Source organism: Rana temporaria, chromosome 12 (genome assembly GCF_905171775.1).
Source record: "Rana temporaria chromosome 12, aRanTem1.1, whole genome shotgun sequence".
Taxonomy (NCBI): Eukaryota; Metazoa; Chordata; class Amphibia; order Anura; family Ranidae; genus Rana; species Rana temporaria.
In genome coordinates, this window is record NC_053500.1 from 57,478,143 (window position 1) to 57,622,321 (window position 144,179).

The 144,179-nt window shown below is 44.4% G+C and overlaps 2 protein-coding genes across 2 annotated transcripts in view; both read left to right on the forward strand.

Annotated features, from left to right (window-relative positions):
* LOC120918274 (avidin-related protein 4/5-like) overlaps window positions 1-5,084 on the forward strand; it is a 5,930-nt gene extending 846 nt beyond the window's left edge. The window contains exons 2-4 of the mRNA XM_040329787.1: window positions 1,618-1,840; window positions 3,348-3,462; window positions 5,009-5,084. Coding sequence (XP_040185721.1) covers window positions 1,618-1,840; window positions 3,348-3,462; window positions 5,009-5,063 — 393 coding nt within the window. The 3' untranslated portion in view covers window positions 5,064-5,084. The remainder of the gene's footprint in view (window positions 1-1,617; window positions 1,841-3,347; window positions 3,463-5,008) is intronic.
* Window positions 5,085-40,515: 35,431 nt separating this feature from the next.
* On the forward strand, window positions 40,516-117,243 carry LOC120918851 (proton channel OTOP2-like). Its single transcript, XM_040330697.1, has 6 exons — window positions 40,516-41,156; window positions 75,209-75,345; window positions 81,197-81,255; window positions 87,923-88,071; window positions 100,266-101,128; window positions 116,480-117,243. Exons 1-6 carry the CDS (start codon window positions 40,829-40,831, stop codon window positions 116,648-116,650), a joined length of 1,707 nt encoding a protein of 568 aa, XP_040186631.1. The 5' UTR covers window positions 40,516-40,828; the 3' UTR covers window positions 116,651-117,243.
* Window positions 117,244-144,179: the final 26,936 nt, after the last annotated feature.

Here is a 144,179-nt window from a genome sequence, read left to right on the forward strand (position 1 = left end):
GATGACGGCCCTGGGTGGACCTGATCAGAAAGGCTGTGTGAAAGGGGCCTAAGCATTGTCTTTCTAGGACATGTATGCTACTGGCAGATTACTAAGTAATACTGGGGGGGGGGGGGGGCCCTTCTTGGATGTGTTGGTGGCCATAACCGTGTGTGTTCTGGAACAAGCATGCTCTAAACCAGTTCTCAACCTTTCAAGTGCTGTGACCCCTTGATAAAATTTCTCAAGTTGTGGGGACCCCTAACAGTAAAATTATTTTCATAGCGTGGGTTGTCAGCACCCAAGACAAGTAATTTGCTGGGGGGAGTTCTGATTGGCCAACTTGGGTGCTCTTGATGCAGGTCATCTGCTCTGAGAACTGTAGTGGGGACTTTTAATGGGAATTATATTCACAGTTCGTGTTACTCACTGTCTCGTCGCAGTTACACCTCAGGAGATAGGGTCTCCTCCAGCCCCTCCCACTTCACATTTCTCACCAGTCATCTGACCTCTAGTCTCTGTCCCCCAGCCATGCTGTGAACTGAATGGGTGTGCAAAAAGGCCGGGAGAAAGGGGCTGGCTTCAGGAACAGCCCAGGATATGGTGACCCCTGGCAAATTGTAATTCGACCCCTCAGGTTGAGAACCACTGTTCTAAACAAAGGGCTGCAGTCTGGAAATCTGCAGGCAGTTTTAACCCTTTGTCGGCCGCTAGCGGGGGTTAATACCGCCCCGCTAGCGGCCGAATCCCACGGCAAATCCGATGGTATATCGCCGCTATTTTTAGCGCCGATATACCGCCACCGCGGCTCCCGCCCCAGTGTGAAAGGTGCCTAAGGGTCTGGAGGAGGGCTGGATCTGTCCTGCAGCTACAGAAGAGGTGAAAGGGCCACATGAAATGGCCTGTTGGCCTGGATTTGGCCCGCAGGCCTTGTTTGGCACCTTTGCTTTAGACCAACCTCAGCACCTAACCCTCTTTATAGAATTCATTATGTTGTACGTTCGGGGGGGGGGGGGGATTCTTCTACTTTTACAACTTACAGCTTTTACAACTTGGCTGCATTAAGACCCCTTTCACACTGAGGAGCTATAACGCTAAAAATGGCACCTTGAAAGCCGCTGCTGTCTCTCCAGTGTGACAGCCCTGAGGGCTGTCACACTGGAGTGGTGCACTAGCAGGACATTAAAAGTCCTGCTAGCGGAATTTTTGAAGCGGTGTGTGTATACCTCTCCTGCCCATTGAAAGAAATGGGCACCATGGCTATGCTGCTGGCAAAGCGCTGCTACAGCGGCGCTTTGTGGGTGGTGTTTGCCCACTAGTGGGGGGGGGGGGGGGTAAAAGCAACCTGCTAGCGGACGAATAGTGCAGCAAAATTGATGGTAAAGCGCTGCTGAAAATGGGGGCGCTTTACCGTCGATGCACTCCCAGTGTGAAAGGGGCCTTTAGTCCAAAGCATTCGCATAATGGCCTGGAAACTTGCATTCTTTCCATGCAGAAATGCTTCTTGACTTTTTTTTTTTTTATGGTGTGAACTGGTCCTAAAGGAGACTTCAGAATTGGCAGTCTCACTTATGCTCTGACAGACTTCTTGAATGATGTAGTACTAAATTAATTTGTATTTTATTTTTTATTCCCCAGCAGGGGAAGCATTGTAACCTGACTGGTGTGTGGTTAAATACACTGGGGTCAGTGCTCACACTTCATATGGATGGTCCTCATCTTGGTGGTTCCCTGCGCTCTTTTGTGAAGCTCTCTAAAGGGGGTGATGAGATGACTGGAAAGATAATTGGAGAACTGATTGGAGTCGTTGGGAAAGGGAAAGAGCCAACATTTAGCCTGTCTATAAGCTGGAAAGGAGGAGGTGAGAGAACAATACTTGATGTGCTTTAACTGAAAATGCTTGTCTATGGAGGAAAATTGCTGGTATACAGTGGCTTAAACCAGGCCAACTAAAATACATTTTATCTGAGTGGAAACTGCGACAAATTGTTCCACGCTGGTGTGACCAAGCCATATTTGATGTACAGTGGGACTTTAGTTTACTAGCATAATCCATTCCAGGCAGGGGTCAAGTCCTGGGGGGGGGGGGGGAAAGGGTTGGGAACTCCCACCCAAGATCCACTCCCCCACCAAAAAAAAATACGCTCATATGCATAATTACTAAACCGCATGTTTTAGAAAGAACTTTGAGCAAGTTCTTTGTAAATCCCGCGATAACTTGCGGCAGACCTCCAATGTCTCCTGGGAACAATGACAATAGCTCCCAATAGACTTTGCGGCATCAAGGAAGTGGCGGAATACCCGCACACTACCTGATGAATCCCTATACATGAAGCGGCCAGTAACATAAAGGAATACTAAGGTTCGCCTGCCCCTGACAGTGACTTGAGCTCGGCATCGCCGCTTGGTAAAGGATTGGCTCGGGAGGCTCGGCTGCTCTAGTCCTGCAAAGGAAACTGCGTTCCTGCAGTGAAAAAAGTGCAGGGACTCCGTTCCCACAGGACTTGAGCCCTGGTTCCAGGAGACTGCCTGTAATCCAAAGCACTCGCATATCAAAGTGAGTTTCCCTATAGAAGCCAATGGAAACTAAGAAAATTAGTTCAGCGTTGACTTCTGGCCACATGCAGTATTGCATGCAATAGATGTGGGGGGTGCCAGAGACTCGGACCGTTCAGATGCAGTTGAAAACACTCGCATGGAGTACTTCTGAATGTCTCAGTGTCACCGGCTGCCCCGCAACTCAGGCCAAATGTGGTAATGCGCGCACACCAGATGCTTGAATGCTGCTCGTTTTGTGAGACAACGCTTGCAAACAGTCAGGATTTGGGGGGGGGGGGGGGGCTTGTATTGCTAAATGCTTAACTGCGTTACTTGCAATCCAAGGTTCCAATGCACAAGTGGAAAGGGGTGGTTATGGGTTAAACATGGCTCCCAACTGTCCCTGTTTTAGAACAAACGCTCGCCTCCTAATGTGTCCCTCATTTTGGTCTGAGCTATATAATTGTATAAAAAAAATGCACAATTTATCCTTCAAAATGTGTCTCTGCAAAACCTTTTATCCAATTTGTAAATTCCAAATTCCAGAATAAAGGAATGGTGGTTAAAAAAAGCATGTGCTTTTCTTAAAAAAAAAAAAAATAAATCTTGGATAAACGCCCCCACAATTTGTGTTTTGAGATTATTTGGAGTATTCCACCCACAATGCATAAATATGGGGCTGGCTTTGAGAATTGCCAACCACAAAGTTTTCCTCCTTGAATTTGAAAGAAGCCTAATGAGATATCCACCCTCCTGCTTCATTTGTTTAGACTAACCATGCCTTGCTCAATGTTTTCTCTGGTTTAATAAAAATGTATTTGTCTTTGCAGAAACTGTCACTGCATGGGTTGGCCAGTGCTTCATAAAACCTCATTGCCCTTATCTGCACTCCATGTGGCTACTAAGATCACAAAGTACAGAGGAAGAGGACTGGCAAGCTACCAGGTAATTGGCACCACTGCAATAGTTAACCACTTCCCTACCGCTGGATGTCATATGACGTCCTGTACTTTCAGTGGGGATATCTGAAAGATGCCTGCAGCTACAGGCATCACTCAGATATCCATCTCTTCAGCCGGTGATCCTGTGCACCATAAGAACGATCATAGCGGCAGTTCCACCGCTTGATCGTTCTTATCCCCCCCCCCCCCCCCCGCTGCCATCCGGTGCTTCTCCGATGGCACGGGAGAGCCCAGAGAAATGATCTGCCGGCGCCGGATGGGAGGCATAGATGACTGACCTGATGGTCACCAGTCATCTCTATGATCGTCGGAAGCCCGGGTGCGATGTTATGACGTCACGCCTGGGTACCGGATTGTAAACAAAGCCACAATCGCGGCTGAAAGCGTGAGATCCATGTATTTTATTTTTTTCACAATCTCATGCTTTCCAGCCTGGAGGAGAGATGTGGGGTCTTATTGACCCTGCATCTCTCCATAAACAGTACCTGTCACGAACCATTCCTATTACAAGGGATGTTTACATTTCTTGGAATAGAAGTGATCAAAAAAAGTGTAAAAATAACCCTATCCCCAGGAGCTCGCGCTCAGAAGCAAACACACGTAAGTCTCGCCCACATATGTAAACGCAGTTCAAACCACATATGTGAGGTGTCGCTGCGTGCGTTAGAGCGCCAGCAACAATTCTAGCTTCTAGCACTAGACCTCCTCTAACTCTAAACTGGTAACCTGTAAAAAAATAAAAAATAAAAAATATGCGACGCCTATGGAGATTTTTAAGTACTGAAGTTTGGCGCCATTCCATGAGTTGTGCAATTTTAAAGCGTGACATGTTGGGTATCTATTCGGCGTAACTTCATCTTTCACATTATACAAAAAAATTGGGCTAACTTTACTGTTTGTTTTTAATTTAAAAAAAAAGGCGTTTCAAAAAATTATTGCGCAAATACCGTGCAAGATAAAAAGTGTGTGTGTGGTAATTTTCTAGCAAAAAAATTATGATTTTTTTTTTCATGTAGGAATGGAAGTGGTTAAATTTGATAATTGGTCAGTTTTGCTATATAAGGTCTTGGGGATATGCAGACTGTTCTGTCCATGGAGACTTTGTTCTTGCCATATGACCAAACAAATCTTCCCCAATGGAACAGAAATGGCAATTACACCTGACTGGATATGATCTATGCAAATGTAGATGTATCTCACAACTTTAATTGGGGGGGATGAGATTAGGCCTTTCCGAATCGATAAACCCATATCCCTTGGTTGTAACATGCCTAAACTTCATAGGCTCTACTTGGTTGATCATGTATAAGCACCTTAATTTGGCTGACAACCAAGTTTGGGGATGGCCACCCTCATCTGTTATGAGTGCTCATGGCAATGACCTGATCTTTCTAGTAGGAAGCGTGGGGGATCAAGGCCATGGATGGGGGGGGGGGGTCAAATTTGCTGTAGATATTCTTGGCTAAAATGTTTTCTCATTAGGTCTGTGGACCATATACAGGAAATGACATGTGTTTTCTTTGTTTCAGGATTGGCGAAGACTACTTTTATCCTAAGAATTGCACTGTAAATGAACTGCCATAAAATAAATATTGATTAAATTGAGCTTGCTTGTTTTTTTTTTTTTTTTTTTTTTTTTTTTAAGCTCTTGTAAATTGTAGTACCTGTCTGCTGTATACACATCCAGAGCAATACTGCCAGCTGATGTCCTATAATGGGATATCATTTAAAGCCCTGTACACGGGCCAAATGTTGGCTGGTTCAATAAACTGACACTCGGCCCGTGTGTATGGCATCCAATAGAACCCAGCTGAGCATGCTGAAAAACCAGCAGCTACTCTGCCAATGGCGAGTGCCCTGGCCAGAACACAACAGCTCAGCAGGGGAGATTGCTGTACAGCGTCAAATCATTGGTACAGCGGCTCTGGTGAGGTCTCTGCATGTGGGTGGGACTTGACACACCCAATTGAGCACTTGCTAGTAGTGATTGCCAATGGATGCAGCATTTTCCAAGTGGGTACCACTGAGCCTGTACCGCTCTTCACCAGTATGACCAGTGACATTACAAGCCTACTCCTTTGACACATGAGATCCAGCTCTTCACGTGTTCCTGAGACTCCTACTTGTCTTCTGACACTTCAGACTAGGTACATGGGATATTTTTTGCGCAGCAATATCGTTCCCTGTATGTAGGGCACTGATCACTAGGGAGGGGCCTAAGCTTGCAGACCCCCCCCCCCCTCTTACTACCATGGTCTTCCGTTGCCTGTGCTAGGTCAGCATGACTTCTGGCTGCTTATGCACCTGACATTCCTCCAGTTGCTCCTAGCAATCTAAGCTCTTTTCACTGCCTCTCCATTCCCCATTCTAAGCCCTGTTCTTTAATATGTCATCATGTATGCACCCCTTTTTAAGCAACTTTAGACCAGGCATATTGGGGGTTATTTACGAAAGGCAAATCCACTTTGCACTGAAAGTGCAGTGCCAGTATTTCTGAAGGGTAGATCAGAAATGAGGGGAAGCTCTACTGATTTTATTATCCAATCATGTGCAAGCTAAAATGCTGTCTTACCTTGAATGTCCCCCTCGAAGCTACAGCAATTGCAAGTGCGCTTTGCACTTGTAGTGCAAAGTGGACTTGCGTTTTGTAAATAACCCCAAAAAAATCCATCTTCCATACCCCCCAAAAGAATGCCCAAAAAATAATGGTTACATGTGGCAGCTGTCCTTCTTGCAACTCTCCAAGGACTCAGCTATTTTGCACCCCCTTGTATTCATAGCCTGCCAAAAGGGGGCAGAGGTATGAACAGCTGGAAGCCGGAACTTAACCCCCTTCCTGTCTTCTAGACAGCCTGGCAGCCAAATGCGCAATCAATAAAAGGCAGTACAGGAGGTAGAACATGGTCAGGCTTTCACTCAGTTGGAACCTGCCTATATTTAAACTTTTTTTCCCTAGTTGTCTTCCAGGACAGCCCTTGAGAGATGGGAGTCTCCTCCCATCGACCCAGGAAACACATTACCAGCGGTCCCTCTGATCCCTGGTCAGTCTTTGTGTTTCCTCCGTCGGAGGAACATGTTACCTTAAAGGAAACATATTGACTTCATCTCTCAGGGGCTCTCCTGAAGGGAAAAATGGGATGTACAGGGGACTGGGTCTTTTCTGTACGCCCCGTGAAGTCTCACCTCTTGGTGATGGGCACGGGTACCGTCCAGCCTATCGGAGCAGGCCCGTTCTCTCTCCTCTTCCCGGTGCCGATGCAGGCCGGTGGCAGAATGGCGCGGTTCCCCCCGGACGCCGGTTTCAAATTTTGCGCCGTTCTGCGGGGCCGGAGACGCCGTGCGTCATTTCCGGCGGAATCGCGTCATAACTGAGCGCCGAGACCTTCCGGGTCTCCACGAGGCGCAGGGGGAGAAGAGGAAGCCCAGACTGGTCCTGCAATCCCAGCCTGCATCCAGCCATACCGGATGAGCGGCGGGATCGGAGGAGGGAACGACCATGGAGGCGCAGTCCCTGTTCACTCCGGAGGATGCAGGCACCAGCATTCCCCAGGTAGGCTGCCGGGCATGTCTCAGGGGGAATTACTAGACATATTGTGGTGGCTGGGTACTGCTCCAGGGGAAACTGTACTGGTGGTGGTAGCAGCACGGGTGTCTCCCTCAGTGAGGATAGAATTTTTTAGTATGGTTTTTTTTTTTTTCTTTTCTTTACAGGTTAAAGAACCCTCTAGGGAGTCTGGCCGTAAAAAATGCCCAAATTGTGGTACTAAATTATCATCTGGTTATGGTAAAAATCTGTGTAAACAATGCATAGCCAAATTGTTTAAATCTGAAGCGGACTCTCCTGTAGTCAGGTTTCTGGGGTCATTTAAGGAAGAAATGGCATCTACCTTTCAATCTCTTAGAGATTTAATTGCTAATGTTAGCACGGTTGCTGCCACCAGTAGCTCTAATACTGTTTCCCCTTCTCCAAGCCCCACTATGCCTAGCTCGGGGGAGCCCCGTAGGGAAAGGGAGCATAGCCCCGAGTTAGCTAGACCTGAAACCTCCGATGCAGATTCAGATCAGGAGGAAAGTCAGGTCGCAGCTAACAGTGTCAAAATACAAATTATCTGTCGAAGAGGTAGATGAATTGTTGGGTGCCATTTATGGTACACTAGATATTGAGGAAGAAGAATCTCAGTTATCTAGACATGACGCCATGTATGCTGCCCTAGGGAGGAAAAAAGCCAGAGTATTCCCCATTCATGAGGTGCTATCTGAGCTGGTCCATAAAGAGTGGGTGGAGCCAGATAAAATTTTTTTTTTTCCAAATTCCCTTAAAAGGAGGTTCCCATTTGACGAGAACCCAGAGGCAGTTTGGAACAAGGTTCCCAAGCTGGATGCCCCCCTATCCAAAGTATCAAAACAGTCGGATCTGGCCTTCGAGGATATGGGGCATTTGAAGGATCCAATGGACAGGAAGACTGACGTTGTCCTAAAGAGGGCCTGGGATGCCTCTATGGCAGGTTTAAAACCTGCAATGGCTACTTCTTGTGTAGCAAACAATTTGTAGTTCTGGCTAGCTCAGCTGGAAGAACATCTCAAGGCTGGTACCCCTAGGGAAGATCTTCTTAAGACCTTCCCTATGCTGTTTAAAGCAACTGGCTTTATCTCGGATGCAGCTACAGATGCAGTAAAATTTTCAGCAAAATCTGCAGCTCTCTCTGTGTCAGCAAGAAGATCCCTGTGGCTAAAAACCTGGGCTGGAGATACAGCATCCAAAACCAGGCTATGCAGTGTTCCATTCACTGGAGACCTTATTTTTGGTCCAGAATTGGATACAGCTTTAGAAAGGACTGCGGATAAGAAAAAGTCCTTTCCCCCTAAAAAGAAAAATTTCTTTCAGAAAAAGTTTTTTCGTTCCCCCCAAGGAACCTGAGAAAACTGGGAAAGACTTCAAACCCAAAAAACATTGGGCAGGCCAAAAAGGCAGGGGGAGAGGGAGCATTCTTTTTAATCGCCCCGGTCCAGACCCCAAGCCACAGTGACATCAAGGTTCCCGGTGGGGGGGAGACTAGGAAACTTTCTTCCCCAGTGGAAAGAAGTAACCTCAAACGAATTTGTCCTCGACATCATCAGGAGAGGTTATGCTCTGCAATTCCACAACGAACCACCGTCCAAATTTCTAGTGACAAAGTTACCCAGTCACTCAGAAAAGGCCAAGGCCTTACCTCTACTAATAGGTAGTGTTGAGCGGAATACGGCATATTCTATTTTGCGATATATCACGAATATATAGACGAATATTCGTGAAATATTCGCTAAAATCGAATATTCGTGATATTTTATCAAAAAAAAATTTTTTGCGAAATTTTTAAACATTCAATTTCACCTGCCCTTTGGAAAAAGTGTGGTTTTATGTAATGGACCCTGCAACTAACAACAAGGTATTAATAAAATAAATACATTATTATATAGATTTGAGGGTTTACTTTGACCAATTTGTATATTGATTAGTTTAATAAATATTGAATAACCATAGATTTGGAAAATACAGATCTCTCCTCTAGACTGACCTGTATTGAGTTAGGTAAAGATCACACTGGGGCCCCTGATTCTGTTGAGTTAAAAAAAAAAGCCAAGTAAACAGTTTACGTTGACATCTCTTAAATGTCTTTATGTTAAACAGTTATTATTCTCATTAAAGAGGTGAAATGCAAATGATGACACGGGACAAAAGATGGAAAATTCTTTGAAGATGTGATACACTGGAAAAGCGCACAGAAACACTCCACTCTCTCCTATGACAACTGTGGTAGGAGAACTCTGATTGGCTCTGATGCAAAAGAAGGGCGGAAAAAGTATTCGCGAATATTCGTAATACGAATATTCGCGATTGCGAATATTCGTCAACATAAAAGGATCGCCTCAGCTTAGCTACTCGGCCCAGGGTCTCTAATCATACCAGCAATGCTTTTAGACGTTGATGGAGATCACTAGGATGTGATCTGTTTTAAAAATAAATTTAAAAAAATACGAATATTCGGAATGGCGAATTTTGGCCGCGAAATTCGAGTTATTTGCGAATATTCGAATATGCCATATTCGTAACGAATATTCGCAATGCGAATATTCGTGAGCAACACTACTAATAGGGGACATGGTGGATCAAGAGGTATTGACACCGGTTCCTATTCACGAACAGGGGGAGGGTTTTTACTCTCATATCTTTGTAGTCAAAAAACCCTCAGGCAGGTTCAGACTAATCATGAACCTACGACCCCTAAACCTCTCCATCCGTTACAAGAAGTTTCGGATGGAGTCTATTTACTCGGTAAAAAATCTTCTGCAGAAAGAAGTTTTTATGGCAACCCTGGATTTAAGGGACGCCTACCTTCATATTCCAATAAAGAAGGAATGCCAGAAATTTCTTCGGATGGCGATTCAAATAGAATCAAGGACTTATCATTTTCAATGCAGAGCTCTGCCCTTCGGGCTGTCGTCCTCTCCAAGGATATTCTCCAAAGTCCTAGGAGAAGCACTAGTCCCTCTGAGACTTCAGTCAGTATCGATCATTCCATACCTGGACGACTTGCTCCTCACAGCCACCTCGGAGAGACAACTCTGTCAAGACATAGAGCTAACGCAGCAAAGCCTGGGAAATCTAGGTTGGATAATCAGTCTGGAGAAATCCAAAACGACTCCAACACAGGACATCTTGTACCTGGGTTACAGGATCCTGTCAGTAGAGCAAAAAATTGTCCTGCCAGAAGAAAAGATCTCCAAGATACATCATCGGATGACTTTTCTTCAAACAAATCACGATTGTACAGTGAGAGAGATCATGTCTGCATTAGGGCTTATGACATCAGCCATCCCAGCTGTGCAATGGGCAAGGTTCCACCAAAGAAACCTACAAAACTTTCTACTGGAACAGATAAAGACAAGGGATCTGGAGGACTTGGTAACAATCCCCAACAGGGTGAACCGTTCACTCTGGTGGTGGAAGGACAAAGAGAACCTGAACAAAGGGGTTCTATGGGTCCCTCCTATCAGATACATTCTGACCACAGATGCAAGCAGCTGGGGGGCTCACCTCAATACCCTTTGGGTACAAGGAAAATGGACTCCAGAGGAAAGGAAGTCTTCCTCCAATTGGAAAGAGCTAGTGGCTATTCTGAAGGCTCTACTTGCCTTTCAGGACAAGTTACAGGGTCAACATCTCCAGGTCCGGTCGGACAATGTGACGGCAGTAGCCTACGTGAACAAGCAGGGTGGTACCAAAAGCCCTCGCTTGATGTCAGTTGCAAATCAAATGTTCATATGGGCAGAGACTCATCTAACATCCATCTCTGCAATTCATCTGAGAGGCGAACAGAACAATACTGCAGATTTTTTGAGCCGACATTTAGTGTCGAATCAAGAATGGTCTCTTCACAAAGAAGCTTTCAGGCTCATAACGAGTCAGTGGGGATACCCAGACATAGACCTGTTCGCAACCAAGGCAAATACCAAGGTTCAACATTTTTGCTCTCTGCACCCAGGAGACCACCCTTGGGGAGTGGATGCACTACAAGTCCCGTGGACTTTCAATCTAGGTTATGCATTTCCACCATTGCATCTCATTCCAAAAGTATTGTCAAAATTTCTGGTAGAGGAAACATCTCTGATTTTGGTGGCTCCTTTCTGGCCGAAGAGGCCTTGGTTTACGACGATACAAAATTTAACAGACCAACCACCATTGAGACTCCCTTACAGGCAAGACCTTCTGTCACAAGGGCCTCTCCTGCATCCTCAGATAGCCATGCTAAAACTATCAGCGTGGTTACTGAGGAAGAGTTACTAAGGCAAAAAGGCCTATCAGAAAAGGTGATCAAAACTCTGTTAGAGTAGAAAACCAGTCACCAGGGCAATTTATGGAAAAACCTGGAAAAAATTAAATTCTTGGTTGTCAGAACATGGCGAATCTGAAAAGAATATTAAAAACATATTACAATTCTTACAGGACGGTCTAGACAAAGGGTTGTCCCTCAGCACTATTAAAGTGCAAATAGCAGCTTTAAGCGTTTTTCTTGAAAAACGACTACAAGAAGACCATCTTATCTCTAGGTTTTGCAAAGCAGTTGCCAGACAAAAACCAGCTAAAACAAAAACAACTCCAACATGGGACTTGGCAGTCGTTCTTAAAGCTTTTTTGGGTGCTCCATTTGAGCCCATCTCGGAGGCCTCCATTAGACTGCTCACCTTGAAAACTGTGCTCCTGGTAGCAATTACTACAGCACGCAGAGTGAGTGAAATTCAAGCACTTTCAGTCAGGGAGCCTTTCCTTCAAATCTTGGAAGATAGAATTGTTCTAAAAACAGACCCTGGGTTCCTGCCAAAAATGACATCAAACTTTCACAGGTCCCAAGATATTATTTTACCTTCTTTTTATCAGAACGCTTCTAATAGCAGGGAGAGACGGTTTCATCGTCTTGATGTAAGAAGATGCATTCTAGAATACTTAGAATCAACAAACCCCTTCAGGTTAACAGATTCCCTTTTTGTTCTTTTCTCTGGTAAGCATTAGTGTTGCTCACGAATATTCGTATTGCGAATATTCGGGTCGAATATGGCATATTCGAGTATTCGCGAATATCTCGAATTTCGCGGCCAATATTCGCTATTCCGAATATTCGTGATATTTTATAAAAAAAAAAAAAATTGCGAAATTTCGCTAATGCTAATGTCGCTATTCCGAATATTCGTGATATTTTATAAAAAAAAAAAAAATTGCGAAATTTCGCTAATGCGAATTTATTGCGAACATTTTGCGATTTTTTTTTTTTTTTTTTTTTTTTTGGTGATTGGCTCTGATGCAAAAGAAGGGCGGAGAAAGTATTCTCGAATATTCGGAAATAGAATATTCGGAATATTTTATCAAAAAAAAAAATGTTGTGAAATATTCTATTTCCGAATATTCGAGAATACTTTCTCCGCCCTTCTTTTGCATCAGAGCCAATCGCCAAAAAAAAAAAAAAAAATCTATATACTCTATATACAGACAGGAAAAAGTATTCATACCCCTCTATACACAGGAAAAAGTATTCATACCCCTCTATACACAGGAAAAAGTATTCATACCCCTCTATACACAGGAAAAAGTATTCATACCCCTCTATACACAGGAAAAAGTATTCATACCCCTCTATACACAGGAAAAAGTATTCATACCCCTCTATACACAGAGACAGGAAAAAGTAATCATACCCCTCTATATACAGACAGGAAAAAGTATTTATACCCCTCTATACACAGGAAAAAGTATCCATACCCCTCTATAGACAGGAAAAAGTATTCATACCCCTCTATACACAGAGACAGGAAAAAGTATTCATACTCCTCTATATACAGACAGGAAAAAGTATTCATACCCCTCTATACACAGGAAAAAGTATTCATACCCCTCTATACACAGGAAAAAGTATTCATACCCCTCTATACACAGGAAAAAGTATTCATACCCCTCTATACACAGGAAAAAGTATTCATACCCCTCTATACACAGAGACAGGAAAAAGTAATCATACCCCTCTATATACAGACAGGAAAAAGTATTTATACCCCTCTATACACAGGAAAAAGTATCCATACCCCTCTATAGACAGGAAAAAGTATTCATACCCCTCTATACACAGAGACAGGAAAAAGTATTCATACCCCTCTATAGACAGAGGCAGGAAAAAGTATTCATACCCCTCTATAGACAGAGGCAGGAAAAAGTATTCATACCCCTCTATATACAGACAGGAAAAAGTATTCATACCCCTCTATACACAGGAAAAAGTATTCATACCCCTCTATAGACAGAGGCAGGAAAACGTATTCATACCCCTCTATAGACAGGAAAAAGTATTCATACCCCTCTATACACAGGAAAAAGTATTCATACCCCTCTATACACAGACAGGAAAAAGTATTCATACCCCTCTATACACAGAGACAGGAAAAAGTATTCATACCCCTCTATACACAGAGACAGGAAAAAGTATTCATACCCCTCTATACACAGAGACAGGAAAAAGTATTCATACCCCTCTATACACAGAGACAGGAAAAAGTATTCATACCCCTCTATACACAGAGACAGGAAAAAGTATTCATACCCCTCTATACACAGAGACAGGAAAAAGTATTCATACCCCTCTATAGACAGGAAAAAGTATTCATACCCCTCTATACACAGACAGGAAAAAGTATTCATACCCCTCTATAGACAGAGACAGGAAAAAGTATTCATACCCCTCTATACACAGAGACAGGAAAAAGTATTCATACCCCTCTATACACAGGAAAAAGTTTATAAAAAAAAAATGTTGTGAAATATTTTGACAACTGTATTCGCGAATACCCGATTTCCGGGTATGAATACTTTTTCCTGTCTCTGTCTATAGAGGGGTATGAATACTTTTTCCTGTCTCTGTGTATAGAGGGGTATGAATACTTTTTCCTGTGTATAGAGGGGTATGAATACTTTTTCCTGTCTCTGTCTATAGAGGGGTATGAATACTTTTTCCTGTCTCTGTGTATAGAGGGGTATGAATACTTTTTCCTGTCTATAGAGGGGTATGAATACTTTTTCCTGTCTGTGTATAGAGGGGTATGAATACTTTTATCTGCCTCTGTCTATAGAGGGGTATGAATACTTTTTCCTGCCTTTGTCTATAGAGGGGTATGAATACTTTTTCCTGTCTATAGAGGGGTATGAATACTTTTTCCTGTCTCTGTGTATAGAAGGGTATGAATACTTTTTCCTGTGTATAGAGGGGTATGAATACTTTTTCCTGTCTCTGTGTATAGAGGGGTATGAATACTTTTTCCTGTCTGTATATAGAGGGGTATGAATACTTTTTCCGGTCTCTGTCTACAGAGGGGTATGAATACTTTTTCCTGTCTCTGTGTATAGAGGGGTATGAATACTTTTTCCTGTCTGTATATAGAGGGGTATGAATACTTTTTCCTGTGTATAGAGGGGTATGAATACTTTTTCCTGTCTCTGTGTATAGAGGGGTATGAATACTTTTTCCGGTCTCTGTCTACAGAGGGGTATGAATACTTTTTCCGGTCTCTGTCTACAGAGGGGTATGAATACTTTTTCCTGTCTGTATATAGAGGGGTGTGAATACTTTTTCCTGTCTCTGTCTACAGAGGGGTATGAATACTTTTTCCTGTCTCTGTGTATAGAGGGGTATGAATACTTTTTCCTGTCTCTGTCTATAGAGGGGTATGAATACTTTTTCCGGTCTCTGTGTATAGAGGGGTATGAATACTTTTTCCGGTCTCTGTCTACAGAGGGGTATAAATACTTTTTCCTGTCTCTGTCTACAGAGGGTATATGAATACTTTTTCCTGTCTCTGTCTACAGAGGGGTATGAATACTTTTTCCTGTCTCTGTCTACAGAGGGGTATGAATAATTTTTTCGGTCTCTGTCTATAGAGGGGTATGAATACTTTTTCCTGTGTATAGAGGGGTATGAATACTTTTTCCTGTCTCTGTGTATAGAGGGGTATGAATACTTTTTCCTGTCTCTGTCTACAGAGGGTATATGAATACTTTTTCCTGTCTCTGTCTACAGAGGGGTATGAATACTTTTTCCTGTCTCTGTCTACAGAGGGGTATGAATAATTTTTTCGGTCTCTGTCTATAGAGGGGTATGAATACTTTTTCCTGTGTATAGAGGGGTATGAATACTTTTTCCTGTCTCTGTGTATAGAGGGGTATGAATACTTTTTCCGGTCTCTGTCTACAGAGGGGTATGAATACTTTTTCCTGTCTGTATATAGAGGGGTGTGAATACTTTTTCCTGTCTCTGTCTATAGAGGGGTATGAATACTTTTTCCTGTCTCTGTGTATAGAGGGGTATGAATACTTTTTCCTGCCTCTGTCTATAGAGGGGTATGAATACTTTTTTCCTGTCTCTGTCTACAAAGGGGTATGAATACTTTTTCCTGTCTCTGTCTATAGAGGGGTATGAATACTTTTTCCTGTCTCTGTCTATAGAGGGGTATGAATACTTTTTCCTGTCTCTGTGTATAGAGGGGTATGAATAATTTTTCCGGTCTCTGTGTATAGAGGGGTATGAATACTTTTTCCGGTCTCTGTCTACAGAGGGGTATGAATACTTTTTCCTGTCTCTGTCTACAGAGGGGTATGAATACTTTTTCCTGTCTCTGTCTACAGAGGGGTATGAATACTTTTTCCTGTCTCTGTCTACAGAGGGGTATGAATACTTTTTCCTGTCTCTGTCTACAGAGGGGTATGAATACTTTTTCCTGTCTCTGTCTACAGAGGGGTATGAATACTTTTTCCTGTGTCTGTGTATAGAGGGGTATGAATACTTTTTCCTGTGTATAGAGGGGTATGAATACTTTTTCCTGTGTATAGAGGGGTATGAATACTTTTTCCTGTCTGTATATAGAGTATATAGAATTTTTTTTTTTTTTTTTGTGATTGGCTCCGATGCAAAAGAAGGGCGGAGAAAGTATTCTCGAATATTCGGAAATAGAATATTCGGAATATTTTATCAAAAAAAAAAATGTTGTGAAATATTTTGACAACTGTGGTAGGAGAACTCTGATTGGCTCTGATGCAAAAGAAGGGTGGAGAAAGTATTCGCGAATATTCGGAAATAGAATATTCGCGAATACTTTCTCCACCTTTTTTTGCATCAGAGCCAATCAGAGTTGTCAAAATCTCGCAATCAATTTCGCATTCGCATTTGCGAAATTTCGATAAAATATTCCGAATATTCTATTTCCGAATATTCGAGAATACTTTCTCCGCCCTTCTTTTGCATCAGAGCCAATCACAAAAAAAAAAAAAAAAAAAAAAAATCGCAAAATGTTCGCAATAAATTCGCATTAGCGAAATTTCGCAATTTTTATTTTTTTTTATAAAATATCACGAATATTCGATTTTAGCGAATATTTCACGAATATTCGGCTATATATTCGTGATATATCGCGAAACCGAATATGGCATATTCCGCTCAACACTAGTAAGCATAAAGGGCAGAAAGCCTCAAAATCCACGATAGCTAGGTGGATTAGATTAGCTATTCTAGAGAGTTATAGAATAGTGGGATTAGACACTCCAGGGGGTATTAAAGCTCACTCCACGAGGGCACTTGCAACATCCTGGGCAGAGAAAGCTGGTGCCACTCCGGAGCAGATTTGTAAGGCGGCAACCTGGTCAAGTTTTTCCACCTTTACAAATCACTACAGACTGGATCTACTGTCCAGCCAGGATCAAGCCTTTGGGAGGAAAGTCCTCCAAGCTGTGGTCCCACCCTAGATCTGGTGAGTACTTGGGGATCCTCTCAAGGGCTGTCCTGGAAGACGACTAGGGAAAAATGGAGTTAGTACTCACCGGTAACTCCTTTTCCGGTAGTCTTCCAGGACAGCACGATCCCACCCTTTTATATTATAGGTAATGCATTAACCTGTTGTAGTTCTTGGGGAAGACTGACCAGGGATCAGTTCTTGGGGAAGACTGACCAGGGATCAGAGGGACCGCCTTTTGAACTGCTGGTAATGTGTTTCCTGGGTCGATGGGAGGAGACTCCATCTCTCAAGGGCTGTCCTGGAAGACTACCGGAAAAGGAGTTATCAGTGAGTACTAACTCCATTTTTTTTTTTTTTTTTTTAGGGGGTTATATATAAATTAAATTTAAATAAATATTTTTTTTTGTGTGTGTGTACAGCAGGAGATGCTGGGTACACAAATGTGAGGAACACAAACTCTTTTGGGGAAATCTTGTGTTTGGTGCATCTTGGGACTCATGAGGGTGCAGATTGATTTGTCTGCCAAAACTAAAATCATGCTTGGGCAGACATGCTTTTGGAAATGCTGGCATTGGTTAAAAAAAAAACGCACCAGTCGGCACTTGGCAAAGATAAAGGAAAACTTTTTTTTCCTTTTATCTTGCACAGGTGCTTTAAATCAGGCAATGGCTTGGTATTTTGGACAGCTATTTTTATCTACAAGAAACTCCCAAAACCTGGGCATGTTGTGGGTACTTGAGGGCAGGGTTGAGAACCACACAAGTCTTAAAGTAGAACTATAGGCAAGACTTTATTTTTTCATTTTGGTTAGTGTAAGGGATGGTCCTAAACCTTTATTTTTTGCCATCTTTGTTCCATTGGGGTAAAGGGAATCTCTTGTGTATCCCCCTCCAAATTGGGAAAAGTCCCCTCTTCTGGGGACAACCCAAAACTTGTGATTTTCGTTTACTTTCAAATGGTAAGCAGGACAAAATGGAGAATTTCCCTAACTGGGACAGACTGCAATAAAAACTGACGAGTGCTCTAATCCATCCCTCAAAAAATCTGCTCGCATCTTGCGTGTGGATTTTGAGGGCTGGCGAGGAAGGGCTGGGTGGGGGGGGGGGGGGGTGTGAGCACCACCGGCAGAGCTTCTCCCAGCGCTCGTGGAGTGGAAGAGAGGGCAGCCAGCTTATCCGAGCACAGGAAACATCACTGGCAGCTTTGATTTCAATTGCCGTGTGTTCCCTGCACTTGCTGTCACACACAACCCCACCCCCTGCTAGCGGGACTTGATAGACCGATCACCCGTCCAATCACAAGTGACGTGTATCAAAGTTCCCTGGCCAGTGGGTGGGGCTGCATGTGGCGGCAGGAGCACACAGCAATTAAAGCTGTGATGTTCCTTGGTGCGCTCATCATCCACCCGGTAATTAACTTCCTCTCCTCTGTTCCCTGCATTAAGGACAAATACAGGCAGCATGGTGGGCACAGATTGGCAGCATCGGCAGGCTGCATTGGTGGGCACAGATAAAGTTGTTAATATTTATTTTTAGAACTTGGTTCTGCATAAAACATTTTAGTGTCACTTTATGAGGGCGGGGCATGGTAGGGGTTGGGTGGGACAACTGTTGGCGAGTAACCCTTGAGGCTTGGCTAGTAGCTCGGGACTTGAAATTTTGAGCCCTGCTCTAATCCATATCCACTCTATCCAAAATGTCGTCTCCCCCCCATCCACACTATACAGGGTAGACGAGATTTCTTTGCTACTGTATTATAGTAAATAATTAGACTCCTATAGTGTGGCATGTAAATTGCCATCACCCCCCCCCCCCCCCATACATTTTGTAGCGGCCTGCTCCTGTTGGGTGAGCGCTGCTTTTAATTTAGAGGGGGTCTGAGTTGTTAACTGACTCAGGCAAATGTAATTATGGGCAATTTGGTCTCTGTTCCAGCCTTGGCTGTGCTGGGAGTAACCACCATTGTTCGCCTGGGGGTGTTATTACCATCCCAGGCCAAGGGTGGCAGCAGCAGAGTCGGGGTGTATTGGGTGTCCCCCTCGGCAGCCAATCAGTGGGGGTGATTGTCCCGCTGTGCATGCTGGGGCGGGGTACTTAAGGGACAGATGCCATTGGATCGGGGTTGTCGGTCTGTCATCCCACCACTTTGTGGCCCACCTGGCTGGAGGTGCATGCTCCTGAATCCTGGCCCTGGGACCACGTTGGTCCGGGGTTGTGGTTTATCCAAGTAGGCCCAGTAGTCAGATTGGGGCCTGCTCTTTTAACCACTTGCTTACTGGGCACATATACCCCCCCCCTCCTGCCCAGGTGGAATTTCGGCACTGCGTCGCTTTAACTAACAATTGCACGGTCGTGCGACGTGGCGCCTAAACAAAATTTACTTTTTTTTTTTCCCCCACAAGTAGAGCTTTCTTTTGGTGGTATTTGATCGTCTGTGCAGTTTTTTATTTTTTGCGCTATAAACAAAAAAGAGCGACAATTTTGAAAAAAATACAATATTTTTTACTTGTTGCTATAATAAATATCCCAATTTAAAAAAAAAAACTTTTTTTCTCAGTTTAGGCCGATATGTATTCTTTTACATATTTTTGGTAAAAAAAAAAAAAAAATCGCAAAAGTTATAGCGCCTACAAAATAAGGGGCAGAATTATTATTTTTTACTAGCAATGGCAGCGATCTGCGATTTTTTTATTGGGACTGCGACGTTACGGCGGACATTTGACACATTTTTGGCGCCATTCACATTTATACTGCGATCAGTGCTATAAATATGCACGAATTACAGTATAAATGTGACTGGCATTGAAGGGGTTAAATGTATTTCCTGCATTGTGTTCTAACTGTAGGTGGAGGGGGGGTGACTGGGGGAGGTGACCGATCTATGTCCCTATGTACAAGGGACACAGATCGGTCTCCTCTCCAGAGACAGGACGCTGTCTCTGTGTAAAAACAGCAATAAGAGATGATCTCATATGTTTACATAGGAGATCATCTCTCATTGGCCGCACAGATCGCATCGCAAACGGCCACTCTGATTGGCCGTTCGCGGCGAACTGTAATTCCATGGGACACGACCAACACAGTTTCCCTGCCGTGCGTGCGGGGAACGCCCTAAGGGGCGGACGCCAGTTGGATTTTCAGGTCCACGTTGTAGCCGTCATTCGGCTATATCGCGGGTCTGAAGAAGTTAAGGTGATCTTGTGCTGTCTGTCCTAGAGGGAGGAAGCCACTTGATGAAGGAAGTCAGGGGAGGACCTATCCTGGAGAGGGCCATGCAAAAGGCTGGTATCTTGGGAGAAGGCCTGGAAACTTCATTGATGGATGCACCATACACTGAGAGGCTTGATGTTGATCGCCTGTCAGATCTGAGTTCTACAAAAGCTAGTCTGGAGAGTTCCGGGTGCTGAATCCTGTCTTAAGGGATTCTGGACTGAAAGTGTCTTTTCATAAAGGAAGGTCTCTGGCAGAGACTGAACTTTATTCCGTGCGCCATTTTGGCCGCTAGGCCAGTGAGAGGGACATATCCGGGTGAGCAATACCCACTCTGGCTAGAGTGTGACCGTAACTGTTTGCTGGAAGTAACAGTGTTTCCTAATTGAGGTTATGCACCTAAAACCTATCTACCCTTCCACCCCTTTAACCACTTCTTCTTTTCTTACCAAGTTCTGCAAATAAATCTTAGAAAAAGAAGTGTAAAGTGTGGACATGTCTTCTACTACCCTGGACGGCGAGGAAATAGAGGTAACATGCCACCCAAAATATTCATCAGCTCCTCTGGGGGTAGTGCTACATATTGAATTAATTTTACCTCAAATAATGGGATTTTAAAGGCAATTGATGATAAAGAAAAAATATATGTACTTTCAGTACAGGTGCTATGTTAAATTTAGAGGGGAATGGGAGAGTTACAGTATTTTGCTCTCATTCATGATGATTTGTTAAATTAGGTTTCTGCCAGGCTGGGCTGTTCTGTGGGTTCATTCTGTGTTCCGAAGATACATTTCCATCTTTGGATAGCAGGTGGCGCCAGAGGAGGTCAGGCAGAGGCGCCCTTCTCCAGCAGCCAATCAGAAGAGTGTTTTCCTTGCGGGGCATGCTGGGGAGGGGTATTTCTGGGGCAGACGCCATGTTATAGGGAGTTCTGGTTCCGGGTGCGGCACCCACCTTCAGGGTGTGCGCACATCACGGGCCCCGGCAAAATGGTCTACCAGGCCAGGGCGCACGTGTTACGCGGAGTCCCTGACTCTGGGTCCGCATGGTCCGGAGCAACCAAAGCTGCAAAGGGGCCCCAGAGACTTACTGGGTCCCCACATTCTGAGAGGAAGATCCCAAGCGAGTTGTGCTGTTCGATGGGGAGTCAGTCTGAGGTGAGCCCTAAGGCAGGCGATCCAACAGGGCTTAGACAATCCATCGGGGATCAAGGTGACCGGACACTGACAGTTTGTTTGATGGCAACCTGTTGGTCAGTGACCATTTGAGAGACTACCTGAGGGAGATTCAGGCAACTACATTTATTGAGAAGGACTTGCTTCACTAAACTGCATTTTAGAGCAAGGGCCTGTGGCAGAGGTTCCACTCCTATTTCTTCTTTGGCAAAGTCTGTGGCAGATACTTGTTGTCCTCAAGATACTGAGTGATACTCTGGCTGCCAGGTCGGTGTGAGAGGCCTGTCCAGGTACACTATACCCACTGCAGCTGGAGTGGCGACGTGAGTTAAAGTCCCATTGGAGGCAGGACTGCTTCCGTTATCCATAGGCCTGAATCTGCAAACTCTCCTTTCACCAACCTATTTCTATCTACCTCAAGTTGACTGTTTGCCATGTTGGGCGAGAAATAAAAGCACAGAAAATGACACCCTGCTGTTTGGACATTCCGTTACTGCTCATTATCCCTAGACACATCACAGAGGTAACATAATCATGCCGTCCCAAATCTAACCAGCGGCTCCTGAGGGGGTAGCGTTACATATATATATATATATATATATATATATATATATATATATATATATATATATATATATATATATTGTGATAGTACAGTTCCCTGTCCTGGTAATGGTCGCCCAGGACTCTCCAATAGGCAGGAATCTCCAATCCTGGGACCGGGTTTTGGAAACAGCCAGGAGTCTGGCTGGTTGATTGAGCAGGTGGGTCCTGGGCTTATAGTAGAATCAAGACCAGTGTTCTGGACTCCACCCTCCCAAGGAGTCCAGGCAAGCAAGGGAGAAACATGCATGTCTGCATGGTATAGACAGAGGACCCAAAGCTGTGGGCTGAGCAGCACAGAAGCTGAGAGAAGGTACAGTGATTGTACAGGTACTTTGGTACGTGGCCAAGAGGGCTGAAGTGCAAGCCTAGGGGCTGTATTTCTGAAGAGAGCCATGTGGCTTGGCATTTTCGTTTGACCATTTCTTTATTGCTGTAGAAACTTGAAACCCCCTGCGTGGGAAATTCTGGATGGATGTTTTTCTTTCTTTTAATAAAAGTGGGTCAACAAACCCGTAAACCACAACTGGCGTGGACTCTGCTGCTCACTGGTATGCTCTACCCAGATGCTAAATCACCCCAACATTACAATTGGTGATCGAATGCGGGCATGGACTGAAGATCCTTGCAAATACCAGTGAGCTATTGCCAGAAACTGCATAATCTGTGTGTGTGCAGGTGAGAAGAACCTGCCAGAGAAAGGTGATTTGTCTTAAAGAGACAGTGCTCTAATTTGTTGCTGAACTGTGCAATTTTTTTTGGGAGTGATTGTGAGTATGGGGCGATCAAGACGCCAAAAAGAAGCAAGGGTGGCTGAGATGATAGATAGAGCTCTGAGGCTGGAGGGGTTGTTACCGCCTGATCGAACCCCATACATACCCGAACAGAGTTTTCCAAGGGAAAAGAGGGCTGCTGTTGTCCCTAGCAACCCTGATGCAATGAGTGCACAGACGGCTAATGTGGAGCGTCCACCAACGTTTGAATCTGCAGTGGATTGGTGCAGCGACACCTGGCAGAATTGGACCAAGCTAAAGTGGAAGCGAAGCCAACCTTTGATAAAAAGAGAGATCTGCCAAATGTCCATGCCTGGGAGAGGGGTGTTGTTGCCCCTGGCAACACTGCTGCAGTTAAACCAGCAGCTGTTGTGAAAGTGACACAGCTTGAGCCTAGGTTCACACTGCTGCGAATTCAAAATCGCGGTAAAATGCGCGATTTTACCGCGATTTCGCGGCTGCGATTTTGCCGCGATTTCGGCCGCAATTTAATGTAAATCGCGGCCCGAAATCGCAAAAAGTAGTACAGGAACTACTTTTTGAAATCGCAGATGCGGCGTCGCACTGATTAGGACAGTGCCATTGCCGACAATTGCCGCCGATTTGAGATGCGATTTGACATGTCAAATCGCATCTCAAATCGTTCCAAATCGTACCCAGTGTGAACCAGGGCTGAGACAGGGTCCAGCATATGCAGTGTGGGAAACCCTGACAAGACAGCAAACCAAGTGCGCTGTTTGCGGTGCAGCGAGTGGGGGCATGCAGTCTCCAAGTACCCTTTGTCCCTGGCTCCAATGCAAAGCTACCTAGCAAAACAAAGGTCTGCGAATCCTATGTTATGTGCCAGAAGAGAGGCTGACCAAAAGCCAGGACGGAGAGTGGTTGCCCATAGCAACACAGAGGAGACCAGTCAGGCTGTCTGTGGACCATGGGGTGTACCTGCCTGCAAGGGTCGTGACAAGTGGCTTCCGGAGGAGCCAATACAGCATGTTGGAGAGAACCAGCAAAGCTCTGCAGGGAGAGTGCGATCTCCCATGACAACAAAAGTGGAAGTTGTGCCTGGAGAGAAGAGCTGCAGGAGAGATTTGCCTCAACGTCCCCACAAAGAGCCCTGTGCGTTCTTGCCAGCTGGGAATCATCAGGAGAGAAACGCACTGGAGAAAAGTCGTCCTGTTCCATGTCTGGAATGTGGCCAGCTGGGGCACGAAATGTTGTCTTGCCCTAGATTCTGGGGTGCACCTGGAGGTAATGATGTTGAGCCAGTTTCCTGTGAAAATATATTTGCCGTCACCCCTGGCAACAAGGAGGAGTTTTCTGTTGTGTCTGCAGGGGGTGCGACTTCATCCCATGGCCACCAGGGGGAGTTGGCCAGTAAATGTGTGGCTGAGGACTGTTTAAGACACCGTACTCAAGTGAAGATGGTGACCCCAACTACTGTGGTGGGTAAGACTGTCTTTAATGAAATGATGTCTGGGACTGCTGATTGCAGGTATAAAAGAACTGGTTACGAGACTGTCCATGATGATGTGAGAGTGACCCCAGTTAGTGGGGCCACTAAATGTGTGCTTGAAGATTACTTCTCCCTACAAAGTGGGAATGCAGGGGTTAAAGTCCAAACAGAACCTGTATTGATGACTAAAAGTGTTGTGTCTAATGTCTGCCAGTCTCAAGTAGGCAGTGGGCTAGGACAGCCTGCAAAAACTAAAAATGCTATAAGTGTTATGGTTAATGAAAAGTTTGCTGCTGTTGGGAAAACCCCAGGTTCTTTTAGAGCAAAAGCTGTTGTCACAAATGGGCCATTGCCTGTAGCAACTGATGGTAAGACTGCACAGTTGTCCCCAGAAATCTCCAGGGAACTTCATGTATTGAAGTCGGAGGTTGCCATGGACAACTGGTATGTCACTCTGGTGGGACAGAGTGGAACTGTACCGTGTAATGGTAATGTGTTAGTGCAAGCTGCTAGTACTAAAAATGTGCAGGTAAATGGTGGGTTAAAACAACATGTGAAAAATGCAAAGGTGTGTGAGGCTTATGAAGCGCCGCCCGAGCAAGGTGGTGGTGGTTGTGGTGTATTGCAACCTGTGGTGCTAGAACATGTGTTACCGAAGTCTGCCATGATTTGTAATTTGGGTAATGAATCTGCAACTAAACCCATCTGTTCTAATGTGTGTCCTTGGGCGGATGGATCAGGGCTAAGGAGCGCCGATGAATGGAGCACAGCTACAACAGATTGGGATAAAAATCTAATGTCCCTGATAGATGAGGCTTTCATGCATAAAAGTAAGGTGGACAAAGTTTCTGCTGTGCCAGCAGGAGGGATGGCAGAACAGCTTATACCTGAGGGCACGGTGGCTGCTGCAGGGGTTAACCCTCGTGAGAAATATGGACCACATAAGGGCGAGCACACAGCAGACACTTTGTCCGCAACCTACAAAAATGATGCTGACGTGGCGTGTCAAAGTGATGTTGTCAATGGTAATGTGAAGCAGTTCATTGGTGCTGAACCTGAGAAGTTGAGTGTGAGTCAAGCACCTGGCAGCGCTTTGGTAGAGCACCAGGCTGTGGTCGTCTCCAGCTGGGAGAAGGTTTCATTAAACCTTGCAACCTCTCGCGTCTCAGCAATTGAGTCTGTCTGCATTCCCAGTGTCAGGAAAGTCCCCAGGAAGGATTTCAATCCGAAGCCAAGGGTATGGTTTCTAACAAAAGTGTTAAAGGAGATGCTTACACTTTGGGATGTACAGCCAGTCTATACTGGGGTGTCTCCACCACAGTCTGGTACTGCGGAGTACCATTAGGTGGACCCCTGAGTGGCAGGTGGTAAAGCACAAAGGAAGACGAGACAAAAATGGTTTATTTATGACTGTATTACTAGTGTTAAAAGTCGCCTCTAGGTATGCTGATGGGTTACTTCCTGTACAAGAGGTTTATGGGAGAGGCTTTGGCGAAAAGAAAGTGTCTGAGGTTTCACCACCTAACAGCCAGGTAGAAGGCATTTCTGCTGCTATGGTTCAAGATGGTACTGGTCAGTTGTCGGTGAAGGGCGTGTATGCTGTACCAGTGGTACTATCACATGAGATGGAAGGGCCAAATGTGGACCAGAAAGCAGCAGAAATCCTAACTGGGGCCCAACCGAAGATGGTTAAAGAGACTGGGGTCCCCAGTCCAATGTTTGGTTTAGGTGACAAACAGATAAGTGCAGTAAAAATTGTATGTGGATCAGAAGAGAACTTGTCTCTTCAGGTGGATAAAAATACAGATGGCATCAGAACAGGTCAAGTGGTAGGACAGCTGCCTGCAGAGAGGGTGAACCCCGGGGAGGTGACGTCCTCTGAGGTTCCCGTGGGTGATGGCAACCCTCTGGTATGTGTGCCCTCTGCAGACTCTGCCCTAGCAAATACTGAAAAAAAAGGCATTGGTGACTTTTGCAACATTGAGAGGTGTAAAGTTGGTTTGAATATGTATATCAATGATGAACCAAATAATTTGTTAAAGGTACATGACAGTGTGGTGTCCAAAGGTATTGGGAAACCTGGGAACCTGAAGCGTGGAGGCAGAAGGGTTGGTAGAAAGACCAGGGGTGCCCTGTTTAAATTTCAAAAGAGGAAGTGCTTATGGAACCCCAAAAGAAGAGGGAGAAGGCTGAGTGTAGGGAAATATAGCTGGTTAAGATCCAGGGTGGGACGTACCTGGAAGCGCACCCGGAAAAAAGTTTGGGCCTATGTGGCTGATAGCCAGCACAGAGGTGTCCCAACCATGATGATGGGTGCTGGTGTTCCTCCCTCTGGATCGAAACAAAGGGGGGGGTATGTGATAGTACAGTTCCCTGTCCTGGTAATGGTCGCCCAGGACTCTCCAATAGGAAGGAATCTCCAATCCTGGGACCGGGTTTTGGAAACAGCCAGGAGTCTGGCTGGTTGATTGAGCAGGTGGGTCCTGGGCTTATAGTAGAATCAAGACCAGTGTTCTGGACTCCACCCTCCCAAGGAGTCCAGGCAAGCAAGGGAGAAGCATGCATGTCTGCATGGTATAGACAGAGGACCCAAAGCTGTGGGCTGAGCAGCACAGAAGCTGAGAGAAGGTACAGTGATTGTACAGGTACTTTGGTACGTGGCCAAGAGGGCTGAAGTGTAAGCCTAGGGGCTGTATTTCTGAAGAGAGCCATGTGGCTTGGCATTTTCGTTTGACCATTTCTTTATTGCTGTAGAAACTTGAAACCCCCTGCGTGTGAAATTCTGGATGGATGTTTTTCTTTCTTTTAATAAAAGTGGGTCAACAAACCCGTAAACCACAACTGGCATGGACTCTGCTGCTCACTGGTATGCTCTATCCAGATGCTAAATCACCCCAACATTACAATATATATATATATATATATATATATATATATATATATACACACAATTATATTTATTACACAAATTACTCCACATTAGGGATGAGCCGAACACCCCCCTGTTCGGTTCGCACCAGAACCTGCGAACACACCAAATGTTCGTGTGAACTTTAGAACCCTGTTAAAGTCTATGGGACTCGAACATTTGAAATCGAAAGTGCTAATTTTAATAGCTAATATGCAAGTTATTGTCCTAAAAAGTGTTTAAAAACTGCATTTTTTTCGGGAGCAGTGAATTTAATAATGCTTAGAGTGAAACAATAAAAGTTAAATATTCCTTTAAATTTCGTACCTGGGGGGGTGTAAAGTAAGCATGTGAAAAAGCGCATGTTTCCCGTACTTAGAACTGTCTCTGCACAAAGTGTCATTTCTGAAAGAAAAGGTCATTTAAAACCGGACTCGCGGCTATAATGAATTGTTGGCTCCCAGCAATTCAGAGAGAATTCGTTCATAAAAAAAAAAAGTGTGGGGGTCCCCCCAAATTCAATTACCAGGCCCTTCAGGTCTGGTATGGATATTAAGGGGAACCCTGCTGTCAATTAAAAAAAAATGATGTGGGGGTTCCCCCCAAATATCCATTCCAGACCCTTCAGGTCTGGTGTGGATTTTAAGGGGAACTCCACCCCAAATAAAAAAAAATGGCGTGGAGTTCTCCCAAAAATCCACACCAGACCCCTTATCTGAGCACGTAAACCTGGCTGGCTGCAAAAAAGAGGGGGGGACAGAGTGCGCCCCCCTCTCCTGAACCGTACCAGGCCACATGCCCTCAACATGGGGCGGATGTCCCCATGTTGATGGGGACAAGGGCCTCATCCCCACAACCCTTGCCCGGTCGTTGTGGGGGGTGGGGGGCTTATCAGAATCTGGAAGACCCCTTTAACAAAGGGGACCCCCAGATCCTGCCCCCCCCCCATGTGAATTGGTAATGGGGTACATTGTACCCCTACCATTTCACGAAGGAAGTGTAAATAGTTGTAAAAAACACACACACACACACCGTAGAAAAAAGTCCTTTATTAATAAAAAAAATAAAAAATAAATCCAGCGGTGGTAATCCACTCGGTCCCGGGTCCCTGCTCCAACGTTGTCTGTATCCAGCGATGGGTGATCTCCTCTCTGGTCCAGCGATGAGAAGATCATCCAGGATCCAGAGCGCAGCATCGCCCGCCTCCTCTCCCCGCCGGACACAGTCTGGCGAATGACATGGCTGAAGCTGTGACATTTCTTTTATTGGTGAGACTGGGCCACCCGTCACGTGACCCTGGCCCCTTTGACGCAAGGGGGAAGCCAGGCTTCCCCAGTGACGTAGAAGAGGGTGCGTCAGCGGGGGACGGGGTCACGTGACGGGGCCGGGTACCCCCCCAACAAAAACTGTACTGTACATTTTGTTATGTTACAGCCATAAGCTTCGTACACACGATCGGAGTTTTCGACGGGAATTGTGTGTGGACTATACTGTACTGTACTATACTCTATACTCTACTATATTATAGCCTAGAGCAGCAGCTGTCAGAATACATCTGCTTGGACACAGCTGCTGTTCAGCTTCAGGGCCAACCACTAGAAATTCAAACAGTGCGATGCCAGCTTTAAGCAGAAAGTGTGTGTTTGCTCCATGGACATGTATTTCCGAATAAAGCTCAGTGATCTAATCCTTCTGAACTTTTCCCTGCTCCCACCTGTCTGTCCTAGGATGTTAGTGCATTTTTTTTTGGGGGGGGGGGGGGGGGGGGATTGTCGCCATGGGACAAGTGGTGCTAGGATTGCGGAACATTTCGGTTGACTTACTAAAGATAAATAGACTCTGCAGTTGCACTCATTTTTCCCAGAGCTCTGAATGCGGTGAAGCTTCACTTTGTAAAGAATACCCAATTGGGTGCAAGGCAAATAAAAGTGTAAAAAAACTTTAGAAATCGGCAGAACTTCAGCACATTCACTAAGCTCTGGAGTAACTGCCCTTGCAAAATGTAGTCTTATTTGCTTTAGTAAATCAACCTTGTATAAAGAACATTGGCTCTTGTCAGAGAATGAATATGCTGCATTATTGTATCAGTAAAATTATCTTGCCAACACAGGTTCAGTTTGTATGTAAAAACATACCTTAACAGAAGTAAAAGAACTCTCTTCCATGTGGTTGATTAAATCCTGTTTTTATCTGTCTTCCACCAAACAGGCTGCCGAAAAGGTAAATATACAGCCTCTTCATTAGAGATGGACCTTCACACGTAGGACTCCAGTGCTGATGGGGTCGCTTTAACCACTGGAAGACTTACCCCCTTAAAGGAGTTGTAAAGGCACAAGGTTTTTTATCTTGATAAAAAATCTGTGTGCAGCAGCCCCCCCCCCCCCCAATTACCTACCTGGGCTCCTCTCTAGCGATGTCCATGATCCCCCCTCAGCCATCCAGTACACTCTTCCTGATTAGCTGGCTGAGACAGAGCAGTGGTGCCATTGGCTGTTTGTTAGCTGCTTGAGCCAATCATAGGAGAGGGGGCGGGGCCAGGTCAGGTCTTTGTGTCTGAAATGGATACACAGAGCTCTGTCTTGGGTGAACCCCTGTAGCAAGCTGCTGGCTGAGTGGGACCCGAGAAGAGGAGGATCGAGGTTGCTCTGTGCAAAACCAACTGCAGAGGAGTTTAGTATAACTTTTTTTTATGAGCCTTTACAATCACTTTAACCACTTCAGCCCCAGAGGATTTGGCTGCACAATGACCGCGGCATTTTTTGCAACTCGGCACTGCGTCGCTTTAACTGACAATTGCGCGACGTTGCACCCAAACAAAAAAAATATAATCTCCATGACTGCGACGTTATGTTGGACGCTATTTTGTGACCATTGTCATCATTTATACAACGATTGGTGCTATAAAAATGCACTGATTACTGTGTAAATGACACTGGCAGGGAAGGGGTTTAAGTGTGTCCTAGGGAGTGATTCTAACTGTGTGGGGGCTGGGCTACCAGTGACACAACATTGATCACTGCTCCCGATGACGGAGCAGATGATCAGTGTCCCTTTCACTAGGCAGAACAGGGAAATGCCTTCAAAGCGACGTGTGTGTGTGTGTGTGTGTGTGTATATGTGTATATATGTATATATGTGTATATATATATATATATATATATATATATGCCACTGACGTACATGTGCGTGAGCCAAGCCGTTAATGACCAGACCTTTTTTTTTTTTTCTTCTTTCTGCTATAATGCATATCCTTAAACAAAAACTTCATCAGTTTAGGCCAGTGTTTCTCAATTCCAGTCCTCAGGCCCCCCCAACAGGTCAGGTTTTCCATTATTTTGCACAGGTGATTTGATCAGTTTCACTGCCTTAGTAATCACCACAGCCTTTTCATCTGAGGGAAATCCTGAAAACCTGACCTGTTGGGGGGGCCTGAGGACTGGAATTGAGAAACACTGGTTTAGGCCAATATGTAATTTTACATATTTGTGTTAAAAAAATCCCAATAAGCGAATATCGATTGGTTTGTGCAAAAGTTATAGCATCTACAATATAGGGGATAGATTTTAGGGACATTTTTTTATTTGTTTGGAACAAATTGCAGCCTCAAGTCTATTTATGATGCTACAAGCTTGGCACACCTATTTTTGGGCAGTTTCTCCCATTCTTCTTTGCAGGATCTCTCGAGGTCCATCAGTTTGGATGGGGACCGTCGGTGCACAGCCATTTTCAGATCCTTTTTTAGCCATTTTCAGATCTCTCCAAAGATGTTCACGTCTGCAGGCCGGATTTCCCACAAGGCCACCGAGGCCAGGCCTCGGGGCGGCAGGGCGCCAAGGGGCGGCAGCGGCATGGAGTCTCCCGACGGCCAGTTAAGGCCGGCAAGTTGCTTTCTGGAATCCGCTCGCTCCTTAAGTGATTGCGGCGATGTGTGCTGCCGTCCCCCCCCCCCCCCCTGATATACCTCTCCACTGGCTCTGTCTTCGGGACTCCGTCCTCCCCCAGGCTGCCGAGACTGTCTCCTGTGACTGTCCCTGCCACCGATGTACACAATGAGAGGGGTGAGCTGTGACAGGAGTTCTAGAACAGTGCTAGGACTCCTGTTTTGGATGTGACTGGATCAATAAAAAGAACCTGTCACCATCAATTGCTATTGTGATAACTTTATTGCCAAGTGAAAAAAAAAAATAAGAAATAATTAAATTATTAAAATTAAAAAGTAACCACTAGCCGACCGCGCACCGTCATTATACGGCGGCAGGTCGGCTCTCCTGGGCGAGAGCCCGTAGCTATACGTCCTATCGTATAGCCGCCACTAGGGGGCGCGCGCGCGCGCTCCCCGCTCGCCCCCGACTCCCGTGCGTGTGCCCGGCGGGCGCGATCGCCGCCGGGCACACGCGATCGCTCGGTACAGAGCGGGGAACGGGAGCTGTGTGTGTAAACACACAGCTCTCGTTCCTGTCAGCAGGGGAAATGCTGATTTTCTGTTCATACAATGTATGAACAGAAAATCAGTGTTTCCCCTAGTGAGGCCACCCCCCCCCCCACAGTAAGAACACACCCAGGCATACTTAACCCCTTCCCCGCCCCCTAGTGTTAACCCCTTCACTGCCAGTGGCATTTTTATAGTAATCTAATGCATTTTTATAGCACTGATCGCTATAAAAATGCCAATGGTCCCAAAAATGTGTCAAAAATGTCCGAAGTGTCCGCCATAATGTCGCAATACCAAAAAAAAAATCGCTGATCGCCGCCATTACTAGTAAAAAAAATATTAATAAAAATGCCATAAAAATACCCCCTATTTTGTAAACGCTATAACTTTTGCGCAAACCAATCAATAAACGCTTATTGCGATTTTTTTTTTTACGAAAAATATGTAGAAGAATACGTATCGGCCTAAACTGAGGAAAAAAAATGTTTTTTTATATATTTTTGGGGGATATTTATTACAGCAAAAAGTAAAAAATATTCATTTTTTTCAAAATTGTCGCTCTATTTTTGTTTATAGCGCAAAAAATAAAAAACGCAGAGGTGATCAAATACCACCAAAAGAAAGCTCTATTTGTGGGAAAAAAAGGACGCCAATTTTGTTTGGGAGCCACGTCGCACGACCGCGCAATTGTCTGTTAAAGCGACGCAGTCCCGAATCGCAAAAAGTACTCTGGTCTTTGGGCAGCAATATGGTCCGGGGGGTAAGTGGGTAAAGAATAAGAAAAACAATATTAAAAATAATAAGAAAATTTTACAGAAATAAAAAAGTAAACGACAAGCTACAAAATAAAAACTATTAGAACGAACTGTGCCGCCCCTGCCATCCGGTTGCCATTCTCTGCTGATTTGGGGAGGGGGGTGCATTGCGAAACCTGGCCTTGGGGCGGCAGGGAGAGCAAATCCAGCCCTGCACGTCTGGGCTACTCAATGACATTGTTACCTTTGCTGTGTGCTTAGGGTCGTTGTCCTTTTGGGAGATGAACCTTCACTTCTCTCAGTCTGAGGTCCAGAGCACTCTGTAGCAGATTTTCATCAAAGATGTCTCTGTACATTGCATCTTTATCTCAATTCTGACTAGTAGAAACATCTCAAAGATTGATTAGTGGAAACAGGATTCACCTGAGCTCAATTTTTATTGTCATGGCAAAGGCTGTGATTTTTTTATTTATTTTTTATAAATTTGTAAAGATTTCAAAGAAACTTCTTTCTTGTCGTCGTTATACAGTATTGTTTGTAAAATGTTGAGAAAAATAACAAATGTAATTAATTTTGAAATAAAGCCTCATACACATGATCGGATTTTCCGCAGACAAAGGGCATGTGGCGGGATCTTGTTTTGCATACAAACGGCACACAATTGTCGTCCAACAAACACGAACGTAGTGACGTACTACATGGTTTTTCAGCTCTTTAGCACCACCCTTTGGGCACCTTCTGCTTATGTTGTGTTTGGTGAGTATTCCTTCTGAGCATGCGTGTTTGTTCTTTGTGCATACACAAGTCTGTCAGATAAAAGTCCTATCGAAAAATCCCACAACAGACCGTTGTTCGCCAAAATTTTTAAAGCCTGCCATCTAACTTTTGTCCATTGAAAATACAACAACCATTGTCCGCTGGAGCGTACAAGCAGTTGGATTTTAGGCCAAAAGTCTGTCAACACACAATTCCCGAAAATCCGATCGTGTGTATAAGGCTTAAGGCTGTAACATATCAAAATGTGGAAACAGTGAAGTGCTGTGAATACTTTCTGGATGCACTGTATAGTCCTACAGAATGTGCACAGTCCACATGGGCTTTGCTGCTTAACTGCAGACAGGAAACAGGAACTTTTATTATACAGAGAAAAGACGATTTCACTATAGAGATCAGCTACAAACGTTTACTTCGATCTACTGGCTATTGTAATTGTTGCACAAAATACATTGAGCCTTCAACCTCCAAAGCAGTATATTTGCAGAGTGGGATTTAAGGCACTGCTGCCACTGACTACTAGTCTGTTGGCCCATACACACGATCTGAAAATCGTGTGAACATACCACTTTTGACGCGATTGTACTATAATCAGATTGTTGGTACAGAGCTTTCAAGACCCGATCACGGCAGTTTATCCACGGACATTTACCAACGGGGGAAAAAAGTGCCTGTTTTTACGGATTGTTCGTAAAAATACGGATGAAATCAGGTTTGTCTGACAACTTCTGTCTTTCATGAATCCATGCTGTCTGTTGCTTAAAATGTTTTTTTTTTTCCAGCAAAAACTCATCTTTGTGATCTTTTATTAATCTCTCCAGTATCTTCCCAATTATAGAAGTTAAACTAACAGGTCTATAGTTACTTGGTAAACACTTTGTTCCCTTTTTATAGGCACCACATTGGCCCTGCGCCATTCCAGTGGTACTATTCCTGTCATTAATGAATCCCTAAAAATTTGATACAATGGCTTTGAAATTACAGAGCTCAATTCTTTTAGGATCCGTGGGTGTATGCCATCTGGTCCAGGTGCTTGATCCACCTTTATTCTGTCTAAATATTGCTGGACCGTATCAATTTTGAGCCATTGTGGATTTGGGGCTGTCACTACCACCCCCATTATGGACATGAGCTCCCCCATGCTCCTTTGTATACACATAGCTGAAGAAAGTGTTTAATACATTAGCCTTCTCTTTTTCCCCAGTCACCCACTCTAGATTATTTTGTAAAGGGCCTACATGTTTAGACTTGACCTTGTTACTATTAATATATTTGAAGAATTTTTGGGGGTTTGTCCTACTATCTTTTGCAATCTGTTGTTCGTTTTGAATTTTTGCATCCTAGATTTCCCTTTTACATATTCTGTTATATTCTTTGTAACATTTAAATGACACTAGTGTTCCTTAATTTTTATATTTTTTAAAAGCTAATTTCTTATGCCGCGTACACACAACCATTTTTCGGGTTCTAAAATATATATATATTTTTTAATGTCATTAAAAACGATCATGTGTGGGCTTCAGAGCATTTTTCGGGTTCTAAAAAATGGGCAATATTTTTTTCGAACATACTCATACTCATACTCGTTTTTTCACAACGTTTTTAACGTTGTCGTTTTTAAGGTTGTAAAAAATGGTCGTGTGTGTGGGTTTTAACGACGTGAAAAATCCGTGCATGCTCAGAAGCAAGTTTTGAGACGGGTAAAACTAGCGTTCGTAATGCAGTAAGCACATTCATCACGCAGCACGAAATCAGCTAAAGCAGCCCAAAGGGTGGCGCCATCCGAATGGAACTTCCCCTAAATAGTGCCGTCGCACGTGTTGTACGTCAGCGTGCTTTGCTAGAGCTTTTTTTTTCACGATCGTGTGTAGGCAAGGCCATTTTAATGATCAGGTTAAAAAAACTTTGTTTTTTCTAGACCCTTAAAAACGTCATTTTTATAACCCGAAAAACGGTCGTATGTACGCGGCATTATAGTTTATAGCTTTTTTAACTTTGGCCGTGAGCCACATAGGTTTTATTTTTAGCCTTTTAAACTTATTGCCCATGGGAATATACTTTGCAGTAAATTCACAAACTTTTTGAAGAATTCCCATTTCTGTTCCGTGGCCATTGATGCCAATATTCTCTCCCAGTCCAAGTCCTGGAGAGCAGCCCTCATACTTGGAAAATTTGCTCTCTTGAAATTAAGTGTGTTTATCTTTCCTGTATGTGATTTTTTTTCTTATAGCTAACATCAAATGAAATCATGTTATGGTCACTGCTACCCAGCTGTTCCTTTATCTGAACATTAGTAATAAGCTCTGCATGGTTTGAGATTACCAGGTCCAACAGAGCATCATTCCTAGTTGGGGCCTTAATAAACTGGACCCGTTTGGAGGAATGTGTTCAAGCACTTTCATCTCTTGCTACAACCCAGGGGTCTCCACATCCCTCACCCGCCACAGCCAGCGCACCTGCTCCACCTGCAGTGGCAATGCTACCCCCTGAGCCTCGTGTACCTACACCTGAAAGGTTCATGCAACACATTCAGGGCCTTTCACAACTCCTGTGAACTTTATTTTGCTCTGCAACCACATACCTTCTCCTTAGAGGCTACCAAAGTGGGCTTTGAGATTTCTCTGCTACAGAATGAGCCTTAGTCTTGGACACACCACCTTCTTGAACAAAAATCATCAGAACTGACTAACCTGAATACGTTCTTCGATGCCATCAACTTCACAAAGATCCCCAGCTATCTGCAACTGTGGAAGCCACACTTTATACTTTTCAGCAAGGTCGCAGAGGACTACCTTGCAGAATTTAGACTTTGGAGTGCTGACACCATCTGAAATGATGCTGCCCTCCACTACTAGTTTCGTATGGGACTGTCAGACCCACTAAAGGACGAACTAGCCCGAGTTGGGGTGCCCCAAACTCTGGATGCACGCGTTAAACTGGCTATACAGGTCGACCAACGTCTGCGAGAACGCAGATCAGAAAGGGCCACAGGACAACCTCGGACCACCTGGATGTTGCCAAGAGTTCCCAGCTACTCCAATACGGCCCCACCGGTACAGTCAGCACCCACTCCTGACATGTCGGAACCTATGTAGTTGGGCGTACTACATCCCTCACTTATGGGGGAAGAACACCAACGTTGTCATCTGAACAACCTATGCATGTACAGTGGAGAACCTGGGCACTATGTGAGATCCTGTCCAGCAAAGCTCCGTAAGTGCCTCTCAATTTCTGCTGACCTCACTCTTTCTGTAACCACACTTCATCTCACTTTGCTTTCTCCGCTCTGTTGAAGCTCCCCGGCAGGAACATCTAGGTATCTGCTATCATTGACTCAGGAGCATGTAGCTGCTTCATGGACTCAACCTTCGCAGCTAAACATCTGATCTGATTCGCACCCGATTCTGACACTTTGAGTACCTGGTGATGCTATTACGGGCTATGTAATGCTCCTGCCACCATTTTGTCAATGACATTTTCCAAGACTACCTAGACCTGTTTGTCATCAGTGGCTCTGCTGACAGAGGTGGTGGGTCTGTGCTGATAATCAGTGCATTTATTATCCGCACAGCCCCCATCAGAGGTGCCCACCAAAATGTTAATCAGTTCCCACAAAAATGGCAATTAGTGACCAACAAAATGCCATTCAAAGTGCCAATCTGTGCCCATCAGTAACTCCTGTCAGTGGACTACACAGATGCCAATAAGTGCCCATCAGTAATGCCTGTTCGTGCCTCCTCATCACTGCTGCCTATCAGTGCCATCTATTAGTGTCCATCAGTGCCACCTATCGGTGCCCATCAGTGCTGCCTATCAGTTCCTCCTCATCAGTGCCCATCAGTGCCACCTCATCAGTGCCCACCAGTGCCGCCTTATCAGTGTCCATTAGTGCAACCTCATCAGTGCCCGTCAATGAAGGAGAAAACAAAATGTTATTTTTATAACAGAAACAAAGGAAAACTTTTTTTTTCTCAAAAATGTTGGTCTTTTTTAGTTTGTTTAGCAAAAAATAAAAACCCCAGTGGTGATTAATAACCACCAAATAAAAGCTCTATTTGTGGGAAGAAAATGATAAAAAGTTACCGTAGTTTGTAGAAGGGGGGGGGGGATTTGGGACTTTATATGAGGCCAGGGCATATGCCGTAGAATGCCTCCATCCCTAGTGGGTTGGCATGGAAAGCAGTTTGGGACTTTATATGAAGCATGAGGCAACAGTTGTCTATGGATTATATTTGATGTATATCAACTTCTGCTCTATTTCGCTCCTAAGCCCCTCTTTTCTCAAATCCCCTTCTTGTAATTGGCCAGTTCCCCCAATTAATTATACGTTACATTTATAGATTATTGCATCTGTTCCTGAAGATTGGAGATATCCATGAAACACGTTGAGCTATATAGATGCCTAGAATACAAATGTTATCCAAGAGCGATATTCCACAACATGTTCATTATCCTGCTGATTTTATTGGCCTCTACCAAGTTGTTTATGAACCCGTTACAATACGTAAGCATAGATTTTGGACTGGTGGTTTCCCTCTTCCTTTCTATCATGCTGTTAATGTCATGTACCTTTCATGTTACCTACGTTATATTCATTACTATGTAATTGTTATGTTTAATAAACCTTTTAATTATGCTATTGGTTCATGTTATGTTACTATGTACATGCCATAACACTATGTGATTGGGTCATCTACCAGCAGGCCTGGACTGGCCATAGGGCAAACCGGGCGCGAACGGCCCTCGGCGGCACACAGGCCAGTTGCGGCCCGCGAACGGCCCGCGGCGGGCCGCATGTCACCTCTCCCAGGGCCAGGGCCATCTTACCGAGCGGCACACCTGGGCAGTGCCCAGGGGCCACAAGTGCTGATGGGGCCCCATTAGGACTGGCTCCGATCTAGGGGGATGCAGTACGCATGTGCAGTTCCCGGCCGGAGCCGACAGAGACCGAGAGACAGAGTCTCTGGTGATCTGACAGAGCGCAGTCACTTGTACCCTCCCCCTTTCTCTCAGTGCACCTTATTCAAGTTCCTCACAGGAGATGCTGAGAGGGGGAGGAGTGGAGCCATGCAGCCTGCAGTGGAAGACAGAGTTCAGCCTATCCTAAGGTAAGCTGAACAACATGCAGACAGTCCTGTCAGTGGCTTATCTTAGTGGGCAGGAAGAGGGGAAGAGTATGGGCTCTGTGTAGTGTGTAGCAGGCTCCTGTCTCATGCTGTATCACAAGATCGTTTTTATGTGTGGCTGTGAACTGCTCTGCTTCTAAAGGGAACATGTTTTCTGAGATCTCCCTCAATCTCTAGTACACCTCCCTGTCCCTACCTATTACCTGCTCATCAAGCACAGTCTCCTCTCCTGTATGACCACCTCATGTGACAGGCTGTGGCAGCACAAATCCCAGCATGCCAGGAGAGGGGAGGCAGCAGCAGCAATATCACAAATCAGGCTGGTTTTGTAGATGAAAACTGCTGGTGTTGTATAGTGTGTTTTATAAAATGTATGATAATTATATATTTGATTATTATGCTTGATGGTCTTAAGGTGTTTATTATTCATATATTTTTAGTAGTGAGCAAATTAGGTGTGGAAGCGCATTGGAGTATTTTTATTTCTTTATAATGGAAAGACATAGTAGTGGAGTGATGGGGGTGGACAGAGAGATGGAAAGAGTGAGGAGTGAGTTAGGGCCCTTTCACACGGGGCGGATCAGTAATGATCCGTCTCCGTGTGTCCGTAAGCTCAGCGGGGATCGCTCCGTAAATCTATCTATCTATCCACCTTCCTTTCTTTCTATCTTTATCTTTCTATCTATCTTTCTTTGTATCTATTTTTCTTTCTTTCTTTCTTTCTTTCTCTCTCTCTCTCTCTCTCTCTCTCTCTCTCTCTCTCTCTCTCTCTCTCTCTGTCTATCTATATTTCTTTATCTCACCCCACATCCCATCATTAACCCCCAGTCTGGGCCTGTCTACCAGTATATACCCACCAGTTACTCTCTGTTCATGTTCTTCAATTCAGCCGCATGCTTCATATAAAGTCCCAAACTCATTTCCTTGCCAAAAATTTTGTTTGGGTACAGTATTGCGTGACCGCGCAATTGTCAGTCAAAGTGTAACAGTGCTGAAAGCTGAACATTGGCCTGAGCAGGAAGGAGGGAAAGGGCCCAGTATTGAAGTGATTAAATACCACCAAAAGAAAGATCTATTTGTGTGAAAAAAGTGATGACAATTTTGTTCGGGTACAGCGTTGCATGACTGCGTAATTGTCATTCAAAGTGCGATAGCACTGAAAGCTGAAAATTAGCCTGGGCAGAAAGGGGGTGGGTGAAACAATTTTTTTTTTTTTTTTTACACATCTCACACATGCAGTTGAAAGGACAAGGAATTTAACCTCTTATCGCCGACCGTACGCAAATTTGCGTTCATGGATTAAAGGGGTTATCCTGGGGTGATGTCTGCAGCTGCGATCAGTGACGCCACACTCCCAGCCATGCCCCCCCACAGTAAGAATCACTCCCTTAGGGCACACTTAACCCCTACAGCGCCCTTCTGGTTAACCCCTTCACTGCCAGTGTAATTTTTACAGTAACCAGTGCATTTTTGTAGCACTGTTCGCTGTAAAAATTACAATGGTCCCAAAATAGTGTCAAAAGTGTCTGATGTGTCTGCCATAATGTCGCAGTCATGATAATAATCGCTGATCGCCGCCATTACTAGAAAAAAAAATATTAATAAAAATGCAATAAAAACTATCCCCTATTTGGTAGACACTATAAATTTTGCATTATTGCGATTTTTTTTTTTTTACCAGAAATATGTAGAAGAATACGTATCGGCCTAAACTAAGGGAAAAACTATTTTTTTTATTTTTTGGGGATATTTATTGTAGCAAAAAGTAAAAAATATTGAATTTTTTTCAAAATTGACGCTCTATTTTTGTTTATAGCGCAAAAAATAAAAACTGCAGAGGTGACCAAATGAAGCCAAAAGAAAGCTCTATTTGTGGGGAAAAAAGGACAACAATTTTGTTTGGGAGCCACGTCGCACGACCGCACAATTGTCAGTTAAAGCGACACAGTGCCGAATTGCAAAAAGTGGCTTGGTCCTTTAGCTGCATAATGGTCCGGAGCTTAAGTGGTTAAAGCACCCCTGTCCCCCAAGAACTCGCGCAGCAAAGAAAACGCATACGTAAGTCACGCCCACATATGTAAATGGAGAAATAGGCTTAGTAATGAAAGGGCTATGAATAGTTTATATTGCTGTTAGCCTTTTTTTTTTTTTCTCTTAACAATTTATAGTTGACTTAGAAGTCAAACTCAAATTCCACAGCAGCTTCCAGTTAAACATTGTCTGTCAAATTTAAAATTAGGATAAGAACAAGGGTTACAGGTTACACAACCACCGGTCTGCATCCAAAGACAACACATTTTTGGATCTGTTTTAATCGCTAGATGTCAACAGCCTGTCCTTTGACTTTAAAATAAAAATGTTTTTTGGATGTAACACTCTGATTTACTTTTATAAAACACATATACATCAGGTGGATTTTGTAACATAATTGCACCACACCTTTGCCTCCAGGATTGTTACCTGGCAGAACATTTTAAAATGATCATGAGAAGCTTTGAATATTTATATTTCAACTCCTCCTTTCTCTGTGGATTCTCATCACGCTGCCTTATGTCATCAAAAATGTTTGGCTATGTCTTAGCTGCTCAAATGTACGAATGTTCTGGTATTGAAATCCACATAATACGGTGATTAAATATTTTAAAAAAAAAACAACAGAGCAAGTTAGGACAGGAGAAAAGAGTTTACCAACTGAACAGCACCCCAAGGAAAGGACTTGACATATATGTAGGAACTGAATGTGTTCTGTCCTTGCCTTGAATGTTGTAGAAGATGCACAGTGGGCATTTGTGTTGAAGCAGATTGCACTCACACATAAAGACTGACTCCCTTTGAACCTGCAATGGAGGATAATCCAGATTTGAACACAACTGATAAACTTCCAGAAGACGAGTCAACTGTCAAAGAGGAGAAAGAGGAAAATGACTGGAAAAAAGGAAGTCGTCTACTCTCTGGATTGGTGGGCTCCAATGTCTTTCTCTTCAGCTGTGCTTTGCTAACTTGTGTGTTCACTGAGGACATTGAGGTTTTTGAGAGAGATTTTCTCATATTTCTAACTATCATGATGGCCATCTGTATTTCGTGGATGCTTTTCCAAATGTACTTCACCTGGAAGAACAAAAATGCAGTTCTGTATAAGGATTGCCAGGCAGGTCCAATATGGATGAGAGGTCAGTTAATTCCTCCTGTTAGTCAACATTTGCAATTGCTGTTATTGTTGCTTTGCTTTCCTTTATTCATTTGTAAAGTATCGAAAGTTTTCACTTTCGTGTTCAAATACTGCATCTGCAATTTGTAACTTGGCATATGTTTTAGTATATTTATTTCTGTTATCCTATGTATTAAGGCCAAGCGGTATCTTTTAGCTGTAGAAGTTTAGCTCCTAGAATTATGGGAATTTGATATGTAAACACCACTTAACCCACGTGCATTACATGTATTAGCTTATTTTAAAGTAAACATGAAAAATATGCTATCTTTAGATACATTTTGGATAAAGTAGGTTAGTGGTTCTCAACCCCGTTCTCAAGTATCCCCAACAGGCTATGTTTTGGGAATTTCTCTTAGATAAAATAGCTGTCCAAAAGACCAAGCTATTGACTCTGATTTAAATCACCTGTGCAAGATAAAGGAAAACCTGCAAACATGGCCTGTTTGGGGTTTCTTGAGGACAGGGGGTTGAGAACCAATGAAGTAGGCAAAAGGTTAGAAGCTCTAACACGTCTTATTGCTGCAAGTGTCGCCACTGGGGAGATTCATCGTCTCTGTCTTGATGACTATGACTGTCCCCATGGCTGAAAGTAATAGGAAATCCAAAATTTGTTGTAATTTGAACAGGAATAGCAAGAAACTTTTTTAAATGGGATAATTGTTGTAGAGACTACTGTCTAATGGAGGATTTTCCTTATTATGGAGAGAGATCTCTGCTCACCTGCTATTTTGTCTTGAGACAGAAAGAGAAGAGAAACTCACCCCACAGAGACAATAACTGCAATACAAACCCCATTTTATTCAAAACTAAATATATATATATATATATATATATATATATATATATATATATATATATATATATATATATATATATATATATATATATCTCACTTCCGTTATTGTAGTCACTAACCAACAGTTGACACTAACTATAAAAGACTAGACTACAAGCATAATTAAAGGCTAAGTTCACCTTTTAGGAAAAAATAAATGCACATATTTGCATTTATTGTTTTTTACTACAGAAACCTGCAAAGCCTAAGTAGATTATGGGTGTAATGTAGGCTTCTGCACACTCTTCCTCCAGCTTTCTTGCCCATACCTCAGAATGGGATTTCTGTTTAAAAGCTGGTGGAAGTGTCTGTCAATGGACTATAAGGGTGCTCATCAGCTCCCTCGCAGTCATTGAGGACCACAATCAATCTGCACAGTGGCAGTTGGGACTTGTAGTTTCTTCATTCACAGATTGCTGTAAAAGAATGACGCCACTGTGCAGGTGGAGCCCCACACAGACACACCAATTTTAAATTATGACAACAACTGCAGGGGTGAGGGAGGTGAGTGGATTACAAGCTAGAACATGTTGTGTTTCATCCTAACCAATGGGTGTAACATGTTCCGAAGGTGAACTTAGCCTTTAAACCACAACATTGTTACCCCATAGGAACCTTTTTATGTCCCAGGGGAACATTTGTTAAAGGATAAGTTAACCTTTGGGAACATGTTACATGTTCCACCTGTTGTTAGGGTGGAACATGTAACATGTTCCCACTCCTGCAGCCTTTTGTCAATCTCCCCCTCATTGTGACAGTGGGCCCAGGATCTTCTCCCAACACCCATTGTCGCAATTTGAAAATAAAACAGCCATGCGGGGCTCCACCCACACTGCCACATCATTCATTCACAGAGATCTGTGAAGGAATGAACTACACATACTGACAGGCTTTGCAGCTGATGGCTTGTAGCGCTCAATGAACTACCAGGGTGCTGGTGAGTGCCCTAGATAGTTCATTGATTCCTCCAGTCATTCAGTAACTGCCTGTCTGTAAGAGGTAAGGGCAGACAGATACACCCACAGTCTGCAGGACCCTGAGATGGCATCTGTGATCTGCTGATTGCAGATTCAAAGCTTTACAGACTCCTAAAAAAACATTAAATGCACATTTTTTTTACCTGCCCCTTACATTGGTGGTGGTCAGTTGGAGGTATGCTGTCCTTACAGTGGTGGTCTTAATACCACCTCTAACGAAAAGGCCTCTAGCTCTGCCAAGTGGCGTTGGACCTGGAACTTCACAGGCACACCATCACAAGGGAAATCAGTTAGCAACAGCTCATGAAACCCCTAGATATCTCTTAAGGAACCCAAGGATTCTATAGAACCCTGGTTGAAAATGGCTGCTTTAAACAATAACTGTCACTATGACTAAAAAAATCATTCTAATTAGAACCTAATAATTAAAGCCCAACTATAGCCAAAACATAGTTTTAGAATGTTGAGTTGTGGTCACTAGCACAGGAAGTAAAATCGCCCCAACCTGACAGAGATTATAACCCTTTTTTAGTCCAAATCTAAAATATTTATTTTGTCTGGAGGGCTATAGAGGTTGTTCCAAAACCCATTTCAAGGATGTTACAACCAGCCTCTTCCAAGCTTCACAATGCTGATTATGCAAAACCAGGGGATGCACTTAAATGATCTGCAATTTGTATTAGATCTAAGCAAGTTAGGGATTTTCCATGTAATCCTATAGATGTTGGAAGACTCTTTTTATCCATACACAAACCTTTTGCCCTTGTAAAATGGATTCACAAGTTGCAGGATTTTCCTTAAAACAAATAGTATATGCAATAATATATTCAGGAGAATACGGAATATCAGTCCTAATTTTTTCATGTATAAAAATACATGTATATTGATTTGAGATAGATAATCAATTTCCAAAGGACATTTTAGCAGTTAATAGTGTCTTGATATTAAAACCTGGAAAGGATCCTGAGGTGGTGGCTTCCTACTGTCCTAGCTCACTTCTGAATTTGGACTTGAAAAGATTCAAATGGTTGGTCAGAGATTTGGTCTGTAAAGAACAGTCAAACGTTATGTCTGGTAGACCAATAGATTAGTAAATAAGATGGTTAATAATAGTATTACAAAACTTCTGCTACAGTATTTAAATATACAAAGAGGAAGAGGGGGCAATGGTCTCTTGGTAGTTTTTCCAGCATATGCCAAGAAGGCTTTCAGTGATATTTGCTGGAAACATTAATAACACAATGAGAAATTTATGGTTGAAAGAGAATTAACTGGAGTGTATAAAGATTATATATCAAGAAGTAAATTCCAAAATAATAATGAACAATTGAACCTTTGAGACAATGAGGCTTTATATGTGGAATGTTACAGGGTTGTCCCCCCTTACCCCCCATTTTTTTAAATGACAATTATGCCTTTAGTCCAAGTTTTAAGAGCTGTTGATTCAGGTTTGTTGGTGAGTCTAAGAACCTTGAAATTATTACTAATTGCAGATGACATGCTTCTGCATATCTCTCACATTGAAACAGGCACGTCAACATTTTTAATTTAAATGAGGAGTTTGGATTGTTTGGCTACTGTATAAACCCAGAGAAACCAAGGGACTGCTCAGATAAGTTCTATTACTTAAAGTAAGGGAAATGCCCGTTATTGAAGGGATATTAACGTTTTTGGATGTATGGAGAGGACTCCCTATGTCACTAAGTGGGCATATTGCTTTAATAAAGAGTGTAATTTTAGAAAAACTCATAAAATTAAATGTAATTCTTACCCCTCCTATTATCTTATTATTGTAAGCAAGACATTAAAGCGGAGTTCCACCCAAAAATGGAACTTCCACTTTTCGGAACCCCCCCTCCGGTGTCAAATTTGACACCTTTCAGGGGGAGGGGGTGCAGATACCTGTCTAAGAGGTATTTGCACCCACTTCCGGGCATAGACGTCCGTGGGAGTCACGCCACTTCCTGTCCCCCCTGCTGTCTCCTGGGACACACACACAGGTCCCAGGAAAGAGTGGGGACCAGTGAGGGAACGCTGCGCTACTCGCGCATTTGCGCAGTAGGGAACCGGGCAGTAAAGCCGCAACGATTAACTTCCTGATTTCCTCACCGAGGATGTCAGTGGGGGCAGCCGAGAGACAAACGATTGCTTGGCCTCGGGTGCTGACATCGTGGGTGCGCTGGACAGGTAAGTGTTAAAGCCAGCAGCTGCAGTATTTGTAGTTGCTGGCTTTTAAAAAAAAAAATTTGGGTGGACCTCTGCTTTAAGAAACTAGATAAGTTTCAATTGATTCATTTGGAGGGAGAAAATATATAAATAACTTGTGGGTAGCTAAGGCAGGCATTGAACATTTGGTGGTATAATATCAAGTCAATAATTAGGTTTTCATTTGCATGGCTACTAGGTCATATTTTTTTCCTAGAGCAGTGAGAGGAGAAATTTTCAGAAGTCCTGGGAGTGTTTTTTCTACATCAGCTGAAAAAAAAGGAAATACCTGGTGCTATTAACAACATTTTTTATTCATTTCAAGACAGATGGCAGAACAAGGCTGCACGCCCAGTCACAGGGTGCACCGACATTCAGAAGTCAGTGTGCCAAAAAACATTGTGCAGTGTACATCGGGAGCTGTGCAACTGGTGTTATTCTGACCACGTGTGTTGCCATGTCTGCTATTATACCATGAACAGCAAGTTGGAACAAAGAGCAAACGTGAAATTCTGTGTGAAACTGGGCAAATCTGCCACAGAGATGTGTGACATAATTCTACAAGTTTTATGGCATTGCTGCAATGAATCATTTACAGTATTTTGGGTGTGCTTTTTCTTCGATCATCATGCACAAGTTGCTGAATGGTTTCAATGCTTTCGGATGTTGAGCTTGTTGAAGGTTTTCCTACTCTCTCGTATTTTTCCAGTGATGTTCTTCCACTCTTGAAGTGCACGTGCCACTCAAAACAGTTCAGACGATTCATTGCATTATCCCCATTGTCATCAATGAGATTTATTGCTGTCCATGATGAAATAGTAGACATGGTAACACATGCTGTCAGAATAGCACCTGTTGCATAGCTCTCGATGTACACAGGATGATGTCTTTTGGCACACTGACTTATGAAGGTCAGTGCTCCATGTGACTATGCGTGCAGCCTTGTGCTGCCATCTTTTGGCGTGTTACAAAACTAGTCTTAACTTTTTAAAACCACCTCGTACATTGAAAGACACTTTTTTTTGCCAGATGAATTTGCTTTTTTAAAAAGCAGATTTAGGTTTACATTAGGAAAGACAAGCAACTGGAAGTGAAACTCAGTCCATTATTAATACCACCTGGAAACAAATTCCTAAGAAGAGCGGAATAATTAGTTAATTCCTATTAAGACGCATCTATGGAATTTTTGGGAGTCAAAGTTAAAGTTAAAGTTAAAGTGATATTAAAAGTTCAGGTTTCTTTTTTTTTTAATCACAAACATGTTATGCTTATCTGCTCTGTGCAATATTTCTGCATAGAGCAGCCTCTTCTTCTCGGGTCCCCCGCCAGCACTTCTGGCTCCTCCCCCTTGACCAGTGCCCCATCTGCATCACACTCTTACGTGCTTTGATCTCTGAAGAGCGATCTGTGTTCAGAGAGCATTTGACAGATGGTAAGGAGGTGTTGTATCACCTCCTTACCCCCTGCTTAAACCCCTTGATCCCTGCACCATCACACACAAGATGCTACACCTTCCAAAAGCATCAGGGTGTGTGTGAGAGTCTTACTTGTGGTACAGCAATCTAAGCATATTTTATGGGTACAAGAATTATTTTATTTTTTAACCATGCCCTTTAAGCCCCTCCTTCTGTTAACTCAATTTGGCCCAACCCACAGCAAACTACGCGCCACATTACTTTCCTTTCATTGACACATTCAAAGGTGTCCCAGGTCTTTTCCAATCCTACAGTGTATACTATTAAAATAAAATTTCCCATGTGCCAATGCTAAAGTATTCGGGTTTGGCTTATAGAAAAGGCGGCAACCCTACTAGCTACCTATCTTGGAGGGTGCTACATATGCAAACATCTATATGGGCTGGAGTCAAGAATTAAAGTGCATCCTTAGCCAAAATTTTTTGTGGAATAGTTTAAACACCTGACATTTGTATTTGTTGCTACTTCTGAAATTAGCATTGACTACTGCCAGTGGCTGTTGTGGCAAGCTTCTTTCACTAATAGCCAATGGTAGGGAATAGTTATGAGCTAAACATACCTGGGTATTTGCCAAACATTACTAATGGTGTGCCGAATCCTAACCCCATTGAAGCCAATAAGAGATACATCTTAGAAATCTGTAATGGCCATTTGTAAGGCTAATAGGCTAGGGGTTGTCAAACAAATGGCATGGTGGGTGGTGTTCTACCCTTCGGGAACTTAATATGTACAGTCTGGAGGAAAGGCGAGAAAGGGGAACTATGATTTAAACTTTCGAATACATCAAGCGGGTGAATAAAGTTCAGGAAGGTAGTATTTTTAATATAAAACCAAGATCAAGAACACGGGGACATGACGTCAAACCAGCAGGAGGAAAGTAAACAAATACACAGAAGGTATTATTTTACCTAATTAGTAATTAAGACTTGGAATAGACTTCCAGCAGACAGTGAGTCAGTCAACAATAAGTGGCTTCAAAATGCTTGGGGCAAACATAAATCTACATTAAAAAAGAAATCCCCCACCCATGAAAAAAAACAAAAAACAACACCCCTACCCGCAATACATAAATACATTTTAGATAATTGTGCCAGACTTGATGGTCTTTTTTTCTGCCATCACTTTTCTGTTTTCTACGTATCAAATCATAATTAAAAAAACAATTCCTCTTGGCGATGAGCAGTGTTTTTAGTATTGCTTTAAGTGAAATATTAAAAATGCTAAATTCCTTTCCAATAACTTGCCCTGGGGGATGCCCTTAACTTGCCTGTGAAGTTCGAGTTCGATCTAAAATTTTATTTGAATTTCAATTTGAATTTCGGAAATTCAGACAAATTTTGTTTAGTTATTTGGAGCATTCAGTAAATGTTTATACTGTAATTCAGGTATTCGGTTATATCCGAATCTCCGAATAATGAAAAATTTGTCTGAATATTTATACGAAACGAAACATGTCCAACCCCTACTCATTTGCAAAAAAACGTAAATAGTAAAAAAAGACAGACACTTTTTGATTGATCCTTTATTAACCACTTGCTTACTGGGCACGTAAACCCCCCTCCTGACCAGACCAATTTTCAGCTTTCAGCACTGATGCAATTTGAATGACAAATGCGGAGTTATACAATGCTGTACCCAAATTAAATTTTTATAATTTTTTTTCACACAAATAGAGCTTTCTTTTGGTGGTATTTGATCACCTCTGGGGTTTTTATTTTTTTGCTAAACAAACATAAAAATGGAAACTTTTGAAAAAAAAATATATATATATATTTTTTTACAAACAGGTAATTTTTGTCCTTCATTGATATGCGCTGATGAGGCAGCACTGATGGGCACTCATAGGCTGCACTGGTGGGCACTGATAGTCACAGATAAGGCGACACTAATAGGCACAGATAAGGCGGCACTGATGGGGACAAATAAGGCGATACTGATAGGCACAGATAAGGCAGCACTGATGGATGGCACTGATGGGTGTTACTGATGGGCACAGATAGATGGCACTGATGAGCACTGGTAGGCGACACTGACGGGCACTGGTAGGTGACAATGATGGGCACTGGTAGGTGACAATGATAGGCAGCACTGTTTGAGGCACTGATTAGTGACTTTTAGATTTTGCACTGTGGACACTGATAGGTGGCACTGACAGGTGGCAAACATTGGCACAGATGAGCTGTCCTCAGATCTCCCTGATGGGGACTGATGTCCCGCTGTCTTCTGCCGGTCATCGGCTTTTTTTCCTCCTCACGCTATCAGCGTGAGGAGAAAAAATAGCCGATAACCGGCTCTGTGTACAGCACATGATCAGCTGTCATTGGCCGGTAGTTCCTGGTAAGCGAATTAAATAGGGTCAGGTGACATCACTGGTTTCTAAGGATGTGGTGGGTGGTGGCACTGAATGCCATTGGCATGGAAAGAAGGAAGCTCTCATACACAACTGCTACTATAAATGATGTTTGACTCCCACCAAGCAGGTTAATGCCTGAACAAGGAAAGTATGGTCTGAACCTGAACTGGGAACTCACCCTAGTAGGGAATAATAAAAATGAAGGAAATTATACCGGGAGACATTTATAAATTCTATTGTACAGCAAGCCAATCCTAAACAGGACCAACGGAACTGATTATGAGACAAAGTAGGATTATGACAGAATAAAACCTGCTCCTTCTCATTTCATAAGCATCTGTGGACTTTGGGCGTGAGAGGTGTGCCCAAAAAAGCACCTAATAGAATCAGAAAGGCATGCAACCATGATGCACACCCTATCGCTCTCCCCCGCTGGTGCTTCCTCTCATCGTACCCTCTCACAGCAGTGGCTGCAGCCACGTCTGTGTAAAACAGAACTTCAGAACACTGTTCAGAATCTTAATGGTGAAATACTATAACAACATTAAAGTCTTAGCTAAAATTAAAAACATAAACATCAGCCCAAGGGACAAAGCTTACAGTTAGTATGATTTGTCCTTGTGCTAATTAGTCTTCTTTTTGGAGAAATCTTTCTCCGTCCAACCCCTCCCCCCAAACCCCATTGCCATAAAAGGAATGAATGAATCTATGAATGGAGGGGGCGGAGCTATCATTCATCTGCCTGATCTCCATTTATAGATCCTGTGTCATTCAAAATAGATATAGTATGATTTTTATGAAAGGTGGATAGTGCAGAAAAAGGTGTACTTACTCAAGCTCTCTTGATACGAAGTCCAGACAGCGATTTAGTTGTATTAACCACCACTGTACTAAAAATTATGATGGCAGGGGTGGGATAGAAAAGAAGAAGGGAATCGGCATAAGACACACACTACTAACAGTACGTTATGACCCTTGTGCTGATGTTTCTTTTATTTCAGCTAAATGTATGCTACATTTTATTTACTCACACGCAGATCAAAGAGAGTGTCTTTAAATTCATATGATGCGATTTAAAGCTGTTGTAAACTGTTTTTTTTTCTTACCTGCAAGGTTAAGTCATAATGTGCTAGTATGCATTGCATACTAGCACATTATGTGAAACTTACCTGAAAACTAAGCATTCCACCAAGCACTAACCATGCGTGAAAGAAACGTTTTTGTGTTATCATTCATATTTTCTGAAAAATGGCCAAGAAATTATAAATTCTGCCAGGGTATGTAAACTTATGAACACAACTGTGTGTGTAGGAATTGGAAGACATTTACTTTTCGGGCATACTGTAATATTTATTTAAAAAAATTAACAATGTTTATTTATTACAAATCATTAATGAGAAAGACTGGGACAAGAGGGAAAAACATTTACATAGGTGAATGTGATTTAAAAAAACATGTCTCCGTGACAAACCAGACAGTCCAGAGTTCAAACTGACTAACCCTGCATGGACTGGGTTGGTAGGTTGACAAAAAGTTCTTATGGCTTGACAAATTAGCCCCTAAAGAATAACACATAAATATGGGATGATCTAATCATTTATCATACACTTATTGGGCTAGATTCACAGAGAGATACGACGGTGTATCTCCTGATACGCCGTCATATCTCTGACTTAGGCTGTTCGTATCTATGCGCCTGATTCATAGAATCAGTTACGCATAGATCTCCCTAAGATCCGACAGGTGTAACTGTGTTACACCGTCGGATCTTAACTGCAATTTAAAAATGGCCGCGGGGGGCGTCCTAGCGTCAGTGGGAGCAATGCACGCCAGGAAATTTCTCGGACGGCGCATGCTCATTTAAATCGGCGCGGGGACCCGCCTGATTTTAATAGTACACTCCCCCTAGCTGCGGAATTTGAATTCCGCCGGGGGATTTACGATCCGCCGCCGCAAGTTTGGAGGTAAGTGTTTAGTGAATTAGCCACTTGCCTCTCAAACTTGCGGCAGCAGATCTTAAATCACATAGATCACGCGGATCTAAAGATCCGCTGATCTATGTGAATCTAGCTCATTGTATATAAAGGGATTGATAAAGCCAAACCAGAATAGTTCAATTCTGCTTCAATGTTCAAAAGGTATAATCAAGAATTGCTCCACTAGTTTTGTGCTCTTCTGGAGCTAAATAAATATATATGTAAAGAAGAAAAGGTATATATTTGTCACTGAGGTGAGGCAGGCAGGTAACACAAGGACTTCACAGGGGGTGCCCGGTCACTATAAAGCAGCTATGAATGATAATAATAAAGCATGTAGTATTGGGTAAATGAGACCCTTTTCGGTTTGTAAAGAAGGTGGGCAGTCACTAGAGCTCGTTGGGGCACTTGAAAATTGCTGAACCAGTAAAGGTGTATAATAAACATAAACTTGGAGATATCTATAGGCATCAAAGGGAGCTAGCTGAATGCTACAGTAGATTAAACACCATCCATGGCTCAGTGTATATGACCCATAACATGTGTCTTAAAGCTCTGGGATCCCTAGAGATGACCAGGTCCTGCCTAATTATAGGCTTACCTATAGGTACAAATCAGACATAGAGTTTACTCCCGCTTTAATCCGGAATCCAATAAACTCACCCTTGATTTACACTTACAATACTATTTCACTGACAATACAGGTTATGTAAACTGGATCCACACCCTCTGGGAAGCTCATAAAGCGGTTATTTGAGGACACAGCTTCCAATTCTTCTTAGGCCCCGTACACACCATAGAATCCATCCGCAGATAAATCCCAGCAAATGGGTTTCAGCGGATAGATCCTATGGTGTGTACACGCCAGCGGATCTTTATCCGCGGATATTTATCCCCTGGGATGGATTCCAGCAGATCGGATATTCGCTGACATGCAGAACAAATCCATCTGCTGGAATCCATCCCAACGGATGGATCCGCTGGTCTGTACAGACTCACCGGATCCATCCGTCCTAAGGGATCCCCCGCATGCGTCGTAATGATTTGACGCATGCGTGAAATTCCTTATATGACAGTGTCGCGCACGTCGCCGCGTCATAATAACGGCGACGGCACGACACGTCATCGCCAGAGGATTTCGGCGCGGATTTCAATGCGATGGTGTGTACACGCCATCGCATAGAAATCTGCTGAAATCCTCGAGAGGATTTATCCGCGGAAACGGTCCGCTGGACCGTATTCTTGGATAAATTCTCCCGTGTGTATGGGGCCTAAGGCCCCGTACACACGAGAGGATCTATCCGCTGGAATTTATCCGCGGATCGGTTTCAGCGGATAGATCCGCTGGTGTGTACAATCCAGCGGATATTTATCCGCGGATATTTTTCCGGCCGATGGATTCCAGCGGATAAAAATTTCTTAGCATGCTATGAAATCTATCCGCTGGAATCCAGTCCAGCGGATTGATCCGGTGGTCTGTACAGACTCACCGGATCAATCCGTTCGATACCCTCCCTCGCATGCGTCGTAATGATTTGACGCATGCGTGGAAGTCCTTATATTACAGCGTCGCGCACGTCGCCACGTCATCATCGCGGCGACGGCGTGACACGTCACCGCGGAGGGAATTCCGAGCGGATTTTGATCTGATGGTTAGTACAACCATCAGATCAAAATCCGCCAGAGGATTTATCCGCGGAAACGGTCCGGAGGACCGTTCCCGCGGATAAATCCTCTAGTGTGTACGGGGCCTTAGACAGAACTGCAGTCTAAGCTTAGAAAACTTGAGTCCAAATTATCATCAAGAGCCTTGGTTCCCATTTTATGGAAAGTGCTGTCCATTTGACAATAACTCAAAGACATGGCATTGGGGAAAGCTGAGAAGATCAAGTGAGATGTTGTCACCTTTATAACATGTACATAGGTGTGCACAGCCTATTGTATTAAGGTCTGCGCCCCAAAGCTCAAACACACATGCCTTTCTCTGCAGCCTCACCTTTACAGAGCATTGAATGAATCGGAGGTGTGCTGTGCTTAGTGGCTTCCTGTTTATTCACAACCCGAAGCATAGTAAACACAGTTTATTATTCTTCAGTTATGAAAGGACACAGTGAGCAAGTGTGTTCACTGTGCTCATTTAGAAAAGGAAGGGGCTGGTATATAACATATTTACTAGCCCCTTCCCCTCACTCTCAACCCTGAAAAAAAAACAGCAGCAGCCAGTGGGAGAGGAGAGGAGGGAAACCAGCAGCACTGAGGGGTGGAGAAGCCAACACGGGGGGGGGGAGCCCAGACAGTAGGGGGATGCGGCACCACATGTATTGATTAGGGTGTGCCCAGGCATATCTGGCACACCCCCTGCGCATGCCTCTGAGAATGTACCACACTCCATACACAACTCAAACAAATCACGATCTGCTAAACAACGCAGACAATTTCATAGACTATTTTCACCTTTTCTATGGTGCATGATGCACAGGCCCAGGATCTGAACATTCTCCCAGACTGAATTATAACATACAGTTTCAAGGAATGAAACCGCCCTACTCTCTCTCCCACTGATGTCACCTTTCCTAACAATCCCATTACCTTAGGGGAAATAGTTGAGGTGATATAATCACTAACAACAAAGTTCCAGGCCCAGATGGCCTCTCCTATTTCTAATACAAGACATTTCTCCCCAACACTTCTACTACATTTACTATCCCTCTTCATTCGCTTCCTGAAAGTCAACCCTATTTCCTCCAATGCTACATTCTATGAGGCACTGACTGGAAGGATTATGGACAGTATGTATGTGTCGCCTAGGTTTCACACATATGGCAAGGAGCTCCAGAGTATGTGACAGATGTGGAGAAAACAGACTAATCTTAAAGTAGACTTTTATCCTTAATTTGCACATTCCCTAATATGTATTATCAGAATTCTTTTTTTTTAAATCTTTTTGTTAAATGTCATATTTTTGCTATTATCATGCCTGTACTCTAGTCTGTGCCCACAGACTCCTGGGATATGAACATTATATATCCCAGGAGTCTTCAGACAATTCCTAGAGTACCCTAGTTGGGGAAATCATATTGTTTATGGGTGGCCATAGTATCCACAACATGTAAAGATACCATTTCCTGTCTAGAGCACTTTGTTGGCGGCACATACACATCTAATCATATTTTTTACACATTGCAGATGCTATGGCAATGTGTGAACAAAATCTTACCCTGCTAGAGATCTGGGAGCGCATGCATGAGATGTGCAATGCCCGTGCCTCTTCCTGGGGACTAAAACAGCAAACCAGGAAGGAAATGGCTGCCTTTGCCCTTATAGAAAGTGGCAGCGAGGCAGGGGCCCGGAACGCAGGAATTTCAACAGAATGCAAGTGTCACAAACTACGGTGAACGAAAGTGAACCACAACTGCGGTTAAGGAAAGTTTTCAATGCACGTCTGTATGCTATATGAAATTTCAGTACTAGATCGCAGGCGTCACTCCAATCAGAGAACAGGAGTTTGGGGGTTCACTACATCATCTCTTTCACATACAAGAATGCGTTGAGCTACTAAGGGTGAAGATATTACCACATACCCTCAACCTTAGTCAAAGAAAAAGGTACAATGAACATGTTCTGTATTTTAGGGCAGAAGCCAATATACACGTAACAACGAATGTCAAGCACGTAGCATATGAAAATACTGTATGCAAGTAGCATTAACTTGAGAGAGGCAATTGAAGTTTCAATGGCTTAAGAGTTTATGTCCCTTTAAGATATTCCACAAATGTGGAATACATGAAGGCAATGCCAAGCAGCATAGTAGTAATTACTAGAGCCAGATGCAGTACTTAATTAAGCAATATATGAAGCGGGTATTTGTACAGCAATAAATGTAACGTAGTAATGGTACTAATCCATTTGCAGAGTAGGGATGAGCCGAACACCCCCCCGTTCGGTTCGCACCAGAACCTTCGAACGGACCGAACGTTTGCGCGAACATTTAGAACCCCATTGACGTCTATGGGACTCGAACGTTCGAATTCAAAAGTGCTAATTTTAAAGCCTAATATGCAAGTTATTGTCATAAAACGTCTTTGAGAACCCGGTTCTTGCCCCAGGGAACATGTATCAATGGAAAAAAAGTTTTAAAAACTGACGTTTTTTTCAGGACTCCTGAAAAAACAACAGTTTTTAAAACTTTGTTTCCATTGATACATGTTCCCTCAGGCAAGACCTGGGTTCTCAAAAACGTTTTCACAGGCATACTATCGGTATAGACACCCAGCAGGTACAATATTTAAAGGAATTTTTATTTTTTATTTTTTTATTTAAGCATCATTAAAATCACTGCTCCTGAGGAACAGTGATTTTAATGATGCTTAAATAACAACAAAAATGAAAAATTCCTTTAAATATTGTACCTGATGGGTGTCTATAGTATGCCTTGTGAAGTGGCATGTGTTTAGAACTGTCCCTGCACAAAATGAGAAAAAAGTAATTTAAAACTGCTTGCGGCTTTAATGTAATGTCTGGTCCCTGCAATATGGATGAAAATCATTGCGAACAATAGCACAGACACAGACAGTACACACACCACGTAGCTTTAGGTGCAAACTACAGAGCACACATCCAGTACACACCAAGTAGCTTTAGATGCAAACTACAGAGCACACGGCCAGTACACACCAAGTAGCTTTAGGTGCAAACTACAGAGGACACAGGCAATAAACCACGTAAGAATACTGCAGCTAGCACAATCACCTGCTTGCCAGTAAATTAGGAAGAACTGATCTAGCTAAACTATACAGTGTATAAATATATGTACAACACCTGTGATATATATATATCTTCTACACACTGTGGGCCAGATTCACGTACGAGCGCGTAACTTTGTGCGGGCGTAGCATATCCTATTTACGCTATGCCTCAGCAACTTGGACGGGCAAGTGCAGTATTCACAAAGCACTTGCTCCGTAAGTTGCGGCGGCGTAGCATAAATGGGCCGGCGTAAGCCCGCGTAATTCAACTGTGGAAGAGGTGGGCGTGTTGTATGTAAATCAATCGTGACCCCACGAAAATGACGCGCCTAACGAACGGCGCATGCGCGCGCATGCTCAGTATCACGTCGAATTTACTCCATAAGATACGCCAGGCCCATTGCCTGTGACATGAACGTAACCTACGCACAGCTTCATTCACGTACGACTTACGTAAACGGCGTAAAAAGATACGCTTGCCGACGTCCATACTTTGCATTACCTACGCCTCATATAGCAGGGGTAACTTTACGCCAGACGTAAGCCTTACGTAAACGGTGCAGCGGCCGCAAGTACGTTCGTAAATCGGCGTATCTACCTAATTTACATATTCAAAGCTTAAATCTACGGAAGCACCCCTTGCAGCCATTGTAAATATTGCACCCAAGATACGACGGCGTAGGAGACTTACGCCGCTCATATCTTGGCCAAATCTATGCGTAACTGATTCTAAGAATCAGGCGCATAGATACGACAGCTCACATTCGGACTTACGAGGGTGTATGTGGAGATACGCCGTCGTAAGTCTGCTGTGAATCTGGCCCTGTAACTTTAACTGACTAAAACAAAAAATACAGCGCTCGAGGATGGAGTACGAATCACTTTATAGTCTTAAAGTATTGCAAAAAAATACACATGAACTAAAAAATATAAATAAAAACTGCACACTAGGCAGAAAGTTTACACAAGCGAATCTATTGCAAAGTCCCCAAACACTTGAACAGTAACCATAAGGTGATGGTGGGATAGCAACCTGAAATCACTGCTGGGAGAAAGCTTCCAACCAAAGTACACTTCTGTAGTATATGAAGGTGGTACGGCCGTTAGTAAACCTCTAAGCAGGGAGAAGAAAAACACACAGCGGGGAGACAGCATCCACGCTGGGAGTGATCAGAGATGTTATTCACCTGCCGAGGGAGAAATGGCTGTAGTTCTAATCCAACAGGGAGGCCGATGGAGGCGGGATCACTCCTCGCAACGGAGGATGTAGGGCAGTGAGGGAGATCCTGGATGGGAACCACCGTGCCAATACGAGGACGCCGCCCGCGTCAATCAGAAGCGAGGAGGGAGGGGTGGAATCACCGCTGCGTCACATGAAGGGGAAGGGAATGAAGTCCGGACTCTATCCCTCAAGGGTCATGTGACTCCAGGGGCCAATCAGTGGAAGAGATAGACGAGCAGTAAAATCAACAAGCTGAACGTCACTGAAGGAATTCCCAGACTGTCAGTATCTCAGCATTGGCTTCTTGTAAACAAGTGGGGGCATAAAACGAGATGGGGGTGAGCCGTGACTGACATGTTTCGCGTGCCAGACGCTTTGTCAAAGTCACGGACAGGCAACACCACCAGATTGAAATAGGAACATGTAACAATCCCATTGGATAATGGCAGGCGGGGGGACGGATTTAAAGTGTTAACCCCACCATCACCATTCGGTTCTTTATTTAAAAAAGCAACATATAGAGTTTGCAATTGTTTGTTGATATTAAACTAGAAACACCCAATAGTGACACATATACAAAAAATAATAATAGCACATAAACAAAAATACATAATACATACATTGAAAATAAATGAAAATAAAAAATAAAAAATAAATAAATACAAAATATATACATAAAAAATAAAAAGTGTATAAAAAAATATAATATAATAAAAAATCTGGATACAAAACACAATATCCTCAACTCCTAAATATTAGTGACATGAACACATTTATCTATAAAAACTATCATTTTTTAAAAAACGTTGAATAAAAAGAGCCATAAGCTCTGTATGCTAAAATTTAAAATTTAATATTTAATTCAAGTTTCGTTCGTAATACTGAGGATATCTAGCTCCTCGTTAAGGCCACCTGGTGACAAAGAACCCATCCGAAAGATCCAATAAGTTTCCCTCTTGCAGAGGAGGGAAAATCTTTCATTAGCCGTAAGTGACCCTATTGGAATGGACTCAATCGCCATGACCTCCAGGCACTTAAAATCTTTATTATGGGCCTGCAGGAAGTGTCTAGGTACACTGTGTTTGTCACAGCCCTTTGTGATAAGGCGTCTATGCTCGCCTATTCGTATCCGTAAAGTACGGATTGTCCTTCCTACGTAAAGCAACTTACAAGGACAACGCAACACGTAAACAACGAATTCCGTTGAACAGGTAATGAATTGATTAATCGAAAAACTGCAGTCTTTGGTTTTAATAACATCAGTCCCTCCTTTAGAGATAGACTGACAAGTAAGACATCCTCTTTTACCACATCTGAAGATACCGGTTTTATTATTGAAGTAGGCCCGAATATCTAAAGGACGAGTGGGGTTATTCTTAGTGACTTTACTTGGTGCAATGATATTCCGGATGGTCCGTGCCCTTCTAAAGGTAATCTGGGGTTTAGGGGGAAGGGAAGAAGACAGATATTGGTCTAGTTGAAGAATGTTGAAATGTTTGTTAATAATGCTGCTTATATTTTTATGTTCAGTGTTGAAAGTGGAAATAAACCTTATATTATTTACGACCCTGTCCTTAATGACCTTCTTCTTTTTGTTCATAATCATATTGGAATTGAAAGCATCATCTAGTAATTCTTGTGGATACCCCTTCTCTCTAAATTTCGTCTTCATAGTAAGGCCCTGGGTCATGTAGTCCTGTATCTTTGAACAGTTTCTCCGTAGCCTATTGAATTGTCCATATGGGATATTTGATTTCCACGACGAGTGATGGCAACTATTAAAATGTAAATATGAATTACCACTAGTAGGTTTAATATGATTACTAGTGGTAATGACCTCCTGATCATGTGAAAGTACCAAATCCAAAAAAATTGTCCTTATCGAAGACATGCGTAAACGAAAGGCCTAGCTCATTATTGTTACAGTGGTCTACAAATAATGAAAAAAGATCAGCACCACCACTCCAAATGAGGACTACGTCGTCTATATAACGCCCATAGAAGACGACGTGTTCCAAAAATGGATTATTATTCCAAATTTGCAAAGTTTCCCAGTAGCCCATAGTCAAATTGGCATAAACCGGTGCAAAATTGGCCCCCATTGCAGTACCTTTCCTTTGTAAAAAGAACTGGTCACAGAAAGAAAAATAATTGTGTTTAAGGCAGAATTCAATACCTCTACTGATAAATTCAGATTGTAAAGAGTTAATATCATTGTTCTTACTTAAGAAGTATTGTACTGCCGCTAAACCAATGTTGTGGGGTATTGACGTGTACAAAGAGGCCACGTCTAGTGACGCCCAAGCATAACCCTCTTCCCAGGAATAATTTTCAAGGGTCTTAATAATGTCATTGGAATCTTTAATATACGATGGCAATTCACAAACAATAGGCTGTAGGGCATGGTCTATATACATAGATAGGCCACTAGTAAGGCTATTAGTACTAGCAACAATCGGGCGACCCGGTGGGTCCACTAAAGATTTATGTACTTTCGGGAGGTGGTAAAAATGTGGAGTACTAGAAATTTTGGGCAATAAGAAGGACTTTTCACTCTTGTTGATAACGCCTTTACTATAGGCCGTCTCAACAAGAGTAGTAAGTTCTATTTGGTAGGCGGAGAAAGGGTCTGTATTGAGTTTTTGGTAAGTCTCGCCATCCGACAGCAAACGATATGCTTCTCGGAGGTATTCAACCTTATCCTGTACAACTAGGCTCCCGCCTTTGTCGGCTTGTTTGACTATAATATTTTTATTTGCCGTGAGATCTTTAAGTGCCTGACGTTCTACAAAATTTAGATTGAGGGTCCCTGACTTCGAAGGGTTATCACATAAACTGAAAAAATCCTTATACACAGCTTGATAGAAGGTCTCAATATAGGGCCCTTTAGAGCGGGTAGGGTTAAAAACGGACTGAGGCCTAAATTTTGTGTGCACTATGTCTGGTTCCATAAAAGGACAAAAGTTTGACTCTCTATATTGCCCTCAGACCATAGTTCTTCAAGGATTAGTAACAAACCATCTGGATCTTGATCAATGTCTGGGTCCTCACGAGTGATAGTTGCAACACTGTCAGAATCCAGAACATTGTCAGTATTGGACGCATCACGTTTAGCAAAAAATCTTTTGAGGGTGAGGAGTCGAACAAATTTATTTAGATCCTTAAAAAGTCCAAATTTATTTGGTCCAGTAGAAGGACAAAAACTTAGCCCTTTGCGTAAAAGGGTAAGCTCAACTGGGGTAAGGGTATGGCTAGAAAGATTGAATATTTTAATGGTACTATCTTTTAGTCCCTGTCTGTCTTTTCTTTTTTGTTCAGTCTTGGATCGGAGTCCTCCTCTTCTACCTCTTCGAGTTTTCTTTTTTCTTTTTGTAATGAGGTTCCCTTTAGGGGTAAGTCTAAAAAACCTTCATCGATATTGCCTATTATAGTGTCACACATAGAAGTTGGAGGCCCATTGACTCTTGGACGAGCCCCTTCCTTCATGTAGACTTCTAAGTCTTTAGATAGAGGGCTATATTTATTACTAGTGATGACTGAGAAGCATATGGGTAATTGTGAAAATGACGTGTTGCACTCATGATCACTATTGGGGTCTGCTATACTTGGACTGGGGTTGAGATCTACCAGAATGGGAGGGGGATTGGGTATTAAAATAGGTACGTTGGAAAGCTGGTTAATTGGCCCCTCTGATATTGGTGGCTTGGGTTCAGAAACATAACCATGAGGGCAGAGTGGCGTTTGAAGTCTATCTTGTTTATTTCTAATATTGTTAGAATGTTCACCACCATTGTTAATCCTTCTATTACCTCTATTTCTATTTCTATTTTTGTTCTGACGTGGTCCTTTATCTACAGTGTTAGAGTTGGGGCGGGTCGAATAGGAGTTAGTTCCCTGGCTAAGTTGAGTATTGGGCTGTCTGACTTCTAAGACTGGGCGTTTCCATTCAAAGACATTTCCGCTTTTATAGTCGGCAACATCTCTCTCAAGTTTATGTGTCTTTTTCTTAATAATCTCATCTTCATCTTTTGTCACATTGGAATTCTGTATAGAAAGCCATTTATCGAAGAGACAGGAGGAGCTGAAAGCTTCAGCAGCCTGGCCCTTCTCCGCAACCTGTAACTCTGCAATTTTGAGTTTCCTTTCACGCTGCTGGACTAATATTTTAATCCACTTGGTGGTACAAAACTCGGATATAAAACGCCATTCTTTGCAAGATCCTCATCAAGGAAACTACACTGTTTTTTAATGCGAAGCCCCCGAGGTGTAATACCTAAATCCAGATATTTTTGTAAGAACGCTAAGTCCCACCATTGAGCATTCTCATACTGTTTAGCGTCTTGTAGTTTTAAAAAAGCTTTCCTCATCTGAATTTCATATGCCTCTGAGTGAGGCGGAGGCGCAGAAGCATTTGGAACAGAGTTCACAGGATCGGTATTAGAAATCCCATAGAAGTCTATCTTTTCAAAGATGGATAATAGTCTACTCGATCTGTCAGAAGCCATTGAAACACTAGAAACCATACACACACACACACACACACACTCTCACAAAAACACGTATATCCGTATAAAAACAAACACGCATAAAAAACACAAAAAATACACACTTGGGTGTAACCAATAATGTCTAAAAACAACATATACAAATAAAAATATATAGAGAAGGAACAACCGGTGCAAATATATAACACTGTTGAATCCAACATATATCTAAAACTAATACTGTTCATGCATAAACATAGTAATCGCCATTGGAATGTGAGCTGCTATGTGGGAAACCATACAGGAACAAAATGATACAAGAAAAAAATTCCCACTACTAGCGCTACACCATAAGGACAATAAAACACGCGAAACATGTCAGTCACGGCTCACCCCCATCTCGTTTTATGCCCCCACTTGTTTACAAGAAGCCAATGCTGAGATACTGACAGTCTGGGAATTCCTTCAGTGACGTTCAGCTTGTTGAATTTTACTGCTCGTCTATCTCTTCCACTGATTGGCCCTGGAGTCACATGACCCTTGAGGGATAGAGTCCGGACTTCATTCCCTTCCCCTTCATGTGACGCAGCGGTGATTCCACCCCTCCCTCCTCGCTTCTGATTGACGCGGCGGCGTCCTCGTATTGGCACGGTGGTTCCCATCCAGGATCTCCCTCACTGCCCTACATCCTCCGTTGCGAGGAGTGATCCCGCCTCCATCGGCCTCCCTGTTGGATTAGAACTACAGCCATTTCTCCCTCGGCAGGTGAATAACATCTCTGATCACTCCCAGCGTGGATGCTGTCTCCCCGCTGTGTGTTTTTCTTCTCCCTGCTTAGAGGTTTACTAACGGCCGTACCACCTTCATATACTACAGAAGTGTACTTTGGTTGGAAGCTTTCTCCCAGCAGTGATTTCAGGTTGCTATCCCACCATCACCTTATGGTTACTGTTCAAGTGTTTGGGGACTTTGCAATAGATTCGCTTGTGTAAACTTTCTGCCTAGTGTGCAGTTTTTATTTATATTTTTTAGTTCATGTGTATTTTTTTGCAATACTTTAAGACTATAAAGTGATTCGTACTCCATCCTCGAGCGCTGTATTTTTTGTTTCAGTTCTTTGCCCATGTTCTCAGGTGATTGACAGCTGCACGGAAAGGGTTTCTTTATCTTTTTTTTACTACACAAAACACTGTGTTTTATTGTCCTTATGGTGTAGCGCTAGTAGTGGGAATTTTTTTCTTGTATCATTTTGTTCCTGTATGGTTTCCCACATAGCAGCTCACATTCCAATGGCGATTACTATGTTTATGCATGAACAGTATTAGTTTTAGATATATGTTGGATTCAACAGTGTTATATATTTGCACCGGTTGTTCCTTCTCTATATATTTTTTTATTTGTATATGTTGTTTTTAGACATTATTGGTTACACCCAAGTGTGTATTTTTTGTGTTTTTTATGCGTGTTTGTTTTTATACGGATATACGTGTTTTTGTGAGAGTGTGTGTGTGTGTGTGTGTGTATGGTTTCTAGTGTTTCAATGGCTTCTGACAGATCGAGTAGACTATTATCCATCTTTGAAAAGATAGACTTCTATGGGATTTCTAATACCGATCCTGTGAACTCTGTTCCAAATGCTTCTGCGCCTCCGCCTCACTCAGAGGCATATGAAATTCAGATGAGGAAAGCTTTTTTAAAACTACAAGACGCTAAACAGTATGAGAATGCTCAATGGTGGGACTTAGCGTTCTTACAAAAATATCTGGATTTAGGTATTACACCTCGGGGGCTTCGCATTAAAAAACAGTGTAGTTTCCTTGATGAGGATCTTGCAAAAGAATGGCGTTTTATATCCGAGTTTTGTACCACCAAGTGGATTAAAATATTAGTCCAGCAGCGTGAAAGGAAACTCAAAATTGCAGAGTTACAGGTTGCGGAGAAGGGCCAGGCTGCTGAAGCTTTCAGCTCCTCCTGTCTCTTCGATAAATGGCTTTCTATACAGAATTCCAATGTGACAAAAGATGAAGATGAGATTATTAAGAAAAAGACACATAAACTTGAGAGAGATGTTGCCGACTATAAAAGCGGAAATGTCTTTGAATGGAAACGCCCAGTCTTAGAAGTCAGACAGCCCAATACTCAACTTAGCCAGGGAAACTAACTCCTATTCGACCCGCCCCAACTCTAACACTGTAGATAAAGGACCACGTCAGAACAAAAATAGAAATAGAAATAGAGGTAATAGAAGGATTAACAATGGTGGTGAACATTCTAACAATATTAGAAATAAACAAGATAGACTTCAAACGCCACTCTGCCCTCATGGTTATGTTTCTGAACCCAAGCCACCAATATCAGAGGGGCCAATTAACCAGCTTTCCAACGTACCTATTTTAATACCCAATCCCCCTCCCATTCTGGTAGATCTCAACCCCAGTCCAAGTATAGCAGACCCCAATAGTGATCATGAGTGCAACACGTCATTTTCACAATTACCCATATGCTTCTCAGTCATCACTAGTAATAAATATAGCCCTCTATCTAAAGACTTAGAAGTCTACATGAAGGAAGGGGCTCGTCCAAGAGTCAATGGGCCTCCAACTTCTATGTGTGACACTATAATAGGCAATATCGATGAAGGTTTTTTTAGACTTACCCCTAAAGGGAACCTCATTACAAAAAGAAAAAAGAAAACTCGAAGAGGTAGAAGAGGAGGACTCCGATCCAAGACTGAACAAAAAAGAAAAGACAGACAGGGACTAAAAGATAGTACCATTAAAATATTCAATCTTTCTAGCCATACCCTTACCCCAGTTGAGCTTACCCTTTTACGCAAAGGGCTAAGTTTTTGTCCTTCTACTGGACCAAATAAATTTGGACTTTTTAAGGATCTAAATAAATTTGTTCGACTCCTCACCCTCAAAAGATTTTTTGCTAAACGTGATGCGTCCAATACTGACAATGTTCTGGATTCTGACAGTGTTGCAACTATCACTCGTGAGGACCCAGACATTGATCAAGATCCAGATGGTTTGTTACTAATCCTTGAAGAACTATGGTCTGAGGGCAATATAGAGAGTCAAACTTTTTGTCCTTTTATGGAACCAGACATAGTGCACACAAAATTTAGGCCTCAGTCCGTTTTTAACCCTACCCGCTCTAAAGGGCCCTATATTGAGACCTTCTATCAAGCTGTGTATAAGGATTTTTCCAGTTTATGTGATAACCCTTCGAAGTCAGGGACCCTCAATCTAAATTTTGTAGAACGTCAGGCACTTAAAGATCTCACGGCAAATAAAAATATTATAGTCAAACAAGCCGACAAAGGCGGGAGCCTAGTTGTACAGGATAAGGTTGAATACCTCCGAGAAGCATATCGTTTGCTGTCGGATGGCGAGACTTACCAAAAACTCAATACAGACCCTTTCTCCGCCTACCAAATAGAACTTACTACTCTTGTTGAGACGGCCTATAGTAAAGGCGTTATCAACAAGAGTGAAAAGTCCTTCTTATTGCCCAAAATTTCTAGTACTCCACATTTTTACCACCTCCCGAAAGTACATAAATCTTTAGTGGACCCACCGGGTCGCCCGATTGTTGCTAGTACTAATAGCCTTACTAGTGGCCTATCTATGTATATAGACCATGCCCTACAGCCTATTGTTTGTGAATTGCCATCGTATATTAAAGATTCCAATGACATTATTAAGACCCTTGAAAATTATTCCTGGGAAGAGGGTTATGCTTGGGCGTCACTAGACGTGGCCTCTTTGTACACGTCAATACCCCACAACATTGGTTTAGCGGCAGTACAATACTTCTTAAGTAAGAACAATGATATTAACTCTTTACAATCTGAATTTATCAGTAGAGGTATTGAATTCTGCCTTAAACACAATTATTTTTCTTTCTGTGACCAGTTCTTTTTACAAAGGAAAGGTACTGCAATGGGGGCCAATTTTGCACCGGTTTATGCCAATTTGACTATGGGCTACTGGGAAACTTTGCAAATTTGGAATAATAATCCATTTTTGGAACACGTCGTCTTCTATGGGCGTTATATAGACGACGTAGTCCTCATTTGGAGTGGTGGTGCTGATCTTTTTTCATTATTTGTAGACCACTGTAACAATAATGAGCTAGGCCTTTCGTTTACGCATGTCTTCGATAAGGACAATTTTTTTGGATTTGGTACTTTCACATGATCAGGAGGTCATTACCACTAGTAATCATATTAAACCTACTAGTGGTAATTCATATTTACATTTTAATAGTTGCCATCACTCGTCGTGGAAATCAAATATCCCATATGGACAATTCAATAGGCTACGGAGAAACTGTTCAAAGATACAGGACTACATGACCCAGGGCCTTACTATGAAGACGAAATTTAGAGAGAAGGGGTATCCACAAGAATTACTAGATGATGCTTTCAATTCCAATATGATTATGAACAAAAAGAAGAAGGTCATTAAGGACAGGGTCGTAAATAATATAAGGTTTATTTCCACTTTCAACACTGAACATAAAAATATAAGCAGCATTATTAACAAACATTTCAACATTCTTCAACTAGACCAATATCTGTCTTCTTCCCTTCCCCCTAAACCCAGATTACCTTTAGAAGGGCACGGACCATCCGGAATATCATTGCACCAAGTAAAGTCACTAAGAATAACCCCACTCGTCCTTTAGATATTCGGGCCTACTTCAATAATAAAACCGGTATCTTCAGATGTGGTAAAAGAGGATGTCTTACTTGTCAGTCTATCTCTAAAGGAGGGACTGATGTTATTAAAACCAAAGACTGCAGTTTTTCGATTAATCAATTCATTACCTGTTCAACGGAATTCGTTGTTTACGTGTTGCGTTGTCCTTGTAAGTTGCTTTACGTAGGAAGGACAATCCGTACTTTACGGATACGAATAGGCGAGCATAGACGCCTTATCACAAAGGGCTGTGACAAACACAGTGTACCTAGACACTTCCTGCAGGCCCATAATAAAGATTTTAAGTGCCTGGAGGTCATGGCGATTGAGTCCATTCCAATAGGGTCACTTACGGCTAATGAAAGATTTTCCCTCCTCTGCAAGAGGGAAACTTATTGGATCTTTCGGATGGGTTCTTTGTCACCAGGTGGCCTTAACGAGGAGCTAGATATCCTCAGTATTACGAACGAAACTTGAATTAAATATTAAATTTTAAATTTTAGCATACAGAGCTTATGGCTCTTTTTATTCAACGTTTTTTAAAAAATGATAGTTTTTATAGATAAATGTGTTCATGTCACTAATATTTATGTTATGAGTTGAGGATATTGTGTTTTGTATCATGATTTTTTATTATATTATATTTTTTTATACACTTTTTATTTTTTATGTATATATTTTGTATTTATTTATTTTTTATTTTTTATTTTCATTTATTTTCAATGTATGTATTATGTATTTTTGTTTATGTGCTATTATTATTTTTTGTATATGTGTCACTATTGGGTGTTTCTAGTTTAATATCAACAAACAATTGCAAACTCTATATGTTGCTTTTTTAAATAAAGAACCGAATGGTGATGGTGGGGTTAACACTTTAAATCCGTCCCCCCGCCTGCCATTATCCAATGGGATTGTTACATGTTCCTATTTCAATCTGGTGGTGTTGCCTGTCCGTGACTTTGACAAAGCGTCTGGCACGCGAAACATGTCAGTCACGGCTCACCCCCATCTCGTTTTATGCCCCCACTTGTTTACAAGAAGCCAATGCTGAGATACTGACAGTCTGGGAATTCCTTCAGTGACGTTCAGCTTGTTGATTTTACTGCTCGTCTATCTCTTCCACTGATTGGCCCCTGGAGTCACATGACCCTTGAGGGATAGAGTCCGGACTTCATTCCCTTCCCCTTCATGTGACGCAGCGGTGATTCCACCCCTCCCTCCTCGCTTCTGATTGACGCGGCGGCGTCCTCGTATTGGCACGGTGGTTCCCATCCAGGATCTCCCTCACTGCCCTACATCCTCCGTTGCGAGGAGTGATCCCGCCTCCATCGGCCTCCCTGTTGGATTAGAACTACAGCCATTTCTCCCTCGGCAGGTGAATAACATCTCTGATCACTCCCAGCGTGGATGCTGTCTCCCCGCTGTGTGTTTTTCTTCTCCCTGCTTAGAGGTTTACTAACGGCCGTACCACCTTCATATACTACAGAAGTGTACTTTGGTTGGAAGCTTTCTCCCAGCAGTGATTTCAGGTTGCTATCCCACCATCACCTTATGGTTACTGTTCAAGTGTTTGGGGACTTTGCAATAGATTCGCTTGTGTAAACTTTCTGCCTAGTGTGCAGTTTTTATTTATATTTTTTAGTTCATGTGTATTTTTTTGCAATACTTTAAGACTATAAAGTGATTCGTACTCCATCCTCGAGCGCTGTATTTTTTGTTTCAGTTCTTTGCCCATGTTCTCAGGTGATTGACAGCTGCACGGAAAGGGTTTCTTTATCCTTTTTTTTACTACACAAAACACTGTGTTTTATTGTCCTTATGGTGTAGCGCTAGTAGTGGGAATTTTTTTCTTGTATAACTTTAACTGACTAGACTGCCTGCCTGCTCTATCTACCTGCAAAAAATTACACTCTCTCTGTCCTCTCTTAACCCCCGCAACACACTACACAAGGCTGACCTGCAGGCGGCCTTTTATAGTGTGGGGCGTGTACTAAACCCCCTGAGCCATAATTGGCCAAAGCCACCCTGGCTTTGGCCAATTATGGCTCTCCATTTTTTGCAAGCTGTGATTGGCCAAGCATGCCATTGGTCATAGTGCATGCTTGGCCAATCATCAGCCAGCGATGCCGCAGTGAATTATGGTCTGTGAAACGTAACTCGAATTTGGCGCGAACGGCCCAAAACGTTCGTACTTTGACGAAAGATCGAACATACGATGGTCGAGTCGAACATGAGTTTGACTCGAATACGAAGCTCATCCCTATTGCAGAGCATGAAAGTTCTTCAATAAGCAGAGAACTGTAGCAGCAATGGGATTCTTTCATGGAGGGTCTCAAGGTGGGGTATATCTTGGAGTGTCCGCAGCAACTGTAGTAAGCTTGGCAGCGTAGATCCAGGAGTGGGATGGTTTCTAGTTTAGGCATAGATAGTACCTGTAGTTTATTTGTAGCCAGGCTGGCTACAGCCGACAACAATAGAACAGCGTGTAGCAGACACGCTGTTCTATTTATTAGGATACAGCACATGTGCCGAATTGAGCGTTAATTACGCTCAGCACTTACGCGTTCCACGCTGAAACGCACGCGGCGCCGGGCGATGACTTCCGTGCACGGTCGTCGTATGCGTTCCAGCGTGGAACGCAATACAGCGACGAGCGTCGTTTACAGCAAGAAGACTTTAACAGAAGAAGAAATACACATGCTGCCTGTTTTTTGGGGGAACCCTTTCGGTTTTTATAGTTAATGACTTGAGCAAGCAAATATTTTTTGTTTAATGCCATAGACTTGCTTTACAAAGTCCTCCTAAATTGAATTATGTCTAATGCTTTGCTGGATAAAAGTGCAGAACAAGCTTGCTTGGACTGTTCCTGGGTGTCTCTATGATGGATTACAATTGCTACTACCAGTTGACCCAGTCAACTCCAATACCATTGTTATATCTGAAACAGTAAAGAAACCCCTAGACTGCACCAACCATCCAACCGCTTGATCAGCTAAATTCTGACTTGAAGATCTTTATTAAAATTCTTACAAGTAGACAAAAACCTTTTATTACCTTTTCTTACACATCAAGATCATATGGATTGTATCCCTTTTAGACAAGCAGAGGACAATATGAGCCATGCAATGGACTTAGATGAAGTGCGTTATAATAAAATGAATACCAAGGCTCTCCTCCCAAAGCTGGACAATTATACAATTGTTTTGTTTAATTTCCGCTAGATTTACCATATAGTACAAGGGCCAGCTTGATTGCATACAAATTGGAAGTGTTTAGGTTTGACCTCATATTTTATGGTTTTGATAAATCTAAAAAAAAAAATTGTACAAGAAAAATTGTATATTGTTTTGCCAGTCTGAGTCTAGACAATGAGGAAAAACAAAAGACATCTGGAAGCAAAACAAAGATACATTCTCACTTACAACCCCTAAATCTGTAATAACATATTTCCTTATCACCTTTGCAATCCCTTCTGGCCTTAAGCTGGCTATACACTTGTTAAGACCTGCAGTGGCTTATGGTACTGCAATCAGGGGTCAAGTCCTGGTGAAAAAAGTGTTGGAACTCCCACCCAAGATCCCCTCCCCTACCAAAAAAAATAAATGATACGCTCATATGCATAATTACAAAACCGCATGTTTTTTTTTTTTTTTTTTCAATCCACTGTACCTTAGTAATCCTTTAGGTTACTGGCCGCTTCCTGTATATGGATTCATCAGGAAGTGTTAAGCAAGTTCTTTCTAAATCCCGTGATAACTTTCTGCAGACCTCCGCAATGTCTCCTGGAAACAATGACAAAAGCTCCCAGGAGACATTGCAGCATCGAGGAAGTGACGGAATACCCGCACACTACCCGATGATACCATATACAGGAAGGGGTCAGTAACATAAAGGATTACTAAGGTTCGCATGCCCCTGACAGTCACTCGAGCTGGGCATCGCCGCTTAGTGAAGGATTGGCTCGGGCGGCTCGGCTGCTCTCGGCTGCTCTAGTCCTGCAAAGGGAACTGCGTTCCTGCTGTGAAAAAAAGTGCAGGAACTCTGTTCCCATGCGTTCCCGCAGGACTTGAGCCCTGACTGCAATGGTACTAAGGCCTTCTTTCCATCCCTCAATCGCCGAGCATAAGTGATTATCGCTACCATAGGAGGTAGAGGGATAGTGGAGATGAATGCAGTTTGCAGGATGATTCTTCCCAATCGTTAGAATACTCCCCGAAACATGAGCCAAGACTTCATGAAGTGTGTACCAGGCATAGAACATCTTTATTGAGAAGGCAGGCTCTTATATACACCAAACAAAATACTTGCAGTAATCAAATGGACAATGACACACTCTACCCACAACAGCATACAATGGTTTACTAACGAGCCCCCCTCAATACACATCTTTTAGTCGACAGACATCCTGTCTCTGAGATAATCTACATGAGCTAAAAGTCAGACATCTGACCTTTAGACTGTGCTACCTCACAATCCACATTTTCGTCAATAGAAATTCACACAATTTACAGTGCCCATTAGCATAACACAATGAAAGGTCTTTAGGAGCCATCCTAAGGTTCATTTACATCCCCGTAGCAGACGACATTACCACAGCAAGCTTTTATAGTACACCCGCCCTCCCTCTGCCTGGGAGATATTGAGATCAGTTAAGGAATAAACCAATTATCTCCAGGCAGAGAGCACACAATTTTCCCAAAAGTTGGAACACCCCTTTCCACACAAGGTATCCCTACAATTACATATCCCCTGATAACCCCCGATCTGGGGGACCAACATATCCAAATTTCACCCAGATCGGTCCAGGGGTTCTTAAAAAAAACGAACCTATGAGAAAATACTGAATAAAGTCTATTTTCTTCACAACACTAGTAACATTTTGTTCAAAATGTTTTGTTTTAAGAATGTTTATTAGATCTTCTTATTGTCAATGGGGTGAAATTGGTGTTTGGTCTTGACTGCAGTATTGAGAAAACTTAAAAGAGCAGGATGGAAAAATGTTCTCAGATTATTGAATTGCTATTAGTATATATGTTTTTTGCATTCCTTCTAAAATCAAATATTAAAAGAAATTAATATTTTGAAGTACTTTTGAAAGACATTCAACCAGTCATCATCAAATGTACAATGCTCATTAGAAAGTCTACGACCCCCTATACAAGCATCCGGCACTCTGATCTACATACAGGACGCCTAATGCATGGATTCCAATTGAGGCAGGGCTGGACTGGCCTACCGGGATACCGGGACATTTTCTGGTAGGCGGCCTGCCCTGTGGCCACTTTGAGCTATTTTGTGGCTGCAGCGAAGCTTAAAGCGGAGTCACCCGGTGTCACAGAGCTCAGTGTAAAAGGTTCGGTCGCGCTGTTAGAAAAGTCCCACCCTCCCACTAGAGCAGCTTGTGTGATAGGCGTGGTGTTTTGTCTATCACACGAGCTGGTCTAGGAGGAGGGCGCTGCCTGTGCATAATCCACTGGCACTGACTGGTGAGATGGCAATGATTGGCATGGCAATGCGGCAATGATGGGCATGTAGAGGCGGCAATGATGGGCATGGTGAGGCTACATTGATTGGCATGGTGAGGGACAATGATGGTCACGATGAGGTTACATTGATTGGCACTGTGAGGCCGCAGTGATTGGCACGGTAAGGTGGCAATGATGGGCACAGTAAGGCTGCAATGATGAGCATGGTGAGGCTACATTGATTGGCATGGTGAGGTGGCAATGATTGGCATGATGAGGCAGCAATGATGGGCACAGTAAGGCTACATTGATTGGCACGGTGAGGCTATATTGATTGGCATGGTGAGGCGGCAATGATTGGCACAGTAAGATGGCAATGATGGGCACGGTAAGGCTGCAATGATGGCCACAGTAAGGCTGCAATGATGGGCATGGTGAGGCGGCAATGATGGGCACAGTAAGGCTGCAATGATGGGCATGGTGAGGCGGCAATGATTGGCATGGTAAGGTGGCAATGTTGGGTACAGTAAGGCTGCAATGATGGGCATGGTGAGGCTACATTGATTGGCATGGTAAGGCGGCAATGATTGGCTTGGTGAGACGGCAATGATTGGCATGTGAGGCGGCAATGATGGGTACGGTGAGGCTACATTGATTGGCACGTTGAGGCGGCAATGATTGGCACGGTAAGGTAGCAATGATGGGTACAGTAAGGCTGCAACGATGGGCACAGTAAGGCTGCAACGATGGGCATGGTGAGGCTACATTGATTGGCACAGTGAGGCGGCAATGATGGGCATGGTTAGGCTCCATTGATTGGCACGGTGAGGCAACAATGATTGGCACGGTAAGGTAGCAATGATGGGCACATCAAGGCTGCAATGATGGGCATGATAAGGTTGCAATTATGGGCACAGTGAGGCTGCAAAGATGGGCACAGTAAGGTGGCAATGATTGGCACGGTAAGGTGGCAATGATGGGCACAGTAAGGCTGCAATGATGGGCATGGTGAGGCTAGATTGATTGGCATGGTGAGGCGGCAATGATGGGCATGGTGAGGCTAGATTGATTGGCATGGTGAGGCGGCAATGATGGGCATGGTAAGGCTGCAATTATGGGCACAGTGAGGCTGCAATGATGGGCACGGTGAGGTTGCAATGATTGGCACAGTAAGGTGGCAATGATGGCATGGTAAGGCATCAATGATGGGCATGGTGAGGCTACATTGATTGGCATGGTGAGGAGGCAATGGTTGGCACGTTAAGGCTGCAATGATGGGCACAGTAAGGCTGCAATGATGGGCACTGTGAGGCGGCAATGATGGGAATGGTAAGGCTGCAATGATGGGCACGGTGAGGCTAAATTGATTGGCACAGTGAGGGGCAATGATTGGCATGGTGAGGTGGCAATGATGGTCATGGTGGGGTTACATTGATTGGCACTGTGAGGCGGCAATGATTGGCGCATTGAGGCGGCAATGATGGGCATGGTAAGGCTGCAATGGTGGGCACGGTGAGGCAGCAATGATGGGAACAGTAAGGCTGCAATGATGGGCATGGTGAGGCGTCAATGATGGGCATGGTGAGGCTACATTGATTGGCATGGTGAGGAGGCAATGGTTGGCACGTTAAGGCTGCAATGATGGGCACAGTAAGGCTGCAATGATGGGCACTGTGAGGCGGCAATGATGGGAATGGTAAGGTGGCAATGATGTGCACCTTTAGGCTGCAATGATGAGCATGGTAAGGCTGCAATTATGGGCACAGTGAAGCTGCAATGATGGGCACGGTATGGCTGCAATGATGGGCACAGAAAGGCTGCAATGATGGGCATGGTGAGGTGGCAATGATTGGCACGGTAAGGCTGCAATGATGGGCACAGTAAGGCTGCAATGATGGGCAGGGTGAGGCTACATTGAGTGGCACAGTGAGGTGGCAATGATTGGCACGGTAAGGCGGCAATGATGGGAACAGTAAGGCTACAATGTTGGGCACGGTGAGGCTAAATTGATTGGCACAGTGAGGGGCAATGATTGGCATGGTGAGGCGACAATGATGGTCATGGTGGGGTTACATTGATTGGCACTGTGAGGCGGCAATGATTGGCGCATTGAGGCGGCAATGATGGGCATGGTATGGCTGCAATGGTGGGCACGGTGAGGCGGCAATGATGGCCACGGTGAGGTGGCAATGATGGGCACGGTGAGGTGGTAATGATGGGCATGGTAAGGCTGCAATGATGGGCACAGTGAGGCTGCAATAATGGGTACAGTAAGGCTGCAATGATGGGCACAGTAAGGCTGCAATGATGGGCATGGTGATGCTGTAATGATGGGCACATAAGGCTGCAATGATGGGCACTGTGAGGTTGCAATGATGGGCACAGTAAGGCTGCAATGATGGGCATGGTGAGGCTGCAATTATTTGCACAATGAGGCTGCAATGATGGGAACATGAGGCTGCAATCATGGGCACGGTGAGGTTGCAATTATAGGCACGGTAAGGTGGCAATGATGGGCACAGTAAGGCTGCAATGATGGGCATGGTGAGGCTAGATTGATTGGCATGGTGAGGCGTCAATGATGGGCATGGTGAGGCTAGATTGATTGGCATGGTGAGGCGGCAATGATGGGCATGGTAAGGCTGCAATTATGGGCACAGTGAGGCTGCAATGATGGGCACGGTGAGGTTGCAATGATGGGCATGGTGATTGGCATGGTGAGGAGGCAATTGTTGGCACGTTAAGGCTGCAATGATGGGCACAGTAAGGCGCTCTGAGCCCACCCAGTTGTGTGACGATAGTGAATAAATATTCGCTATTTTCACACTAAATCTCCTCCTTGCCAATCAGGAAGCGGGCCTGAGACCCACTTCCCGATTGACCAAAACATCAGGCAATCCTATAGGAGAAGGAGGAGGAGAAAGGACACACAAGGCGGAAGCTGTGGAGGAAAGGACATTGGAGCCGCTGCTCCTAGCCCACCACCAGCCACCGGCCACGGTGAGGACACCAGAGCTGCTCCCCCAAAAAGAAAAACACTGGTCGCCACTGCTACTAGTGTATAGCCACCTTTACACACTCTATGTTTCAGGCTTGGGGTAAGTGTTCCTTCTTCAAGCAAGGTAAACTGGTGGATGGAGTGAACATAAGTATGAGTTTGAGGTAGAGGACTTGACTGGCCTGCACAGAGTCCTGACCTCAACCCAATATAACACCTTTGGGATGAATTAGAACGGAGACTGCGAGACAGTCCTTCTCATCCACATCAGTACCTGACCTAACAAATGCGCTTCTGGAAGAATGGTCAAACATTCCCATAGACACACTTCTAAACATTGTGGATAGCTTTTCCAGAAGAGAAGCTGTTATTGCTGTAGGGTGGGCCAACTCAATATTGAACCCTAGTTAATGTGCACGGTATAAAGGCAGGTGTTTCAATACTTTTGACCATACAGTGTGTGTGTGTATATATACATTTTTATATATATTATCTGATATAAATTAATATATCCACTTACCTTGTAACTTGCATTTTAACTGTTACTCATTATTATCCTTGCAGTGGGAATCATTCTCTTTGGCGTCGGTGCACTTATTATGACCTCTTTTAAGATTGCATACACGGCTGAGTACACGGACTGTGCAACACCCATGAAAATGATGCAACCTGTCATACAGGCTCTCTTCATCATTGTTCAGGTATGAGAAAATCTTTAATTTTGCAGTATAGGCTTAACTCACAAAAACATATTGCTGGCAGAATTTCCATTGCAATTAGGAAAGTGCTCTAGGTCTGGATCAACCATGAGTTCAACCCAAACCAAGGCTGTTCACTGAATGAGTTAACTAAATGGCCAAATATGGCTGCCCAAACCTCCAGTTGCTGCAGCCAGAGGTCATTGATTTGATAGCAGCATCACTACCGCTACTAAAAGACTGCTTCCATCTGGCTGGCTTGTTTCATATTGGAGAGGATCCTGAGAATGTCATTAATTATATAATATATGATCAGAGCCCTGGCTCAGTGGATGTGAGGTCTGTGGAGGTGGGGGATTTCTCAGAATCTGTAAACCCACTTAATAATTAGGGCCCCCCAGATATCCCACTTTCCCCCATTTAAATGAATACAGGATATGTAGTACCACTGCACTTTAGTAAATGTAGTAAAAGTTTGAAAAAAAAACATGTTTAAATGAGCAATGATTTACTGATGCTTAAAGTGAAACCATCAAAATGAGAAATATCAACAAAAATAGAAAATTCCTTTTAAAATAGTGCCTGGGGGAAGTGTCCCCTTAGCATGCCTGTAAAGTGGCACATCTGTATCATGTATAGAACCTGCTGCAGCAATAATGACATTTATAAGCTAAAAAAAAAATTCACTGCAAGCTTTCTTTATTTTGAAAAAAAATGGCTTGGGAACAAGATTAGAGATTTTTGGGATACATTCTGGTGTCTCTTTCGCAGACTTTGGATAGAAGTAACAAATGCAGAAAAATTGGTCTTTGGGTGTCGATGGTGCCTCCACACCATAAACATACAGGGCAGCCCAACTCAATTGCATACTGGGCAGGTTCTGGCCAGTGGTCTATTCCAATGACTCAATAACCCAGTGGATCATCAACTGGAAAACTCTCCATGTCTGTTTTGGCCCCTAGATAATCTCCCACCATATGATGCAAATTCTGCCGATGGGATGTGGAAACTGACAGCGCTGGGTGCCAAGGACTAAACATTTTTTTTTTAAAGCATCACTGAGGAAGCCCCCTCTTCCACCTCTCCTCTCTTGAGAAACAGAAGACTCAAAACTATGTTTTCCACCAGACTGTAACCTACCAAAGTCTGGAAAGGCATTACATAAACTCCTCGTTAAGGTTTCTTCAAGATATTTCTTCTTCTGCTCCCTCTGTGGGGACAGGATGAGGTCCGAGACTTTCCCCTTGTAATGGTGGTCAAGGAGGGTCGCCAACCAATAGCAATCCTTCTCCTTGATGCCATGTATTCTCATGTATATTCACAGGCTTTGAAAAATGAGGGAGCGCATCAAGTTTGCGTAGGCATGAGATGAGGACTCCTTGGGGTCATTGAGGATTACAGTATCTGGAACTGCCACCTCCCAGCCACGTACTACTCCCAAGGGTTCTGGGGATAAAAAGCATTATTTAAGGGTTGCTGTATGTCTTCCTTGGCTTCAATGCCTCCAAAACTGCCAGAATCCTCCTCCTTCCTCTCCTCTTGTGTGTTGTGCGGCATCGCAAGAATGGTACCTGCATTAACTGGGCCTTGAGAGGAAAGGAAGTCCTCTTCTTCCTCCCGCTTCTCTGCCTCTAGTGCCCTGTCCATAATGTCACGCAGAGTCTGCTGCAGCAGGAACACAACAGTGATTGTCTCACTGATGCATGCATTGTCACAGCTCACCATCTTGTCGCCTTCTCAAATGGTGACAGTACAGCGCATGCATCCTTTATCAGCATGGTGTGGGTAAAAAAGCCAAGCCAGCCTGAGCTTGTCGATGTGCCGTACTCTTTGACGGTGCTCTGCTGCATATGCAACCGCTGTAGCATTGCCAAAGTTGACTTCTACATGGTGGGCATGTCACAAATCAGGCGGTTTGCGGGCAGGTGGAATTCCTGTAAACAGAGGAAATGATGCCCTGCCTAGACACCCCCTCACAGTGCCATGGGAACGTCTGCCCCTCCTTGTGGGCCTCCCAGACATGATGGGGGGACTGGGTGGGGCTTATTAGCAAAATGTAATAAAGACAGAGAAATGTGTACATGGATGCCCTTTAATGAATGGAAAGTGGTGTTTGGTGCACTTTAACTTGAGTACTCACTGCACAGACACACTCCATTACAATATACTGCAGGAAAACTGCACTGACACACTGCAAAATACTGTGGTAAATGTGCACTATTGAACTGAAGTATGCTGCACCGAAATATACTGCATTAAACGTGCATTAACACACTGCAATATACTGCGGTAAACTTACACCAACACTAAGAAATATACTGCATTAAACGTGCACTAACACACTACAATATACTGCTAAAGCGGTAAACGTGCAATATCATACTGCAATATACTGCATTAAACGTGCGCACTGCAATATACTGCAGTAAACGTGCAGCAATGAACTGAAATATACTGCGTTAAACATGCACCAACGCACTAAAATATACTGCAGTAAACGTGCAGCAACACACTGAAATATACTGCGGTAAACGTGCAGCAACACACTGAAATATACTGTATTAAACGTGCAGTAACACACTGAAATATACTGCATTAAACATGCAGGGGTCAAGTCCTGGGGAAAAAAGTGTGGGAACTCCCACCCAAGATCCACTCCCCCACCAAAAAAAATAAAAAATTATACGCTCATATGCATAATTACTAAACCGCATGTTTGTTTTTTTGATCCACTGTACCTTAGTAATCCTTTATGTTACTGGCCGCTTCCTGTATATGGATTCATCGGGTAGTGTGTAGGTATTCCGTCACTTCCTCAATGCCGCTATGTCTCCTGGGAGCTTTTGTCATTGTTCCCAGGAGACATTACGGAGGTCTGTCGCAAGTTATCGCGGGATTTAGAAAGAAGCAAGTTCTTTCATAACCCCTTGTTAACTCGCGGCAGACCTCTGCAATGTCTCCTGGGAACAATGACAAAAGCTCCCAGGAGACATTGCGGCATCGAGGAAGTGACGGAATACCCACACACTATCTGATGAATCCATATACAGGAAGCAGCCAGTAACATAAAGGATTACTAAGGTTCGTCTGCCCCTGACAGTGACTTGAGCTGGGCATCGCCGCTTAGTGAAGGATTGGCTCGGGCAGCTCGGCTGCTCTAGTCCTGCAAAGGGAACCGAGTTCTTGCTGTGAAAAAAGTGCAGGAACTCCGTTCCCACGCGTTCCCGCAGGACTTGAGCCCTGCTGCCCTGACAAAATAAAATGACAATAAAGTAAAAATAAATGGTCGCACTACACTCACACTGCACTATCACTGGGTTCACACTAAACTGATACTATACACTGACAATAGAATCACAATAGCACACTATAGCACAATAACTCTCAGTAGCACTGAACAGAACCCTGTTCTTTCTCTTTCGATGCCAATATCACACTGCAAATGGTCGCTATGGGAAGAATATTTTTATAGTGTGGGGTGGGACTAAAAGCAATAAGCCATGATTGGATAGAGTAATCATGACAGTTTCCAATCATGGCTCTGACAGTGCTATGTGTCCTTATTGGGCAACCTTTCATGGGTGCCTCTTCAGTGCTCCTGGCAGCTCCTTTCTGTTGAGTACCCCTACAGCAAGCAGCTTGCTATGGGGGCACCTGAGCCAAGCTGCAGCTCCGTGTGTCCATTCAGAGATTTTTTACAAACAACAGCCATTTTTTCTGCAAAAACAATGCTGGCTTCTACTAGAGTTGAATAAATGTCCTGTTTGCAGAGGCCTTATAATGCCAATCACCCTAGGTCATCCTGAGCATTTCCAACCACATGAGACAGTCCCATCAAAGTCTATCGGAAACCACTGTGCAGGTGCAGACAGCACAATGAAAATTTTCCACAATGGATATAGATGCTGTGACTGTAGTATATAGGTACCGTATTTATTCGAGTATAACGCGCACGCGTGTATAACGCGCACCCCTAATTTTCGATTAAAAATCGGTATAAAATAATTAAAATTGCCAAAAATCATTTATTGTATTTATTGTATGTCCAGCCATGTCCCCCGTATGTCCAGCCATGTCCCCCGTATGTCCAGCCATGTCCCCCGTATGTCCAGCCATGTCCCCCGTATGTCCAGCCATGCCCCCCGTATGTGCAGCCATGTGCCCTGTATGTCCAGCCATGTCCCCCGTATGTGCAGCCATGTCCCCTGTATATGCAGCCACCTACTGTTAATCACCGCCGTGCGGGAACATTACAGACAACGTTCGTTTGAACAGCTGTTTTCCCTGCCGCGCATAGACACTCCCCCTTGCTCGCGATTGGACAGATCCGTCCAAGGGGGAGTGTCTATGCGCGGCGGGGAAAACAGCTATTCAAACGAAAGCTGTCTGTAATGTTCCCCGCGCCGCGGGGATTAACGTTGTAGCGGCGTTGGTAGCAGCGGCGGTAGCGGCGGCGGGGGGAGGGGGGAAGTATTCTAGTATCGGTGGTATTAGCGGGAGTACGAGTACTCCCGCTAATAGTCGGTATCGGTCCCGCCACTGCCATCCCTCCCCAGTCCTCGTTTATAACGCGCACCCAAAACTTTGATTTTTTTTTTTGGTATAAAATTTTGCGCGTTATACTCGAATAAATACGGTAAGTATGCATTTGGGGAGAGCATGGTTTAGCAAAACAATGGGTAAGTGCAGCGCCAAAAAAAGTAGATGAATCGAATGTCTGTACAGCAAGTAAGGAGTCATCAAAGAAAGTCCCAATAGTGAACAGCAAGATCCCTTGTGAGAAAGGATGAATATAGATCCTCTAATCAGGGCTCAAAATTTCAAGTCCTGAGCTACTAGCCAGGCCTCAAGAAGAAGAAAACTGCACAAACTAGAAGGCTGCCACTCTCATGTCAGGGCAACTTTCAGTGAGCGCTGCACCGGAGTGTTAATTTTTGCAATCTTCCACCTCACTCATTACTTTCTGCTCTCCAGCTACATTGGTCTGGGCCCGGGGGAGGGGCGCAGGCTCAGAGAGGTCATACTGTTAGGTCCCATGGTTTAATGAGAATTGTAAGGAGAGCACCTGTGTACTGCTCTGCCTGTGTGCGGCTCACCAGACTACTTTTCCCGAGCATGCACCTTTCCTCTTTGGCCGCCAATCTCATCGGGACTCTAAGTGTAGGCACAGATTGGAGGGAGATTGGTCATGCAGCCCTGTCATCACTCGCCCCCAGCTTAAATCCACTCGCCAAATGCTAGTAGGCGAGTGGAAATTTTGAGGGCTGCTCTAATGATATGCGTGAGACATAATCCTCCACCACAAACACAGTTGCGCTTCCCGGAAGGAGTGGACCTCTCTGTTATGAAGGGTCTACAGGCATGTATCCACCAAGGGATGATGAAAGTGGCCAGTGCAGCTGGAGTGCCTCCGATCAGATGATCAGATGAACGGGATATCCAGGGCTGACCTCCGGTGTCAGTAGTCTCCACTGGGCAGTATTGAGTGATATCACAATGGAGCCAGGGTGAACCAAAAAGATGGAGACAATCTAAGTGTACTCCGCAAGTTTATTTATAAAAAGATGGGGCATATAAAACCTGTCAAAAATATAGCTGGGTAAAGCAATCCAGCAGAGAGATGGCAGCAGGTGACATCCGTGCGTTAGCTCCTCCCCCGTATGAAAATATTCCACAATAGATATAAATGCTGTGACTGCAGAATATATGTAAGTATGCCTTTGGGGAGAACATGGTTTAGGTCAGGAGGGAGGAGAAAAAAATGGATCAGTGAAATGATTTAATTTATTTTACATTGTAAACTTTTTAAATAAATGTTGCAGCATGCTTTAATAAAGTTGTGCTTTTCTTGTAGACATGTTTTCTTTGGATCTCCTGCAAACATTGTGTCCAGATCTATTTAAATTCTACCAGGTAAGTAGGGGTCAGAAAATGTGTCTGGGTCAGGATAGTTAATTGCAAATTACCAGAGGCAGCTCTAGGCTTTGTGAGGCCTTAGGCAAAACTTGACATGGGGCCCCACTCACACCCATGATGGGAAAAAGAATTCAAGGACAAGAGCCTCTTCCACACAACCCTGGCCGGTGGTTGTGGGGGTCTGCAGGCAGGGGGCATATCGGAATCTGGAAGCCCCCTTTAACAAAGTGGCCCCAGATCCTTCTCTTTTATAACTAAGGGGCGGGAACTCCACGCCATTTTTTTTTTAAATTGACGGCGGGGTTCCCCTTAATATCCATTCCAGACCTGAAGGGCCTGGTAATGGAATTTGGGGGTACCCCCACGCTATTTTTTTTATTATGAATGAATTGCCAGAGCCGACAATTCATTATAGCCGCAAAGCCGGTTTTAAAAGACTTTTTTTCCTTTCAGAAATTACACTTTGTGCAGGGACAGTTCTATGTACGGGAAACATGCGCTATTTCACATGCTAATTTTACACCCCCCCTAGGTACGAAATTTAAAGTAATATTTCACTTTTATTGTTTCACTTTTAGCATTATTAAATTCACTGCTCCCGAAAAAACGTTAGTTTTTAAAACTTTTTTTTGCATTGATACATGTCCCCTGGGACAGGACCCAGGTCCCCAAACACTTTTTAGGACAAAACATTGCATATTAGCCTTTAAAAATAGCACTTTAGATTTCAAATGTTAGAATCCCATAGACTTTAATAGGGTTCTAAAGTTCACACGAACATTTGGTGTGTTCGCAAGTTCTGGTGCGAACAGAACAGGGGGGTGTTCGGCTCATCCCTAGTGAGTATACAAGCCTTTTTCCTTTGATTGTCTGTTATAGTCATCATTAGTGCCTTAGACCAATGGTTCTTAAATCTGTCCTCGACCTGTAGGTTTGTATACTGTAGCTATATATATGCTGAGTGGATTTTTTTGTGAAATGTGGAAATTGATATAATAGTTTATCATTTTGAACCTTGATAATCTTTAAGTTATACTGATGTAGTGGCTTGCTCCTGTTGGGCGGGCGCTGCTTTAAATTTAGAGGGGGTCTGAGTTGTTAATTGACTGGCGAATATGATTGTGGGCAATTTAGCCTATCTTCCAGCCATTGCTGTGCTGGAAGTGACCACCAATGTTCGCCTGGGGGTGTTATTACCCTCCCAGGCCAAGGATTGCAGCTGCAGAGTCAGGGTGTATTGGGTGACCCCTCGACCTCGACAGTAAAGCAGTGGGAGTGATCGTCCCGCTGTGCATGCTGGGGAGGGGTACTTAAGGGACAGACGCCATTGGACCGTCGTCATCGGTCTGTCGTTCCACCACCTCGTGGCCCGGGGGGCGTGCTCCTGAATCCTAGCTCCGGGACCTTGTTGGCCCGGGGGTTGTGGTTTATCTGAGTGGGCCCAGTGGTCAGACTGGGGCCTGCATTTTTGAGGTTATCCTGTGCTGTCTGTCCTGGAGGGAAGAAGCCACTTGATGAGGGAAGCCAGGGGAGGACCTATCCTGGAGAGGACCAGGCAAGAGGCTGGTATCTTGGGAGAAGGCCTGGAAACTTCATTGAAGGATGCACCATACACTGAGAGGCTTGATGGTGATCGCCTGTCGGATCTAAATTCTGCAGAGGCTAGTCTGGAGAGTTACGGGGTCCTGAGTCCTGTGTTGGGGCATTCTGCACCGAAAGTGTCTCCTCGTGGGGAAAGGGTCTGTGGCAGAGACTGTACTTTAATCCGTGCTAGGCCAGTGAGAGGGACCAATCCAGGTGAGCAATACCCACTCTAACTAGAGTGGCGACGAGAACTGTTTGCTGGAAGCAGGAGTGTTTCCTAATTGAGATCATGCACCTGAACCTATCTACCTATTACCCTTCCACCTCCTTCAACCACTTCTTCTTTCTTACCAAGTTCTGCAAATAAATCTTAGAAAAATAAGTCTAGAGTGTGGACATTGAACTTATTCAACTCTCTTCTACTACCCTGGACGGCGAGAAAATAGAGGTAACATGCCGCCCAAAATACTCAGCAGCTCCTGCGGGGGTGGTGCTACACTGACTATTTTCATTTACCTATTAGAAATGCATAAAGAGTTTAAATATTAACAAAAAAAACATACAACAGAGGATACAGCAGCATAAAATTTGCCAGAAACAGAACAGTTTTAATCAGGGATAATACGCCTATCTAACATATGCCTAACGTTTATTGTATCTATGGGGACAGAGGGGTGCAGTAAATGTGTGTGATGTCATGTGAGAGGGTTTATATGCAGGCTGTTTTTGCACTTACTTTGGCTGGCGCTGCTGTCAATCACATCAATGACGCGGCATGCCGCTGTATCACGGGAGCACGCCTGCAAGTGCTTTCCACCATGCGAGCTTGCATGAAGGTGGAAAGCTCTTGCGGAGGGGGAGCCATGACAGCCGCCGAAGGACCCCAGAAGATGTGGATCGGGGCCACTGTGTGCAAAACGAGCCACACAGTGGAGGTAAGTATAACATGTTTGTTATTTTTTTTTAAAAACATTTTATCTTTTGTGTCGCTTTAAGGATAAACAAAAAATGGGCTGTTGGGTGGAATGTCAGCATCAGCAACAGCTACTTGATGTGCTATAATCACCCAAAGTATAAAATTATAATCTTGAAAAGCAATTATGCAAATAATGTGTTGACAGTTGAAAATCTATCAATCAGTTATTGTTAATGGAAAAAAAAGGATCTGTACACAGCATTGCAACTCAAAGAACTCAAGTATAGTTTGTTAAAGTAGATGTAAGCCAAACAATAAAATACCATATAAGCATTAACAATTGGTGATGTTGATACAAAGGCCCTTGTTTGGGTACTTTGTGTTTGCAAATCACACTGTCAAATGCCTTCTCAAAGGAAAAATAAGCTTCTCTGCTAATGCACACTGCCCAGGAATAATGCTGCCATATGTAAACACACAGGGATTTACAAGGTAATACTGACATACAGTATAATCACACACATAGGTTGGACTTAATGGACTTGTATCTTTTTTCAACCTCACCTACTATGTAAATCATGGAAACTGGTTTATAGAACTTTTATCTTTGTCTACTATTTATTGCAAAGCATTTCATAGAACTACACCACATCATTCAAGGAAAATTTAATTAATAAATTGTACTCTATTCTAATTAAACAGGAATATATTTAGTCTGTACATACTTAATTTCTGATTCCACGGTATACTTAAATCTGCTTATGACGACATAGTAATTTAGCCACATGAAAAGGCTTTAAATAATTAAATTATCAAACGCTGAGATTAGGGATGAGCCGAACACACCCCCCCCCCCCCCCAGTTCGGTTTGCATCAGAACATGTGAACAGGCAATAAATGAGTTCAAACATCTGAACACTGTTAAAGACTATGGGACTCGAACATGAAAAATCTAAAGTGCTAATTTAAAAGGCTAATATGCAAGTTATTGTCATACAAAGTGTTTGGGGACCTGGGTCCTGCCCCAGGGGACATGTATCAATGCAAAAAAAAGTTTTAAAAACGTCAGTTTTTTAGGAGCAGTGATTTTAATAATGTTTAAAGTGAAACAATAAAAGTGAAATGTTCCTTTAAATTTTGTATGTTCCTTTAAGTTTCCTGTCTCTGCACAAAATGTAATTTCTGAAGGAAAAAAAGTAATTTAAAAGTATTTGTGGCTATAATGAATTGTCGGCTCCCGGTGATTAAAAGTCATTGATAAAAAAAAAAAATGCGTGAGGGTCCCCCCAAATTCAATTACCAGGACCTTCAGGTCTGGTATGGATATTACGGGGAACCCTGCGTCAAATAAAAAAAATGACGTGGGGTTCCCCCAAATATCCCTACCAGACCCTTCAGGTCTGGTATGGACTTTAAAGGGAACTCCACGCCAAATAAAAAAAAAGATGGCGTGGAGTTTCCCCAAAAATCCACACCAGACCCTTTATTCGAGCACGCAACCTGGCAGGCCGCAGGAAAAGAGGGGGGACGAGAGAGTGCCCCCCTCCTGAACCGTACCAGGCCACATGCCCTCAACATGGCAAGGATGCTTTGTGTGTCTGTGATCCCTCAAAGCACCATGTCCCCATGTTGATGGGGACAAGGGCCTCATCCCCACAACCCTTGCCCGTTGGTTGTGGGGGTCTGCGGGCAGGGGGCTTATCGGAATCTGGAAGACCCCTTTAACAAAGGGGACCCCCAGATCCCGGCCCCCCCTACATTGTACCCCTACCATTTCACAAAGAAAGTGTAAAAAAAGACACAGACACAGTTGGGATAAGTCCTTTATTAAAAATAAAATAATAATTAAATAAAAAAAGATTCCAGCGGTGGTAATCCACTCTCGGCCTCCACTCCAGCACTGTCGGTATCCGCGATGGATGATCTCCTCTCCAGGCTCCAACGATGATGCAGCGAGGAACAGCATCCTGTCTCCACTGGAGACACCCCGGGAATAACATTGTGGAGTAAAGGGGTAATCCTGCGCTATTAGTAAAACTAATTGATAAATTCTGAAAGTAGTGAAAACAAGCTGCAACACAAAACACATGTGATAATCATGTGACAACGATAGAAAAAACAATTATAGTTGCGCTAAGTGAAACTGAAGTGTTGGTAATCATATTACAGGTATTGTTGAGTAAAACACCAATATATAACCATATATGATATGTCACCAATAAGTGAGAGTCACTCTGTATATAAAATAAACAAATATGAAATGCTGACAGTACATATATAATACCTAGTGCATCAAAAATTGAGTATATTGTTGAACACAATAAATATATATATAATGGCTAAGCCTCAAAATCGTGTCAAAACATGACAAAAAGTGTCCTTGATAGACAAACATAGAAAAAGTCCAAAAGGAACAAGAAAATTGAAGGAAATGTGTTAAGCACAAGTGAATAGGACCAAGGAGGTTGAAAGGAGTGGTAGTCCAGATTCCACATACATTGCCCGGTGGTTGTGGGGGTCTGCGGGCGGGGGGCTTATCGGAATCTGGAAGCCCCCTTTAGCAAAGGGGACCCCCAGGTGCCGCCCCCCATATGAATTGGTACCATTTCACAAAAAAACGTTGCAGAGGTTTATATCTGCAGAAGCGCTTATGACCCTTGTCCCCATCAACATGGGGACATCCTCCCCATGTTGAGGGTATGTGGCCTGGTACGGTTCAAGAGGGGGGTGCTCTCTCGCCCCCCCTCTTTTCCTGCAGCCTGCCAGGTTGCGTGCTTGGATAAGGGTCTGGTTTGGATTTTTGGGGGGAACCCCACACCATTTTTTTTATTTTGGTGCGGGGTTCCCCTTAATATTCATACCAGACCTGAAGGGCCTGATCTAGAATTTGGGGGGGACCCCCTTGCTTTTTTTTAATTTTGGTTCGGGGTTCCCCTTAATATTAATACCAGACCCAAAGGGCCTGGTAATGGACTAAGGGGTAAACCCATGCTGTTTTTTTTTTTTTCCAATTAATTTTATCTGTATTGCCGGGACCCGACAATTCATTATAGCTGCAAGTAGTTTTAAATTACTTTTTTTTCTTTAGAAATTTCATTTTGTGCAGGGACTTTTCTAAGAATGGGAAACATGCACTACTTTACATGTATACTAAAGACACCCCCCAGGTATAACATTTAAAATAATATTTCACTTTTTTTGTTGCATTTTAAGCATTATTAAAATCATTGCTCCCGAAAAAACTGCAGTTTTTAAAACTTGTTTTGCATTCATACATGTCCCCTGGGGCAGGCCCCAGGTCCCCAAACACTTTTTATGACAATAACTTGCATATTAGCCTTTAAAATTAGCACTTTTTATCTTTCATGTTCGTGTCTCATAGTCTTTAACGGTGTTTGCGTGTTTGAACACATTTTTTGCCTGTTTGCGTGTTCTGCTGCGAACCGAACCCGGGGGGGGGGGGGGGGGGGGTGTTCGGCTCATCCCTAGTCCCTATCATAGAATGGCTAGTTGGTTCATTTGCTGCTAATACCGAAGGTTCCCAGTCCTTCCCTGAGACCCCCTTATACCTCCTTGTTGGATGAATGTGGGAGAGGGACACAACATTTTTCAGGGCTCTGCCCGACCAGCTGGTAATGGGGACCATTGTGCCCTTAGACTCCAGATTATGTTGAAGTGGCACAGTCCTTTCACCCAAGCATGTAAAAGAATGCTATTTTGTTTCTGGCTATAAATATATATCTTATGCCGCGTACACACGACAGTTTTTCATGTCATGGAAAAAAACAATGTTTTTCTCAACGTGATTCCTCTCAAGCCTGCCTTGCATACACACGATCGTGATACTCAATGCTCGAGCAAAGCGTGTGATGTACAACACATACGACGGCACTATAAAGGGGAAGTTCCAATTGAATGGCGCCACCCTTTGGGCTGATTATGAAAATTTCCCTTCTCATAACTTGCTTCTGAGCATGCACGTTTTTTCCCTGTTTATTCTCGTTGATAAAAATGCTCTGGAGCCTACACACGGTCGTTTTTAATGACCAATTAAAAAAATGCCATTTTTGTCATCATGAAAAACGGTTGTGTGTATGCGGCATCATTTTTACGGATTATGTTTAGAGAAGTCGCTTTATATAATTTAGCTTTATATCTTTTCAGGTGTTTTCTTATGATTCTGTTGATGGTAAATCTAACTATTTGGATTATCATGGTGACTGAAGAATCCAGACATCATACAATGGAACTAGAGGAGTACTTTAACAGAAATTATTCTAAAACAAATACCAGCACTCTAAGTGAACATCACGGTACAAGCATTTTTTTACATTGACATTTTCTTTCTGTCCCCACATGAGCAATCGCCCTGAAAACTCTGAAATTAAACTAGGGGCAACAAAACCAAAAATTATATACTCCCCTTTACATAATTTTCCTTTCCTAGGGCATCTTCATGGCAGCATACACTTGGGTTTTGACTCCACCCCCACAACCTGATAGAACTGCAGAGCTATAAAATGAAAGAAAGGGTCCCATCACAGCATTCTCTGCAGGGGTCAAGTCCTGGGGAAACAAGTGTGGGAACTCCCACCCAAGATCCACTCCCCCACCAAAAAAAAATTATACGCTCATATGCATAATTACTAAACTTTAAGCAAGTTCCTTCTAAATCCAGCGATAACTCACGGCAGACCTCCGCAATGTCTCGTGGGAACAATGACAAAAGCTCCCAGGAGACATTGCGGCATTGAGGAAGTGACGGAATACTCGCACACTACCCGATGAATCCATATACAGGAAGCGGCCAGTAACATAAAGGATTACTAAGGTTCGCCTGCCCCTGATAGTGACTCGAGCTGGGCATTGCCGCTTAGTGAAGGATTGGCTTGGGCAGCTCGGCTGCTCTAGTCCTGCAAAGGGAACTGCGTTCCTGCTGTGAAAAAAGTGAAGGGACTCCGTTCCCACGCAATCCCGCAGGACTTTAGCCCTGATTCTCTGTATCTATCACCTTAAAAAATGTGGAAGTTTGTATGCTGCCATGAAGATGTGCCAGGAAAGGAAAATTACAGAAAGGTGAGTATACAATTTTCCATTTCCTTGTCGCATCATGGCAGCATACATTTGGGAACTAACTTGCTGACTGGGTGGGTGGAAGAAAAAATATGTTTATTGAACAAGCAATTGATGTATTGGCCTGAATAACTGACTTCCTAAATTCCACAGTTGTCAGTTGTGTGGAATCAACTTTATAATGTGACATGAATATGTTTCTGGAGGACCAAGTTGCAGCTTTACATATGGTCTCTGCAGATACTCTGCAGTATACTGCCCATGAGGTTGCCCAAGTGTGAGCTTTCAAGCCATCAGGTATTGGAATCTGTTGAATCTAATGCAGCGTACACACGACCGTTTTTCGGGTTCTAAAAAATGAAGGGCCAGATTCACAGAAGAAGTACGCCGGAGTAGCTACTGATACTCCGGCGTACTTTCAAATTTGCCACGTTGTATCTTTAGTTTGAATCCTCAAACCAAGATACGACGGCTTTTGGCTTTGATCCGGCAGGCGTACGGCTTCGTACGCCTTTGGATCGTAGGTGTAATACTTCGGTGCCCGCTGGGTGGAGTTTGCGTCGTTTTCTGCGTCGGGTATGCTAATTAGCTGTTTGCGGCGATTCACAAAGGTACGCGCGGCCGTCGAATTCTCTTACGTCGTCGCTAGTCGGCTTTTCCCGGCGCATAGTTAAAGTTGCTATTTCTTGGCCTATCTTTAGACTTGCCATGTTAAAGTATGGCCGTCGTTCCCGCGTCAAATTTAAAATTGTTATTTTTTTTGCGTAAGTCGTCCATGAATAGGAAAGGACGTAAATCACGTTGACGTTCAAAAAATTACGTCGGTGCGACGTCATTTCGCGCAAAGCACGGCGGGAAATTTCAAAACGGAGCATGCGCAGTCGGTTCGGCGCGGGAACGCGCCAAATTTAAATGATCCACGCCCCATTTGAATTAGGCGGGCTTGCGCCGGAGGGATTTACGATACGCCGCCGCAAGTTTACAGGCAAGTGCTTTGTGAATCAAGCACTTGCCTGTAAAACTTGCGGCGGTGTAACGTAAATGCAATAAGTTACGCTGCCGGAATTGGACCTGAATCTGGCCCAAAGTTTTTAATGGTCTAGAAAAACAAAGTTTTTTTCAACCCGATCATTAAAACGGCCTTGCCTACACACGATCATGGAAAAAAAACGCTCTAGCAAAGCGCAGTGACGTATAACACGTACGAGGGCACTAAAAAGGGGAAGTTCCATGTGGATGGCGCCACCCTTGGGGCTGCTTTTGCTGATTTTGTGTTACCACGTGTTAGTAAAAGTTTTGGTGAGAGACGATTCGTGCTTTTCAGTCTTCGTGCTTTAAAGATCGTTTTCTGGTGTTCAGTTTGTGCTTGTGGGTTCGTATCTGTCTTTCAGTACTTTACTGTTTTTCAGGTCGTTCTTCAGAGGCCTTGCTGTTCTTCAGTGCGTTCTTTTAGTTCGTTAGACGACCGTTTTCTAGCCATGTTGTGGGTACATTCTCGTCGCCGAGATCGTGCTGTGCTTGGTGCTGGGATTTCTACTTTATCCCGGCTCCAGTCCATTAACAGGGTGAGGAGGAGTTTGTGGGCCAAGAATTGGTTTCTCCAGCGGCACCAATTCTGTCATATGCCTCTGCTGCGGGAGATCCAGGAGAATTACCCTGATGACTTCAGGAATTTTCTGAGGATGTCTGACCCCGTTTTTCAGCAGCTCTTGGCTTTGGTGTCTCCCTATATCAGTAGGCAGGACACCATTATGCGGGAAGCCATAACTGCTGAGCAGAGGCTAGTTGCTACGTTGCGCTACCTGGCAACAGGGAGAAGCTTGCAGGACCTCAAGTTCTCGACAGGCATCTCCCCCCAGGCTCTGGGGATCATAATCCCAGACACCTGTTCTGCTATAATCCAAGTCCTGCAGGAGGACTATATTAAGGTAAGTTTTGTCCTTTAACCTCACAATCTATGTATTTAATGCTTGCTAAGGTATTTTATTTTTTGAATCAGTCCCTAATTAACATGTTTGCAATATGCTGTGAATGTCCCCTTTTGTCCCCATGCATGCTGTAAGCTTGTAATGCTTATTTTTTGGCCTACATGCATATTTTCAATAGCCAACCTCTCCAACATTCTATCCTGGGCCCAAACACATCTAGCCTAGCCACTTCCCAATGTATTTTGTCTGCTCCATTGTAGTGCTAAAAAATTATTCTTGCATAAATAGTTCAAGATGTCGTTTCATGTTCGTGGGCACAATAATTGGTCGTATGAATCATTGTTCATTCTCTCACTAATAATAAAATACGATCTTTTTGTCTGATACAGTGTTAACTACATTTGTCCATGTCTGAATAGGCATGATGAAGTTTCTAAAAGACTGTATCAGACAAAAAGATTGTATTTTATTATTAGTGAGCGAATGAACGAACATTCCTACGACCAATTATTGTGCCCACAAACATGAAACTTGACATCTTGAACTGTACTACATGAAAGAAAAAGCACATGCAGCACCATGATACCAAAATACGAATCTGAAGTAAACAGGAAAATTACTTACTTTTTCTTATTTCTTTTAATTTTCTGGTATTGCTCCGGCTCCCTCAACTTGATGTCAGACCATCTTTTGCGGAGCGGTTCCTTTGATCTGCGCACCCCAAATTTGTGGTACAGAGTTTTGACCACTTTGTCCATTATTTGGGCCTTCACCTTATTAGGGTATTTGTATGGGCCATGTTTAGCATCATAATCCTCCCTCCCCAATATTGCCACCATTTCCACCTTCTCCTCAAACGCCATGTTTGTGGCCTTGCATCTCCGGGATCAGGTGTGTGGTTCCGCCTGGGTTCGCTTCTGGCTTCAGGTTGCCACTTGCCGAGTGTCTGCCATGTTGTCTTGCACTAGACGACCGAGAAAAGGGTCAGGGAAAGTACTAGAATGAACGTCAGGGGCGGGGAAAACTTGCGGAGCTTCACGCATGCGCAGTGTATATAAAGGGATACCGCATGGGTCAGAACGACGTTCAGTGTGTGGAAGAAGGCGGAAGGAACGAACGTGTACAACGATGGTACGTAACATGATTTTGACTTTATTGATCAGTGGATGAGTTTGTGGCTTATATGGTGAGAAAGTTTATTAGTAGAGGCTTGACTGACATTAGCTTTTTTGTATTGATTGTGACTTGCAGAAATCATGCATGCTTTCAAAGATAATGAGTTTATGACTGAGTTTGTGCAGAGATGGAAGGATCTGCCAATATTATGGCAGACAAAAAGCAACCTCAATAAAAAGAAAGAAGCCAGGAAACAAGCACTGGAGAGCCTGCTTGCATTTGTAAAGACAAAGATCCCCACAGCAACAATCAAGGATGTGAATAAAAAAATTGGGACCATTAGGGGCACATATCGGACTTAACGAGCGCTAGTCATGAAAACAATGAGGTCAGGAGCAGCTGCTGATCAAATATACAAGCCAAACTTATGGTACTACAGCCAACTCCATTTCCTGGATGATCATCTGGAGTCGAGGGAATCCTTTTCAACCCTTCCCCTCAGTAGTAGCTCCAGTCTTCACTGCAGCCAACCCTCCAGCCTTCCCTGCAGCCAACCCTCCCGCCTTCCCTGCAGCCAAGAGCAGCCATCTTCGGAGGAAAAACCAGAGTTCCTGGAGGAGCCCGATTGTGACACATGGAGCCAGGTATTGTAATTTGCTAACGATTTTTTGTACTAAAAGTATAATAATGTCAAATTGATGTTACTAGTGCTCAAAATGTAAAGATTGAACAAAAAGTGTTGGACATAGCAATAGACAGTAGTGGCCAAACATGATGGGGACAAGAATAAAAAATGCAGGTGTCAGAATGATTGTCTTTATTTATTTATTTAATTCTTATTAGCATTTAATTTGCATCTGTCGTGAGTTGAAAAATGTGTGTGATAGATGAAGACAAAAAATGAACTACAGTGGGGATCGAAAGTTTGGGCACCCCAGGTAAAAATTTGTATTAATGTGCATAACGAAGCCAAGGAAAGATGGAAAAATCTCCAAAAGGCATCAAATTACAGATTAGACATTCTTATAATATATCAAAAAAAGTTAGATTTTATTTCCATCATTTACACTTTCAAAATTGAAGAAAACAAAAAAATGGTGTCTGCAAAAGTTTGGGCACCCTGCAGAGTTAATATCTTGTACTGCCCCCTTTGGCAAGTATCACAGCTTGTAAACGCTTTTTGTAGCCAGCCAAGAGTCTTTCAATTCTTGTTTGAGGTATCTTTGCCCATTCTTCCTTACAAAAGTCTTCCAGTTCTTTGAGATTTCTGGGCTGCCTGTCACGCACTGCTCTTTTAAGGTCTATCCATAGATTTTCAATTATGTTGAGGTCAGGAGATTGTGAAGGCCATGGCAAAACCTTCAGTTTTCGCCTCTTGATGTAATCCCCTGTGGATTTTGAGGTGTGTTTAGGATCATTATCCATTTGTAGAAGCCATCCTCTCTTTAACTTCAGCTTTTTCACAGATGGCATCAAGTTACTATCCAAAATTTGCTGAAATTTTATTGAATCCATTTTTCCTTCTACTCGTGAAATGTTCCCTGTGCCACTGGCTGCAATACAACCCCAAAGCATGATTGATCCACCCCCATGCTTAACAGTTGGACAGAGGTTCTTTTCATTAAATTCTGTGCCCTTTCTTCTCCAAATGTACCCTTGCTCATTCCGGCCAAAAAGTTCTATTTTAACCTCATCGGTCCACAGAATTTGTTTCCAAAATGCATCAGCCTTGTCTATATGTTCATTTGCAAAGTTCAAACACTGATTTTTGTAGTGAAGACGTAGAAGAGGTTTTCTTCTGATGGCTCTTCCATGAAGACCATATTTGTACAAGTATCTCTTTATAGTGGAATAGTGTACCACAACTCCAGTGTCTGCCAGATCTTTCTGGATGGATCGTGCAGTGAAACGTGGGTTTTGAATTGCTTTTCTCACAATCCTGCGAGCTGTTCTGTCTGATATTTTTCTTGGTCTTCCAGATCTTGCTTTAACTTCCACTGTTCCTGATGACTGCCATTTCTTAATTACATTCCGAACAGAGGATATTGACTTCTGAAAACGCTTTTCTATCTTCTTATAGCCTTCTCCAGCTTTGTGAGCGTCAACTATTTTCAGTTTCAGTTTTCTAGACAACTGCTTAGAAGAACCCATGGTGCTGATTGTTGGGTCAGGGTCAGATGAGTCTGGGCATTTAAAACCTTTGAGATTGACATCACCTGGTCTTCCCAGATGATGATTGAGAACAATCCATGACACTGGCAGGTCTCAGCTTTGCAAAGGGTGCCCAAACTTTTGCAGACGCCATTTTTTTTGTTTTCTGTAATTTTAAAAGGGTAAATGATGGAAATAAAATCTAACTTTTTTTTACATATCATAAGAATGTCTAATCTGTAATTTGATGCCTTTTGGAGATTTTTCCATCTTTCCTTGGCTTTGTTATGCACATCAATACAATTTTTTACCAGTGGTGCCCAAACTTTCGATCCCCACTGTATGTACCTTTCATTATACACAGACAGAGCAAAGCCAGAAGGAGGCAGAGCCCACTGGGAGACAGGAGGAGGCAGAGCCCACTGGGAGACAGGAGGAGGCAGAGCCCACTGGGAGACAGGAGGAGGCAGGCCTCAGTGGGAGACAGGAGGCACAGTGGCACACAATGTCGCAGATTCCTCCTGGGCCAGGAGGATTCTGCAAATGGAGGAGGAGACACAGGCCCTTATTAGGGAGGCTACTGCGACCCTCTGAGAGCCCCCCACCACAGAAGAGGGATTTGCAGCCCTAATTGCCAGCAAGCTGCAAAATATGGAGATGGGCCAGCGTCTTTGCTGTGAAACACTGATTTTTAAGGCTATAAACATGGCCATGTTGGGGAAGCTGGATGACGACACAGACATTGTGCAGATCGCTCCTCCTGTTCCTGCTTCTGCTCCTATTCCTGATCCTGCTCCTGCTCCTATTCCTGATCCTGCTCTTGTTTTTGCTCCTGCCACAACCTCTACTCCAGGGACACAGCCTCCGAAGACTCGGTTATCAAGGGCTTCAGGGAAGACTGCAGGGAAGACTGCAGGGAAGACTAAAACAAAATCCAGGAATTTAGTAGATATGTGATTCTCTCATGGTCCCAATTGTTTTGTTGACATCCTTGGTTGTTTTCTGTGGGGATCTGTGTCTGCACAAATGCAAGCAGGCTCTCCAGTGCTGCCTTCCTGGCTTCTTTGTTTTTATTACCTGAGTTTTTTGTTTGCCTTAAACCTTTATTTTATGTAGAACCAGAATAAATGGATTTTTTTTTTACCATGTGTTTTTATTAAAAATAGAGAGTTTGCTAATGAGTAGGCAGGGACATTTAAAAAAAATAAAATGTTCTAATTAACAAGGGACACTAACCTCCTTGTGGGTAAATTATACTAAATAATAATGTTGTTGTGGTAACTTGACACACTCCAAAAAAAAAACAATCAATGGAAAGCAGTCTAAAATATTATCCAATTAATAACCAAAAAAGAAGATCTACATTAAAAAAATTAAAATATGCAGAAAACCTTTTAGAGGGAGATCTGGCTTCCAAAAAATCAATAATATTCATGAGATAACAATAAATAATAAAGTAACAAGCTTGTCATAATTTTGTGAGAATTTCAGCAGCAAAAGATTTGGATTAGTGTAGCATTAAAAATAAAAAAGAATGCGCTGCATTACACGATGCAATAATTTACAACATAACGAATGTGCTATCTACATCACGAACGCTAGTTTTACCAGAATGAGCGCTCCCATCTCATAACTTGCTTCAGAGCATGCACGTTTTTTCACGTCGTTAAAGCCCACACACGACCATTTTTTACAACATTAAAAATGTTGTGAAAAAATAGAGCATGTTCGAAATTTTTAATGCCCATTTTTTAGATCGTGAAAAATGCTCTGGAGCCCACACACGATCGTTTTTAATGAAATTAAAAAAAACTTAGTAATTTTTTAGAACCCGAAAAACTGTCGTGTATACGCGGCATAATAGTTATTTTTGATGGAGCTCACCAACCATGAAGCCACAGGGAATAACAAGGAGTTTGTCTGTCTTCCTGAAAGAGTTAGTTGCCTTGAGGTATGCTAATCTCCCTGGTTCATGAGCAAGGCTGGAAGACTTAACTCTTTGTTAAAGTGAAAAGAAGAGGCTACCTTTGGAATGAATCGGTCCAAAGGTCTTAGAACTATTCTGTCCAGGTAGAAGATCAAGTAGGATTCTTTAATTAGCAGCACTTGTATTTCAGATACTCTCCTCACCAAAGTTATAGCGATGAGGAATGTTACCTTTAGGGTCAAGTCCAATAAGTATACAGACTCAATAGGACAAAAGGGTTCATGGGATAGAGCCTCCAAGTCTACCGATACATCCAAGGATGGAAAGGTAGGATTTCTAGAAGGTTTTAGAATTCTATGATGAGAGGGTTCAGGGCTCATTTGACTCCTGTCAAGGCCGATAGTGCAGAGACTTGTACCTTAGGCTGGGTTCACACTGGTACGACATGACAGTCATACTACTTGGGATCCGACTTTGCCCTGCAACTTGAAGTCCGACATGCGTCCGACTTCAATGAACAGGGTTTCGACTTCGATCCCCGACAATACCAGGCACTGTCTCTGGTATGAATCTTGAGGGGGAATTCCACGCCAAATATAAAAAGACAGCATGGGTTCCCCCTCTAAGAGCATACCAGGTCCTTCGGTTTGGTATGGATTTTAAGGGGAACCCCTTACGCCACAAAAACAGAGTGGGGATCCCCCAAAATCCATGCCAGACCCTTATCCAAGCACGCAGCCTGGCCGGTTGGGAAAGGGGGTGGGGACAAACAAGCGCCCCCCCCTCCTGAACTGTACCAGACCGCATGCCCTCTAGATGGGGAGTGGGTGCTTTGGGGCAGGGGGGCCTGCACCCCCCCCCACCCCAAAGCACCTTATCCATTTATGGGGACAAGGGACTCTTCCCAACAACCCTGGCCGTTGGTTGTAGGGGTCTGTGGGTGGGGGCTTATCGGAATCTGGGAGCCCCCTTAGGCCTCCAGATCCGGCCCCCGACCCCATGTGCATGAGTATGGTGTACATCGCACCCCTACCCATTTACCTGAAAAAAAAGTGTCAAAAATAAAACGCACTACACAGGTTTTTAAAATAATTTATTAGGCAGCTCCGGGGGTCTCTTCCGACTTTGGGGGTCTCTTTCAGCCTCTTCTCCGCACTGTTTGATTCTTCTCTCACTGTCCAGTGTCTTTCCCGGGTTCCTCCGCTATCTTCTGCTATTTTGCATGCTCTTTTGCCCGGTCTTCTCCGTTGTCTTCTCCCCTCTGCTCTTCTTCCGATGTTGACACAATGCTCTCTCCCGCTGTAATGTCATGTAAGTGGTGCGCAACGACTTATATAGGCATGGGGCGGGGTCACCGGATGACATCACCCGGTGACCACGCCCCATGCCAATATAAGTTGTTGCGCACCACTTACACGGCATTACAGTGGGAGAGAGCATTTGACCAATAATGTCCGCTTGCAGCGATTGTATGCTTTTAGCTGTTTTGTCAACTCTTCATGTCTCTATAATGTCAAATCTTTTCTCTCTATGTCAAATAATCTTGGACTAATAGAGTTAGGTTAGGCACATTCAACCACAGGTTCGCTATTGTCACCGTCATGTCGAATCTTCTATCTATATCGAACTGTTGTCGCAACGAAATGAAAATAAAGCATTTTTTATGTCGGATCTTTCAGATTTCGGTTTCTGCGCGTTCGTTAAAACGAATGTTAAAAACCCAGATATTCTGAATAAAATGCATTCGGACGAAAGCAAATGCTCATGTCTACTGGGTGTATCTTTAAGATCTCAGATTATCCTCCATTCTTGTACAGCCTGACCTCAGAACAGCCTCAGCTTCTGCACCATTAGAATCACAGTCATTTTACATTAATTCCTGCTTAATGACACCAGCAGCCACAGGCAGGCCCAAACTGGCACTGGGAGGAGGGCCAGTGCCTGAATGTCAGCAAAATAAGGTGGGCTTCTCTAAAACATTATGGGGGTGGTGGGCAGCAGGCACAGAGGGGCAGGTCAAGCACTGTAATTGAGATCCTAGTGAGCTGTTAATTACATCCTATTTAGATATTTGTATTTGTAGAGAGCATGTGCCCAGATGATCCTCCGGTCCTCAGATCGGCCAGTCTATGCCTGTACATATGCCACAGTACAATCTTCCAGGTGCCACTGAAAATGACATTGGGTGACTGCCCTAGCACTTGTGTTTGGTTGCCTATCCCTGCTTCATCAGGTTATTATTTCTGTCTATATTTTCCTATGCTAATGACAACCACGGTTAACTTCCTGTCCTGATGTCAAAGGGACAAGAAATGAGGTGAATTCTCTGTGTATTAGGCCGGGTTCACACTAGCTGTTGTCACAGATCACAGCACAGGGTCCAGTGTGTCCCTGTTCTTCATTTCAGGTGCAAATCAGGTCAGAATTTTTGCCTGAATTCAGACCTGAGACTGAGCCAAAGACGCACAGCACCCTTTTCCAGTGTGGACAGTGGCCGGCCGCCCCGGAGATGTGTGAATCGGCTCCGTTAAGAGCCGGTCACAGTTTTCTGTCATGCGAATTGGATGCGGAGAAATCCACATCAATTCACATAAGCAGGGCCGGTGCAAGGATTTTTGCGAACTCAGGCGAAGGTGCATTTTACCGCCCCGCCCCCCCCCCGTCCCGGCACGCACACGCAGCAGTCAATAAAGATTTCCCTCCACAGGTTTTCAGTGAACCGAGTGCCACTGGTCACCTATGCATTGGTTGCAGTACATTAACCCCCTCAATGCTGAATATTACAAATACTCTGTACCATTGTAAATTGACAATGAACCCCCCCCCCTCAAGAGGTAATAACTTCAGGCAGTTAATATGGGTTGTTAGCCTCTGCAAACTTACTTTCACAGTGCACAAGGCTTCACTGGCTCCTCGCAGGTATTTGCAAGTTGGCAGCAGCACTCTCCTTCTTTCATCCCGCCTCCCGGCCGGTGGATGACATCATGCGGGCGGGACTAGGAGGAAGCTCGATCCGCCTGACAGGGAAGTGTGACTACATACCCGCACTGCTCTGCTGCAGATACTGTATAACAGTGTATCGGCGGCAAGCGGGTGCTAGTCACGCTTGTCTTCAGCGGAGCAAGCAATGTTTAACTGAGGCATCAGAGACCTCCCTGCCCAGTCCACCTCTACCTCCTGGAGCAGTGGTTCTCAACCTTTCCACTGCCATGACCCCTTGATAAAATTTCCCAAGTTGTGGGGACCCCTAACAGTAAAATTATTTTTGTAGCGTGAGTTGTCAGCTCCCAATGCAAGACAAGTAATTTGCACCCTTAACCCACGGACATTTAGCGCTCCCTGAGTCCCTTCCACTCGTACAGTATTAAAACCCCTTATGGTACATTTTAGGATATACCACTCTTTCTCTTGGTTCTCCTTTCTTTCCCATTTATCTCTCTCTATCCCAATTTCTTGTTTTTTTTCCCCATCCCTCTCTCTAGCCATCTTTCTTGTGCTTTCTCGTATTCTCTCTCTCTCTTTTTTTGTTCCTCCCCCTCTACTGGCGGGGAGTTGGGATCAGTGGCAGTGCTGGGGGGAGTTTTGATCAGCCAACTTGGGTACTCTGATTAAGGTCATCTGCTGATCCGAGAACTGTAGTGGGGACTTTAAAACGGCAACTATAATCACAAGTGGTGTTACTCACTGTACCTCCGGCTTCACTGTGTCTCCGACTTTGTGCTGTCTCGCAGCAGTGACACCTATGCCGAAATCAGGAGATAGGATCTCCTCCAGCCCCTCCCACTCCACATTCATCACCAGTCAGCTGACCTCTAGTCTTTGTCCCCCAGCCATGATGTAAACTGAATGGGAAGCTCGAAGAGGCTGAGTGGGCGGCCACGGGCTTCAGGAACAGCCCAGGATTTGGTGACCCCTGGCAAATTGTCATTCGACCCCCGAGGGGGTCCCGACCCCCAGGTTGAGAACCACTGTCCTGTTACAGCAGCAGCGGCAGCTCCGCCTCCATTCCTCTGCAATTAGGCAGCGCGATGGCCGCGATCCTTTAACCAGTCCAGCCCGCTGACACTGACGGGGACATTCCCTACTATTCTCCCGCACACATGTCCCGGCTGTGACCAGCTCAGTTTTCTGCCCTCTTTCCCTGTCTGCGCTGGTGCCGTAAGGCAAGTGCCCAACTTACCTTGCGCTAGCGCCGGCCCTGCACATAAATGTGAACCCAACCTTATGAATTTTGTCTAATTTTGAATACTAGGTTTTCTCTATGAAACTGGACACATGTTTTCTTACAATTCCATGCTCCTTTTCTCAACAGATGAAAATGAACATAAGAACAGATGTGAATGTGCGTACAAATGTGGAGTTGACCAAACAGTTTATATTTACCTGTACCCCTTTAATATTGAGTACAACCTTTTTGCTGCAGCAATGATCTATATCATGTGGAAGAATGTCGGACGCAAGATTGACGAACATGCTTCTTTTCACCATGGACTGGGGCCAGGGGTTCGTCAACACATCCCACTTCTAGGTCTCTTTTCTGGTTTGGGCATTCTTATTACAGGCCTAGTAATGTTTATCTTATATGAATTGGGTAGAGGGAATCCTCAAAAAAACTGGCTGTCATTGACTGCCTTCTACTACTTTCATGTGATCAGCCTTGTCCTCATGTGCCTGGCCAATGTGGTGGGAATTGTCATTTTTAGGCTTGATAAGAGAAACATGGACAATGAGAAGAACCCAAGTCGGACCTTAGATACCGTTCTACTTTTGTTGGCAACATTGGGCCAATATGCAATTTCTTACTATTCTATTATAGCCATGGCCTCCACGGTTCCCTTTATCTTCCTGTGTGGTTTAACCCTTTCCTATTCTGTACTGATGATTATTCAACACTCTCTGCAAAATGTTTTTATAATAGAAGGTCTGCACCGTCTTCCCCCCCCCAACTTACTTAATGCTTATCAGGGAACAAGTCACCCCAGGCCTGTGGAACAACATGATTCTATGAGAAGTAGAAGTGTGCCAGAGAAAGAAAGCAGATTGTCCCTAACAAGCCCTCCAGAAAAACTGAGCACACCGAGAAGAGTGACCCTGACTCACCACATTAAGAGGCATCTGAAGAAAAGAAAAACGATGAAGGACGTTTACTTGTTTCTCTTCCTCTGTAACCTTATTGTAAGTAATTCATGTCTTTGTATCCTAGGTCATATACAATCTCATTTCATTCAATAGTACAGATATTATTTAAAATATATTTCCTTCTGAAACCACAGAAACTGATTTACTAAAGGAATAGCGAACTTTCACTTTGCAAACTGAATGTTCACTTTGCTTGGTGCATAAGGTGAAGCTTTATTCATCCATTCATGTGCAATGCAATTATTCGATTTTCTTGCATGACTCGATGATGATATTCAATATAAACGTTACCAAGTGAACATCCTCTACTCCTTTAGGAAACGTCAGATTTATACTTTTTGTATCATCAAGTCTCCTCCCTTAAAAGAGAAGTATGGGTTTGGCTTTTTTTGGATATTCATACTTACCTAGGTGGATACAGCATCAGACCGATCCTGCAGCTGTCCCCCACCATCTCTGCACTGAGAACTGAGCCACCGAACATCGCCGATGGCTCGGTTCTCACTCTATCCGAGCAGAGAGATGCTGACTGTCAGTCAGCATCTCTTCTGCTCTGCTCTTTCGTGACCATTGGAGTGCTGAGCTGTGGGCGGGTGGGGAGCAGACATCTCAGACGCTTGCTGAGACTGCCATCAGTCAAGGCAGCTGGCGGATCCAGACTTAGAAGTCATGAAGACGCGGTGCCCCGACTGATGGCAGTGACGTCAGCAGAGAGTGGACTTCAGACTGCTCTCCGCTGAAAATGGGTCACAGGAGTGCAAAACAAATTGCTCTCCTGTGACCCAGAGGAGAAGCCCAGCCTAAAAAACTCAGACTGGACTTCTCCTTTAAAGTGTTACTGTTTGGCCTAACATTGTAAAGGGCTGCGCAAACATTGTAAAGGATGTTAAATAAATCCAGTATAATAATAATACTAAACCCAGGACCCTGCATTTACTATATCTGGTCTCCCACAGTTCACAACATTGAAATGCAAACATTTTTGTAAATATAAACTGCTAAATACCTTTTCTCATAGCAATCTTATGACTTCTAAGAGTATCTGGTTAAAGCTTGTAGGAGGAGTTTTCATTCTACTCTGACTGTCCTATGAGGCTGCAGGACCCCTGACCCTCTGTCTGGACAGTGCTGATTGGCCCTGTGCTGATCACATGCACCCTCCCAAGAAAAAAAAACCTCTCTATCAGTACACACCAAAATGAAAATGTGTAGAGCGCCTCCATCAGGGGATGGATTGGGGACTGTGGAAGGATCAGAGAAGACAGGATCAAACAGCCTTTTTACACAATAAAGAGGATTAACTCCTTAGGTTCCACAGTGTTTATAACAATATTTCTTTACTGCATATACAGACTGATTTTACTGTTGTGGGTTTAGTAATACTTTAAAAAAAGGCAAGGTTCCCAGTAGCCTTTTTCTCTGTGTGTCAGAATAGATAGGGAGAGCTGAGAGTGTGTGATTAGGGAGATATAATTATGATATAAGTGGTACATAGTGTTATATACAGCGTTAGACAAAGTGCTGTATTGTGCTATGTTACCTCAAATTGTAGTGTTGTGTCCCACATATTACTGTTTAACTCCCTATGTTTACAGTGCATAGAACCAACAGTCCTTTTTAGGACTAGCTTTTTGTGTGTCAGCAAGAACTTTACTTACTGCTGGGCCCACCTTGTATTTTTTTTATTGTGTTTATTTTATTTCACATTTTTATATTTCTTATTTTTTTAATTTTTGAGTAAGAGAGCACCAGAAGCCTAGAGAGAGGGCACATCATGCAGGGAGCAGCAATTGGCTACAATGTTCCTGCAGTTTACTGTCAAGTCAGATGAGGTGGAAGGAAGGTGCGGCCCATCCATTAACCACTTGACCACCGCCCCATGTCAAAAAGACGTCCTGTTTTTAAAGTTGAATATCTCGATAACGGCAGCAGCTGCTGCCACAACCGAGATATTCATCTTTTCAGGGGGCGGTGGTGTACACGATAACGGTGTTCTCCGCTTCGGATTCGCCGCGAGATCGCCGTTATCGGTGGCGGGAGAGGGACCCCCCCCCCCTCCCGCCGCTCTCCCGCGCCCTCCGCCGCTTACCGGAGCCGTCGGTAGCGGCGGAGGGGATCGGATGTGTCCGGCAGCTGAGCGGGGACGGGACTGAAGGAGAAATCTCCTTCACCCGTCCTCATAGCTCTGCTGGGCGGAAGTGACGTCAAAACGTCAGTCCCGCCCAGCCTCTTAAAGAAACATTTTTTTTTTTGTCATTTGAAAAAATGACATTTTTTTTTTTTTTTTTTGCATTTAAGTCTAAATATGAGATCTGAGGTCTTTTTGACCCCAGATCTCATATTTAAGAGGACCTGTCATGCTTTTTTCTATTACAAGGGATGTTTACATTCCTTGTAATAGGAATAAAAGTGATCAATTTTTTTTTTTTTTTATTTCAGTGTAAATAATTATAAAACTAAATAAAAATAAATAAGAAAACAAAAAAAAAGACCGCTGCGCAAATACGGTGTGACAAAAAGTATTGCAATGACTGCCATTTTATTCCCTAGGATGTCTGCTAAAAAAAATATATAATGTTTTGGGGTTCTGATTAATTTTCTAGCAAAAAAATTGTGATTTTCACATGAAGGAGAGAAGTGCCAGAATAGGCCTGGTGGTCAAGTGGTTAAGGGCGCACAGGTGCTGCCCCCCTATCCATGCGTCCGGTCCCTTTCAGGATGCCGGAAGCATGCCAGAGGCTATAATAAGCTTCAAAATAGGGTGGGCTCGGGGGACTGAGAATGCGAACCGAGCCCAACCAGGTGTGTTACAATAGTGAATGAATATTTGCTATTGAAACACTGATCCTCCTTCAGGGCCACTCAGGGAGCCGATGCCGCTGCCCGATGCCCACTGCTGATGCCCGCTACCTAGATGGGGTAAGACAGCGAGCAGTGGGGGGGTTCGGCTGGGGGATTTGAGGTGCCACCAGCTGCCAGTGGGGGGGTGGTTGTTTGCCTCCCTCCCAAAAAAAACACCAGTTGCCACTGGTGGCAGACCATACCTTGGCACCACAGATTAGAGGGGAGGAAAGTTAGGGAGGATTTTTGGTTAGGGGCAGTGGCAGCTTTCAAGGGATTGGAGGGAGTATCTTTCCTATTTCACCAGATGGCACTGCACTTAGAGTGTAGGCCACTGCCATACCTAGGGACTGCTTCATATAGATCAACAGTCTGGGCCCTTTTTTTTTACATACCTTTTGCCAAAGGTAGCATTGTTGTTTGCGGCCTCTACCTGCAACTTATCAGTCATGATAAAACTACCAGTCATTTGGATACCACATGCATAATGAGGCTTGTCTGCACCATAAAGCTTGATGGGAAAAAAATAAATAAATAAATTATTTTTTCACATACAAAAACGTCTACATATGATGCGAAACCAGGAAGGAGACATGGCGGGTAAATGAATGGCGGGCAAGTCTCGCTACCTTCTCTCTGCAAATGGTTGAGTCTGAAGTGGAAAAAAATAAAAAAAAATAAAGCATGATTGGAGCAGCACCTCATTCATACCCGTCAGCGGAAGAATGCCTGCATGCCTCCTGCCCAGCTTGCCCAGCTTTGCACCTTTTCCCCCACTCCACAAGTCTGAGCTCTGAATAGAGCCAAGTCTAGGTTTAAATTTAGCTGTAAGTCCCTTTACAGCCAGTGGCTTGGTTCCCATGACCACAGATATGTGGTTCAGCAAGCATGGGCATAGATGTTACATACATCTCTTTAATGGTTCACTTAGTAAAGTTGCTGGTGGCTGGAGATGGATCCTCAATGGCCTCATTTGGTGACTTCTCAGTACCAGTTCCCCTATAGCACCCCAGAGCCTATGCAATCATCTTGCCAAAACACTGCCACACTGTTTTGCAGCTGGTAAACCTGAGGGACAGGAGCCACACTAGGTCAAAGATTCTAGCAGCTCTTTATGAGCAGGCTGAGAAGTGGCTGACTCCCATCTTGTGCCAGGTAAGGCTGTGTGTGACTATGGCACAAACCTGTTAGATACTCTTTGACAGGGAAAGTTCACACACGTGCCTTGCCTGGCATATCTTGAATCAGGTGATTAAGCAGTTCCAGATTAGGTGCTTTGGCTTCCAGGATATCCTGTAGGCTAGAAGGGTGTGTGGCCATTTTAGCAAGTCATACAAAGAAAGTGTGCATCTTGTCGCTATGTAGTGAAAACACAAGCTGCCTTCCAACCACCTGATTTCCAATACACCTACACACTGTAACATGCTGCGGCAGCTGCACAAGCAGTAGGGAACCATCAATGAGTATCTGTGCAAGTACTAGACGGGTACAGGTTCTGGGGAGCTGGGACTCTTTTCACCACATCAGTGGCTCCGGAAAAACCTTGTGGCTTTACAACTACTTTAAAATCATTTTTAAGCATAACATTTAAAGCGGTTGTAAACCGCATAAACAATTTTTTTTTTCCAAACCTGCAAGGCAAAAGGCATAATCAGCTAGTATGCACCGCATACTAGCTGATTATGAAATACTTACCTCGGAACGAGGTGAATAACACTTACCTGGTCCACGCCGAGCGAGATGTCATCTTGCTCCGGTGTGTCTTCCGGGTATCGCCGCTCCAGCGCTGTGATTGGCTGGAGCGGCGATGACGTCACTCCCGCGCGTGCGCGCGGGAGATTTAAAATCGGCAAGGGTCGACGGCTGCCAGACCTTTCGCCGTGGATTCCCTCCTGCGCATGCGCTACTGCGCATTGCGAGGGGAATATCTCCTAAACCGTACAGGTTTAGGAGATATTCTTTATACCTACAGGTAAGCCTTATTATAGGCTTACCTGTAGGTAAAAGTCAAAAAGTGGGTTTACAACCACTTTAAGACTACTGTTTTTCCCATGTTGCTTTCAAAGTCACATAAAAATGTGGACCCTCTCCCCACTGTACAGTATTTATTTTTCTTTGCATTGGTACATGTTCCCCATGCCAGTGCTCAGTTCTTTGTGGCCTTAATTTGACATTGCTTTGCCTATTCCCCCTTAAAAATGGTCAGTATTGATTTTCAAGCTTTGCCCCCTCATAAACTTTTCAATGAGGTTTAATTCACTGGGCCAGATTCAAGAAGCTATTGCGCCCGCGCAACCATAGGTTGCAATAGCTGTTTTGCTCCCGCGTAGCGAATGCCCCTGATTCAGGAACATCGCTACGCGGACTGCAGCCTAGGATATGACAGACATAAGCCTCCTTATGCCTTCATATCTCAGGCTGCATTCTTGCGTTGGCCGCTAGGGGGCGCGGCCATTGTGATCGGCGTATAGTATGCAAATTGCATACTACCACCGATTCACAAAAGTTGCGCGGGCCCTGCGCACGCAAGGTACGGAGTTTCCGTACGGCGACTTTAGCGCAAGGTTGCTCCTGCTATAGCAGGGGCAGCCAATGCTAAAGTATAGCCGCCCTTCCCGCTCGTGAAATTTAAATTTCACGTCGTTTACGTAAGTGAATCGTGAATGGCGCTGGACGCCATTCACGTTCACTTAGAAGCAAATGACGTCCTTGCGACGTCATTTGCCGCAATGCACGTCGGGAAAGTTTCCCGACGGAGCATGCGCTGTTCGCTCGGCGCGGGAGCGCGCCTAATTTAAATGATTCCCGCCCCCGGCGGGATCATTTACATTAGGCGCCCTTACGCCAGGCTATTTAGCATATCGCCCGCGCAATTTACGGAGCTACTGCTCCGTGAATCGCGGGCATTTCAAAATATTTGCATGGGCGCAGAGCAAAAATCGTTGCCCTTTGCCCACGCAAATATTGCGTGGATCTACCTGAATCTGGCCCACTGTTTTTAGACTATGATGGGTTCAATGAACACCCCATGAGCCCAACCCAGACACATTTGCTAATTTCTAGTCAGTGGCCCGGATTCAGATAGAATGCTCTATCTATGGGCGGGCGTAACGTATCTTAGATAAGTTACGCCGCTGTAACTTTGGGCGCAAGTTCCGTATGCAGAAAGAACTTGCGCCCTTAGTTACGGCGGCGTAACGTATGTGTGGCGGCGTAAGCCCGCCTTATTTAAATGGGGATGTTGTGGGCGTGTTTTATTTAAATTTCAGATGACCCCGTTTTTTCTGACGTTTTTTTTGAACGGTGCATGCGCCGTCCGTGAAATATCCCAGTGTGCATTGCGCCAAGGTACGCCGCAAGGACGTATTGGATTCGACGTGAACGTAAATGACGTCCAGCCCTATTCGCGAATGACTTACGCAAACGACGTCAAATATTAAAAACTTGCCGCGGGAACGACGGCCATACTTAACATTAGCTACGCCTCATATAGCAGGGGTAACTATACGCCGAAAAAAGCCTAACGTAAACGGCGTAAAAAAAATGCGCCGGCGGGACGTACGTTTCTGAATCGGCGTAAATACCTCATTAGCATATTACTTGCGTAACTATACGGAAGCGCCACCTAGCGGCCAGCGTAAATATGCAGCCTAAGATACGACGGTGTAAGACACTTACGCCAGTCGGATCTTACGGAAATCTATGCGTAACTGATTCTCTGAATCAGGCGCATAGATACGACGGGCCGCACTCAGAGATACAACGGCGTATCAGGAGATACGCCGTCGTATCTCGTATCTGAATCCGGGCCAGGGTCTATTAACATAAAATCATTAAGGTGACAGAACAGACAATGTAAGACCTGAGAGGAATTTTCAGCTCTGACTTCCATTTCCTAAGTAATTGAATCAAAATAGGATTGTAGGTAGCAGGAGTGGGGTGCACAATCCAGCTCCCGCAACACATCTGCATCCATTCCGACTACTCAGTGCCGGGTCTAGTGTTGTATCACACCCATATAGTGGTGTCTCTGGACCTTTCTGCATTCCCTGGAATCACTCTATAGTTCCTCTGGACTGTGCTTTGGATGGCATATTCGCCCTGTCTGGGGGATCAGTTGCACTGGCTGTACTTTAAAGAAGGAAGTGGTAGAGATGTCAGTTAGGGATGAGCTCGATGTTCGAGTGGAACGTAAGTTCCACTCAAACATCAAGTGCGCCCGTTCGCCAAACAGCGTACATTATGGGGTGTTCGTGGGAAATTTGAGGGCCGCGGAACGCCCCATTATGCACTGCGGGGTCGCATTGCTGTATGATGATTGACCAAAGCATGCACGTGATCTGCATAGTTTGGCCAATCTAATGTGTATACAGCCCTCAAATTTTCCACTCGCCTACTCGCATTTTACGAGTGGAAAATTGTTTCTGGCGAGGAGCTGGGCTGCCTGGGAGGGGGGGCACGAGTACATGCAGGATTGATCGGGAGCTGTTCTCCCATCGATCACCCTAGGGGAAGAGAGCATAAGGAAGAGAAAAGCCGCGGCATTACAGAGCGGATAGCCGGCTGTTACAGCCGAGTTTACATTACAATTGCCTCCTCTCTGCTCCGCTCAGCTCATTGTTACACATAGCCCCGCCTCCTGACCCCGCTCCTGTGATAGACAGAACACATCCCAGCATTGGACTGGCATTCTGTCTATCACAGGAGCGGGGTCAGGAGGCGGGGCTATGTGTAACCATGAGCGGAGCAGAGAGGAGGCAGTTGTAATGTAAACTCGGCTGAGACAGCCGGCCATCCGCTCTGTAATGCTGCAGCTTTTCTCTTTCTTCATGCTGAGGCTGCAATGGTGGGCACAGGTAACTGAGGCTGCAATGGTGGGCACAGGTAACTGAGGCTGCAATGGTGAGCACAGGTAACTGAGGCTGCAATGGTGAGCACAGGTAACTGAGGCTGCAATGGTGGAACAGGTGAGGTGAGGCTGCAATGATGGCACAGGTGAGGCTGCAATGGTGGGCACAGGTAAGCTGAGGCTGCAATGGTGGGCACAGGTAACTGAGGCTGCAATGGTGGGCACATGTAACTGAGGCTGCAATGGTGGGCACAGGTAACTGAGGCTGAAATGGTGAGCACAGGTAACTGAGGCTGCAATGGTGAGCACAGGTAAGCCGCGGCTACAATGGTGGGCACAGGTAAGCTAAAGCTGCAATGGTGGCACAGGTGAGGTGAGGCTGCAATGATGGCACAGGTGAGGCTGCAATGGTGGGCACAGGTAAGCTGAGGCTGCAATAGTGAGCACAAGTAAGCTGAGGGTGCAATGGTGGGCACAGGTAAGCTGCGGCTGCAATGGTGGGCACAAGTAAGCTGAGGCTGCAATGGTGGGCACAGGTAAGCTGAGGCTGCAATGGTGGGCACAGGTAAGCTGAGGCTGCAATGGTGGGCACAGGTGAGGTGAGGCTGCAATGATGGCACAGGTGAGGCTGCAATGGTGGCACAGGTGAGGCTGCAATGGTGGACACAGATGAGGCTGCATTGATGGACACTGGAGAGGCTGCACTGATAAAGTTGTTAATATTTATTTTTGTAGCTTAATTCTGCATAAAACATTTAAGTGTAATTTCATGAGATAATTTTATGAAGGTGTGATTGGGGCAGTGCAGGGTAGGGATCGGTTGGGGCAACTGGTGGCGAGAAACCCTTAAGGCCTGACTAGTAGCTCAGGACTTGACATTTTGAGCCCTGGTGTATATATATATATATATATATATATATATATATATATATATATATATATATATATATATACACACACACTGCATTCAGTGTAGCGTATATATACAGTGCTATTGGTCGATGTACAGTCTATAATACACTTTGTATTAATATATATGTAGCACCCTGGGGTGCACTTTTCTCTTCTACCACTAGGTGGCCGGGAACTTAGTGGTATTAGATATGAGAAGGGCAACCCAAGGTCAGTTTATGAGTATATGGGGTATCTCAGCCAATATGCAGGGGTTTTCTTGAATCCCTTGGCCTGCTGGGAGAACCTATATATTCAGGTAAGGTCAGGTGATCTATGTTCTGTGCCACCTGGACGGCTGTCTGGGTGGAGGTGTGTCTTACACCCCGGGCTGCTAAACTGGAGATTGGGCCTATCGCGGGGGGGCATCTGTCTGCCAGGCTGTGTGAGGGCCTATCCAGAAGTAAGAGGGCAGTGCAGGGTTGGGACTGCGGCTTGCAGTCCAATAAAAAGTGACGGTTCTGCCGGCCGGAGAACCTGTCAGTGGTCAAAGGTAGAGGGGAAGCTGTCTCCACAAAGGGACCAACCACCCTTACCAGGAACCACAGTGTGTAACTGAAGAAAGTACCAGAACCATATTCTCACTGAACGGGCACAGCGGACAATTGCAGAGCAGCCTTGTGAGTTAAGCCAGGGACCTCGCCGGTTAGCAGGGGTGAAGCTTTAGAAATATCTGGAGTGCCAAGCTAGGGACCCAGCAGAGAAGCAGGGGTGATGCTTGAGGAAAATACCACCACCAATCTTGGAGGAGCTCAAGGGATTCAGATTCAGTGAATCAGAGGGTCTAGTGAGAGACTGGGAGCTCAGTGTTGAATAACAACAAGAGGCAGTAGTGTAGCTGTAAGGACTGTTACGTTTGAGTTGGGAACTGTTAAAGGAGGAAACGGCATTCCTGCATGTGCAGAAGTGGCACCTTGCTGGGGCCTTTTCCTGCATGGCTGTCCTCCTATTGAAGTCTCGGTGTCTGCTAATTGAATCTATAACTACCGTATTTATCGGCGTATACCGCACACTTTTTTCCCCTTAAAATAAGGGGAAATTGTGTGTGCGCGATATACGCCGATACCCGCTTCTCGCGGTCAGTTTGAACGCTACCGCCGACATATACCCAGCGCAGTACACTCGGGTACATTCGGCCAGGCTCGGCTTCGCTCGTGGTCATGCTCTGTGACGTTTATGCGTGAGAAGCCGAGTGTGGCCGAGCGTGCCCGAGTGTACTGCGCTCAATATATGTCAGCGGCGTTCAAACACAGCGCGGGAAGCGGGGATTCGACTCAGAGACAGCGCGGGAGAAGCGGGGAGGACACCACCGAGGCTGCAGACGGACACCAGACCGGACAAGCACGCCGGGCAAGACACCAAAATTGTAAGTATTAAAAAAATGTTTACAGGAATTTCAGGTCTACATTAGGGGTGCGCGCTATACGCCGGAGTGCACAATACCCCGATAAATACGGTACTTAAGAGTGTCCTGGCCCTAACCTTTCCCCCAAAAATATAAAAAGGACTGTAAAAAGAAATAAATCTTATTTTACATCCAACAAGAAGTGTCTGGCGCCCAATGACTTTCACCATCTTTGCACCCACTATGCCTCACAACCCACTACATATTGAAGGATGTCAGCTATCTTTGGCCTTGGAGGGCCTCATTAGACTAAAAAATGCTGGAGACCTTGATATATATATACAGTAAAAAACATCATGTCCGGAAGGCCACCAAGAAGAGGCAGACACTCACAGGCCACTAAAAGAGGGCAAGCAGCCTCTGTGTCTACAGTCAACAGTGCTGGTTGTAGACATGGTGCATCCTCTGCAGGTGGTCGTGGGGCACGCTTGTCCTTTTTTCTGCTGCTGGCCGTGACATTGAGCCACAACATGCAGAAGAGTTGGTGGAGTGGATAACAAAGCTGTCCTCATCCTCCTAATTCTCTGTCACCCAGGCTCAGAGTAGTTTGCCTTCCAACGCAGCTGCAAAACGGCCTATTGCACCGGCTCCTTGTCCACAGTCACTCCTTCCGTAGCCCCACCATCATGCATGGAGGAGTCCCCAGAATTATTTGACCACAGTGTCGGTTACATGCTGCTGAAGGGGGAACACCTATTTGAAGGCTCCAATGTTGATTCCCTGGTTAAGGAATGGAATAACGTGAGCCTAGAGAGAGGGGGTGCCACAGAAGATCAAGGTACTGGCAGTCATGTTCTCCCAGCTGCAGCATACTGCCAAGTTTGCTCCAGTGACGAGGAGGGAGGTGATGAAGAGGTCATTGACTGTACTTGGGTGAGTGAGAAAAGAGAAGATAGGAGGAAAGTGAAGAGGAGGAGGAGGCACAACTCCAATGAGGCAGGATGTCCTCCAAGGGGCAGCTTAAGGGCAGCCACCACATTGCATCACACCACAGAGCTCCGCAGGTGCAGGGCGCTGCTGACTCCCCGCTGATTTTGAAAAGTTCTTTGGTGTGGGCCTTTTTCGACACGTGTGCTGCAGATCGCATCATTGCTGTTTGCAGCCTATGTCTGAAGCAGATCAAGCGTGGCCAGAACAGCAGCCGCTTGGACACCACATGCTTGACCAGACATATGACGAAGTGCCATGCAGTCCGTTGGCAACAGCACTTGAAAGACCCATATCATAGAAAAAGTTGTCCTTGCTCCTCATCTGGGATCTCCAACCCTACTATACCTCCAGTCCTCTCAAAAACCTGCACTGAGAGGAATGAAGGTATAGTAATAGGTGTCACAAGTACTTGCAGTACAAGCAGCCAATCTGCTAGCAGTAAACCACCAATTGATTTCAGCAGGCAAATTTCCCTAGTCCAATTGCTGAACTGTAAAAAGAAATTCGGTCCCGACTCCCAACCATCCACATGCTCAGCATCTAAATGCTGCCTTTTCAGCTGGTAGACTCTGCCCCCTTTTGTGAATTTGTGGAATGTGCTGTACCACAGTGGCAGGTTTCAAAACGCCATTTATTATCATGCAAGTCCATTCCGGCTCTCTACCCGCATATGGAAGGCAATTTTTTGGCCTCATTGGACAGGGCGGTCAGCAGTAAGGTTCATACTACCGCTGACTCATGGTCCAGCAGGTATGGGCATGGATGTTACCTTTCCTTCACACAGGAAACTTTTCTGGCAGCTGGGAAGGATGCAGGACAGGGTTCAGTGTTGTTGGAGCTTGTTCTGCCACCACACCTCCAAAAAGCTGGTGGTGATTCTGCCACAACATCTGTATGCTCCCCTCCCTCCTCTTCTTCATCCTCTATGGCATCTTTTGCAGAATTGTCCTCTGAACCAGCAGTGCTCCCTAGGCACTCAAGGGGCTATGCAAGCAGTCAGGCTAAAAGATGTCATGTGGTGCTTAAGTTGGTCTGCCTAGGGGACAGGAGCCACACTGGGGCAGAGATTCTGTCAGCTCTAGAGGGGTAGGCTCAGAGGTGGTTGACGCAATGTCAGCTTCAGCCAGGAATGGTTGTATTTGACAATGGCACCAACCTTCTAATTTGTGACATGCCCACAAGGTGAAACTCAACGTTGGCAATGAGTACCTGTGCGAGTATGGCACCAGGACAGGGTCAGGGGAGCTTGGCTTATTTTTGCCATGCCAGTGGCTACTGATCAAGGATACATGCACTGGCCTGTCACCATTTGAGGAGGCCACAAGGATATTGAGCAGCAACAATGCATGCATAAGTGACACTGTCCCTCTAGTCTTCCTGCTGGAGCACATGCTTCGTGGAATCATGGATAGGGCACTTGAGGCAGAACAGCGGGAGGAAGAGGAGGACTTCCTTTCCTCTCAAGGCCCCTTCTATCCAGATAGCATTCCTTCAGGGCCCCAAACACACAGGAAGAAGAGCACAAGGAGGATTGGATCAGCATGGATGTAGAGGATAACACGCAGCAGTCTTCAAGGGATGGTTTTCAGTCCCCAGAAACCCAAGGAGTTGTAGGTGGCTGGGAAGAGGTAGTTACGGATAATGTGATTCTTTGTGACCCAGAGGACTCAGAATCAAATGCCTCTGCAAATTAACGCTGCATGGCTTCCATGATTCTGCAAATACTGCGAAAGGACACTAGGATTAGTGGTATCAAGGAGATGTATCATTATTGGCTTACAACCTTTCTTGAGCCACATTACAAGGGTATAGTTCAGGAGGCTTTGAAGAAAAGTTTGTGTAGCGCATTTCCAGACCCTGTGAGGTTACCATTTCCTGGTGCTAGACAACGTATTGCTGAGGCTTCATTCGGTCACAGGAAGAGCGGTGGAGAAGGTGGACGATGCCTTTAAACTATTTTTCAGTCCTCAGTGCCAAGGTCTGATAGGTTCAAGCAACCATCGCCAGTGACTGCATTATATGGTGCAGAAATATCTAGGGGCAAGAGTAGACTTGACCTTTCCAACAGAGCATCTACTGTGTTACTGGGTCTTGAGAATGGACCACTAGCCAGAACTTGCTCAATATGCAATCGAGCCACTGGCCTGTCTTTCAGTGTTGCTGGAGGGTTTGTAACGGGTCAAAGAGTGCACCTGTCCACAGACTCTGTTGCTAGGTTCACATTTATAAAAATGAATCAGTTCTGGATCAGCAGCTATCAAACACCTGATGCTGATGTAACTGATTGAATTTGCTATGGATCTGGGATCCCTTGAAGACTGCCTATGCTGCCTATCCTATTCCTCCTCAATCATGATTATGCTAGCTTCCAACAATATTTTTGGTTTATGGCACCACCACCACCCAATGCCCAATTTTTCTGCCCCTGTTTAACAGGGACATGTGATTACAATGTTTTAAATAATATTTAACAGCAGGGCCCATTTCTGTACCCAACAAGAGTAACTGAGGGGTTACAGTGTTGTGGCACTACTACCACTACCCAAGGTCCAGTTTTTCTGCTCCTGTTTAACATTACAATTACAATTTTTGATATAATATTTAACAGCAGGGCCCATTCCTGCACCCAACAAGAGTAACTGTGAGGGGGTACAGTGTTGTGGCACCACCACCACCCAAGGTCCAGTTTTTCTGCCCCTGTTTAACAGGGGCATGTAATTACAATTTTTTAAATAATATTTAACAGCAGGGCCCGTTCCTGCGCCCAACAAGAGCAACTGTGAGGGATTGCAGTGTTCTGGCACCACCAACACCTAAGGCCCAATTTTTCTGCAGAGTATATAGTGCAGTGCGTATAGTATATATACTGCAGTTCAGAGTATAAAGTGCCTGGTGGCCTGGGGGACCAGCATGCTATTTTTTTTTTATTTTAGAGTGGGGTTCCCCTTAATATCCATACCAGACCCAAGAGGCCTGGTAATGGATTGGGTGGAGACCCATGCCGTTTTTTTCAAAGATTTGTTATGTATATTGCCAAGATTCTGCAATACATTACAGCCGCAAGCAATTTTATATGAAATGTTTTACTGTAGAAACTTAATTTTGCTGCGGGACTGTTATGGACATTGGAAAGATGTGCTACTTTACAGGTAGACTAAGGGGACCCCCAGACACGACATTTAAAATAATATTTAATTTTATTTGTTTCACTTTAAGCATTATTAAAATAACTGCTCCTGAAAAAACAGCCCGGGGCAGGACCCGGGTCCCTATACACTTTTTATGGCAATAACTTGCATTTAAGCCTTTAAAATTAGCACTTTTGATTTTTCATGTTCGTGTCCCATAGACTTTAACGGTGTTCGCACAAATTTTTTGCCTCTGGGGCACGTGGCGGCTGGGGCACGTGGCGGCTGGGACACATGGCGGCGCACACCTGCTATGGCGTCTTAAAGGAGCGACACATAGCTACAGCAATTTGCGCAGCCTTACCAACCTGCCGCAGTATAACTGTGGCGGGTAGTCGGCTAGCCGTTAAGATTTTTTTTTTAAAAAATGCATAATTATGAATAATAAATGTCTGGACAAGTAATCAGTTTTCCTAACAAGAAATTCAGCTGTAATGTGAAAACGTTTAAATCCAAGCTCCAGACAATTTTTTGGTATAGCAGGGAAGGATTTAAACCTTACTGTTTGCATCCCTGTGATAGAAGATCTCTCCAATGAGGACAGTGACAAAAACACTCTTTTATTATAGCAGGAAGGATTAGAGCTTTTTCAAAATGTTTTTTATTGATGTCTGAGCCTCCTTGTCCTGGAGTTCCCCCATTTTTGCAGGTGTCACAGGGACAAGAGGTGAAGGAAAATATCCTGAATATATCCTGAATATCCTATACAGTGAAACCTCGGATTGCGAGTAACGTGGTTAACAACCGTTTCGCAATACAAGCATTTTTTTTTTAAATCCTGACTCGGTTTGCAAATGATGTCTCGCAAAATGAGCAAGATTTAAGCCACAGCGGTGTGCAGTACCACATTTGGCCAGAGGTGCGGGGGCACCGTTCGCAAATACTCGGAAGCACTCAGAAATACTTGGAAATACTCAGTTCCAGAGCTTTTCTGAGGGTTTCCGAGTTCAGTGGAGATGTCCTGAGCATTTCCTAGGCTCTCTGGCACCCCCCACCTCTGGCTACATGCGGTATTGCATGACATAAAAGTCAATACGGAACAAATTATTTTCGTTTCCATTGACTTCTATGGAGAAACTCACTTTGATATGCGAGTGCTTTGGATTACAAGCATTCTCCTGGAACTGATTATGCTCGTAATCCAAGGTTTCACTGTATATGTCCTTTTATAGTAGTCATTGCCTATAAAGTTATTTATTGACATGCTTATCCTATTCCTACAGTTCTGGATTATGCCAGCCTTTGGAGCTCGGATCAGATTTGACAACGGACTGGAGGTGAATTTTTATGGATTTTCTATGTGGGCTATAATTACCAATATTTGCCTTCCCTTTGGAATTTTTTACCGGATGCATGCCGCTGCCAGTCTGCTGGAACTTTATAGCACGGCCTAGAAGGTCTACAATATTTTCTGCTGTCTAAAAACACAAGACTGTTCTATACAACAACCTGAATGGTTAATGTGCCAAAAGACCTTGACGTTTCAAAGAGAAGAACCTGCTGAGATGAAAAGGGTTTGTTAAAAAATTGACTTTTTTTAAGTATTTTAGAGCCTCTGGTTGAGTTGTCATGGAACTAGAGCAAATTGTTCTCTTTCAGCAAATACTTTGCGCACATTTTTCCACGAAAGAGTAATCTTGTCAACTGGTGGATCTTATTGGCGCAGTCTTTCAGATGGATTGGTCTACAGCAGAGGAATATTTTAAGCGTTATATTTTATGTTTTGCCTAACTTCTGTTTTGTACAATTTAGAATAGTTCCACTAAATTGAGACTTTTTTTGTACCATATTAAGGATCAATGAGTGATAACTAGGTTAGAATTCTTATATTTTCTATAGCTTACTAGAATGTTAGCTTTAACATCAACTTCGCTGTCTAGAATGTTTAGTGCATGGTGTATTTTCGGGGGATTTTATTTTCATCTTTTACACAACCCAAATCATTTCATTAGAATATTGATATTAATAAAGCAAATTATAATCTGTACTGATGTTTTTTTAAAGTTGATATATATATATCAAAACTTTTTTTTAGTTAGACAACTACTAGGGGTGACTATACTCTGCATGCACCACTTCCCCAATTGTAAAGTATATCTGAAAGGCAAAGAAAATATGGAACTTTTCAGTCCAGAACATACAATTCTAAATAAAAAAAACATGAACATCCCGACATGTATCAATCCTATCTCACAAAAAATATTATTATGATGTCTCTTCACATCAATTTGTATATATATATATATATATATATATATATATATATATATATATATATATATATATATTGCAATTAATTCATATAATCCAATCAATTAATGTAGATAATCCACAAACTAATTCCACATGTTACACCAGAGTGTAATCCGATGCATTCCCGATGATATGAGTATTTAACCCTCCCTTTGCCAGATATATTTGCCAGATCCAGCTCTTGAGTGAGGGTGTGGTAATCTGCAATGCGTTTCACAGGTTTTCCACCTGCTTCATCAGGAAATTGTGGATCATCTTATGTTTGTGTCTACAACATAAAAAAAAGAACTGATTACTCAATATGCATATAAATGCATGATAATGCAAAGAAAATTGTGATTTGACATACTGTATATACTCGAATATAAACTGACCGGAATATAAGCTAAGGTACTTAATTTTACCACAAAAAAATGGGAAAACTTATTGACTCGAGTATAAGCCTAGGGTGTCCATCTGCATGCCTCACTGTGCCTCACTTTGTCTCACTGTGTCCATGTGTATGCCTCACTGTGCCCATGCCTAGACTTATGTTTAACAAGGGAGTATATAGAAGGGATGCCTTGCTTTGAAAAATCGGTGCTCCCCGGCCGTAGGTCCCCCAGACAGCAAACGTTGCACACTTGTAGAGGAGAACTGGGGCTACATTACATGTGTACCAAGTTTCGGGTCCAGGGGACCTACGGCCGGCCGGTACCGGGTCCCCAAAGTTACCGGAGAAATTATTGTTTAACATGGGAGTCTAAGGAAGGGGTGCCCGACTTTGAAAAATCGGTGCTCCCCGGCCGTAGGTTCCCCAGACAACAAACTTTGCACACTTGTAGAGGAAAAGTGGGGCTACATGTGTGTCAAAGTACCGGGTCCCCAAAGTCCGGGAGGTCAGGCTCAAAAAGATGACTCGAGTATAGGCTGAGGGAGGCATTTTCAGCACCAAAAAATGTGCTGAAAAACTCGGCTTATACTCGAGTATATAGGGTACATTGATTTTAACAGTCATATGTACAGTATGTCTCAATGGGAGGAATTCATGTGGCCGACTCCTACTGCTTGGGACATATAGACATAGAGGGATAAAAAAAAACCTGGTGTAAGAGGAGCCTTTTACCCTGAATCCTGGGCTGGCAATCATATAAATGTATATATATATATACTGTATATATATATATATATATATATATATATATATATATATATATATATATATATATATATTATATATTTATATACACATATACACACACACACGCTATATACCTCTTAAAGGTATCATTAAATATTTGGGTGTCTTGTAACTAGGTATCATAGGGATACTAATTGTTACTTGGCTGATGTCGTTATTACATATATATTCACTATAGGTAGGGTTAGAGCTGTTTTATAACGTAAAAAAACTTTTGGATTGATTGGACATGGGTTAGAACCCCTGTGAGGTTGTAATTACTGTCAGTGTCCCCTTCTAATGGGACTGCACAGACCTACCCCTTGAATAAATTCTATGAAGTATAAATTATCAATGAGATGAAAAATTATCTTTGTGTAGAAAAGGATTGGTCAGTGATGGCACAGTGCATTGCTCTGATCTGTCTCGGAAGCCCTGCAGAAAGAAAAGCCAGAAGAGTGGGGATTTCAAATCCCCGGACTGCTGAACTGGCTTTGTGAACTGGCACTGACAGCTCAGCAACCATGGAGGTAAGTACAGTGGGGACAAGGGGGGATAGAGCTGGTGTACAGTGTTAGTTCAACTTTTCTGAAAAGGTGAACTAGCCAATGAACAGAAACATAATTTACCAAGGAGGGGGCTAAATGCATTTTTCTGAAAAGGACAAGGCAAGCATTTTTGTAGTGTGAGTATGAGCAATTACTTGGCAGGGAGTGACAAGTAAAAGGTAAATGCTAGTTCGGGTAAAGCAGCAAAAGGTGAAGAAGAATAGGAAGAAGAAGGGAACAGATTTGGAGTCTGAACAGTCAATAAAAGAAGACATCACAGACCAATCAGGTGCCACAAATAATCTGGCCAGGTTCCTGAAGACTGAAAATTGTTGGCAATATAAAACATCAGCAATTATAATTAGAACTGCCAGGAAGGTAACAAGACCTTCGGCCAAATATTGAATTGCAAACAGCACAAAACCAAATGACAAAGTAACCTGCAAACAGGAAGGGACTTGGAGGATAAGCAATTTGCCAAATACAAAACACCCTTATTGTCCGTGTGTGAAGCAAGACCATTTTGTTGCAAAAATGACAACCGCAAATAACAATAGACACAACCTCAGGGAACAATTCCAGAAGAACATGTATTTGTAGCTACATGCTTAATCCAAGATTCATGGCAAACAGAAGTACGCCATCGACCAAGCCAACAAACACCTAAAGCCGACAAACTGCTGCATAAATGTACAGCTCCAGACTATCAGCAGAGGTGAATTTCTTCTCTGCAGTGGCGTACTAAGTGGGGGCGGAGGGCGGGCTGCCCCAGGTGCCACACACTCTAGTGGTGTCAGGCCGGCACCCCCCCCCCCCTCCGTGACTGAAAGGAGACAGCGCTGCGGGTTTAGGCAGCGGCACAGCGCAGTGACAGAACAGACATGGAGAGCCCAAAGTAGTGGCTTTGTAGTGGGGTGCAAGTTGGGACCCGGCGCAACGATTCCCTTCTCTCCGTGGTCACAGCTCTGATCAGTCTCGGTAGCGGCTGTCACAGCCGAGCAGAGTGAAGCCACCTCTCCCTCCTCCTTTATGTCTACACAGTGCTGTGCATGCAGGAGGAGGATTCACTCTGCTCGGCTGTGACAGCCGCTGCCGAGACTGATCAGAGCCGCGACCATGGAGAGAAGGAGATCGTTGTGCCGGTCCCGGGTGTGCTGACGGGCTCAAGTTTGGCTCGCACCCCCCTCCCTACAAAGCAACTACCTCGGGCTCTCCATGTGTGTTCTGAGGTACATTATCGGTCTAAAGGTGGGGTCTGTATTTTAGGGGGGTCGGTGCACTTTAGGGGGGTCTGTACTGTGGGGGGGTCTGTGCACTGTAGGGGAGGTCTGTACTGTAGGGGGGTCTGCACTGTAGGGAGGGGGTCTGCACTGTAGGGGGGTCTGTGTAACATACAGGTGTCCAGAGCTGTGGGGGGCTGTGTAATGTAAAGGGGTCCAGAGGTGCAGGGTGCTGTGTAATGTAAAGGGGTCCAGAGGTGCAGGGTGCTGTGTAATGTAAAGGGGTCCAGAGGTGCAGGGTGCAGTATAATGTAAAGGGATTTAGAGGTGCAGGGTGCAGTGTAATGTAAAGTGGTCCAGAGGTACAAGGGCTGTGTAATGTAAAGGGGTCCAGAGGTGCAGTTGTGGAAAGGGGGTACACAATAGTGCCACAAATATATTTAAGGATGCAAAGGTATGCAGGGGGCACAGTGGAGTGTTATTACATTTTAAGGTGGGGGGGTGCCAGATATAGGATCCGCCCCGGGTGCCAAATGCTCTAGGTACATCCCTGCTTCTCTGTCTATTCTGACTTGGGAAAAAAAAAATTAAAGTTAGAGGTGCAGGGTGCTGTGTAATGTAAAGGGGTCCAGAGGTGCAGGGTGCAGTATAATGTAAAGGGATTTAGAGGTGCAGGGTGCAGTGTAATGTAACGTGGTCCAGAGGCACAAGGGCTGTGTAATGTAAAGGGGTCCAGAGGTGCAGTTGTGGAAAGGGGGTACACAATAGTGCCAAAAATATATTGAAGGATGCTGAGGTATGCAGTGGAGTGTTATTACATTTTAAGGTGTGGGGGGGGGGGTGCCAGATATAGGATCCGCCCCAGGTGCCAAATGCTCTAGGTACATCCCTGCTTCTCTGTCTATTCTGACTTGGGGGGAAAAAAATAAAGTTGAAATAAACTTCCTCAAAATATTCCTTTTAGCCACAATGTGCTAATCTACACAGAATAATTCACATGAGGGTAAAGAAAAGGAACAGACCGGGCCACAACATTATAAGGAAGTATAGGATTAGAATAAGGAACAGGGGACACATTACCACTTTCAGGTTGGACTGTTTCATCCCCTTTCTGTCCAGGTCACTTTTCAGCGCAATCACTTTGAATGACAATTACTCAGTCATGTAACACTGCGCCCAAATTAATTTTATGTAATTTTTTGAGACTGATATAGCTTTCTTTTAGCGGCTGAATACAAATGCACGCCACAGTTTTCACATATTTATTTGTAAAAATATATAAATGAAAACCATTTATCATTTTCCTTCCACTTCACAATTACAGTGCCTTGAAAAAGTATTTATACCCTTTGAAATTTTCCACATTTTGTCATGTTACAACCAAAAATGTAAATGTATTCTATTGGGATTTTATGTGATAGACCAACACAAAGTGGCACATAATTGTGAAGTGGAAGGAAAATGATAAATGGCTATCAATTATTTTTTTCAAATAAATATGTAAAAAGTGTGGCGTGCATTTGTATTCAGCCCTCCAGCCTCTACTTTGTAGAACCACCTTTTGCTGCAATTACAGCTGCAAGTCTTTTTGGGGATGTCTCCACCAGCTTTACACCTCTAGAGAGAGACATCTTTGCCCATTCTTCTTTGCAAAATAGCTCAAGCTCTGTCAGATTGGATGGAGAGCGTCTGTGAACAGCAATTTTCAAGTCTTGCCACAGATTCGCTATTGGATTTAGGTCTGGACCATTCTAACACATGAATATGCTTTGATCTAAACCATTCCATTGCAGCTCTGGCTGTATGTTTAGGGTCGTTGTCCTGCTGAAAGGTGAACCTCCGCCCCAGCCTCAAGTCCTTTGCAGACTCTAAGGCCTTGTACACACGATCAGTCCAAACTGATGAAAACGGACTGAAGTTCAGTTTCATCAGTCGAAACCTACCGTGTGTATGCTCCATCGGACTTTTGTCTTTCAGACCAAAGTATTAGAACTTGCTTTAAAATCGGACTGATGGACCGATCGGTCAAAACCGATGGTTAGTACGCAAAAGCATTGGTTCAAAACCCGTGCATGCTCAGAATCAAGTCGACGCATGCTTGGAAGCATTAAACTTCGTTTTTTCAGCACGTCATTGTGTTTTACGTCACCGCGTTGGACTCGATCGGTTTTTGAACCGATGGTGTGTAGGCACATCAGACCATCAGTCCATCAGACCATCAGACCATCAGTCCGTTTTCATCCGTTTGGACTGATCGTGTGTTCAAGGCCTTACAGGTTTTTTTGCCCTGTATTTGGTGCCATCCATCTCCCCATGAACTCTGACCAGCTTCCCTGTCCCTGCTGAAGAAAAGCATCCCCACGACATGATGCTGCCACCACCATGTTTCACGGTGGGGATGGTGTGTTCAGGGTGATGTGCAGTGTTAGTTTTCTGCCACACATAGAATTTTTCTTTTAGGCCTCGTACACATGACCGGACATGTCCACTGAAACTGGTCCGCGGACCAGTTTCAGAGGACAGATCCGATCGTGTGTACAGGCTAGCGGACAGATATCCAGCGGACAAAAGTTTATTAGCATGCTAAGAAACTTGTCTGCTGGAGAGCTGTCCGTCGGACATGTCCGCTGGTTAGTACGTCTAACCAGCGGACCGAAATCCTGCGCATGTGTCAAATTGATTCGACACATGCGTGGAAGCATTGAACTCGCGCGATAGAGAACGTCGGTGTCGTCTACATCACCGCGTTCTCTATCCGCGGGGATTTCGGTTTGATGGTGTGTACAGCCATCAGACCGAAATCTCCGAGCAGACCGGTTTCATCGGACATGTCCGGTGGTGTGTACGAGGCCTTAGGCCAAAAAGTAACATTTTGGTCTCATCTGACCAGAGCACCTTCTTCCATATGTTTGCTGTGCTTTGGCGGCCATGTCTTGGTAGGTTTGCAGTCTTGCCTATGTCGGGGACCGATGTGACCAGAAATGTGTGGACTGCAACAGAGTGTACTAAACACAGGTAAAGTTTAAATAATATGATTTATTAAAAGATAAGTGAACAACAAAGAAAACACACCTACAATACAGTATATAGTGTAACCCAACCAGTGAACACAAAACAAATGACAGTCTAAATCCAATATGTACAGAGCATGGGATAACCAAATCATAATCGTACCAGAGCCAGGGTCAAACACGGGAGATCGAGCAGAGGGGAGCTGAGAACAAGACAGGACAGAGAAAGGGAACCAGGAGATGGACTGAGTGGGTAGGAAGGAATCAGGCTGCAGGATCAGGGTCAGAGTCCCAGAACAGGAGATGGGATGCAGGCTTTACGAACCCAGATCAGGGGCACAAAGAGAAAATACCAAGGCAACGTCTAATAGCATTCACCAGGTTTAAATACACCTTCTGCAATCAGCATCAGGTGATGCCTGATTCAGGGGATGATGTCAGCTCCTGACTGCCAAGAGACACCGCTGGTGGACACCGGAACTGCAGCCTAAAGATCTAGGAGCACAGTGCCACCATCAGGTGAATCTTCTCTCGACCGTCAGCCTCCGACTGCTGAGAGGCACCCGCTGGTGGACACCGGAACTGCAGCTCATAGATCTTGGCGCCACAGTGCCACCAGCAGGTGAAACCTTTCTTTACAGTACCCCCCCCTCGAAGGAGCGACCTCCGGGTGCTTCAACCAGCCATAGCTGAAAGAGATCAGAGAGAAAATGTCTTGTAAGCCCAAGGAGTGCCGGGTTCCAAATAAGAAGCCTTGCTGCCGGGATCAAAAAAGAAGCTAGGTGTTCCACCGCCTGGGTCTGGTAACTGGCTATGTACTCCACCGCTGGGGCTAGGCAACTGGCTAGACAGAACTAATATGGCTTCCCTGTGCAGCCACTTCTGGTCAGGACTGGCCTTGGTATTATGTCAGGGACCGGTGTGAGAAGAAATGTGTGGACTGCAATAGAGTGTACCAAACCCAAGTAAAGTGCAAATAATATGATTTACTAAAAGATAAATGAACAACAAAGAAAGAGCCCCTCCAATACAGTAAATAGTGTAACCCAACCAGTGAACCAAAACCTAGTGAACACAAAACAAACTACAGTCTAAATCCAATATGTACAGAGCATGGGATAACCAAATCATAATCGTACCAGAGCTAAGGTCACACATGGGAGATCAAGCAGAGGGGAGCTGAGAAACAGACAGGACAGCAAAAGGAACCAAGGAGATGGACTGAGGGGGTAGGAAGGAATCAGGCTGCAGGATCAGGGTCAGATTCCAAAACAGGAATCAGAATGCAGGCTTTAGGAACACAGGTCAGGGGCACAAGGAGAAAATACCAAAGTGTAACAGCATTCACCAGGTTTAACTACACCTCCTGCAATCAGCATTAGGTGATGCCTGATTGCGGGGAATGATGTCAGCTCTTGACTGCCGAGAGATACCCCCTGGTGGATACCAGAACTGCAGCCTAAAGATCTGGGAGTACAGTGCCCTCTGTTGAGAAATGCCCGAGCCGTGCTGCACATGCGCAGTACGGAACGGGAGTCCAGCTAATTTTCCGATCAGCTGTTGTGAACAGCGTGACGGTGCATGCACAGATCATCAAAGTCACTATCTGACGGTCTGCTAAGCGCCGCCCCTTTGAAACAACTGAGCTGCCCAGTCGGATAGTGCATTGTACAGTGTGGGAGGCAGAACACAGAGCTCTGCGCTCTGTCAATTGTGGAGGGATGGGAGTCTGGCGGTCCTTATAAGATCTAAAGAAAAGCCATTAGAGAGGGGCATATTAGAGTCGTACCGCCCTACAGTAGACATGTGCACTGCCGAAAAATTAGTTTTTTTGGTTTTCGTTTCATTCGTTTTTTTGCTTTTATAGGAAATTCGGGAAATTTGAAAAATTTGTTTTTTTCGTTTTTGTTTCATTCGTTTTTTTTGCTTTTTTCTGCAATTCAGAATTTTGGGAAACTCGAAAAATTAATTTTTTTCTGTTTTATTTGTTTTTTTTTGCTTTCTTCGGAAATTCAGGAAATTTTAAAATTTTGAATTTCCGAAAAAGCAAAAAACGAATAAAATGAAAACAACAAATTTTTGGAAATTTGGAAATTCTAAGAATTTTGAATTTTATCATTTCGAATTTTCGAATCTCGAATTTTCGAAATTTCTAATTTTTTAATTTTCGAATTTTCTCAAAAGTGCTAATTTTAAAGCCTTATATGCAAGTTATTGTCGTAAAATGTCTTTGGCCTCGTACAGACAAGGGGATCTCCGCTGGAAACCATCCGCCGTTTCCAGCGGAGATTCCTCCTCCGAATTTTGATCCATCGGATCAAAATCCGTGCGGTATACATCCGCGGTAATGTGTCGCGCCGTCGCCGCGACGATGACGCGGCGACGTGCACGACGCTGGAAGGTAAGTACTTCCACGCATGCGTCGAATCATTACGACGCATGCGAGGGAGGGGAGCGGACCGATTGATCCGGTGAGTCTGTACAGACGACCGGATCAATCAGCTGGGCACGATTCAAGCGGATAGATTTCTTAGCATGCTAAGAAATTTCTATCCGCTTGAAATCGATCGGCCGGACGAATCTCCACGGATAAATATCTGCTAGGCCGTACAGACGACCGGATTTGTCCGCTGGAACTGATCCGCGGATCAATCCCAGCGGATAGATCCGGTCGTGTGTACGAGGCCTTTGAGAACCTGGGTCTTGCCCCAGGGAACATGTATCAATGGAAAAAAAGTTTTAAAAACGGTAGTTTTTTCTGGAGCAGTGATTTAAATGATGCTTATTAAAAAAAATATATGAAAAATTCCTTTAAATATCGTACCTGATGGGTGTCTATAGTATGCCTGTGAGGTGGCACGTGTTTAGAACTGTCCCTGCACAAAATGAGATTACTATAAGAAAAAAGTAATTTAAAACTGCTTGCGGCTTTAATGTAATGTCTGGTCCCTGCAATATGGATGAAAATCATTGAGAACCCTGGATTGGAATGGAGCGAAATTCTATCAACATAAGGACAGAATGAGCACTATGCTAGCCACCAAATTGTCACCGACTTTCCGCACATTCTCTCTCCCAAAAATTAAAACTCAGGATGGGACTACAACCCTTAACCCTGAACGCATACTAAAAGCATTCCAGGGATTTTATTCTACATTGTACCGGTCTGATGACTCAGCTGAGATTCGCTCCTATATTGACAAATTACCCATTCCCAACCTCCACACGAGTCATGTTGATCTCATGGAAGACCCCATTTCCACAAAGGAAATCTTGGAAGTAATCAAAAATTTGAAGGGGGGATCTGCTCCAGGACCAGATGGATTTTCGACCCTGTACTATAAAACTTTCGCGGAGGCACTAGCCCCATACCTCACAAAATGTTTCAACTCCAAAAGAACGGGAGAAGCCCTACATCCTCATTTGAATGAAGCCTTCATTTCGGTTATCCCCAAACCCGACAAGGATACGGAACAGGTAGAAAACTACAGGCCCATCTCCTTGATCAATAATGATCTTAAAATTCTCACAAAAATTTTAGCTAACAGAATAAATTCATTTATTACCCATTATATTCATAAAGACCAAGTAGGTTTTATGCCAGGGAGAAAGGGCCCAGATAAAATCAGGAGGGCAATTGATATTATTTCGGTATTACAGTCAAGGTGGGATGGGGGTCCATCCCAGGAAGGTTTTCTCCTGTCACAGGACCTTCAGAAAGCCTTTGATTCTATTTCATGGCCATATCTTTTTGAGGTTCTAAAACGATGGGGGTTTGGAAAGAGCTTCCTGGGGCTACTGCAATCCTTATATTCTGGACCACAGGCAAAGGTCAAATTGCAGGGGTATTACTCAGACCCTATTAAAATCACCAGAGGCACCAGACAGGGATGCCCTCTGTATACCTTGATCTTTGCCATAGCGATAGAAACCTTGGCTATAGCCATCAGATCCAATCAAGATATTATTGGGGTCTGTTGCGGACAACAAACCCATAAGTGTGCTTTGTTTGCAGACGATGTTCTTCTTTTTGTTGCCTCCCCGGGGACCTCTTAACCCGCCATTTGCAAGGTGCTTGAATCATTCAGACATGTCTCGGGTTTGAGGGTTAACATGAAAAAATCACAAGCGTTGAACATAACTCTGCAACCTACAATTGTAAAACAACTGAAGACTTTGTTCAAATTCCAGTGGGCTGAATCCTCTATTCGTTACCTTGGGATAAATCTAACTAATACATTTGAAAACCTTTATCAAGCTAATTTCCCTCCCATGTTTCGCAAACTTGAAACTGACCTACAAACATGTGCTACTCATAAAATCTCCTGGTTAGGTCGAATCAATTCTGTCAAAATGACACTCCTACCTAGACTACTTTATTTGTTTAGGTCCCTCCCAATTGCTATAAAAAAGGACCAAATTAAAAAATTCCAGGGCAAAGTGATTACATTTGTTTGGGGAGGTAAAGGATACAGACTACCCCAAAATGTACTATTTAGTCCCACTACCAAAGGGGGTCTGGGTCTCCCTCATCTGTTTCGGTACTATCAGGCAGCTAGGTTGGCCCAATTATCGTCTGTCTATTCTGGAAGAGAAAAACCTGATTGGATAGAGATAGAGGGTCGGGCTATTCCTAACCGTCCATTAGATGACCTACTCTGGTGCCCACAAAAATTAAGACCTGCTGTAATGTCTCCGACATTATCTCAGGCCTTTAAGCTTTGGGATGACCTACGGAATTCCCCTGCTTTAATTTCCAATATGCGACCGTTAGCTAACCTCTTTCAAATTCCCCAATTCAACCCGAATATGGACACTAAAATTTTCCATTGGTGGATGGATAAGGGACTCTATAGGATTGGACACTTTCTTTCTTCATCAGGCCCAATCACATTGGGTCATTGTATGGGGACATTAGGGATGCCGGACTCTGAAAGGGATCGGCACTCCCGGATATCCCAATTCATCTCTTCAATATGGAAAAATAAGCCACACCCCCCTGATTTCACTCATTACGAGCGATGGTGCATTCAAACAACGGAACAAAGAGGTGGCATTTCCATCATATATAACTCACTTTCAGAGCCTGCATCCAAATTCTCTTACATGGAGGCGTGGGAAAGAGATCTGCAGATGACCTGGGGCTTGGAGGACTGGCAAAAGGTAGGGACAAGAGCCTCTAAAGGTCTCATCAACATTTCCTTGATAGAAGCTAACCTTAAGGTTTTCATGAGATGGTACTTGGTCCCCTGTAGATTGGCAGCAATGTTCCCATCTACATCCCCATTATGCTTTCGAAACTTTCAAGCCCAGGGTTCCATGTTGCATATCTGGTGGGAGTGCCCTAAAATCAGAGGTTTTTGGAACAAAATCTTCTCTCTCATCAGGAAGGTGACCGGTATGCCGGCTGAAAAATCTCCACAAATAGCTTTACTAGGGGCCAGAGTTCCACAGACCTCTAAAAATACTCAAAAATTAATAGCCTTCATGCTTACAGGTGCTAAAATTACGTTGGCCGGAGCCTGGAAACAACCATCAGCTTCAGTCCAAATGGCCAAGAGGAAAATCTCCTGGATTATGCACCAAGAGAAAATGGTCAGTTTGATACATAATTCATCCCAAACTTTTGAGGCAGTATGGGAACCCTGGGCTAGATATGTAGGCATTTCCATTATATAAAGACGAAGGGAGGCGTGAAGATTTGTCTTTAATTTTTTCCAGGTTCTTCTTTACTTTTTTGTATCGGAAACCGTGGACTAATTTACACAGTCTGTAGTTGGCAACATCATTCTATATTCTCTCTCTTTCTCTTTCTATTTCTGTCTCTTTCTTCCCTCTTTGTTTTTATTATTATTTTTTCCTACTTTTTTTTTTATATATAAATTTGAAGTATAAGCAGTCAGTCTCATCTTTTTTAATTACATTAGAGATTTCTTGCTTTGTTATTTTCTTTAATACGGTGATGCGACCGCGGGAGATGACGGTCTTCTTTTATTTTTTTCCTTCTGGAGTCTCCGGTCCTCGCCAAGACAGGGTAATGAGTTGGGGTTTTCCCTACTCCGAGGTTGCCCCACGGCCCAGGAAACCTCAGTCATTCCGGGGCTAGGGGTGCATCCTCGCCTTTATTAAGCACATTCTATGAGCTTAATGTTTTCACTGATTCCTAGGCACAGTGTGACCCCATTGAGGGTGCCGGGAATGCTGTCAGTATTGAGTGCTATTGTTTCTTTTAGCTTTATTATTTTCCGTGTGACAACTTTTTAAAAGTGAAGAAGAACACCCTGTTTTATGTAGAGTAATGTTTCTGCTCTAAGCCGATTGTATGATTTTGATTTTGAATTGTATGTATATCATTTAGCCCCAGTCTGTTCTGGTGGCTCTTGAATTGTACTGCACTGCTTTTCAATAAATGTATTTAAAACCGAAAAAAAAAAAAAAAATCATTGAGAAAAATAGCACAGACTCAGTTAAAGCGACACAATGCAGAATCACAAAAAGTGGCCTGGTCATTGACCAGCAAAATGGCTCGGGCTGAAGTGGTTAAATTCCGAATTTCCGAAAATTAAAAAATCGAAAATTCAGAATTCGAAAATGACAAAATTCGAAAACTACAAAAATCGAAAATTTGGAATTCGAAATTTCGAAAATTCTAAAATTAAAAAATTTGAAAATAAAAAAAATTGAAAATTAAAAAATTCGGAATTCGAAAATTAAAAAAATCGGAAAATTTGAAAATTCAAAAATGAAAAAATTCGGAATTCGAAAATTTTAGAATTTCTGAATATTCAAATTTTTACATTTTTTGATTATCGAATTTTCTAATTTTCTAATTTTCGCATTTTTTAATTAGAAAATTCGGAATTTCGAAAATTTGAAAATTAAAAAATTTGAAAATTTAAAAAATTGAAAATTAAAAAAATTAAAAATTAAAAAAATTAAAAATTAAAAAAATCGACAATTCGAAAATTCGGAATTTCGAAAATTCGGAATTTCGAAAATTCGGAATTTCAAAAATTCGAAATTTTCGAAAATTCGAAGATTAAAAAATTCGAAAATTCGAAATTGCAAAATTCTGAAATTTGGAAATACGAAAATTCAGAAATTCAAAAATTCTGAAATTTCGGAATTAACTAGTTTTTCAAAATTTGTTAGCCCAGCCCAGGTTCAACTCCCAGGACTACTCACAACTAGGGATGAGCTTCGTGTTCGAGTCGAACCCATGTTCGACTCTAACATCGTATGTTCGACCGGTCGTCGAATAACGAACGTTATGGGCCATTAGTGCCAAATTCAAGTGGCATGTCACGGCCCATAATTCACTGCGGCATCGCAGTGCATTGCTGGCTGATGATTGGCCAAGCATGTACTATGACCCGCATGCTTGGCCAATCACAGCTTGCAAAAAACGGAGAGCCATAATTGGCCAAAGCCAGGTGGCTTTGGCCAATTATGGCTCAGGGGGTTTAGTACACGCCCCACACTATATAAGGCCTGGAAGTCGGCCTTTTGTAATGTGTTGCAGTGGTTTATAGAGAGAGACAGAGAGAGAGAGAGTGTCATTTTTTGCAGTTAGATAGAGCAGGCAGGCAGGCTAGTCAGTTAGAGTTACAGTGTGTAGAGGATATATATGCATTCCAGGTGTTGTATATATATTTTTACACTGTATTGAGTTTAGCTAGATCCGCTCTTCCTAATATACTGACAGGCAGGCAGGTGATTGTGCTAGATGCAGTACTTTCACCTGGTGTACTGTCTGTGCCCTCTGTACAGTGTGCACCAAAAGCTATGTGGTGTGTGTACTGTCTGTGTCCTATGCACAGTGTGCACCTAAAGCTACGTAAAGCTGTTGTTTCTCATATTTATTCCAAGAGGCAGGGATCTGCTCATATTAATACCACAGGCAGGGGATCATTCTGCAAGTACTTTCACATGGTGTACGGTAGGCCTCAAAATTTCCCCTCGCCCACTCGCATTTTGCGGGTGCAAAATAGTTTCTGGCGAGGAGCTGGGAGTGGGGGGGGGGCGCGCATACCGCCGGCATGCAGGGATTGATGGGGAGCCGTTCTCCCATCAATCACCCTGGGGAAGAGAAAAGCCGCTGGATTACATAGCTGATAACCCGCTGTTACAGCTTACTTTACATTGCGGCTCCCTCTGCTCCCCTCGCGGTTACACACAGCCCCGCCTCCTGACCCCGTGCCTGTATCATACAGACAGAACACGTCCCAGCATTGGACTGGCATTCTGTCAATCTGATACAGGCACGGGGTCAGGAGGCGGGGCTGTGTAACCACTAGTGGAGCGGAGGGAGCCACAATGTAAAGTAAGCTGTAACAGCGGGGTATCAGCTATGGGTCGGGCGTCACTAAATGGCAGCCCGCGGTCCGGTTCCGGCCCCACTGGCCATTCTACCCAGACCGCAGCCTTGCCTGTGTGTCTCTGTCGCAGGCGCGCCAGGTCTGTGCCTTCTCTGCACTCCCCCCTCCCCACACTGCCTGTCTGCCTTATGCATACAAACAACATGAAGCACGACCGCGCTGGACAATGGGCGGGACTTTTTAAGTTGAAAAGTGTGTGATTGGTTGCTAGGCAGCGGGCCGGTCCCAGCAATAAATCACTCACTTTTAATAGGAAAGGTCCCGCCCATTGTCCAGAGCAGCCACGCTTCATGTCCTGTGTGAATAAGGTAGGTTTTCTGTGTGGAGGGGGTGTGCTGTGCAGTGCAGTGCAGGACAGGGCTTGGGTTTGATATTGAGAGAGGACTGTGATGGGGGGAGTCAGTCTGCGATGGGGGGGGGTCTGTGATTTGGGGTGATCAGTCTGTGATGGCAATCTGTGATTGTGGGGGGGGGGGGTTCAGTCTGTGATGGGGTGGTCTGTGATTGTGGGGGTTCAGTCTGTGTTTGGGGGGGTCCATCTGTGATTGGGGGGATCAGTCTGTGATGGGGAGGCCTGTAATGGGGGGTTTGTGATGAGGCAGGAGGGATGTGATGTAAGGGGGGGACACTGGTGTAAAAGGGGGTCTGTGATTTCTGCACTGGCAAAACACAGGTCTCTGCAAGGGCAATAGAAAACAATTGTTCACACTGCAACAGCGCCCCTGCGTGCTGAGCAGTGTGGTGCAAAATGCATACTGTTTTTTATGTACCGCAACTGATCTGTGGTGCATAAAAATTAATGAAATGTATTTTGACATTTCAATAAAGTCGAAAGAAAAAAAAAAAAGTGTGATGTGTGTGGGTCTTAAAGGTGTGTAATCCCGCGGCTTTTCTCTTCTCGATGGCAGAACTGGTCCCAATTAATCCCTGCATGCCGGTGGTACCCGTGCTACCCCCCCACTCCCAGCTCCTCTTCCCCTGGGGCTATCCTCTGCACAGGTGAGCAGAGGCTACAATCGTGGGCACAGTGAGTAAAGGCTGAAATGGTGGGCACAGTTTTTAAAGGCTGCAGTGGTGGGCAGAGGCTGCAATGGTGGGCAGCGGCTGCTATGGTGGGCACAGTGGGCAGAGGCTGCAATGGTGGGCAGAGGCTGCAATGGTGGGCACAGTGGGCAGAGGCTGCAATGGTGGGCACAGTGGGCACAGGCTGCAATGGTGGGCAGAGGCTGCAATGGTGGGGATAGGCTGCAATGGTGGGCACAGTGGGCACAGGCTGCAATGGTGGGCAGAGGCTGCTATGGTGGGCAGAGGATGCAATGGTGGGCAAAGGCTGCAATGGTGGGCACATTGGGCAAAGGCTGCAATGGTAGGGACAGTGGGCAGAGGCTGCAATGGTATGCACAGTGGACAGAGGCTGCAATGGTGGACACAGGTATGGCTGCACTGATAAAGTTTGTAACTTAATTCGGCATAAAACATGTAAGTGTCATTTCATGAGATAATTTGAGGGCGTGTTTAGGGGCAGAATTAGGGGTGGTGCAGGGTAGGGATTGGTTGGGTCAACTGGTGGCGATTAACCCTTAAGGCCTGGCTAGTAGCGCAGGACATGAAATTTTGAGCCCTGGTGTACTGTCTGTGTCCTCTGCACAGTGTGCACCTAAAGCTACGTAAAGCTGGTGTTTCTCATATTAGAGGCAGGGATCTGCTCATATTAATACCACAGGCAGGGGATCATTCTGCAAGTACTTTCACGTGGTGTACTCTCTGTGTTCTTCTGTACAGTGTGCATATAACGCTACGTGGTGTGTGTACTGTCTGTGTCCTCTGCACAGTGTGCACCCAACGCTACATAAAGTTGGTGTTTCTCATATTTATTCCTAGAGGCAGGGATCTGCTCATATTAATACCACAGGCAGGGATCAGCAGGTATTGTCAGTATTTGTGCAGCTTTATCTCCCTGCAGGCCATTAGTATGTCTGGAAGGACAACAAGGAGAGGCTGAGGCCGGGTACACACGGACAAACATGTATGGTGAAAGCGGTCCGTCGGACCGTTTTCACCATACATGTCTGCCAGAGGGCTTCTGTACGATGGTTGTACACACCATCGTACAGAAGTCCGCGCGTAAACAATACGCGGGGCGTGTCCGCGGTGTCGCCGCGTCGATGACGCGGTGTCGCCGCGACAATGACGCGGCGACGTGCGCGGCCCGCCTTTAAAATGCTTCCACGCATGCGTCGAAGTCATTCGACGCATGCGAGGGACGGCGGGCGCCTGGACATGTACGGTAGGTCTGTACTGACGACCGTACATGTCCGAGCGGGCTGAATTCCAGCGGGCTGTTTTAAAACAAGTCCAGGAATATTTGTCTGCTGGGAAAAGGCCCGGCGGGCAAATGTTTGCTGGAATTCGGCCCGCTCGCGCCCACACACGACCAAACATGTCTGCTGAAACTGGCCTGCGGGCCAGTTTCAGCAGACATGTTTGCTCGTGAGTATGGGGCCTGAGAGTCACAAGCCGATAAAAGAGGGCAAGCAGGCTCTGCGTCTAGAGGCAACAGTGCTGGTCGTGGACACGGTGCATCCTCATCAGCACGTGGCTGTGGGACACGCTCGTCTTTTTTTTCGGCAGCTGGCCGTGATGCGCTGCAACATGCTGAAGACTTGGTAGAGTGGATGTCCTAATCCTCCTCATCCTCTCTCACCCAGGCTCAGGGTACTTTGTCTGGCAACGCAGCTGCCAACGTGGCCTCCTCCCTCTGCTCAATGGCATCAGTCACTCCTTCCCTATCCCTACCATGTCCTCCTGAGGAGTCCCCCGAACTGTTTGACCACAGTGTTGGGTACATGCTGCAGGAGGATGCGCATCGTTTTGAAGGCTCTGATGATGGTAGACAGTAGGGATGAGCCGAATACCCCCCCATTCGGTTGGCATCAGAACCTTTGAACGGACCGACCGTTCGTGCAAACATTTAGAACCCCATTGACGTCTATGGGACTCAAACGTTCGAATTCAAAAGTGCTAATTTTAAAGCCTAATATGCAAGTTATTGTCGTAAAACGTCTTTGAGAACCCGGGTCTTGCCCCAGGGAACATGTATCAATGGAAAAAAAGTTTTAAAAACGATTGTTTTTTCTGGAGCAGTGATTTTAATGATGCTTATTAAAAAAAAATATATGAAAAATTCCTTTAAATATCGTACCTGCTGGGTGTCTATAGTATGCCTGTGAAGTGCCACGTGTTTAGAACTGTCCCTGCACAAAATTAGATTACTATAAGAAAAAAGTAATTTAAAACTGCTTGCGGCTTTAATGTAATGTCTGGTCCCTGCAATATGGATGAAAATCATTGAGAAAAATAGCACAGACACAGACAGTACACACACCACGTAGCTTTAGGTGCACACTGCAGAGGACACGGGCAGTACACACTACGTAGCTTTAGGTGCAAACTGCAGAGGACAAAGGCAGTACACACACTACATAGCTTTAGGTGCAAACTGCAGAGGACAAAGGCAGTACACACACGTGGCTTTAGGTGCAAACTACAGAGGACAAAGGCAGTACACACACCAAGTAGCTTTATGGTGCACACTGCAGAGGACACAGGCAATACACCACGTGAGAATACTGCAGCTAGCACAATCACCTGCCTGCCAGTAAATTAGGAAGAGCTGATCTAGCTAAACTATACAGTGTATAAATATATATACAACACCTGGGGTGCATATATATCATCTACACACTGTGGCCCGGATTCAGAAAGAATTTACGTTGGCGTATCTATTGATTCGCCGCGTAAATTCTAGGATGCACCGGCGTATCTTCTTTATGTATTCAACGACGGCGTAAGTCTCTTACGCCATCGTATCTTAGGCTGCATATTTACGCTGGCCGCTAGGTGGCGCTTCCGTAGATTTCCGCGTTGAATATGCAAATTAGGTAGATACGCCGATTCAGAAACGTACGCCCGCCCGGCGCATTTTTTTACGTCGTTTACGTAAGGCTTTTCCCGGCGTAAAGTTACCCCTGCTATATGAGGCGTAGCCAATGTTAAGTATGGACGTCGGGCCAGCATCGAATTTTGCGTCGTTTGCGTAAGTCGTTTGCGAATAGGGCTTTGCGTAAGTTACGTTCACGTCAAAACCAATGAGGCTTTGCGGCGTAATTTGGAGCATGCACACTGGGAGACGTCCACGGACGGCGCATACGCCGTTAGTAAAAAACGTCATTTACATGGGGTCACCATTCATTAACATACAACACGCCCACTGCCTGGATAATTTGTATTACGCGGGCTTACGCCGGACCACATACGCTACGCCGCCGTAACTTAGGACGCAGGTTCTTTCTGAATACAGAACCTGCCTCACTAAGTTACGGCGGCGTAACTTTAACTGACTAGCCTGCCTGCCTGCTCTATCTACCTACTAAAAATGACACTCTCTCTCTCTCTCTGTCTTCTCTCTTCTAACCAACGCAACACACTACACAAGGCCGACCTGCAGGCAGCCTGTTATAGTGTGGGGCGTGTACTAAACCCCCTGAGCCATAATTGGCCAAAGCCACCCTGTCTTTGGCCAATTATGGCTCTCCGTTTTTTGCAAGCTGTGATTGGCCAAGCATGCGGGTCATAGTGCATGTTTGGCCAATCATCAGCCAGCAATGCACTGCGATGCCGTAGTGAATTATGGGCTGTGAAACGTAATTCGAATTTGGCGCGAACGACCCAAAACATTCGTAATTCGACGAACGATCGAACATACGATGTTCGAGTCGAACATGAGTTTGACTCAAATATAAAGCTCATCCCTAGTACACAGCTAGAGGAAGGCAGTAACGTGAGCCCAGATAGAGGGGGTGCCCAAGAAGGACAGCAATCTGGCAGTCATGTTCCCCCAGCTTCAGCATACTGCCAGGTTTTCTACAGTGATGAGGAGGGGATGATGAGGTCACTGATTCTACGTTGGTGCCTGATAGGAGAGAGGAGGAGGAGGAGGCACAGGCACATCTCTAGAGGCAGGATGCCCTCCAGGAGCCAGCTTAAGGGAAGCACACCAACGGCATCACAACGCAGAGCTACGCATTTGCAAGGCACTGCTGTCTCTCAGCGTTATTCCAAAAGTTCTTTGATGTGGGCCTTTTTTGAGACAAGTGCATCAGATCGCACCGCTGCTATTTGCAACATATGTCTCAAGCGTATCTCGCGTGGCAAAAACATCACCTGCTTGGGCACCACATGCTTGACCACCACATGCTTGACCACACATATATCGACCTGCCATGCAGTTCATTGGCAAGCGTACCTCAAAGACAAACACCAAAGAACAAAGCGGACCTCTCCTTGCTCCTCATCAGCTGGGATCTCCAACCCCACTATACACTCAGTCCTCTCTGAAGCCCGCACTGATAGGACTGAAGGTGTACAATTAGGTGTGTCACAGCCAAGTACTTGCGGGCAATCTACTATCGGTACACCAACGGCAGATTGTACCAGGCAAATTTCCCTGCCCCAGCTGCTGCAGCGCCAAAAGAAGTTCTCTCCCAGCCATCCACATACCCAGCGGTTGAATGCTAGCTTAGCTAAATTGCTAGCACTTCAACTGCTGCCTTTCAGTTGGTAGATTCTGCCCCCTTCCGTGAGTTTGTGGAATGTGCGGTACCTCAGTGGCAAGTTCCCAAATGCCACTTTTTCTCACGGAAGCCGATTCCTGCTCTCTACCGGCATGTGTAAGGCAATGTCCATACCTCGCTGGACAGGGCGGTCAGTGGTAAGGTGCATATTACCACTGACTCATGGTCCAGCAGGCATTGACAGGGACGTTACCTATCTTTCATAGTGCATTGGGTGACTCTGCTGGCAGCTGGGAAGGATGCAGGACAAGGTACAGTAGTGTTGGAGGTTGTTCCGCCACCACGCCTCCAAAATGCTACTACTGGTTGTGATGCACCTCTCTCCTCCACCCCTCATCTTCTTCTTCCTCTGTGGCCTCTTCCTGTGCTGATGTGTCCTCGGAACCAGTGGTGCTCTGTAGGCGTTCAAAGGGGCTACCCAGGCAAAGAGATGCCATGCGGTGCTTGAGCTGGTGTGCTTGGGGCACAGGAGCCACACTGGGCCAGAGGTTCTGTCAGCTCTGCAGGGGCAGGCTCATAGGTGGTTGACGCCATGCCAGCTTAAGCCAGGAATGGTGGTTTGCGACAATGGCACCAACCTCTTCTCCGCCCTACGACAGGGACAACTGACCCATGTGCCCTGTTTTGCTCATGTCCTTAACTTGGTGGTGCAGCGGTTCTTGGGCAGGTACCCGGGCTTACAGCATGTCCTGAAGCAGGCCAGGAAACTGTGTCTATTTCCGACAGGCATATAATGCCAGTGCTCGGCTGGCAGACCTCCAAAAGGAATACAACCTGCCCAAGAACCGCCTAATCTGTGACATGCCCACCAGGTGGAACTCTACATTGGCCATGCTGCAGCGGCTGCACACGCAGCAGAGGGCCATCAATGAGTATCTGTGCCAATATGGCAGCAGGACAGGGTCAGGGGAGCTTGTTTTTTTTCCCCACGCCAGTGGGCCATGATCAGGGATGCATGCACTTTTCTGTCACCATTTGAGGAGGCCACGAGGATGGTGAGCAGTGACAGTGCATGCATCAGTGACACTGTCCCTCTTATTCACTTGTTGGAGCACACGCTGTGTGGAATAATGGACAGGGCCCTTGAGGCAGAACAGAGGGTGGAAGAGGAGGACTTCCTTGCCTCACAAGGCCCCCTTTATGCAGACAGTGTTCCTGCTTGCCCGCCTATCACACAGGAAGAGGAGGAGGATTATGTCAGCATGGAGGTGGAGCCTAGCACTCAGCATCAGCAGCAGTCTTCAAGGGACCAATTACAGTCCCAAGAAACCCATGGACTTGTACATGACTGGGACGAGGTGGCTGCGGATCCTGACGTCCTCAGTGACCCAGAAGACTCCACACCGAATTCCTCAGCAAACCTACGCTTTATGGCCTTCCTGATCCTGCAAAGCCTGCGGAAGGATCCTCGTATTCGTGTTATCAAGGAGAGGGATCATTACTGGCTGGCAACCCTCCTTGATCCACATTACAAGAGTAAGGTTGCGGACCTTATCTTGCCGGAGAAGAGGGAGCAGAAGATGAAACGTCTTCAGGAGGCCTCGCAGAAAGGTATGTGCAATGCGTTTCCAGAGACTGTGAGGTTACAAAATCCTGGTCCTGGACAATGTGTTGCTGAGGCTTCGGTCAGTCACAGAAGGAGCGATGGAGAAGGTGGCCATCTGACCGATGCGTTCAGACAATTTTTTAGTCCGCAGCCCCAAGGTATTACCGGTTCCAGCAACCATCGCCAGCGTCTGTTTTACATGGTGCGGGAATACCTAGGGGCAAGATCAGACTTGGACACCTTTCCCACCGAAAATCCTCTGGCTTACTGGGTCTTGAGGATGGATCACTGGCCAGAGCTTGCACAGTACGCAATTTAGCAACTGTCCTGCATCCAGCGTTCTTTCAGAACGCACATTCAGTGCTGCTGGAGGCTTTGTGACCGATCACAGGGTGCGCCTCTCCACCGACTCGGTCAATCGACTGACCTTCATAAAAATGAATCAGGCTTTGGTAATCACCAGCTACCAAGCACCTGATGCTGATGTAACTGAATAATTTTTTTTGTCAGATCCCTTCAAGACTGTCTATGCTGATGCTGAGTGACTATCCTGTTATGCTGAGTGACTATCCTTTTCCTCCTCAATGATCATGCTGATAGCTTGTAAGAACATTTTTGGTTCTGGGCACCGCCACCAGTGCCTAAGGCCCAATTTTTCTGCCCCTGTTTAACAGGGGTGTGTAATTAAAATTGTTGATGCAATACTTTGCAGCGGGCTCATTCCTGCACTCCAACTAGAGTGTCTGTGAGGGGTTGCAGTGTTGTGGCACCAGCACCAGTGCCTAAGGCCCAATTTCTCTGCCCCTGTTCAGGGGCATGTAATTACTATTCTTGATCTAATATTTCACAGCAGGGCCCATTCCTGTGCCCACCAAGAGTAACTGTGAGGACTTACAGTGTTGTGGCACCAGCGCCAGCACCAAATGCCCATTTTTTCTACCACTGTTCAACAATGGCATGTAATTACAATTCTTGATATAATAGTTCACACAGCAGGGCGTTCCAGCGCCCACCAAGACTAACTGTGAGGGCTTACAGTGTTGTGGCAACACCAGCACCTAGGGCCCAAATTTCTGCAGAGTATATACGGCAGACCCCTACTTTCAAAAATCCAACTTACAAACTAATCCTACTTGCAAACGGAAGGAGACAACAGGAAGTGAGAGGAAATCTACCCCTAGGAAGGGAATTTCTCTTCTGTGAGTGTCTCCTGTCCACTGATGCTTTATCACCAATCCTTGTTTCACTAAAAAAAAAAAAAAAATCATTTGTCATTGGGACAGAAAGTGAATTGCAATCTTCTGAAAAGATGCACACAGACAGCATAAATCTATATTTTCAGAAAAGCTTAAAAATAGATTTTATGGCTGAAGCTACACTTTAAAAAAGTACCAGTTCAAAATTACAAACAGATTCTACTTAACAACAAACCTACAGTCCCTGGGGTAGATTCACATAGATTTGCAGATCTTTAGATCCGTGTAATCTATCTGATTTACGATCCGCCGGCGCAATTTTGCGAGGCTAGTGCAGTATTCACAAAGCACTTACCTCCAAACTTGCGCTGGCGGATCGTAACTCCCCCGGCGGAATTCAAATTCCGCAGCTAGGGGAAGTGTACAATTTAAATCAGGCGCGTCTCCGCGCCGATTTAACTGCGCATGCGCCGCCGGCGAAATTCCCCAGTGCGCATGCTCCAAATGACGTCGCTAGGACGTCATTGTTTTCGGTGTGAACGTAAATTACGGCCATCCGTATTCGCGACCGACTTACGCAAACGACGTAAAAATTCAAAACTCGGCGCAGGAACGACGGCCATACTTAACATTGGATACGCCGCATATAGCAGGGGTAAGTATATGCCGGAAAAAGGCGAACGCAAACGACTGGAAAAAAAAGCGACGGGCGGGCGTTCGTTTCTGAATCGGCGGAAATCGGAATTTGCGTAAAAAAAACGAAGTGCCACCTAGCGGCCAGCGGGAGATTGCAGCCTTAGATCCGACGGTGTAAGTCACTTACACCTGTCGGATCTAAGGGAGATCTATGCGTAACTGATTCTTATAAATCAGTCGCATAGATCCGACTGTCGAATCTCAGAGATACGACGGCGTATCAGGAGATACGCCGTCATATCTCTTTGTGAATCTCCCCCCCCTGTCTTGTTTGCACCGCCTGTATACTGCTGTTCAAAGTATATAGGGCCAAAGGTAATGACCTGGGGGGAGGGGGGCGGGGAAACCCACGCTATTTTTCTCAATGATTTTCATCCATACTGCAAGGACCAGACATTACATTAAAGCGGCAAGCAGTTTTAAATGACTTTTTTCTTATAGTATTCTAATTTTGTGCAGGGACAGTTCTTTTTTTTTTTCACCTCAGAGAACTCTATCAGGAGACTTAATCAATTTTGCGTTCATTCGCTGTCTCCATCCTAGTTCACATCATAGTAAGAAATTGCTTCGTAGCTTTGTTTGTTATGTGCATATATATAGGTATGAAGAATAGAAAAAGTGCTAGAATTACCAGGTTATAAAGATTCCCCTCACCCGAACCCACCCCCCGAACCTCTCCCCCCCCCCACCCACCCACCTCTCTCCGAACATCCATATCTTGTCATGTCTCCTTTTGCTTATTGCACTTCCAGCTCTATACCATTCTGTCTACATATCTCTGTGATAGCTTATATTTAACCCAATCCTGCCATTTCTGTTTAAATCCCCCTTCTCCTTCCTCCCCCATAAACCTAAGTTGTTCAGTGTAATAAGTATCATTTATTTTACAGAGCCAGTTCCTCACCGTTGGGCTATCAGGATCCTTCCACTGTCTGGGGATCAAACACTTCGCTGCATTTAGGGTATGGGGAAGCAAGGTTCTCATATACTGTTTGATAGGCATTTTTGTCCCGTGAAACAAGCACACCCACGGGTCAACTGGTGTTTGAATTCCTGTGGGGGCGCATGCGCGGCGCTGAACAGGATGGTCGCCTGATGGAATAGCTCCGCAGCTACAGGGCTTATACCGGCTCACGGAGGGCTATAATCTTCTTTTACAACGCCAATCTGATCACCCCTCGAGCCCCTAGACTGTGGTGCATGTCGACCGCCAAGAAGAAGAAGAACAAGGGCACAGCTCAGAAGACCCTGACCCACTACCTACTCCGCACCCGGGAGACCTGCGGCATGTCTCAAGATGGCGCCGCTGCACATGGGGACGACTCGCTCTCCAGGTCCCCTCTCCCCTCCCAACTTTTTGATCCGGAGCCCTCGGGACCTTGTGCTCCGGCCCTATCGAAGGCCGATCTGGACTCCAGCCTGGAGGCAATGTATTCTCGGCTGGCTACCAAGTTCCAGACGGAGCTCCACAAGACCTCCAACACCCTATCCCAGGAGATTGCGGCCTTGGGTACGAGGACGGACAGGCTCGAGACTAAACACGACGAGCTCGCCCTGGCCTACAACGATCTCAGCCGCGAGCATGAAAGTCTCGCCTCGGCATTCTCCCTTATTCAAGCCCAAATGGAGGATCTGGACAATCGCAATCGCCGCAATAACCTACGTCTACGTGGAATCCCGGAGTCGACTACGGATCTGATCCCGGCGGTGGTCCGCCTTTTTAAATCCCTGCTACCGGACTGCAATTCGGCTGCTTTTACCTGCGACCGGATCCACAGGGCGCTCCGACCAAAACCCCCGGCTGACAAACCGCCCAGAGACGTTGTTCTCTGCATGAAAGACTTCCTGGTCAAGGAAGATATTCTCAGGGCCGCGCGGAACCAGAACCGGATTACCCTAGATGACCAGGTAATACAGATCTTCCCTGACATCTCCCAGGCCACCTTGGAGAGGCGCAGAGGCCTCAGAGAGGTCACCACGGTGCTCCAGGCTGCACGTATCCGGTACAAATGGGGATTCCCCTTCAAGTTAGTGATTCCTCACAACGGCTCCACCTACGTGGCTACTACCCTTCTCGAAGGCCAAGAAATTCTGGTCAAGCTGGGCCTTTTGGCCGCCGAGGCAGTTCGTCGTCTCCCTGCTACCCCCCGTCCATCTCCCCTGTGGCACACCCCCCCTCCACGCAGAGACCGCAGGCGGATCAGGTACGATCCCGGAGGTATGGTGAATGACTGAGAGCTGTGCCCCTTTTGCTTATTTTCATTGAATTTTTTATGTTTCTGGTGTGCACCGTATTCATCACCTTGTTATAGCCCTGGCACCGCGGGCTCCCCTGTTTGAGCCGCTGCATGACCTCCCCGCCCAGCCACAGTCGGTCCCATCCCGTTTTGGACCTGAGCACCCATGAGACTCGGATGCCTTTGCTCATTTTGCTCCGGTCTATCACCTTATCTTCCCGGAGTGCTCCGGACCTTGTTGCTCTCGACTTATGGCTGGCCCTGAGACCTGGAGGTCTCTTTTGGTTACTTCTTTTTTCAGGTCTGTACTCTCCACCTGATCCAAAAGATTTTTTTTTCTTCTTTTTACTTTCAACGAATCTTTTTTTCTTTTTTCTTCAGGATGTTGTTTTTTTTTTCAGTTCTGGACAGTATATGTGCTCTATTTTTCTCATCTGGCTCTATGTTTTTGTATATATATGGTATTTTCAGGCCTGCATTGTCTGCTATGTGTACATAAGGATGGAGGTTGTGGTGCGTCCCCTGGCTCAATCACATGGTCCCCTACCGGGTTGCAGCGGGGACACAATTCAGTTCCCGCTGGGGCCTTTCATTCAGTTGCTAGCTCACTTCGGTCACCAGGATGGGGATTAAGTGCATCTCCCATAATGTCAAGGGGTTTAACTCCCCTATTAAGCGGAAGAAAGCTTTTGCTCACTATTCTCAGATAAAGGCTAAAATACTATTGCTTCAGGAGACGCACTTCTCTGAATCCTCCCACCCTAAATTTTTTCATAGGCATTTCTCCCAATCTTTCTATACATTGCACTCGTCTAAGAGCCGGGGGGCAGCCATATTTCTCCACTCCTCGTTACCCTTTGATGTCAAGAAGGTTTACAAGGATAAGGAAAGCAGGTTTGTCATTATACAGGGCCTGTTGAACAACAAAGAATTGACTATAGCTAGTGTTTATGCTCCCAATGACCCTCCTGCCTCCTTTTATACCACCTTCTTTGATTGTCTGGCTAGATTCCAGTCCCCACACATGATAGTAGGGGGGGATTATA

What these genes read in the sequence shown, in the direction of transcription:
- LOC120918851 (XM_040330697.1), top strand. Translation starts at nt 40,829, where the DNA reads ATGGAGGATAATCCAGATTTGAACACAACTGATAAACTTCCAGAAGAC. An exon ending in AGGTCCAATATGGATGAGAG is followed by an intron (nt 41,157 to 75,208) that starts GTCAGTTAATTC and finishes TTATCCTTGCAG; the next exon opens with TGGGAATCATTCTCTTTGGC. An exon ending in TCTTCCTCTGTAACCTTATT is followed by an intron (nt 101,129 to 116,479) that starts GTAAGTAATTCA and finishes CTATTCCTACAG; the next exon opens with TTCTGGATTATGCCAGCCTT.